The sequence below is a fragment of the Rhinoderma darwinii genome, chromosome 13 (assembly GCF_050947455.1).
Source record: "Rhinoderma darwinii isolate aRhiDar2 chromosome 13, aRhiDar2.hap1, whole genome shotgun sequence".
NCBI lineage: Eukaryota > Metazoa > Chordata > Amphibia > Anura > Rhinodermatidae > Rhinoderma > Rhinoderma darwinii.
In genome coordinates, this window is record NC_134699.1 from 17135129 (window position 1) to 17278544 (window position 143416).

At 47.4% G+C, this 143416-nt stretch overlaps 3 protein-coding genes across 5 annotated transcripts; 2 read left to right on the top strand and 1 right to left on the bottom strand.

The window, feature by feature from the left end:
- Positions 1 to 12586: 12586 nt before the first annotated feature.
- Positions 12587 to 73748, top strand: PLCD3 (phospholipase C delta 3). The gene is made up of 15 exons (XM_075846997.1): positions 12587 to 12937; positions 27352 to 27510; positions 29567 to 29795; positions 30352 to 30481; positions 34707 to 34932; positions 37323 to 37524; positions 39445 to 39589; positions 41036 to 41188; positions 41346 to 41429; positions 41760 to 41889; positions 42930 to 43046; positions 43144 to 43310; positions 44257 to 44389; positions 45497 to 45646; positions 72227 to 73748. Exons 1-15 carry the CDS (start codon positions 12811 to 12813, stop codon positions 72313 to 72315), a joined length of 2241 nt encoding a protein of 746 aa, XP_075703112.1. The 5' UTR covers positions 12587 to 12810; the 3' UTR covers positions 72316 to 73748.
- A 1650-nt stretch (positions 73749 to 75398) lies between these two features.
- Positions 75399 to 86655, bottom strand: NMT1 (N-myristoyltransferase 1). Its single transcript, XM_075845920.1, has 12 exons — positions 86443 to 86655; positions 81004 to 81094; positions 80559 to 80703; positions 80357 to 80475; positions 80159 to 80250; positions 79961 to 80077; positions 77928 to 78098; positions 76991 to 77099; positions 76379 to 76549; positions 76126 to 76293; positions 75882 to 76019; positions 75399 to 75772 (listed from the first exon to the last, which is right to left on the bottom strand). Exons 1-12 carry the CDS (start codon positions 86550 to 86552, stop codon positions 75752 to 75754), a joined length of 1452 nt encoding a protein of 483 aa, XP_075702035.1. The 5' UTR covers positions 86553 to 86655; the 3' UTR covers positions 75399 to 75751.
- DCAKD (dephospho-CoA kinase domain containing) lies at positions 86447 to 98605 on the top strand. Of its 3 annotated transcripts, none has more exons than XM_075845922.1 (5): positions 86447 to 86569; positions 91426 to 91539; positions 92103 to 92306; positions 94277 to 94364; positions 97372 to 98605. In XM_075845922.1, the coding sequence occupies exons 2-5, from the start codon at positions 91428 to 91430 to the stop codon at positions 97655 to 97657; spliced, it is 690 nt and encodes a 229-aa protein (XP_075702037.1). In that variant the 5' UTR covers positions 86447 to 86569; positions 91426 to 91427; the 3' UTR covers positions 97658 to 98605. The 3 variants fall into 3 exon arrangements, with proteins under 3 accessions (XP_075702037.1, XP_075702036.1, XP_075702038.1); XM_075845921.1 differs by lacking the exon at positions 86447 to 86569 and adding an exon at positions 89742 to 89913; XM_075845923.1 differs by lacking the exon at positions 86447 to 86569 and adding an exon at positions 90178 to 90558.
- Positions 98606 to 143416: the final 44811 nt, after the last annotated feature.

A 143416-nucleotide genomic window follows, 5' to 3' on the forward strand; every position in this document is an offset into this window, starting at 1 on the left:
AGAAATTTGAAAATTTCACATCTACTTTGCCTTAATTCCTGTGAAACATCTAAAGGGTTAAGAAACTTTCTAAATGCTGTTTTGAATACTTTGAGGGGTGAAGTTTTTAAAATGGGGTGACTTATCGAGGGTTTCTAATATATAAGGCCCTAAAATCCACTTCACAACTGAACTGGCCCCTGTAAAAATAGCCTTTTGAAATTTTCTTGAAAATGTGAGAAATTGCTGCTAAAGTTCTAAGCCTTGTGATGTCATAGAAAAATAAAAGGATGTTCAAAAAACAATGCCAATCTAAAGTAGACATGTGGGGGATGTTAATTAGCAACAATTTTGTGTGGTATTACCATCTGTCTTACAAGCAGATACATATAAATTTAGAAAAATGATAATTTTTGCAATTTTTCGCTAAATTTTGGTGTTTTTCCCAATTAAATACTTAATGTATCGAGCAAATTTTGCCAGTAACATAAAGTCCAATGTCTCACGAGAAAACAATCTCAGAATCGCTTGGATAGGTAAAAGCATTCCGAAGTTATTACCACATAAAGTGAAACATGTCAGATTTGAAAAAATTGGCTGCGTCCTGAAGGCCAAAACAGGCTGTGTCCTGAAGGGGTTAAGCAGACAACCTATGGACATTGTGTAATACTTAATTTTCCCTGTGGTGGCACTGCAGGAAAATGTAACATTTACTACCAGGTTTCCTCATAGATTACAGCTGATTGCTGGGGGGCCCAGCAGGGGGGACACTTTGATCAGTTTATTGTCAAGAGACCCTTCTAACAAGTAGTGACTTTCCAATGCGAAGAACCCCTTTTAATGTGTTGTGAAAGTACATATATGGCTAGGTGATCAAAATGTTGTAACTATCATAACTTCATAACCTCTTATGACTAAAATTTTTGCATTATAAAGTTTGTATATAGGTAGACGGACACTTCAAAGCTTAAAATGGTCAGAACAAAACACTAAACTGTCCTATGCGGACACGGGCCTCAATATATAGCTGGTCGAAGTTTCATGAGTATTCTCAATCTAGCAGTCCCTTGTCCGAAGCCAATTCTCCAATAGAACTATTACCCTTAGCTATTCCAAACTTACATATAAAGCATTGGAAACTGGGGGGGGTGAGGGATCTGTCTCAGCTCGTGGAAGGATCTCATATGATATCATTTGAGATACTTTCCCAAAGGTTTAACTTACCTACTACAGAATTCTATACATATTTCAGAATTAGCCACCTTCTCCGCTACCAACATAAACATGAGACCTTTTGCAACAACGCTATATTTCCCATACTATCGAGAAGAGGTAAAGGCTTGAAAGCCATTTACAATTTTATATATGATCACGATTCATTTAACAAAGCATACCCATATAGGGAATGGGAAAAAGAGCTGGGACAGGCCTTTACTCCTGAACAGTGGACAAGAGCTTTTAGTTGGATTAATAAATCAGTACAATGTAGCTCTCATTATGAAGCAGCAATGAAAACTATGCTAAGATGGTACTATACACCTGAACGTCTAAGTAGGATATATCCCAATTCCTCCTGTAGATGTTGGAGAGGATGTGGAGAGAGAGGTACTCTGCTTCATATTCTATGGAAATGCCCAAGGTTGACAACATACTGGCAAGATATCTTCGGTTTGATTTCTTCATTGACCAATCAAGTGGTCTCTAATTCTCCACAAATGGCATTGCTATTGTTAGATATCCATGTGATACCGCCCAGATTGAGGATACTCATATGTAAAATTTTGATCATCGCTAAGACGGTAGTGACAAGATATTGGAAATCTTCTTCCATTCCCACATGCGCGGAAGTCATTTCATCTGTTAATGACACATATACATATGAAAAGATCCTTATGTATGGTTCAGACAAATTTACTACTTTTTCAGGGATATGGGACGAGTGGAAAAACAATCCGCACTGTACAAAAACATGAGAATTGATGTGATACGACTCTGTAATTAAAACAAGAAATTCTTGAAGAAAAGACCTATTGAGTATACTTGAAATGTTATGTTTATTTTATTTTGTTGTTAATGCTGATGAGGGGTGAATACACCTGATCGGTATATGTTCTTTTGATCAATTATCAAAGTATTGACACAGAATTTTATATTCCAATAATTCAACATTATACTTTTTCAGTTTATGTATATGGAAATATGTGGTTATTGATCATATTTGTTCCTTTTGTGTTTGTTTGAAAAAAATATCAATAAAAAGATTGAACCATAAACTGTCCTATGCGATCGTACAAAATAGTAAGTGATTTCCAAGATTCCTGAGAAAACAGGAATCCCCGAAACATCTGTGATTACAGAATAGTCTGTTCTCTATGTATTTTCATCTGAATTACATGTATTCACGGACACTGGATCAGTATGCGAGTAGGTGCACGTTTGCAAATCAATTCACCGGTCCTTCTAAAGAAGCATCGTATCAAGAACTCCATTGTGGATGTCCCCAACCAGGACTGATGGGGTTTTGGGTGCTTTAACAAACAACGTGACCCCACAATTCTAGCTGTACAATTACATTTGGCCCCTCACCCACTAACATTTCCCCCATCTCAATGCTATCCAAGACAAATTTATCCTGTTTATTACAATATCATGACCCAGCTCCATATGGTTGGCAGATATGATACCGGTTACACATTGTAGGAAGCAGCAGGGGCCTTGCTACGGTCTTAAAAGATCAGGGGCACAAGTCCTCTATATATCGCAGACCACATATCTATAAGACTACCTCCCCTATAGGTACACCACTGGATAGAATTGGATACGTTGTCTCCGCAGACAGTATCCGACATAATAGGCTAACGGCCTGTTCACATCATCGTTCAGTTTCCGTTGATGGGTTCCGTCAGACCTTTCCGTCGGAGGAACCCATCAATGGAAAGGCAATTGGAAACCATAGCTTCCTTTTGCAGTACCATTAATTTAAATGGTTATGCTTCCGTTGCAAATGTTTTCCGTTAGTCTCCGTTCCGTAAGGTTTTTTTTTTTGTTTTTTTGGCGGAACAATAGCAGTCGGCTGCTCTATTGTTTCTGCCAGAAAAAAACCGCAAACCCTACGGAACGGAGACAAACGGAAACCATTAGCAACGGAAGCATAACAATTAAATTTAATGGTACTGCAAAAAGAAGCTATGGTATGGTTTCCAATTGCCTTTCCATTGATGGCTTCCTCCGACGGAAAGGTCTGACGGAAACCGAACGCCTGGATACGGGGCCCCAGCAGTCCGTATCACTCTTGATAGGCTTGGATACAGGACCCTGGCAGTAAGCATTACTATACTTACCCCCAGGGGCAAATTTGGCAGTAACCCCCTGTATGGCGTCACACACGGTCCCCCTGCAGATAGTGTCACACATTTCCTCTTGCAGATAGTTCCATACCCCCCCTTGCAGAAAGTGCAACACACAGCCCCCTTCTGTACATACTGTTCGGGTGCCCCTAAACACATTAATTTAAAAAACCCTTATACTTACCTGGCCCCATTCCCGCGATGAACGGAGCTCCACATCCCCCTCAGCCTTGCAGCCTATGAGACTCCAAGCCGGGACCTTTGCGTAGGTTGGTGTGATCCAGTGACGTCATCGCGCCGGCCTGTGCAGGGATCCTGTCCCAGCATCTTATAGGCTGCAGGCCTAACATAGCCTACTGAATGGCAAAGCAGGGAGCTGGTAGTTCCCTGCTCTGCCATAGTATTCAATTGTATCTGCGTCCTGAGTATGCAGATTCAATTGAATGTCATCCGGGGCACTCTGCCAAAAATCTTGAGCTTGGGCTCCCGATATCCCGGTGCTAGCGACGCCACTGGGAAGCAGCATCATTACTTGGCACCTATCTGCAGCTCTGTGGGATGAGAGCTCCTCTGCAGGAAAAGCTATACACCAGGGGTACAAAGCTAGTTTTAGTAAAGGTCGTTTACCTGAGTCTATGATCAGGTGAAGGTCCAAGCTGAACACAAACAGTAAAGATGTTGTCTCGATAACCCACACAAACGTTGTAGAATTATTTACTTCAAGATTTATTATTACCATATTTTTCGGACTATAAGACGCAGTTTTTAGCAAGCATAAATCTTGCTAAAAAATCCCTGCGTCTTATAGTCGGCAGTCAGGGGACCCGGCAGTGCCGGGCCCCCTGACCACTCCTTACTTAACCCCTTCCCGACCTGTGATGTGCTGGAACATCATGGGGAGGGGATGATGTATGGAGCGGGCTCACGCGCTGAGCCCGCTCTATATACTGCAGGTGTCGGCTTCTGACACGCTGCACTAACGGCTAGGAACAGTGATGGCGCTGTTCCTGCCCGTTTAGTTAAATGCAGCGGTCAATAGCGACAGCGGCATTTAGTGGTTTTGAAGGACATTTATGACATATCCACAGGATATGTCAGAAATGTCAGATAGATGCGGCTCCCACCTCTGGGACCTGCACCTATCTCCAGAACAGGGCCCCCTAAGCCCCGTTCTATCTTACCCGGCTCCCCTGTCTTCCGGCCACTTCCTGCTTACATGGATGAGTTACGGAAACAGCGTAACTCGCTGAGCTACGCAGTTTCCGTATCTCCCATAGAACTGAATAGTAGTTACGGAAACTGCATAGCTAGGGGAACTAATAAAATTTGTAAAAAAAAAAAACCCCATAAATTTTCAGGAGTGTAAAAAAAATGTAAAATTAAAAAAAAAAAAAAAAAACCCTTTTCCCATTTTTTCCTCAAGCACAATGTACAAATAAATATTTTTTTTAGAAAATTGGTATCGCTGCATCTGAAACTATTACAATATAGCACTATTTGACTCGCACAGTGAACGGCGTAAAAAATTTTTTAACACCCCAGAATCGTTGTCTTTTGGTCACCATAGTGCTAAAAAGAATGAAATAAAAAGTGATAAAAAAAATCGTATGTACCAAAAAAATGGTGCTAATAAAAACTACAGCTCGTCCTGCATAAAATAAGCCCTCACACCGCTCAAACGATGGAAAAATATACGTTATGGCGCTCAGAATGTGCTGAAACTGAACAAATTTATTTTTTTTAACCAATAGTTTTTTCTTTGTAAAAGAAGTAAAATATGATTTTTTTTTTCCCCTATTTTCTGTTGTCTAATACCTGGGTGCGTCTTATAGTCCGAAAAATACGGTACTTATTTGTTGGAAAATCAGACCAGGCGCTGGCCAGCATCGGGACTGTGTGCCATGACCCGGCAGTAGTTCTGCTCCTCGCGCTGCCCTCTAATGCATCCATGTCTGCGGGGTCCATTATGCTGGCGTCCCTGGTATGAATTCGGACCGCTGCTATAGATGATTGTATGACAGTATCCATATATCCTCTGCAGTGTACATGTGTAGGTGCACTGTAGAGTCTCATTGGCAACGGTAAATTGCTCAGGATGAATGAAATCTGCTATTGCCACCCAATGCATGAATGTACAATATACTGTTACATAATCTTCTTATGCAGAAAATCAGAAGAAAAATCATTGGCTTCACTTATGATAACTTTAGATAGAATTCAGCCACACACGTCCCCTGCCACAGCCACTGCAAGTGGCATGTAACATTACAGAACGACTCTCCGCTTGGCACCATCGAGAAAAAACCTCTCTCTGTTGTTCATATATCCTATTCTTGCATAAAGACCGGGTTCTCCGGGTGAGACCACACATGTAAGCAATAGGCTTTATGTCATCATATTTTTAGATCATGGCCTGATTTAACCTAACCACCCCCCCTCCCCCAAACACACCCTACTCTCCGTCCTTACTCACTGTAACATGTTTGTTTTTATTAAGGCATCACGCTGTCGAGCCCTTGGAATTTGGGGTTAAAATATTGTTGGCCTGTGGTGGTATAGCTTGAATCTCCAGGATCCCAGTGCAAAGTCTGCACCACGTGATGCCCCAGCCATTGTGTGCAAAGACTGTGACATGCCGTGATGGGCAAGATTCATTATAAATGTAGAGTTATTATTTATATAGTAAGCTTAGGTTACCGTTACTATCTTATCATAAGATCCCACCTTTACACCTCCCTTTGTAAGGGTATGTTCACACGCCCTATTTACGGACATAATTCAGGCGTTTTACGCCTGGAATTACGGCCAAAGCGTCGGCAAACATCTGCCCATTGAATTCAATGGGTCTTATGGTGTTCTGTGCAGACGGTCTTTTTTTTTTTGCGCCGCTGTCAAAAGACGGCGGGTAAAAAGACGGCCGCCTCAAAGAAGTGCATGCCACTTATTGGGACGTAATTGGAGCCGCTTTCCATTGACTCCATTGAAAAACAGCTCCAATTACGTCCGTTATGGACGCCGCGAAAAACGCTAGTACATGCAAAAACGTCTGAAATTCAGGAGCTGTTTTCTCCTGAAAACCGCTCTGTAATTTCAGACGTATTTTACTTTTGCGTGTGAACATACCCTAATACTGCCGTTGCCTTAAAGGGGTTTTCCATTAATCATTATCACCTAACCCCTATGTAAATGATTGAAGCGGTGGCCGAACATGCGCATGAACATACTCTATTCCTATGGGGCTCCCAGGAACTGCAAGGCAAGCCCGTTCTCGTGATCAGTGGGGGTCCCAGCGGTCGGACCCCCACTGATCAGATATTTATCACCTCTCCTGTGGAGAGGTGATAAATAATGCTTATGGGAGAACCCCTTTAAAGAGAAGTTGGGGGTCTTTGGGACTCATTGGGGCACCAGAGCCTGGTATGACTGTAACCTCTGTATTAGCTGAACCTCTTTTTGACAGGTATGCTTTGGCTGTGTTGCACCCTAGTACTAAAAACCTAAAATCTAAAGATCCTTAGACGAACTTCCAACATCTGCATCTTTATTTATTTTCCAAGTTCACAAAAAGTACGTGCCAAAGAGCGATCTGTACAATAAGGATTATTGTTTGAATGTGTCTGAGGGGCCAGGTGATTGCCTCTCCCGTGTACGGTATTAAAGGTCTCCCTCCAGGTCAGCCGCCCTGCCCTGCTCAGTCATCTCTCTCCCTGTATGAGGCAGGGAGGGTGCGTGTAAACCCCTTCATGTTCTTAGACCTTTTATAAGGAGTGGCAGAGGGGACGATGCGAAGGCCGAGCATCTGAAAAAGAAATTATATGGATTGTGTTTCCTCTTGACATCACGCCGAAAAATCTGGGGGTTTAAAAAGTGTTTTTTGTAGCTTAGGATCCAGTTCTTACAAATGTCTGGGGAGTTTTAGCTAGGTTTTCAGACGCTGCACTGAGATCAACCTCCTATAGTATACGAGTATCCTGAGTATACAGACCATTTATATGGAGCAATGCATACATTAAAGTGTAGCTAAATGTTCGACAAACTTCTGACATGAGTGACATATCGGAAGTTTGTATTGGTCGGGGTCCGAGCACTGAGACCCCCACCAATCGCTAGAACGAAGCAGCTGAAGTGTTCGTGTGAGCGCTCAGCTGCTTCGTGTCTGTTCGGCTTTTTCCGGAAAGCCGATGTATCGGAGTACCGGCTCATAGACTTTCTATTGAGTCCATACACGATACATTTATATCCGGAAAAAGCGGAACAGACACGAAGCGGCTGAGCACTCACACAAACGCTTCAGCTGCTTCGTTCTAGCGACTGGTGGGGGTCTCAGTGCTCGGACCCCGACCGATACAAACTTCTGATATGTCACTATGACATTTCAGAAGTTTGTCGACCGTTTAGCTACACTTTAACGCTTCTGCTGCCGTGAGAATTTAAACACTTTTGACATACACAAGTAATACCTGAATATTAAAAAAAAAAAAAAAATCACAATATACCCCTATACACATTGTCAAAATTCCACTTTACACTCACGGGCGCCTTCGTGCAATTTTGCATCAAAGTGTCAAGGTGTGTGTGTGTGTGTGTGTGTGTGTGTGTGTGTGTGTGTGTGTGTGTGTGTGTGTGTGTGTGTGTGTGTGTGTGTGTATATATCTCAATCAGAAAAACTCCTCATATTTGTGGCTAAAAGTCTGACACAAGCAAAGCCTGAAATGCACAACACCTCCTAATAATAAGTCGACAATTGGTCTGATAAGGTGCAGGGGATTCACCATGGGAACCGCCCCCCCCCCCCCCAAAAAAAAAAAAAAGGCTGTCATGAGGCACATATCCTCTGTGATTGGTTGCAGGAGACTGTCTGTTCTGGCAGCGTCTCCCACCGTCCCATTTAAACTTCTGTTGGTAGATGTGGCCCGACATCATTAAAGGTATCTCTTTTTAAGTTTTAGGAAGAAAAATGGTTCTACAAAGTAATTGATTGCACTATATGAAGAGAATATACGTGAAGAAGTAACATGGGCTTCTGTGTGTGCTGCTTCCTCGCTGGTTGTAGACTTCTACAGATAAGAGAGTTGCTATGCTAATTTCTTAACTTTTATCCATAGGACTCTGCGTCATGACACTTCCCAAATGACCGCTAATTGCAAATTTAATTAGTTAGATTCTTCATGTAATGTTTACATGTATATGAATCCGCGTATAGCTAGAGCTACGCAGATCCTGGATCATCTGTCTGCTGTCATATATTGCGCTTCTTACCAGTGTGAATTACTACTGATTCATTGACTCATTCAAATCAGATCCCCATCATATGAGGCAACATCAAAAGTTACATAATATATCCTATAAACGTACATAGTGTAGAGTTATAAATGTTGCTATTAGTATGGTCACATACTGTGCACATAAACAGTCAGTTATTCTCTACCTGTCCTGCTAAGTGTGCGTTTCTCGGGCTTCAGCCGGCCTACGGTATCGAAAGAGATTTCGGTATAGAAGAAGATGGATCCCAGCTTTTAATTCGCATGCTTGACTTTTATATGTGGCAGGAGAAGAAAATAATACTGTGATGGCAGACATTGGGGGACAGTTAGGCAGCCCCCATACACATTGCATCGTTGGCCCATGCCGCTAAAATTTATTTTTCATTGTTTTAATCCTCGACATACATCAGCCAGGGGTCTGGCGGCCTCATAGACACGAGTTTAGATAATGACTGGTGGGATTTACCTAAAGTGTATGGGAAGCTCACTTTTTAGCATTAGCCACCGATACAGATTAGACTCCTGGCTACAGGTCCCACAGCAGGATCCAACAATTCTCTATTTTGCATGGGCGGCTGCTCGTTCCTCTTGGTAAATAAGATGGGTATACCTAAACCCGATCGTATTTTCTTCCCCCAAGATAAGTTGGCAGAAATGTGTGCCCATTTTTTATCCCACTCTCATCATAGAAATCGGGTGCACATTCCACTGACAGGAGAAAACGATCAGCCAACCATTATCTATTTTCTATGACAAGCTTTAGACTGCTGTTCTTTATTTATTTGTTTTCTCTCGGGTTTTTTTTATGGTTTTCCTCCAGGTATAAGCAGTGTCGGCTAAAGATAATCAAGTTTCCTGAAATTCGATTAGATCCAAATAAATTCGCTGTGAATCACAAGTTCCCCCGATTTCCCTGTCTGACTATCTGATGTCTATTGAGGACTGTATCCTGGAACACATCAAAAAGTCAAATAGGGCAATCGGGGCACTCGCGATTCGACACCTAAAAAAAATACCATACTGATTGCCCCTGGTTTTCCGTAGCGTCGCCTGTGATTGGCTGCTATGATAACATGGGGCAAAACAATGTCATCTCAGGAGTCCAGCAGGGACGTGTTGCTACGAGAGACCAGATAAAGTGGGGAGTATGTTATTTTTCCTTCTCTTCTCCCCCTTTTTTTTTTCTTCCCCTGTAAAATATGACAACCATTTTTCCGATTTATGCGCCGCAAATCCTGTCTCAGATTTCGGCGAATCACCGCATACATAACGTCTACATCGCAGAAAGTCTTGTGATGACCGGCTACCAGAGAAATAAGAGATGAAAATGAGGTGGAGTTAGGTCATGTTTGCAGTCAAAGAACAAGTACCAATCCCCTGCGTGGCCAAAAAGAATGGACTCGCTCACTTTGCAGAGCTGCTATTTTGTATGTCAAGCAAAGAAAATAATCACCGACCACCTAGTTCTCCCCATTTTACTTATACAGCCAGAGCTATTAACATACTGGACCGCTGTATGCAGCAATTAGATGAGTGGTCTCCAACCCGCTGAGAGTTGTAGTTTCACCACAGATTGGAAACCAGTCAATTCGGAGGAGTTTTTAGTGCTGAATCTTTGGGCGGGGTTAGGCTTTTCACCTAAATGTGTTTTGGCATGTCCAAAGCTTTTTTTTTTTTTTTGTTATAAAAAGCATGTCACACATGCGTTGGCACTTACCGTCATAAATGGCTGCTATGGAAGTTGCCAACTACTGGTGCATAGAAAAGTAAATGCAGACAAGCATCGCTTCACATTGCAGCACGCTCCAAGTCCTGGACTGCCTTTTAAAGAGTCTCTGTCACCACATTATAAGTGGCCTATCTTGTACATGATGTGATCGGCGCTGTAATCTACAGGGTGGGCCATTTATATGGATACACCTAAATAAAATGGGAATGGTTGGTGATATTAACTTCCTGTTTGTGGCACATTAGTATATGGGAGGGGGGAAACTTTTCAAGCTGGGTGTTGACCATGGCGGCCATTCTGAAGTCGGCCATTTTGTATCCAACTTTAGTTTTTTCAATGGGAAGAGGGTCATGTGACACATCAAACTTATCTAGAATTTCACAAGAAAAACAATGGTGTGCTTGGTTTTAACGTTACTTTATTCTTTCATGAGTTATTTATGTCATTATGGGTGTCAGGTCCGAGCATTCCTAGATGAACAGTTTCCTGGAAAGTGGATTGGTCGTCGTGGGCCAGTTGAATGGCCCCCTAGGTCTCCCGATCTGACCCCCTTAGACTTTTATCTTTGGGGTCATCTGAAGGCAATTGTCTATGCTGTGAAGATACGAGATGTGCAGCAACTGAAACTACGGATACTGGAAGCCGGTGCTAGCATTTCAAGTGGTCAGAAACTTGTAAATAACTCATGAAAGAATAAAGTAACGTTAAAACCAAGCACATCATTGTTTTTCTTGTGAAATTCTCGATAAGTTTGATGTGTCACATGACACTCTTCCCATTGAAAAAACTAAAGTTGGATACAAAATGGCCAACTTCAAAATGGCCGCCATGGTCAACACCCAGCTTGAAAAGTTTCCCCCCTCCCATATACTAATGTGCCACAAACAGGAAGTTAATATCACCAACCATTCCCATTTTATTTAGGTGTATCCATATAAATGGCCCACCCTGTAGATTACAGCAGTGTTTTTTTATTTAGAAAAACGATAATTTTTGACGGAGTTATGACCTAGTTTAGCTTTATGCTAATGAGTTTCTTAATGGACAACTGGGTGTGTTTTACTATATGACCAAGTGGGCGTTGTGGAGAGAAGTGTATGACGCTGACCAATCGGCGTCATACACTTCTCTCTATTCATTTACACAGCAGGTAGTGTTCTTATTACATCACTATGTGCAGCCACATACACACACAGTAACGTTACTCAAGTGTCCTGACAGTGAATATACATTACCTCCAGCCAGGACGTGATGTCCATTTACAATCCTGACGCTTCTGTAGCGTCTGTGTGAGATTTCCAGCAAGGCAAGCGTAATCTCATTTTAAATGACAGTTTACATCGTAATCTCGCGAGATTATGCTTGCCTTGCTGTAAATCTCACAGAAACGCTACAGAAGTGTCAGGATTGTGAATAGACATCACGTCCTGGCTGGAGGTAATGTATATTCACGGGCAGGACACTTGAGTAACGTTATAGTGTGTGTATGTGGCTGCACATAGCGATATAGCTGTATCGCTATGTGCTGTGTAAATTAATAGGGAGAAGTGTATGATGCTGATTGGTCAGCGTCGTACACTTCTCTCCACAACGCCAATTTGGCCATAAAGTAAAACACGCCCAGTTGTCCATTAAGAAACTCATTAGCATAAAGCTAAAATAGGTCATAACTCCTTCAAAAATGATCGTTTTTCTAAATAAAAAAACACTGCTGTAATCTACATTACAGCGCCGATCATATCATGTACAATATAGGCCACTTATAATGTGGTGACAGAGCCTCTAAGTAATTGTATTTTTTTTTTAAAACACTCCTTTTTGGGCCCTGTTGATATATTAATACCAGCAAGAGAATAGACATTTAATATGGACTTTCTCAAACATCCGTATGGCACCTGAAAACTTCATATGATCAGACTTGTGGGGACCAATGACCATATTATTGGGTACATGGTGCAAGGGACATCTGAGGGTCACCGTATTTCTAGCTAGTCTGCCCCTAATGAATTAATAGTTCTATTTCTTAATATTTCTAGTCTGACATCCCTAGCTCTCAGCATTATTCATCACGTCTTGTCCGTACTTGGTAAGATATGATTATTATATATTTTATTTTTGACATTTCCCCCCAGAGATCTGAGCCTACCCCCACTCCAAAGGACTTCAACTTTAAGATACTGAGTGACTGTGGCAGTGTAATGCGACTCCAGGCTAGGAAGGCCGGCCAGAAACTGGAAATCAGTGCTAAGGAGGAGCGAGGCAAGGAGGCAGGACTCGGGGCTGCTTACACACAAAGGCTCCGGAGACAGAAAGGGAGAGAAGGCGAAGTAGAACAGGAATATGAACAGGCACAAGTAGGTTGCAGAGCTGATGATAGAAATTGGGACAGAGTAGCGACGATCGTGAAGGTGCAGCCACAAGGAGAGAGATCTCGGCAGTAGGGGCAGGAGTTAGAGGGTGGGCAACTAGGCGGGTATAGTCAGTGGATGCCATGCCAGGCTTCTGGAGCACGATATGTGTGGGGAAACAGAAAAAGTACCAGGCAGAACCTGAAGTGGCTGTGGAGCAGGAGGTCCAATGTGCCAGGAGCCATGGGCTGACAGCCTTCAAGAAGATGGGTAAGTCTTGTCTATCCATGCACCTTAATGACGAGATGGTGGAAAAATAGGTTGTACGTACGCAGCGGAGACCTGGGGGTAGTGGGGGGTTGTTACTATACAAGTTATTTATTTACAGTCGTGTGTTATGTAGGAAAGCACAAAATGAATAACACGGACTGATTTGAGGATTTACATAGAATATAATGATAAAAGGACAGTAAATAATTGTATGTAGATCGGCATGAGTCTGATGTAGTCTACACAAACATTGAGATCACCCTCACACCATACCGTCCAATAGTGTGTAGTCACAGAAGGGTCACATTAGATTTGACTTTTATGGTGCCAGCGAAGGACGAAGGTTTATGCATCGAGAGAGTAAATCTGAATTGGAATAAAACCATGGTTGCCATGAAATTCCAGCGGAGACCTTGGCAGTATAAGTGCAGCCACTCACATTGGAAAGTATGTGCACTGCCTCTTACTTACACCTCTCAAGATCACAGAAAAAACAAAACATTCAGACGTAACATCTCACCTTGCCCAGTGGTTATCTGCTGGTATATATACGGAGGCACACCTACTAGGTGAACGTGTTACCGGAACTTCCTTAGAAATGACTAAAAACATCTTTTAGGTCACACTTGCATTTAAGAAAATGGAGAAAAAAAAACTATAATCTGCAAGGTGACATTATCTCCTCTGTTTGTTTTACTTCATTTTCTTTAGGGAATACACAGGAAACCTATAAACCAGTCGTTATAACTTAATTATGAGACTGCACGGTGATGGCTTGCCTGGTTAGCATGGAAGCGTATTTATCAAAGTGTGTGTGTGTGTGTGTGTATATATATATATATATATATATATATATATATATACATACACACACTGATCAGCCATAACTCTCAAACCACCTGCCTATAGACCCCCCCCCCCCCCCTCATGCCACTAAAGCAGCTCTGACCTGTCAAGGCATGAACTCCACAAGATCTCTGAAGGTTCCTGTGGTATCTGGCACCAAGATGTTAGCATCAGATCCTGTAAGTTATTTGGTGCAGCCTCCATGGACCAGGCTTTTGATTTTCCAGCACATCCACAAATGCTCGATCTGCTTAAGATCTGGGGAATTTGGAGTTGGCATCTTGAACTCCATCATGTTCCTCAAACCACTCCTGAGCAATATTTGCAGTGTGGCAGGGGCATTATCAATGCTGTTAAAGAATACTGTTGCCATGAAGGAGTGTACTTGTTTTTCGACCATGTTTAGGTAGGTGGTAAGTGGCTTTCCAGCAGAACATTACCCAGAGCATCACACTGCCTCTGCCAACTCGCCTACCCATCGTGCATCCTGGTGCCATCTCTTCCCCAGGTAAGCGGCGCACATGCACCCCGGTCGTCCACATGATTTAAAGGAAAACATGATTTATCAGACCAGGACGCCTTCCATTGCTCCATAGTCCAGTTCTGATAATCACGTGCCCATTGCAAGCGCTTTCAGCAGTGGACGGGTCAGCGTCCGCACTCTGACTGGTCTATGGCTACACAGCCCCAAATGCAGTGAACTCTGATGGATTGTGTGTTCTGACCTCTTTCTATTATAGGTACCAGTAAGTTTTTCAGCACTTTGTGCTACAGTAGCTCTTCCGTGGGATGGGACCAGATGGGCTAGCCTTTTCTCAGCACGCGATTCATTAAACTTTGTATGTCTATGCCCGGTTTACCGGATGTCCTTGCTTTTGTTGGGTACTAACCACTGCATACTGGGAACGCCACAAGGCCTGCTGTTTTTTTTTAGATGTTTTGGCTTTTGTCAAAGTTGCTCAGATTCTTACGCTTGCCCAATTTTCCTGCCTCCAGCACATCATCACACAACAAAATCAATTACTGACTGTTCACTTGCTGCCTAATATATATATCTCACCACTTAAGGGTCTCTGGAGCGGCATTGAGACGGCACAGATAACTAATTTCTAGTTAATGGCCGTGCTTTGTTGTGGGTAAAACGGCGGTTTACCTGTAAAATCGTGCAGCGATGAAGAGTGGACACACTAATGGCTGCACGATTTTGCAGGTACACAGCCGTTTCACCTGCAGCAACCCGCGACTATTAACCTCCAATTTTACAGCCGCGCCACACGGAGTGGCGGTGCATCTGTCAGGCACTTTGCAGTTATGTCTATACCACTACGTGGGTCCTTACCTTAACGAGTGCCGTTTAAATCAGATAATTAATGTTGTTCACTTCACCCATTATGCTGTCGGGTGTAATTCGTAAATCCTGTTTCCAAGCCCAATGGGGCGACTCCCATTTTTTTGCTCTATATACGTTGCTCTGATGCACGGTCGCATTACTGCTATGTGAATGACTCTGTTAGAACTAAGCTATTAGGTCACATGACTGACAACAGTTAACATCCACTCTGCTGTCTGTTTCCAAGGGCAACCAGCAGAATTTTTAAAGCCAGCTCTATGTATGAATGGAGATAAAGATTGAATATCTGGACACTAAGGGTATGTGCACACACACTAATTACGTCCGTAATTGACGGACGTATTTCGGCCGCAAGTCCCGGACCGAACACAGTGCAGGGAGCCGTTCTCCTAGCATCATACTTATGTACGACGCTAGGAGTCCCTGCCTTGCTGCAGGATAACTGTCCCGTAGTATAATCATGTTTACAGTACGGGACAGTTGTCCTGCAGCGAGGCAGGGACTCCTAGCATCGTACATAACTATGATGCTAGGAGCCCGGCTCCCTGCACTGTGTTCGGTCCGGGACTTGCGGCCGAAATACGTCCGTCAATTACGGACGTAATTAGTGTGTGTGCACATACCCTAACAGTAATGCTAAATATTTTACATTATCCAACTTCTGTAGATTTAAGCCTGGATATGTTGTTGCATGTCATATTCTGACTTGAAGCTTCGTTTTATTGCTACTAGGATTTATTGAATTGCATTTTGCAATGCTGTATGTTACTTTTTACCAACCGACTTCATTCTGCAACTTTTGATATGTTTCTCATTACAATCCATGCTGACAATTTATAATATGATGCTCAGGAGCAACTAACAGGTTGGCACGCAGCGGATCTCTGCCTATCAAAGTGTGTCAGTAAGTGGCAGAGAAGTTAGACTGCAAGCTCCTTGGTGGCAGTGCCCAACATAATGTAATTATATGATACAATGATCTAGATCTTTCCTGGCTTTATTAAAATAACCTCTATGATGTCATCTATTTTACTTATCAGATTACACCTATTGCATGTTCATGGCCGACTTTTGTGACGTTACCTCACACCACTAGCCCATTGTTAAAATACCCCCCGTCTTCCTTCTGTGGGCAGCCTATCCCAACCCGTCTTCCAGCAGTGCTCTGGGTAGGCTGTCATGTCAGTCATCCACACGCTCTGTATTCCACACAATACAAATTTATTATCGTGTCCCATTCCCCACTATCCTTTTTTTTTTCTCTCTCTCAAATGAAGTGCACAATCGCGGTGTGAATATAGTCCAATCGTAAGCCCCACGTTGTTTCAATGTTATCAAAGTCGCTCCCACAGATCTTCTCATAGACCTCACCCGAATTAATGAATCATTTTAAGCGATGTATTTAGAGTGGAGTTCTCATAACTGTAAATAAGGGTGGAGCAGGGTTATCAGCCCTCCTAAAGCAGCATCTACAACCCTACACTACTCCAATCTCAGAGCCCTCTGCTGTACCGTTCTGTATTCGGTGGGAGGGCCGGCTTCACTCTACAGAATGTCAGCAGATTTATTTTATTTCATTATTGATTGCACATTATTATTATACGGATTATTGCTGCTAACGTGATTACAGTGGATGGTGTTTGTCTATCACTACTGCTTCTCTGCATGTGACACGGCGGAGTTTATGTATAGATTACTAATTTCCCCTGACGCCTATCGTAAGACCTCAGCACAGTCTATAAATGGTGGGAGTCGTGTGACGTCAGCCTGCTCCAGTCTATACGTTTTATCATCCTGTATTTTAGGAGCAGGCGTTGGCCAGGACAGCATGATTATTGACCACACGGTTGCTAATTTATGGTGTAGGGCACAAAATACAGCCGTATACACACCTGCTGTTGTTGCACTGGGACATTTGGTATATGAATAATAAAACACGCATTTAGTAAAAGTTGCTGGAGGGTTATTATTGAGTCCACTAAAGTCGATGGCAGGTGGAAAACATTTCCTGGAAACCATGTCCTGCAAAATAAAATCTAAAATCAAAAATCGTTCTTCCTGTTAAGTGGGTGGAACTTGAATCAGGCCGGGATGACATGGAGAGGGAGCGTTTTGTGAGCAGGTAGAACTTTCAGTCACTACTTCTGTAATCACTTAGACAGAATGTAGTTTAGTTACAGGCAACCTAAAGACAAATCATGTCCGGTTTAGTCACGTGTCCTTATATTTTTGTCAATTATAAAAAAAAAAAAATGTGACGTGACATGTCAGAAGTTTTGATGGGTGGCCGAGCAAGCGGTGTAGGGGCTCATAGCCTATCCACTTTTAGAGGAAAGCCTATCAGGAACTATGCGGCCCAGCGCTCACCCGAGTGCTTCTGTTGCTTAGTTTTAAGCTTTCGGTGGAGTCTCCGTGTTTGGACCCCCCACCGATCAAAACTTCTGACGCGTCACTGTGACATGTGAAAAGTTTTTTTTAAAGTTTAGTTAACTTCTAAATAGGAGGCCTTGTTTAGACAGCCATAGTTCAGGATGCAAGTCCCCTAGTCATGTTGATCATAAGGGGGTCATGCTGCTGGGAGACCCATATATTCTGCAGGTGTTTGCTGAAAATTGCATTTACATTGTAATTGCCTCACAAGTTGGGGAGAACCCCATATATAAGCTCAAAATACCCTAAGGGGGACATTTTGGCATGTTCTTTGACGCGGAAACCGCGCCAAATAACGTCTGAAAATTCCTCCCATTGATTTCAATGGTAGGCGGAAGCATTTTTTTTCCCGCAAACAACATGCCCTATCTTCGGGCGTTTACGTCTCTGACCGCGCGACCCAAAACCGCCACGAAAAACGCGGCAAATAGCGTGCAGGCAGATCAGAATCTGTCTCAGATTTTTCCGCCTGCAAAAAAAACAAAACTGAACAGTGCCTAAGAAGGCATATCGCAGGCAAACCATTTACGATATTATTTATTATTTCTCAGCATTCATAACTGCTTTTCTTCTTTTCTTGAAAATTACATAATTGTCCCTGTTTTTGCTTCCAGACACTTGTGACAATTTCTGCATATTAGTACACAAGAGAAGAATGTCATTACATAAGGGATGGAAGCAGTTACACCGGTAAACCTTCCAGTCTCCTTTATGGGATCCGTCATTCCTAAGGCACAAACTACGCAATATAATGTGCCTCAATGAATCACTGCATTGCATAAAATACATTGTGTTGTCCAGTGATATAACTGGTGACGGTTGACTGCAGCCAACTAGTTTCCAGTGATCTGATCTAATCTGAGTATGAGTAGTACAGCCACGTGCTAGTTAGATTTAGAACTAGGCCTAAGAGCTGCAGAATGGAAAGTTTGGTTCTTCTCTACCTAAGACCTTATTCAGACGACTACATTTTAGCATCCGTATTACATTCGCAAGAGCCAGAAACTCACCCTCCGTTCAAGTGAACTAAACTTAGATAGGGTTTTAAGGTGATCTAACTTCTGTTTACATCAATCACGGGGTCTTGAGGCTGTTATATGGACACTAAAAGACTCAAAAAAAAATATGCACATCTGGACAAACCCTTACCTAAAAGATGACACGCTGGCGATCAGTCAATCACCACTTTCCAGCAGCTGAAACGGATGGCGGGGAAGCGCAGACAGCCGCACATTTCTCCTGCAGTGGCCACTTCAGGAGAAATGGGGTATTACAGATAAAATCAAAATGTGGATGGTTTAAGCTGTAACTTTCTACATGAGTCGTCCTGTTCACTCCTCTGCTCTTTCTCCATTTTACAGCATTGTAAAGCATAAAAACACCTCCTTTATGTCAAGCAATTCAGTCATTTAGAAAGTTAATTTTTACAAAAAAAAGTATTAAAATATCCTTCGGATAGGTCATTAATGTGTGTCGGGTGAGGGGTTCACCACCAATGGGCAAAACAAAAGAGCACCGGAGCTTGCTGGAACACTTCAGCACCTATACTGCAGTATTGCATGTGGCTGCACCAAATGAATGGGACTGAGCCACAGTCCCATTATTTTGGTACACAACGGCATGGACACTGTGTCGATACTGGAGTGAAGGGACTATGAACATTCAGTGGGTGCCTCGGCAATAATGAACTATGTAAAATTCAGAAAACCCCTTTTATCTTATCACTAAGAATAGAAAATTAAGCATTGTTTGGTTAATCCAAAGGCTCCTTTCCCCCATTCTGTGCCAAAGACCTGAGTAATCGGAGTCAGACTGGTTGCTAAGTAACACACCATAGCTGTAAGGCAATATGTCCATAGCAACCAGTCTGTCCTATGCAAACCTTATTTTAGGAAGAGAAAAAGGAAAACGTTGTTATAACACTATAGCGCTGAAACGTCACATTCTAACCTGTGCACCTGCCTAGGCACGTATAGAGGTGTATTGTACCCCATTATACTGCAGTCTGTGCATGTGCCACAATTTGCAGACACAGATCAACCCCGCACCCCAACCTAGGCAGGTCTGCAATTGCCATCATGGTGCTCGGAGTCCTACACAAGAGAAGCAACACTTGAGAAGTTGCAAATACATCCAGATATACAGGACAACATTAGTTCTTCCCTCATGACCTGGATTTGGTTGATTTCAATGCCATTCCTAAGGTTATGTTCACACGCAAACTTGAAAACCGCTCCGTATTTTCAGACGTCGTTTTAAGGGAAAACGGCTCCAGATTTTCAGACTTCTTTTAAGCCACTCGTGATTTTCGTGGCGTTTTTCACTGCATTTTTGGAGCGGTTTTCTATAGAGTCTATGAAAACTGCTCCAAAACGTCCCAAGTAGTGACCTGGACTTCTTTTTCGCGCCCATTTTTTTATGCGGCCGTTTTTCAAAACGCCCACGTAAAAAAACGGCCCGTCGGAACAAAACGCAGTTTTACCCAATGAAATCAATGGTCAGATGTTTGAAGGCATTCTGCCTCCGATTTTTCGGCCGTTTATACGGCGAAAATACGCCGTGTGAACATACCCTAATAGTGATTGTTCATAAGCTGTGTGATATTTGCTAAACACATACCATGTGGTTGGGATGATGATGCAAAACTTATTTTAGTTGCAGGCTGAGCATGCAAGATTATATTTAGTTACCGAGTGACCATTTAAAGCTTTATCTTCATACTGATCCTTCTCGTAGAACCTGGTTTACAATCTAGACCGCGCTGGATTTTCGCATTGATTGCCGTGTATAATCTAAACAGATGCGAGTTCTAGCAGAAAGCAATTTGCCACAAGACTCCGTTGTAGAGTTATTACCTTATCGGTTTAGACACGCCCATGTTTCTGCAAGACTCCTCCCCTTTTCCTTTAGCTGCACCCCCTTTTTCTGGGTCAACAAACCACATTAAGTTGCAAAAATGAAGCAATCCGATGGTGTGTAATATACATACACTATACCTTGCATTAGGCGTTCAAGGAACACTTCATTCCAACTGGATTATCCCTAGTGCAGGGCCTGAGGGGGCGGTGCAGGACACAGGGTAGTCTTTGAATCCTCAGGCCCTGCAATAAGCTTAAAGGGATTGTCCATGATCATAAATACATTGCCGCTTTCTTCCAAAAACAATGTCACATCTGTCCACAAGTTGAGTGGTATTGCAGATCATACACCTTCACTTCAATGGAGCTAAACTGCAGTACCACACCGAACCTGCGGACAGGTGTAGCGCTGTTTCTGGAAGAAAGCAACCATATGGTTTTTGATCCTGTGCAACACCTTTAACCGTGCATCAGTTTAAGCTTTTAAATTATTCATAATTTTGTGATTAAGATTTGTCATATTTGTCCTGGTTTTTTGCTTTTGGGGATGACTGGTAACTTTGAAGAGGTTCTTGAATTCATTGAATATTTTTTTTTTTTTAAACTATTCAAATTTATTTTTAGAAAAAACATAAATAATTCAGTTATTCCCCCTTCTCCGCTGTCAGACCCGTGCAAATCCAGCTCTGGGTAAAACTGCTGAATCATTTGAAGTAATAAGTCCACACAGAGCAGCTCTGACACGGTCGCGACGCGGCCAATGTTCGGCGCGGCTGTCAACTACCCGGTTTATGGCCGCGCATTATTGCAGGTAAAACGGCCCTTTACCTGCAAAATTGTGCGGCCATAAAGGGTGTATTAATTAATGGCCATTAACAGGATATTTGACCGCTGCGCCGAACATGATGTTGGCGCGGTTGTTGACTGTGTCAGGGCCGCTACGTGTGGCCTTACCTTAATAGCTAAAGCCTTTTTAATAGGGTTCTCTATTTTGCATTACTCACTCATCTTAACCCCTTAAGGTCCGAGCCATTGTTTGGATTTTTAATTTTTCACTTCTCGCCTTCTAAGAGCCATAAAGTTTTTATTTTTCCGTCAATAGAGCGGTGTGAGGGCTTCTATTTTGCGGGAGGAGTGGTAGTTTCTATTGGTAGCATTTAAAGTACCATATAATTTACTCGAAGCTGCAAAAAAATTATTTTTTGGGTTCCGTTTTTACGTCTTTCACCGTGTGGTAAAAACAACAACTTAACTTTACTCTGTGGCTCCATACAATTACGGTGATATCAAATCTATATAAATCTATCTACTTTAAAAAAACAAAACTTTTTGTTAAAATTTGTTTTGTTTAACCACATTCTGAGAACCATAACTTTTTTATTTTTCCATGCATTGAGCGGTCTGAGGGCTTATTTTTTGCAGGACGAGCTGTAGTTTTTATTGGCACCGTTTATTGGTACATATCACTTTTTGATCACTTTTTCTAAAAAAAAAAAATTTGGTAGCTAAGATGACTGCGATTTTGGCGGCTTACAATTTTTATTTTTTTACGGCGTTCACTATGCGTGTTAAATAACGCTATATTGTAATAGTTGAGACTTTTACAGACGCGGCAATACCAATTTTGTGTACTTTTTTTTGCTTTAGAGGAAAAATAAGAAAAGGGTTTTTTGTTTTTTTTAACTTTTTATTTTTTTTGCTCTACTAAAAACGTTATCACTTCTTTTTACACATTTTATTAGTCCCCTTAGGGGACTTGAACCACCGATCATTAGATCGCTGGTACAATATACTGCAATACTAATGTATTGCAGTATATCGTCATTTTTACAGGCATCTGTTAAGCCCTGTCACAGGCAGGGCTTAACAGAGGCAGAATGAAGGCAGCCCTGGGGGCCTTCATTAGGCCCCTGGGCTGCCATAACAACCATCGTCGCCCCCCGATCTGGCTACGGGGGGGGGGGTGATTAGCTGTCAGAGGGGGCCGCTCCCCTCTTTTCAACCCCTCAGATGCTGCAGTCGCGGTCGCTGCTCCCGACTTAGTCCCGGGTGTCGGCTGTAAAAGACAGCCAACACCCACAGCATATGGAGCGCGCTCAGTGCGTGAGTGCGCTCCAAACATCACCCGGCGCACCATGACGTACGGTGCGTCATGGTGCATCAAGGGGTTAAAGAGGACCCGTCAGCTTTCCTGACGTTTCTGGTTTAGTAAATAATTGTATTCCCAATGAAAAAACTATTCTGGAGCATCTTTGCTTGCAACTCTGCGTTATACAATTCCTCTGTTATTCCTCCTGGTAATGTGTGAATACATTGACGACTGGGTGTTACCATTCCACTTATCAGCAGATAGTCTGTAGGGACAAGCCCCATTCACAAGGGGAATGGTCACATGCAGTTGTCAATTTTATTTATACATTTCCAGGAGGAGGAACAGAGGAATGGCACTACGCAGAGTTCTAAGAATACATGATCTGGAATTATTGTATTGGAAATAATTATTTACTTAAACAGGTGTCAGGAGAGGTGACCGGTCCTCTTTACACATAAATGGGTATTGACATGAGGGCATAAAAGGACAAAATATCTTGGCAGAACTTTATTTCTTACTGGCATATATATAATCAGTTTTTTGTAACGACAGTCCAGCTCTGGCTCTGTTATCCTTTGGCCTCAGTTTAGATGCACAAAGAAGGCATGTTGTACTCAATGGCGTAAATAGAAGAGGAAGGTTCCACCTAATAACAAGGGGGTGCATCCCGGCTTAGGCCCCCGCTCCTAGAGCCCCACATCCACAGCATGGGTTTCCTCTATGCTATGTATTGACTTGATTGAACTTTAATTTGCTTAAGGCCTTTTTACACCGGCCGGTGCAGCGAGCGCCGATCAACAAGACCTCGTTGATCTGCGCTCGTTTGCTCCTGTCACATAGTTGTTACTCCGATCGCTCGTCCCCATACATTATTATCGTGTCGGCAGCGCGTCTCCCGGCTTACACAGGAGATGTGCTGCCGACAACGATAATATTTTACTTTTTTAAAATGATATAACCAGCAGACGATCGCGCTCGTTCATCTGTTGATCGTTCCTCGGTTTACACAGGGCAATAAATTTGCAACTAGCGTTATGAGCGTTAGTCTGCATGATAATCGCCCAGTGTAAAACCCCCTTTAGTTATATCTCTGGTTCCACCATCGTTTAGGTGTCTGCAGAGTAGGATTGCTGCAGTTGGGGGATCAGCTAATGTGTGAGGCCAGGTTGTTCCTTGGATAATACGGAGTAAGCATATTTTTTATTTTATTTTTAGGGTTGCTCATCACTTTGCAATTGTGGATGATCCGTGCCTCCAGACACCGAGGTGATCATTTCAGTTTCAAAGCAGAAAAAACTTTACTTGCATTTTGGTGACTTGAGCCCTGATTTTTATTTTGATCAGACTGAAGAATGTTGGCAGCAAAACCTCCTTCCACTGATTTGAATATAATATAGTTGGGTTTAGGCAGGAAAAAACACGTTCCATATTGAGATTGTACTTTATTCTTCTTATAGACCATATGCTCTTTATTGTTGGTGCACTTTTTAGTGTTTCTCGTTATTCTTGAAGCAGAGCACATCCTATCTTGGACTTTCTTGCCACTGATGCCATCTCTGCCCCCAGGTGTTAAAGAACACTAAACCTAAAGTACGAGACTTTTGGGGCTTTTATGAGATTAGAAAAAAAGTGTCTGCTTTTTTTTTCTTCCAGAAATAGTGTCACTCTTGTCCATTAGCTGTGTCTGACACTACCACGTACTCCTATTGCCTTGAATGGGGCTAAGATGTAATACCAGACACAGCCAAAGGATAAAGTGGCGCTGTTTCTGGAAGAAAAAAATGGAGGCACCTTTTCTTTTTTTTTTTTCTCTAATCTCTTATAAACATTTTATAAAACCAAAGTGAATTGGTGATCATGTAATGCATTGTTGTGTCAAGTCCTTCTCCAATCTGGATCATAAAGGGGATTCTGAGTGGACACCCCCCTCTATGATGTTTATATACCCCAATAGCTCACACTCACTGGAATCCACGACACTGAGATAATGGGAGGTATACAGCAGGGTCCTCAAACTGAAAAGTTGGTAGTGACTGGTAATTTTTCCTTTCTGATAAAGAAATTAAAGAGAGGTAATGACTGTGGATACTGGTGACCACCAGCTCTCCAGTGTGAGAAATGGGTCTTACAAAACGTCGCTTCCTGTACTCTTATAAACTTGACTTGGGCGAGTGGAATAAAGGAGGTTACTGCCCTCACTCTTAACTTTTTCTTTTAGGGAGTTAAAGGGGTTTTCCAGGACTTTTATATCGATGGCTTATCTATCAGCTCAGTGGGGGTCCCCTTTTCGGCACCCCCGCTGATCAGCTGACTGTCCCATTCATTTGGACGGGACCTGGAACTGCAATCCAAGACACCGCTCCTATGGCTGTGCATGGTGCGGTGTCTGGTATACTCAATGCCGCGGCACCTTCAGGTCAGCTGATCGGGATCGGCGGTAGTGTCGGGAGTCTGACCTCCACCGATCTCATATTGATGACCTATCTTTAGGATATGCCAGCAATATAAAAGTCCTGGAAAACCCCTTTAAGGTTCCAGTAAGTTCTTCGGCTGCAATGTTGTGTATATTATTCCATGGTTCACTCCAAAAACATTTCAAAAATGGAAAGTAGACAAATTTGATGAATAAATGCGTCACACAGAAGACTTTCTTATGACCACCCAATAAGAGAAGTTTTAGGTTACTATTTGTTGGGTTTATTGGATGTGTTTTCTCCTCGGATGAACCTGTTTCCTGCCACATTAAGACATGATGTAAACAAAGTCCTTGAACATGTTTAATCAAATGTTCCTCTCCAAGACGTTGCTTTCTTATTAGTCAAACAACGTTTCATTAATTCGACAGTAAAAAGTGTCGTCCTCATAAATTCCTTCCGACGAACATTGGAAATTGAGCAAACAGACTGGACACACCTTTAACGGTTTCCACCTCATGGACAACGCAGGCCACCGAACTAGAGTTTTCTGGGCCAAAGTGGAAGATTAGTTGGAGACCGATGTGGCATTGTCCTCCTCGCCAAGCATTGGTACATGGAATGGGCTCCGCTGACAATGGATGAAGGTTAAAACCTTGAATTGTTGTATATTTTAGGACAACACGCAATGTATCCGGCATTAGCCTCAATACTAAAGCTTCTTAGCAAGATTTCGATTCAGACAGGAGCTTAAGGATTGACAGGCGGAATCCGGACATTCTTGAAATTGTATTTTGCAAAATCCAGTTATCCCTTCCAAAAGCTAAAATTGTTTGTTTTATTACTCAAACGCCGTCTGTTTATCTGTAGCAAGTGAATAAGGACGTGCGGCGGCATTTAGAAAGAATATTTAAAGGGTTTTACCACCCATGGGCTCTACCTTGAGCAATACCCATCTACTGGAGTTTTCTTTTTCCCATTCCTTCCTCCCATTGATATAGACAAGTCCTACACCGATCCCTGACTTGCTATAATTTATCATGTCTACCACCAGAGAACATGGAGTCCGTGACCCGCTAAACCATTCCATGTCTTGTTTTATAGTACGTACATTTGCTGTATGTTCTGCCTTCTTTGTAGAAGTCTAACTCTAGGGTTCACATCCGGCTTGGGTTTATCTCTGATGCTTCAAGATAGGAGTGGATGGACACCTTGGGGGAATCCTAAAATTGGGCAAGGAAAGTCCAACGCACATCGTTCTTGTAAGGATTTCTTTCAGCCTCCTAGATTGTTGACTCCCTCTGCTGACCAGTATCTTCTGTCTGGGCACATTAACTCTAGGAGACATTGTAATCTGTAGGGACACTTTTTTTTTTTTTTTTGCTGTAAATTAGACCTGTAGAGGATTTCATCCTTTACATGCCCTCGTACCTTTCCTTTGTCTGAGATCTCATCTGCCGCTCTATCTTGCTCGTTATTTCGCCATGTTCCACATTCGCTTGCTTCTGTTTACTGGCCGTTACTTTTTCCTGGCCTGCACTGTGATTTCCCAGGTGTCTCCCGCTTTGGTTTGTGTTATCACTCCATAAACTGTTTGTAATGAAGGAGACTCTTTGTGGTCAGCCTGAAAAGACTGGCCAAATATACAAATCTGAGTCACGTAGTTGTTGGGGGAGGGGGGGTGTTTGGGGCTGCTGCAAAGTAAAAGTCTTACTATTCTGCCCACTGACCTGTGCCTGTCTCATCAGATGGGGTTGAATGGTATATTTTGCTGTGACCCGGTCTGTCTGCTTGGGACACATCATGGTTCATGCTACAGGCTTGTTTTTTCCTGCAAAACATGTGTACAAACATGGCTGCACAGAAAGGACCATAAACTTACGGATAACCTGCATCCATCTGTCCAATAAGTCTTGATCTTTGTGTGTTTTAATAAATACATGATCGTTGATAAACTATAGGAAACTAGTGCATTGACCGGAACAGATCAGACACGATGGAAAATGCACCTGAATTGGACTCCCTCCCATCCTACGTCTTGTACCTAATAATTATATACATTTGATGGCCAACTGAAGGTGTTTTATAGGGGATAACATTATTATTGTGAAGCATAAATATCATTCTATCACGTCCGCGTACACCGTGATCCACTGATCTGTGCAGGGAATGAAAGGGGGATAACATGATATTTATGCAGCCTTTCGTATTCATACCATATATATATATATATATATATATATATATATATATTAGAGAGACATATTAAATGAACAGGCCTCACATTGTCTTCTAAGTGTAACTGTACAGGTCCCATGCAGTGACTCGTAGGCATCAAGTGGCTGCTGACTGGAGACCGTGGGTCCTTTGACCTCGTAACCATCAGTGTGATGACATGCTACATTCTGCTTTGTTTTCCGCAGCTCTCTCGGATGATGAAGATGTGAACACCATGCTCGTGGGTACTCAGCTCTGGAAGATTAAGCCAGGGTGGCGACGACAAAGACTGTACAGGCTGGAATCTGATGGAATGACCATCTGGTACGAAAGCAAAGCAAAAAAGGCACGTTCCAAGCAGATCTGTGAGTACCAATAGGCAAAGGCCAAGTGGCAGATTCACTGGCATATTCGACCATGATTATTTAAAACCCTTGCGCTTAAGAGGTGCAAATATTTCTGATGTTGCAGCTAATCCTGAGCAATTAATGCAGTGACATAGACTGACGGATAATAGCAATCATTGTATGCAAGGGTTTACATACCATAGATGCCATCTTTGCATCTGCTTTGTGGTCCTTGCTGAAGCTAGCCATATCCCCATTTTCTTTGGGCTGTTGGAACCTGCACACAACTGAAGGTAAAGAGCCATGCCGCCCTCCTGTCCTACAAAGGATGGAAAGGGAGTGTGGGGGATAATATGCTTTGGGCCCTTCCATCCTGGGATGGAGGATATGATGCTTTAGACGATTACTAGCGGTGGAGATTCCCAATTATGTGTTTATTTCCTGGGGTTTCCTGTGCTGTATGTAAAATCCTGGCTTAATGGGAATTGAATTGTATTGAGATTAATATATATTATATACAGTGAAGGAAATAAGTATTTGATCCCTTGCTGATTTTGTAAGTTTGCCCACTGTCAAAGACATGAACAGTCTAGAATTTTTAGGCTAGGTTAATTTTACCAGTGAGAGAGAGATTATATAAAAAAAAAAACACAGAAAATCACATAGTCAAAATTATATATATTTATTTGCATTGTGCACAGAGAAATAAGTATTTGATCCCTTTGGCAAACAAGACTTAATACTTGGTGGCAAAACCCTTGTTGGCAAGCACAGCAGTCAGACGTTTTTTGTAGTTGATGATGAGGTTTGCACACGTGTCAGATGGAATTTTGGCCCACTCCTCTTTGCAGATCACCTGTAAATCATTAAGATTTCGAGGCTGTCGCTTGGCAACTCGGATCTTCAGCTCCCTCCATACGTTTTTGATGGGATTAAGGTCTGGAAACTGGCTAGGCCACTCCATGACCTTAATGTGCTTCTTTTTGAGGCACTCCTTTGTTGCCTTGGCTGTATGTTTCGGGTCATTGTCGTGCTGGAAGACCCAGCCACGAGCCATTTTTAATGTCCTGGTGGAGGGAAGGAGGTTGTCACTCAGTATTTGACTGTACATGGCTCCATCCATTCTCCCATTGATGCGGTGAAGTAGTCCTGTGCCCTTAGCAGAGAAACACCCCCAAAACATAATGTTTCCACCTCCATGCTTGACAGTGGGGACGGTGTTCTTTGGGTCATAGGCAGCATTTCTCTTCCTCCAAACACGGCGATTTGAGTTAATGCCAAAGAGCTCAATTTTAGTCTCATCTGACCACAGCACCTTCTCCCAATCACTCTCAGAATCATCCAGATGTTCATTTGCAAACTTCAGACGGGCCTGTACATGTGCCTTCTTGAACAGGGGGACCTTGCGGGCACTGCAGGATTTTAATCCATTACGGCGTAATGTGTTACCAATGGTTTTCTTGGTGACTGTGGTCCCAGCTGCCTTGAGATCATTAACAAGTTCCCCCCGTGTAGTTTTCGGCTGAGCTCTCACCTTCCTCAGGATCAAGGATACCCCACGAGGTGAGATTTTGCATGGAGCCCCAGATCGATGTCGATTGACAGTCATTTTGTATGTCTTCCATTTTCTTACTATTGCACCAACAGTTGTCTCCTTCTCACCCAGCGTCTTACTTTATGGTTTTGTAGCCCATTCCAGCCTTGTGCAGGTCTATGATCTTGTCTCTGACATCCTTAGAAAGCTCTTTGGTCTTGCCCATGTTGTAGAGGTTAGAGTCAGACTGATTCATTGAGTCTGTGGACAGGAGTCTTTTATACAGGTGACCATGTAAGACAGCTGTCTATAATGCAGGCACCAAGTTGATTTGGAGCGTGTAACTGGTCTGGAGGAGGCTGAACTCTTAATGGTTGGTAGGGGATCAAATACTTATTTCCTTCACTGTAGCTATAATCTCCGCTTTGTGTCCTTGCACCTGTTCACATTTTGCTGTATTCCACCAGTTTGTACTTTGGTTTAATGTCAATGTGTTTCTTCATCCCCTTCCCCATCCCTCACCGTGTCTTATGCCTCCAGTCTCTGTTCTACACATTGAGTCTGTACGTGAAGGGAGGCAGTCAGAGGGGTTACGGAGAAATGGCCGTCGCTTCCCGGAAAGCTGCTGCTTCAGTATTTCTTTCGTGGGAAGGAGAAGAAACTTGGACCTGGCAGCATCCACTGATCAGGAAGCCCGTAGCTGGGTGCAAGGCCTGCGGAAACTCATGGGGAGAGCCGTGGCGATGAGCCAGAGGGAGAAGTTGGTTCAATATCCTTATGTAATGGTAGCCATGAAGTGGTTTAATAAGAAAGGTTAAACTCCGCATGTGCCAGTGTCACCACCAGAAATTTGAGCCCAAATAAGACAAATTCTGAGGGCCCTCTTATCTCACCAAAGACTGGCTTCCAACTCTCGAGTCTTGATCTACTCCTGTTTCTTGAGTCCAGTCAATGGCAGCTCTCTGATCTTCCCTTCTAGTTTTTACTATGACCCTACTTTTTGTTTTTGGCACCACTCTTGAGTTTGTCTTTCCTATGTATCCCCTTTGTTTTCCCTATATTCTTATGCCATCTTGTCTCTACGGAGTCTTATTTGTGACATCTTCTGCATGATCACCTTTATTATCAGGTGTCTTCTCTTTTTATTGTCTTGCCTGTTCCAATCAGTTCTGTAATATTATTATAATGATAAATTATCATCAGCCAGGAAGTTTTTTGCAGCGGTCTTGATGTCTGGGAGCTTTCCTGGACTAATTCTTGATGTAGTCTCACAATCATGTTTTACCCTGTCACATCCATATTTATCTTCCTTGACTGAGCTGCATTTGGATCCGGGATTATCTGATTCAGGCAGACAGAGATGGGGATGAAAAGATGAGTTTCCAAGAAGTGAAGGACATGCTGAGGATGATAAACATTGATATGAACGACATGTATGCCTACAGTCTGTTCAAGGTGACGCCGTTATTCTTATACATGTATACTTGGCTGGGGCGACCTGGATGAGGGTTGGGAGGGGGAGGGGGACGCTATTGATATTCATTAGAAATGTATGCATTTAAGGAGAGTGGTTCTGCAGACTGTCAGGGCATACTGGGAGTTGTAGTTTTTCTATAGTTGCAGAGTCACAGGTTGGCGATCACGTTGTAATGTTACAAATCAGCGCAATTCGGATGTATGCACCTCACTAGACACTCTTTAAAAGTGGCGATAAAGGGTGTGTGGCATAATTGAAAAGGGTGTGGCTTAAAATGTCCCAAATTGCGCTAAACGAAACCAAAGCCAGCCAAGAGTTGGTATAAGTTAGAGAAAAGTGCACCACTGAGATGAATGTGTTGTATCTTCGACGGCTTTAAATTTACTCTGTCTACATCAGGGTTCAGCAACCTTCGGCACTCCAGCTGTTGTGAAACTACAACTCCCAGCATGCACTGACAGCCAATGGCTTTATTATTAATCCAGGGCATGCTGGGAACTGTAGTTTCACAACAGCTGGAGTGCCAAAGTTTGTTGACCTCTGATCTAAATCTCAGACTGCATTAGTAAATCTACCCCTGTGTTTTGTAGGCCCCCTTACAGTGCTACTAGCTCCTCATGAGTTCTACCCTCCAGGACCAGCATTTGCCATATGTCCCCAGACCTAGCATTTTACAGCTTTGCAGTGAAGCTGCCTGTGGTTGATGGCTAAATTTAGAGTGCCCAAGGGGCGCACACCCAATCGTTCTGTGAGCCCCTTCCAACGGTCCTTTAACTCTCAAGGCTCTGAAAAAGCAATCATTTTATACTGCTTTGTTGATCTGTATAGCTTGATGTAGGGGGATGGTATATTCAATGTATTCTAACAATTTACATCAAATATTAGCCGTATTTGAATCATAAAACAAAGTGCGTTTCCCACCAAAGAAGAAATGAAAACTTTTTTATTAAATCAGAAACTCATGTCTGCCTAGTCATGACTACATAACGTGACCGATTTGCTTTCAGGAGCTTGGAGATATGGGAACTGTAAATGTTTGTGCCAATTGATCCCCAAGCTAAAATCTTGGAGCCTGCGTTGGTGATCTATTTAAGCTGGAAGCATTGAAGTATATATACACAACTCGTCTGTATAGAATTGTGTGTTTATGGACGTGAATTTGTAAACAAAGTTATTCTACAGTTTGGTCCCTGTAATCTTGGCCCCGGGACCAATTTGATATAGAGAACCCTAAACAGCCCCTTTTGAAATGTCTTCCTTGACATGTCTGTTTTGTTAATACTTCCCCACGAAATTAAAATTCTAGAGCAGGGGTCTCAAACTCGGCCGGGTAAGTGGGCTGCATATAGAAAAAATGGGAAGTTGACGGGCCGCATTACTTTCAAATTTGATACAATACAAAATTATTGTTAATCAATTAGTTATTTGACCTACTATAACACTATATTGCTAGAATAATAACACTACATTACTATAATAATAGCGCTAGGTTTAAAATTTGAGATATTTCTCCACGTGCTTATTTCAACAATCCAGCTTTCCAGTTTATGTGTCGCCAAATGCAGTCCGGCGGCTCAGTTAGCACACATGTCAAGATTGGGCAGCCCCTTTTTAGATAGTGCCGCAGTGCCCTCTGTGGATGCTGCCGCAGTGCCCTCTGTGGATGCTGCCGCAGTGCCCTCTGTGGATGCTGCCGCAGTGCCCTCTGTGGATGCTGCCGCAGTTCCCTCTGTGGATGCTGCCGCAGTGCCCTCTGTGGATGCTGCCGCAGTGCCCTCTGTGGATGCTGCCGCAGTGCCCTCTGTGGATGCTGCCGCAGTGCCCTCTGTGGATGCTGCCGCAGTGCCCTCTGTGGATGCTGCCGCAGTGCCCTCTGTGGATGCTGCCGCAGTGCCCTCTGTGGATGCTGCCGCAGTGCCCTCTGTGGATGCTGCCGCAGTGCCCTCTGTGGATGCTGCCGCAGTGCCCTCTGTGGATGATGCCGCAGTGCCCTCTGTGGATGCTGCCGCAGTGCCCTCTGTGGATGCTGCCGCAGTGCCCTCTGTGGATGCTGCCGCAGTGCCCTCTGTGGATGCTGCCGCAGTGCCCTCTGTGGATGCTGCCGCAGTGCCCTCTGTGGATGCTGCCGCAGTGCCCTCTGTGGATGCTGCCGCAGTGCCCTCTGTGGATGCTGCCGCAGTGCCCTCTGTGGATGCTGCCGCAGTGCCCTCTGTGGATGCTGCCGCAGTGCCCTCTGTGGATGCTGCCGCAGTGCCCTCTGTGGATGCTGCCGCAGTGCCCTCTGTGGATGCTGCCGCAGTGCCCTCTGTGGATGCTGCCGCAGTGCCCTCTGTGGATGCTGCCGCAGTGCCCTCTGTGGATGCTGCCGCAGTGCCCTCTGTGGATGCTGCCGCAGTGCCCTCTGTGGATGCTGCCGCAGTGCCCTCTGTGGATGCTGCCGCAGTGCCCTCTGTGGATGCTGCCGCAGTGCCCTCTCGATAATGCAACACACCCCTAGATAAGGCCACAGTGCCCTCTGTAGATAAGGCCACAGTGCCCTCTGTAGATAAGGCCACAGTGCCCTCTGTAGATAAGGCCACAGTGCCCTCTGTAGATAAGGCCACAGTGCCCTCTGTAGATAAGGCCACACACCCCTAGATAATGCCAGTGTCCTCTTCAGATACTGTCACACACCCACTTGTAGATGTTGCCACAGTGCCCTCTGTAGAGGCTGCCCCAGTGCACTCTGTAGAGGCTGCCCCAGTGCACTCTGTAGAGGCTGCCCCAGTGCCCTCTGTAGAGGCTGCCCCAGTGCCCTCTGTAGAGGCTGCCCCAGTGCCCTCTGTAGAGGCTGCCCCAGTGCCCTCTGTAGAGGCTGCCCCAGTGCCCTCTGTAGAGGCTGCCCCAGTGATGTCAGGGGCTTGCCCAGAGCTGGAGTCCCAGGCAGAGCGCTAGTAGGCTCTTCCTGGGACTCCAGCTGTGCTCCTGACATCACTGGGACTCCTGCTCTGGGGAAGCCCCTGACATCATTGTCGATGTATGGACAGAGATGTCAGAGGCTTCCCCAGAGTCCCGGAGCAGAGCCGATAATAGCGCTCTGCCCTGGACTCCGCTCTGGGGAAGACCCTGACACACTGTCCATATATGGGCAGCGATGTCAGGGAATTCCACAGAGTCCCGGAGCAGAGCCGACACCAGCGCTCTGCTCGGGACTCCGGCTCTGGGGAAGCCCCAGACATCGCTGTTCATATGTGGACAGCGATGTCAGGGAATTCCACAGAGTCAAGGAGCAGAGGCGACACCAGCGCTCTGCTCCGCTCTTGGCAAGACCCTGACACACTGTCCATATATGGGCAGCGATGTCAGGGAATTCCACAGAGTCCCGGAGCAGAGCCGACACCAGCGCTCTGCTCGGGACTCCGGCTCTGGGGAAGCCCCAGACATCGCTGTTCATATGTGGACAGCGATGTCAGGGAATTCCAGAGTCTCGGAGCAGAGCCGATACTAGCGGCTCTGTGTCCCGCGGGCCGCAGATGACAGCCCCAGGGGCCGCATGCGGCCCGCGGGCCGCATGCTTGAGACCCTTGTTCTAGAGCATCTATTCTTAAAACTCTGAATTGTGCTCTTCCTCTGTTATTCCTCTTGTGAATTTATTCATACATTTCCAACTGGGTGTTGCCATTCCTTGTCAAAGGGCTGTGTCCCTACATAGTATGATACTGTCCAGCCATGGCCGACAGACTATCTAGGGACACACCACATGAACAAGGGTAACGCCCAGTTGTCATACATTTCCAGGAGGAATCGCAGAGGCCAGGCACAATGCAAAGTTCTAAGGACAAGTTTTATAGGAAAACACATGTCCGTTCCAGTTTGACATATTTCCAGCTTTTCTAATGCTGTCGATGAAATGGCATTCAATTGCATGTTTTTAACACACATGCAAATTTGAGACGTATGTCCGGTAATTTCGGCTAGTAGACCGATCCTTGGGATAGGTCATCAGTGTGATGTTGGGGGTCCATCCTCTGGTGTCCTCCGTCACCAGCATTGTTTGTCAGGGCACAGCACTATACATATGGGTATGTGGGCTGAGCTGCAGTACCGTGCTCTGTGTGTCGGACCCCCAGCGGTCATACATTAATAGCCTTTCCTAAGGATAGGCCACCAATTGAAATTTGCGGACCATCCCTTTAACATTGTCCTGTTTCCTACTGTGTATAGAAGTGTGACCGCTCCAACAGCGACACCCTGGAGGACTGTGAGATAGAGGAGTTCTGCACAAAGCTCATGCAGCGGCCGGAGCTGGAGGAGCTGTTTCACCATTACTCTGGAGAGGACCGTGTACTTTCTGCAGAGGAGCTACAGGAATTCTTGCAGCATCAAGGAGAAGAGGCGACGCTGGAGAGGGCGCAGGACATAATTCACAAATTTGAGCTGAATGAGAAAGGTAACAGTAGACTTCACACCCACAACCTCTACAGTGTAGACACGGGGCGAGCGTTCATTCAGAACACGTCATTCCCCTGATCCAGCCAGTTCTGCAATATTTTCACAAGAGACTTTCCTAATATTTACAGATGTGGCATATCGATAAGATCTTCCATACATGTCTGGTCGGTACGAGTCTAACTACTGCAACCTCCACTGATCCTGAGAATGTGTTCTCTTGGCTCAGAGACTGTGCATTTGCCCATGCTCCCCCCATTTTCACGGGGGTCATATAATATGTCACTCATGACTTAGGGGAAGTCCTACCACTAGGACCTCCATCTATAAGAGATGAATAGTATATTCTGTTGTTATGCCATTAATGCCTCTAGTACAGAGGTCAACAACCTTCGGCATCTTAGCTGTTTTGAAGTTACAACTCCCAGCATGCACTGTGACAGCCAAAGGCCTTATTATTCCAGCCAAAAGCTGTCGGGGCATGCTGGTAATTGTCAGAATTGGATCCAGGAGAGCAGAGCTTCAAGGCCTTCCCTTATTTATTTCTTCTGTTTAGGTTCCGTTCCTGGTTTTGGCTTAAACTCATGCAAAACCTGCTACAAGTCTGCACTGTGGGAACCCAGCCTTAGGGTAGTTTTACAAACGGCAGATTTGTTGCAGACGTGTTTGTGGCTGAAAAATCTACTCCATACATGTGAGTGGGGTTGTTTCTGCAGAATGGGCGCGGATTTCTTCAAATCCCGTTCAGATGACTAGGAAAGTTGCAGAATTGTTTGCAACAAATCAGCCGCATGTGAACTTACTGTAAACCGGCCTTCATGTAATGATTCTTAACGTATTCTGTTTGCCAGGTAACCATTCCTGTAGTAGGTGAATGAACTATTAGGAGAAGCTTGAGGTGTGTCGTCTCCTGTCAGGTGTTCTTACCTGTCATGTTTGAGCCAAAGCTTCTCCTCTTCATTGTAGTAAACTTGTTCTCCTTGATCTGCTGGTTCAGAACGCTAAACCCACAACTACACACCCGGCAACACAACTAGTCCTGTACAACTGACTGATCACACGTTATCATGACATGATGCTTTATAAACACTGTGTATGGAGTAATACTGATTCTATCTCTATCTATCTATCTATCTATCTATCTATCTATTTATCTATCTATCGTCTGTCTATCTATCTGTCATGTCTGTATCTGTCTCATGTCTGTATATCTGTCTCTCTCGTCTATCTGTCTATCTGTCTCTCTCGTCTGTCTGTCTCTCGTCTGTCTGTCTATCTGTCTCTCTCGTCTGTCTCTCGTCTGTCTCCCCTCTCACGTCTGTCTCCCCTCTCACGTCTCTCTCTCGTCTGTCTCCCCTCTCACGTCTCTCTCTCGTCTTTCTCCCCTCTCACGTCTCTCTCTCGTCTTTCTCCCCTCTCACGTCTCTCTCTCTCGTCTGTCTCCCCTCTCACGTCTCTCTCTCGTCTGTCTCCCCTCTCACGTCTCTCTCTCGTCTGTCTCCCCTCTCACGTCTCTCTCTCGTCTGTTTCCCCTCTCTCGTCTGTCTCCCCTCTCACGTCTCTCTCTCGTCTGTCTCCCCTCTCACGTCTCTCTCTCGTCTGTCTCCCCTCTCACGTCTCTCTCTCGTCTGTCTCCCCTCTCACGTCTCTCTCTCGTCTGTCTCCCCTCTCACGTCTCTCTCTCGTCTGTCTCCCCTCTCACGTCTCTCTCTCGTCTGTCTCCCCTCTCACGTCTCTCTCTCGTCTGTCTCCCCTCTCACGTCTCTCTCTCGTCTGTCTCCCCTCTCACGTCTCTCTCTCGTCTGTCTCCCCTCTCACGTCTCTCTCTCGTCTGTCTCCCCTCTCACGTCTCTCTCTCGTCTGTCTCCCCTCTCACGTCTCTCTCTCGTCTGTCTCCCCTCTCACGTCTCTCTCTCGTCTGTCTCCCCTCTCACGTCTCTCTCTCGTCTGTCTCCCCTCTCACGTCTCTCTCTCGTCTGTCTCCCCTCTCACGTCTCTCTCGCGTCTGTCTCCCCTCTCATGTCTCTCGCGTCTGTCTCCCCTCTCACGTCTCTCTCTCGTATCTATGTCACATTAATATGATAGGATAAGATGTATTATAAATCATGTGGCTATCTAGAGACAGAACAACACTGGGATGAATCCATTTAAAGAGGGTGCTCCGAAGTCTGATATGTGCCAGTCACAGGCCGCTCACATCTTGTCTTTGGATGGGTACAAGCCCTTGTTGTCATGTCGTGCTGCATCACGATGGAGTTACCTGAGTCTTAGGGGGTACGAGTAGCAGCTACTACACAGATATACCTGTTACCCCTCACAGGGGATCATTCTCTGTCACTTCCAGCGTTCGGATCCATTTACTGATTCTTCTCTCTTGACTTTTGCCTTTAGCCAAGCAACATGGCCTAATGATGCAAGAAGGATTCATGATGTACCTGCTGTCAGCCGAGGGAGATATCTTTAACCAGAAGCATAGGAAAGTGTATCAGGACATGAGCCAGCCATTGTGCCACTACTTGATCTCCTGCTCCCACAACACCTACCTGACCAATCACCAGCTTGTTGGAGCAAGTAGCACCGAGTCCTATATTAGGTAAGTCAAAACTTGATGGGTGGTCATACAAGTATCTGTGCCAATGAGCTTGTATTCTACAGGCGGTATTGTGATTAATGGACATTGGAGTTACCATTTCCCTTGTTTATGGATTGTGCCCTACACAGTCTAACACTGTCCGCAGACAGGGTATATAGGGATATAAGCCATTGACAGAGGTAATGGTAATTCCAAATTTAGTCTTACATTTCCAGGAGGACTCCGAGGAATGGCACACTGTAGGGTTCAGAGAAAATATAACTATATTTACTCAAACAGACATGTCAGGAGAGCCGACAGATCTTTAAGAATATTTTCAGTATATATTGTGGGAATGTTTATCAATCCCAAACATATTGTTAGTATCTGATTCGCCCCCCACATACATAATCATAACTCTATAGGCTGCAGACCGATATGATGACCACGGGATATTTTCAATTCAATGGACAGCAGTTGGATAATTTCTGCGATTAGAAATAATGAACATATTGTTATGGAACAACTATATAAGCAATTTCCTGATAAATTCTGCACTGTAGCTCAAAGTGTCCCAAACTTTATAATCCCCCGCTAACCAAGTAGACTGTATATAGATTCTTACTGCAAATCTCAAGATCATTATCTTTCTTAAAGATGTTTCTATATTACATTTGGCATTTAGTTTATTCCTCATCTGAATGTTAAACAGCTGGACTCTGTATTTCGGGAAGTCTCTAGGGGAGCAGTCTATCTCTGATGTTTCATGGCACCCTATTGAGACATCCGGCCAGTAGATTTCTACTCAAAAATACCTAGTGTTGTTTTTGGGAATTCTTATGTGGAAAAAAAGGACACATGTTGCCTTCTAGGATATCTGCCAGTAGTGGCGTATATATAGCAGTCGGGGCCCTATTATGGTCCTGGGTCTTGCTCCCTACACTCTTTGCTTGGCCCTTGACCCAATTCTTCATGGTTTGCTAACAGTGCAGCTCCTCTGGAGAAGGGAGTTCTGCACAGTTTCTCGCCACCCAGAAGCAAACGGGATGGAACCAACCAGGACTAAACTCCTTCTCTCGAAGAGCCTCACAGCATGATCTGCCTCTGGTATGTACGCACTTGTCTGCAAGGCCACATACTGAACGTAACGCTGTTCATACACATTAGATGTATGTCAGCCGATCCCGCTGATTTTGGCAGAAACGGTCGACCACACAATGTCTATGGTGACGTCCCGACTCTACTTTTGTTCATTTGGAAATAAGCGGCCGCCAGAGGAGTCTGGCAGCGGTTTTCTCCCTGATAAAAACACATTAACATGTGTATGGAGGAGTCGGGAGGAATAGCTGATCGTTCGGTCAACTACTAAGATGCCCAAAGCGGTTGTAAACCAGTTTTGCTAGAGTCCTGGACAACAAATCTTCCTAGTCATGCAAAGCAACAGGAAAAGTTGGTTGTATTACTGCACAGTTCGGTGACACGCTGGAAGACAACCCCAGTGGGCATCCGTTTGTTTTACATTCAGCCTCCTGAACGGCAAATCTACCTGGCCACGCAGTAATACAACCTACATTACCTGCACTGCCTCATGTCTGTTAGTCTGCTCAGGTCTATGTTGGGCTGTAGGGTAGACATTAGGCAGGAAAGAAGGGATGGGCAGAAGTGGCATAGACCAGAGGAATGATTCCCAGGAACACAGACGAGTGCACACATGTAGAGGTTGACTGATGATGTGAATTATTATACCTGTGCAGCACGGGCTGGTTGTTACTGGAAAAAGATTGAATTCGTTATCTTAAAATCAAAGGTTCATATAATAATGGTGACATGTTCTAGTCTCTGGATCCTTGTGAAATGGTGACGGATAGTGCGGCAGAATATGGATCTCCACATTGTAGGGTGGTTATTAAAGTCTATTGCTGCTGCTTCTTCCATCTGTAGTGTTTTCATGGAGGGCTGCCGTTGTGTGGAGCTGGACTGCTGGGAAGGAACGGCCGGAGAACCTGTGATTTACCATGGCCACACTCTCACCTCCAAGATACTGTTTAAGGATGTAATCTCCACCATAAAGCACTATGCATTTAAAGTAAGTCGTCCGCAAGTTTTGGACTGTTGCAAGGGGAGAGTGTATGGCTAAGTGGGTTTCATGCATGTTAGTCGAGGCTGTAAAGCACTGCTCTTCTTGGGTTACATTTAGGTGACCATGCAGCTAGTCAGCAGGCTTCAGACGTTTCTTTAGTGCAGCCCTTCATGTACCTGGGTGTGTAGTCTTTGTCTCAGTAGGTTGCAGCCTTCGGAGTGAATGGTGACCGACAACTACCAGCAGGTGGTGCTCATGCCTAAAGATGGCAGCCATCCGGCACAATGAGAGAAATGCAAGGAAGCAGCTGATAGACCATGAGAGTTGTTTAGTTACTGACATGATCACCCAGAATGGGCAGGGCTTTGGAAGCAGGTTTGTGATGTAGACTGATGTAATAGAACTATTTGCTGCCTACAAGACTTTGATGTGTAATATTTTAGTTATGCCACCTCACAACATTGTAGTATCATTACTCCTCCTCTTGTTATACCTGTTTGTTCAGGTCCTTTTATACAGACCAACAATTGGGTGAACGAGCATTCTTCAGCTGATCGCATCTTTTATGCAGCTAAAAAAAAAATGGTTGGTAGCGTATGTCACTGTGTAAACCCGAAATGTTGCAAATAACTGGAGACGAGCGATCGTAGTAACGATAATTTTTCCCGATACTACGAACATTGCTCTGTTTTTAAAGGGATCGACTAGCTGTATTGTCGATCAGCGCTTGTTTTGAAAGTGGTAAACACGGGTGATATCTGCCTATCTAAAACCATTTTTTATTTAGTTATTTCCTTGTCTGTAACTACCAGGTAAACGTACCTGTCAGGTAAAACTAGATCCGCCAAGTTCAAACGTAGCTTAAATACTGCAGAATTTCCTTCTGAAATTTCCATGCAGCAATTCTGCAGCGTATTACAGTAGCAGCACAGTGGAAAAGACATGCAGAAATTGACTTGCAGTGTCGATACTTCATCTGCCGCATGTCAATTCTCTTGCGAAAATTCTGCGGAATTTCCACACAGTCTGGTTGGAAATTCCACAGTGTTTTACGCTAAGGCTGGGTTCACACGAGCATGTGACGTCCGTAATGGACGGAACGTATTTCGGCCGCAAGTCCCGAACCGAACACAGTGCAGGGAGCCGGGCTCGTAGCATCATAGTTATGTACGACGCTAGGAGTCCTATGAAACACATTTATATGTCATGTTGACTAGATATGCCATATAAAGTCTGTCCTAAACGAGTGTGGTTCGGTCACGTTTTACCATCTGTACCTGTAAGGATCCCGGTGCTGCAGGCATGATACAGACGCTAAAATGCAGCCGCATTATGTCCTTAGTGTGATAATGCAACTGCTGGAAATCTTACCAATCCCAAGACTGATGCTAGTTTAGTTTTAGTTTGGTGAGTGTATATTAATTCTTGTACATATGATGTTCCATATGACAGTATTCACCCTATCCAGTCATCTTGTCTATTGAGAATCACTGTGGGTTGGAACAACAAGTGACAATGGCTTATCACCTACGGACCATCCTCGGGGACATGTTACTAACAGATCCAATAAGAAATGCTGATCCATCGAAACTGCCATCCCCAGAGGTGAGAGAACACAGTCCGCGTTACTACGTGGCATCATCTAGAGATAAATGACTATTGTTATGTCAGTCGTTTATTTTTATTTTTACAATCCAGTCTGTGTATCTATTAGGGTGGGAGACCTTTAACCAGATTACAGGTTTATTGCTTTCTTTTTTAGCTTCTAAAGGGTAAAATCTTAATAAAGGCAAAGAAGCTCAGTGAGCGCAGATCATCCGATGAAGAGGAGGGAAGAACCAGGATGGTGAGTGTGGAGACAGTGGACATGGGATACATTATTATTTAGCCTGGAAATGGGAGGAAGTAATGGGTACACACATGTACAAACCAGCGGCAAGATCGTATGACCAGCGCTGATACCAGAAGTCATCTGTTCAGCATCAATAATTACATTACACGTGGCTTTCATTCATCACACGACATACCTTTTACATTGCTCATGGTTATGATACTGGATATTGGTAAATGAGAAACTGCAGCAGGTACGGGATCTGGTCAAGTTGGGAAAATGATCAAACGGATCTACAATGTAGAATATTCATTACATTCATACTTTCCTTGTCTTACCATCCAGGACGTTGCACAGGAGCTCTCTGACCTGGTGGTTTACTGTCAGACGGTGGAGTATCGGGACCAGCCCGGGAACGTGTGTGAGATGAGCTCATTCAGTGAGGACAAGGTGCGCAGGCTGATGAAGGAATGTGGTAAGTCTCTAGGATGCTCCAAAAAGCATTTAAAGAGGCTCTGTCACCAGATTATCATATCCCTATCTCCTATTGCGTGTGATCGGCGCAGCAATGTAGATAACAGTAACGTGTTTTTTTTTTTAAAAGCTATCATTATTGGCTAAGTTATGAGCGAATTTATATGTATGCAAATGAGCCTTTCTAATGGACAACTGGGCGTGTTTACTTCTTTCACTGCACAATCACACTGTGCTGTGGATCATGCTGGACTGGAACAATGAGAAGTGTATGACGCTGATTGGTCACTGATTGGTCAGCCTCATACACTCCTCTGTACAACGCCCAGTTGGTAAAAAGTAAAAACACGCCCAGTTGTCCATTGAGAAACTCATTAGCATAAATCTAAACTAGCTCATAACTTGCTCAAAAATGATGGTTTTTCAAAATAAAAACCACTATCTACATTACAGCGCCAATCAGACTATGTAAGAGATAGGCCACTTTAAGCCCTTAAATAAAATACTCAATAAATAGAAGTCGAGTTGCTTTCTATCAAGTTAAAACTAAGAAAGTTTTTTTTTAATATCACTTGGTTATACCTAGTATGTTTGCCATTTGCGTTTCTACAGGGGGTGACACCCAGCTTTCCTAGACTACAGGAGCATTTTAAAGGGTTAATCCTATCTCCGACAATGGCATATCCACGGGGGTCCCCTGATCCACCTGGTGAGGCAGCCGCCTGCCACCACATCCAGGCAGAGAATAAATAGGCGGCTGCTTGCTCGTCTGTTTCCAGTAGTTCCATAGAACAGAATGGAGAGGCGTGTGGCCCACTTGTTCTCTGCCTGGATTCCTGGCACCTGTGTTCTCTAAATAGATGCAGGAGAGAGACCTTTGTGACGTGCGGAAGGCTATCACGATAGTCCCCCTGCTATTTTCATTGACAGAATATTGGTGTTGCGGAGCTTGCCTGCGTTGTTTCCAGCAGAGAAAATGCAAGCAGGTGCTCTCTAATCTGCTATTCATCACTGCTGACTGTCCGGTTTATCTCCATGCAGGAAATACTTTAGTTCGTTACAATACCCGGCAACTCAGCCGCATTTACCCTGATGGAATGAGAGCCAACTCATCCAACTTCAGTCCACAGGAGATGTGGAACGCGGGCTGCCAGCTTGGTAAGATTACACTTCGGTACTATTAATGTTTATCTTTTTGGCCTTACTGTGATTTTTTTTTTTGTATAGTTTTTTCTGACTGTACACCTTTTTCTAGTGGCTCTGAACTTCCAGACCCCTGGGTACAAGATGGACTTGAATCGGGGACGTTTCCAGGACAATGGTGTCTGTGGCTACATTCTAAAACCAGAATTCTTGCGGAAAGAGAATACCCAGTTCAACCCAGAGGATGTCAGCAGTAGTATGAAGATTCTGCTCGTCAGGGTGAGGTGCTGGTCGTACTCACGAGCATTTATATAAGGGAATAACATACCATCAAACGGGAGAAACTTATTAAATGGGAGTGGTTCTTGAAGAAAGTAAAGTCTTTATATGAATTTAACTGGCTTGATTTCCATATGGGATTGTTGGGAGGTTGGAAAACCAGGTGAGGCTTGGCTTCAAATAAAGTGGCTGTGGGTGCTTTTATAGGCCAGATTTACTGGCTGGTAAGGAGTGTTGATCAACGATAAAGCAAGTCCTTTGGCACTACATGGAGCAATGATGAACGAACAATCTTTATTAGAGTCGTTCGTCCCCATATACTTGCATTTTGTCGGCAGCACATCCGCTGTTTTACATGGTCACTTGTTGACCGCACATCTGCCCGTTTTTTTGTTGACTAATTAATTAAAGATGTGATCAGCTGATAAATGGGCATCTACTCCTTGGTCGGCTCCCTGTTTACACTGATCCGAAACAAGGGTTTGTATGGTCATTGGCCACTGTTTAAAGGACCTTTAGTCTTTCTTTCTACCTTAGAATCCAGGCTAGCTGCAGGCGTTTAGGTGCTTGCTGCATCCAGATTATTATTGCGTTTTAATAGAAGCTGGATAAACCAGTATAGCGTATGCTTCCCGTAGTGGTGGCTGAAAGTTTTTGCTGTTCACAGATACTTGTGTTTTGCATAGGGTACATTCACATACGGCAGATTTGTTTTCTACGTTTCTGCGACTGTCCCATTCATCTGCATGGGGTTGTTTCTGCAGCACGTGCATTGACATTGATTTCTGCAAGTCTAATTGTGATTAATGGGACAGTCGCACAAGTTACTGCAAAACATATGCTGCATGTGACCTCACCCTAAATGGTTCAGTTGTCTTAGATATAATTTTTTTTTAGCCTGTTTTATGATTCAATATTGAATTCCGTTTTTGTTTTACCCCAATAGATACTTTCTGCTCAGCAGCTTCCTAAACTAAACCAGGAAAATCCAAACTCCATCGTGGACCCATTTGTACGGGTGGAGATTCACAGTTTGGGGAAGAAGAGAGAAAGTGAGACTAATTACATCCTCAATAACGGTGAGAACCCCTATACTGTATGTAATCTGGTTACGTGAGGATCAGTTGGAGTCATATATATTTCTGTAGGTGTAGAGATTTCAAAGGGTACCTAAACGTTGAACAAACTTCTGACATGTCGCTGTGACAAGGACTGAGTAGTCTGATCCTGCAGTCATATTGCTAGCCTCCTGAATGTATGTTAACCCCTTAGTGACCAGCCTATTTTAAACCTTAATGACCAAGCCATTTTTTATGTTTCTCCATCATCGCATTCCAAGAGCTATAAGTTTTTTATTTTTGCGTCTACATAGTTGTATAAGGTCTTGTTTTTTGCGGGACAAAACGGACAGGCATCTGCTAGGTCATGCCTCCGGCATGATCTAGCAGGCATTCGCTACAGGCAGACTTGGGGGCCTTTATTAGGCCCCCGGCTGCCATTGGAGACACAGACACTCGGCAATCTTATCGCCGGGTGTCGGTGGGAGAGAGAGGGAGCTCCCTCCCTCTCTCCAAAACCACTCAGATGCGGTGCACGCTATTGTGCACCGCATCTGAGGGGTTAAACGGGACAATCGATACTAATAGCAGGGACGCCCCCAGCCCTCAGTTACCTCTGGCAGCTGAGAGCAGGGAGATTTGACAGCTCCCTGCTCTGTTTACTTATCCTGACGCAGTGCCGTAAAAAGGCATATGCATCAGAATAAAGCCTGTTAGTGGCTGCTGTTAAAAGGCGTATTGGCAGTCACTAACGGGTTAAATAGAAGTAGGAGATGGATTCTTTATTCCTGCTCCTTTCCTACTGACTACACATAAATCTGTATAGGAACTGCAGCCACCAAACAATAGATTTTAATAAAGAGAATTTGCAATGGTCTATTTCCATTTAGTGCATATTTACATTACTTGGTATTTGTAATTCTAAACTTCCTTGATTAGTTTATACCATGAATAACATTTAACACAGATTTTAGGGGTTTCATGTACTCCATTAGGGAATTTCATTGAGGACCCAGAGCAGCTATTAAGAGTCTCATTCTGAAAGACCTAACACTTCCGTGCATTACAGTTTTTAAAAGGGGTTGTCTGCAGGATATATAAATATCATTAGAATACCACTCTTGACAGGTTTTAACCCCATGTGGGATGAGGAACTACAACTGGAGGTGCTGTGCCCGGAATTGGCGCTTGTCAGATTTGTAGTTGAAGATTACGACAAAACGTCCAGCAATGACTTTGTGGGACAATTTACTCTGCCATTTCCCAGCTTGAAAAAAGGTAAGTGGGAGAGAAGTGGCTGGATATGTCTTATGAATGCTGCCCTTACTACCCAGGACTGCCATACATGCTGTAGTAAGAGGAGCAATAGTAAGATGAGGGAGGGAGGGGGGGGAGGAGGGAGGGGGAGGGAGGGGGAGGGAGGGAGGGCGAGGGCGGAGTGGTGAGTGAGGAGGCGGAGTGGTGAGTGAGGAGGCGGAGTGGTGAGTGAGGAGGAGGCGTGGTGAGGAGTGGTGAGTGAGGAGGAGGCGTGAGTGTGGAGGAGGCGTGAGTGTGGAGGAGGCGTGAGTGTGGAGGAGGCGTGAGTGAGGGAGGAGGGGTGGTGAGTGAGAAGGCGGCGTGGAGGAGGAGGAGTGGTGAGTGAGTGAGGGAGGCGTGAGTGAGGAGGGGTGGTGAGTGAGAAGGAGGCGTGAGGAGGAGTGGTGAGTGTGGAGGAGGCGTGAGTGGGGAGGAGGCGTGAGTGTGGAGGAGGCGTGAGTGTGGAGGAGGCGTGAGTGTGGAGGAGGCGTGAGTGTGGAGGAGGCGTGAGTGTGGAGGAGGCGTGAGTGTGGAGGAGGCGTGAGTGTGGAGGAGGCGTGAGTGTGGAGGAGGCGTGAGTGTGGAGGAGTGGGTGAGTGTGGAGGAGGCGTGAGGAGGAGTGGTGAGTGAGTGAGGAGGGGTGAGTGAGGAGGCGTGGTGAGGAGGAGGCGGCGTAGTGAGTGAGGAGGGGGCGTGAGTGAGGAGGGGTGGTGAGTGAGGAGGAGGCGTGAGTGTGGAGGAGGAGGAGTGGTGAGTGAGGAGAAGGCGGCGTGGTGAGGAGGAAGAGGCGTGTTTGAGGAGGAGGCGTGAGTGAGGAGGGGTGCTGAGTGAGGAGGAGGCGTGGTGAGTGAGGAGGCGTGAGTGAGTGAGGAGGCGTGAGTGAGGAGGCGTGGTGAGTGAGGGAGGGGTGGTGAGTGAGTGAGGAGGGCGTAGGTGAGTGAGGAGGGGGGGTGGGTGAGGAGGGGGCGTGGGTGAGTGAGGAGGAGTGGTGAGTGAGTGAGTGAGGGAGGCGTGAGTGAGGAGGAGGCGTGGTGAGGAGTGGTGAGTGAGGAGGAGGCGTGAGTGTGGAGGAGGCGTGAGTGTGGAGGAGGCGTGAGTGAGGGAGGAGGGGTGGTGAGTGAGAAGGCGGCGTGGAGGAGGAGGAGTGGTGAGTGAGTGAGGGAGGCGTGAGTGAGGAGGGGTGGTGAGTGAGAAGGAGGCGTGAGGAGGAGTGGTGAGTGTGGAGGAGGCGTGGTGAGTGGGGAGGAGGCGTGAGTGGGGAGGAGGCGTGAGTGTGGAGGAGGCGTGAGTGTGGAGGAGGCGTGAGTGTGGAGGAGGCGTGAGTGTGGAGGAGGCGTGAGTGTGGAGGAGGCGTGAGTGTGGAGGAGGCGTGGTGAGTGAGGAGGCGTGAGTGAGTGAGGAGGCGTGAGTGAGTGAGGAGGCGTGAGTGAGGAGGCGTGGTGAGTGAGGGAGGGGTGGTGAGTGAGTGAGGAGGGCGTAGGTGAGTGAGGAGGGGGGGTGGGTGAGGAGGGGGCGTGGGTGAGTGAGGAGGAGTGGTGAGTGAGTGAGTGAGGGAGGCGTGAGTGAGGAGGAGGCGTGGTGAGGAGTGGTGAGTGAGGAGGAGGCGTGAGTGAGTGAGGAGGCGGAGTGGTGAGTGAGGAGGGGGCGTGGGTGAGTGAGGAGGGGGCGTGGGTGAGTGAGGAGGGGGCGTGGTGAGGAGTGGTGAGTGAGGAGGAGGCGTGAGTGAGGAGGAGGCGTGAGTGAGTGAGGAGGAGTGGTGAGTGAGGAGGCGGAGTGGTGAGTGAGGAGGAGGCGTGAGTGAGTGAGGAGGAGGGGTGGTGAGTGAGGAGGGGTGGTGAGTGAGGAGGGGTGGTGAGTGAGGAGGGGTGGTGAGTGAGGAGGGGTGGTGAGTGAGGAGGGGTGGTGAGTGGTGAGTGAGGAGGCGGAGTGGTGAGTGAGGAGGAGGCGTGAGTGAGTGAGGAGGAGGCGTGAGTGAGTGAGGAGGAGGCGTGAGGAGGAGTGGTGAGTGAGGAGGAGGCGTGAGTGAGTGAGGAGGAGGCGTGAGTGAGTGAGGAGGAGTGGTGAGTGAGGAGGAGGCGTGGTGAGGAGTGGTGAGTGAGGAGGAGGCGTGAGTGAGTGAGGAGGAGGGGTGGTGAGTGAGGAGGCGGAGTGAGGAGGGGTGGTGAGTGAGGAGGGGTGGTGAGTGAGGAGGGGTGGTGAGTGAGGAGGGGTGGTGAGTGAGGAGGGGTGGTGAGTGAGGAGGGGTGGTGAGTGAGGAGGGGTGGTGAGTGAGGAGGAGTGGTGAGTGAGGAGGCGGTGGTGAGGAGGAGGGGTGGTGAGGAGGAGGCGTGAGTGAGTGTGGAGGAGGCGTGAGTGAGTGAGGAGGAGGCGTGAGTGAGTGAGGAGGAGGCGTGAGTGAGTGAGGAGGCGTGGTGAGTGGGGCGGAGGCGTGGTGAGTGGGGCGGAGGCGTGGTGAGTGGGGCGGAGGCGTGGTGAGTGGGGCGGAGGCGTGGTGAGTGAGGAGGAGGCGTGAGTGAGGAGGAGGCGTGAGTGAGTGAGGAGGCGTGAGTGAGGAGGCGTGAGTGAGGAGTGAGGAGGCGTGGTGAGGAGGAGGCTTGGTGAGTGAGTGAGGAGGCGGCGTGAGGAGGAGTGGGGAGGAGGCGTGGTGAGTGAGGGAGGCGTGAGTGAGGAGGGGTGGTGAGAGGAGGCGTAGTGAGTGAGGAGGAGGCGTAGTGAGGAGGAGGCTGAGTGAGGAGGGGTGGTGAGTGAGGAGGGGTGGTGAGTGAGGAGGGGTGGTGAGTGAGGGAGGGGTGGTGAGTGAGTGAGGAGGGGGTGGGTGAGTGAGGAGGGGGCGTGGGTGAGTGAGGAGGAGGCGTGGGTGAGTGAGAGGAGGAGTGGTGAGGAGGAGGCGGCGTGAGTGAATGAGGAGGCGTGAGTGAGGAGGCGTGAGTGAGGAGGAGGGGTGAGTGGTGGTGAGGAGGAGGCGTGGTGAGTGAGAGGAGGAGTGGCGTGGTGGTGAGTGAGAGGAGGAGTGGTGAGGAGGAGGCGGCGTGGTGCGTGAGTGAGGAGGAGGCGTGAGTGAGGAGGAGGCGTGAGTGAGGAGGAGGCGTGACTGAGGAGGAGGCGTGAGTGAGGAGGAGGCGTGGTGGTGAGTGAGGAGGCGTGGTGGTGAGTGAGGAGGCGTGGTGGTGAGTGAGGAGGCGTGAGTGAGTGAGGAGGCGTGAGTGAGTGAGGAGGCGTGAGTGAGGAGGAGGAGGCGTGAGTGAGGAGGAGGAGGCGTGAGTGAGGAGGAGGAGGCGTGAGTGAGGAGGAGGAGGCGTGAGTGAGGAGGAGGAGGCGTGAGTGAGGAGGAGTGAGTGAGGAGGAGGGGTGGTGAGTGAGGAGGCGGCGTGGAGGAGGAGTGGTGAGTGAGGAGGGGTGGTGAGTGAGGAGGGGTGGTGAGTGAGGAGGGGTGGTGAGTGAGGAGGGGTGGTGCGTGAGGAGGAGTGGTGAGTGAGGAGGAGGCGTGAGTGAGTGAGGAGGAGGCGTGAGTGAGTGAGGAGGAGGCGTGAGTGAGTGAGGAGGAGGCGTGAGTGAGTGAGGAGGAGGCGTGAGGAGGAGTGGTGAGTGAGGAGGAGTGGTGAGTGAGGAGGAGGCGTGGTGAGGAGTGGTGAGTGAGGAGGAGGCGTGAGTGAGGAGGAGGGGTGGTGAGTGAGGAGGCGGAGTGAGGAGGGGTGGTGAGTGAGGAGGGGTGGTGAGTGAGGAGGGGTGGTGAGTGAGGAGGGGTGGTGAGTGAGGAGGGGTGGTGAGTGAGGAGGCGGCGTGAGGAGGAGGCGGTGGTGAGGAGGAGGGGTGGTGAGGAGGAGGGGTGGTGAGGAGGAGGGGTGGTGAGGAGGAGGAGGCGTGAGTGAGGAGGCGGCGTGGAGGAGTGGTGAGTGAGGAGGAGGCGTGAGTGAGGAGGAGGCGTGAGTGAGGAGGAGGCGTGAGTGAGTGAGGAGGAGGAGTGGTGAGTGAGGAGGGGTGGTGAGTGAGGAGGGGTGGTGAGTGAGGAGGGGTGGTGAGTGAGGAGGCGGGAGGAGGCGGCGTGAGGAGGAGGCGGTGGTGAGGAGGAGGGGTGGTGAGGAGGAGGGGTGGTGAGGAGGAGGCGTGAGTGAGGAGGCGGCGTGGAGGAGTGGTGAGTGAGGAGGAGGCGTGAGTGAGTGAGGAGGAGGCGTGAGTGTGGAGGAGGCGTGAGTGAGTGAGGAGGAGGCGTGAGTGAGTGAGGAGGAGGCGTGGTGTGTGGTGAGGAGGCGGCGTGGTGAGTGGTGAGGAGGCGGCGTGGTGAGTGGTGAGGAGGCGGCGTGGTGAGTGGTGAGGAGGCGGCGTGGTGAGTGGTGAGGAGGCGGCGTGGTGAGTGGTGAGGAGGCGGCGTGGTGAGTGGTGAGGAGGCGGCGTGGTGAGGAGGCGGCGTGGTGAGTGGTGAGGAGGCGGCGTGGTGAGTGGTGAGGAGGCGGCGTGGTGAGTGGTGAGGAGGCGGCGTGGTGAGTGAGGAGGAGGAGTGAGTGAGGAGGAGGCGTGGTGGTGAGTGAGGAGGAGGCGTGGTGAGTGAGGAGGAGGCGTGGTGAGTGAGGAGGCGGAGTGGTGAGTGAGGAGGCGGAGTGGTGAGTGAGGAGGCGGAGTGGTGAGTGAGGAGGCGGAGTGGTGAGTGAGGAGGCGGAGTGGTGAGTGAGGAGGCAGCGTGAGTGAATGAGGAGGCGTGAGTGAGGAGGCGTGAGTGAGGAGGAGGGGTGAGTGGTGGTGAGGAGGAGGCGTGGTGAGTGAGAGGAGGAGTGGCGTGGTGGTGAGTGAGAGGAGGAGTGGTGAGGAGGAGGCGGCGTGGTGCGTGAGTGAGGAGGAGGCGTGAGTGAGGAGGAGGCGTGAGTGAGGAGGAGGCGTGAGTGAGGAGGAGGCGTGAGTGAGGAGGCGGCGTGGTGAGTGAGGAGGCGTGAGTGAGTGAGGAGGCGTGAGTGAGGAGGAGGCGTGAGTGAGGAGGAGGCGTGAGTGAGGAGGAGGCGTGAGTGAGTGAGGAGGCGTGAGTGAGTGAGGAGGCGTGAGTGAGTGAGGAGGCGTGAGTGAGTGAGGAGGCGTGAGTGAGGAGGAGGCGTGAGTGTGGAGGAGGCGTGGTGGTGAGTGTGGAGGAGGAGTGGTGAGTGAGGAGGCGGAGTGGTGAGTGAGTGAGGGAGGCGTGAGTGAGGAGGAGGCGGAGTGGTGAGTGAGGAGGAGGCGGAGTGGTGAGTGAGGAGGAGGCGTGAGTGTGGAGGAGGAGTGGTGAGTGAGGGAGGAGTGGTGAGTGAGGAGGAGGCGTGAGTGAATGAGGAGGAGGCGTGAGGAGGAGTGGTGAGTGAGTGAGGAGGTGTGAGTGAGGAGGAGGCGTGGTGAGGAGTGGTGAGTGAGGAGGAGGTGTGAGTGAGGAGGTGTGAGTGAGGAGGCGTGGTGAGTGAGGGAGGCGGCGTGGTGAGGAGTGGTGAGTGAGGAGGAGGCGTGAGTGAGGAGGAGTGGTGAGTGAGGGAGGCGTGAGGAGGAGGCGTGAGTGAGGAGGCGGCGTGGAGGAGTGGTGAGTGAGGGAGGAGTGGTGAGTGAGGAGGAGGCGTGAGTGAGGAGGGGTGGTGAGTGAGGAGGGGTGGGTGAGTGAGGAGGGGTGGGTGGGTGAGTGAGGAGGGGTGGGTGGGTGAGTGAGGAGGGGTGGGTGGGTGGGTGAGTGAGGAGGGGTGGGTGGGTGAGTGAGGAGGGGTGGGTGGGTGAGTGAGGAGGGGTGGGTGGGTGAGTGAGGAGGGGTGGGTGGGTGAGTGAGGAGGGGGCGTGGGTGAGTGAGGAGGGGGCGTGGGTGAGTGAGGAGGGGGCGTGGGTGAGTGAGGAGGGGGCGTGGTGAGGAGTGGTGAGTGAGGAGGAGGCGTGAGTGAGTGAGTGAGGAGGCGTGAGGAGGAGTGGTGAGTGAGGAGGCGGAGTGGTGAGTGAGGAGGAGGCGGAGTGGTGAGTGAGGAGGAGGCGTGAGTGTGGAGGAGGAGTGGTGAGTGAGGAGGCGGCGTGAGTAAGGAGGGGTGGTGAGTGAGTGAGGAGGGGGCGTGGGTGAGTGAGGAGGGGGCGTGGGTGAGTGAGGAGGGGGCGTGGGTGAGAGGAGGAGGCGTGAGGAGGAGTGGTGAGTGAGGAGGAGTGGTGAGTGAGGAGGAGGCGTGGTGAGTGAGTGAGGGAGGCGTGAGTGAGGAGGAGTGGTGAGTGAGGAGGAGTGGTGAGTGAGGAGGAGGCGTGGTGAGGAGTGTGGAGGAGGAGTGGTGAGTGAGGAGGCGGAGTGGTGAGTGAGGAGGCGGAGTGGTGAGTGAGTGAGGGAGGCGTGAGTGAGGAGGAGGCGTGAGTGAGGAGGCGGAGTGGTGAGTGAGGAGGAGGGGTGGTGAGTGAGGAGGCGGCGTGGAGGAGGAGTGGTGAGTGAGGAGGAGTGGTGAGTGAGGAGGAGGCGTGGTGGTGAGTGAGGAGGAGGCGTGGTGAGTGAGGAGGAGGCGTGGTGAGTGAGGAGGCGGAGTGGTGAGTGAGGAGGCGGAGTGGTGAGTGAGGAGGCGGAGTGGTGAGTGAGGAGGCAGCGTGAGTGAATGAGGAGGCGTGAGTGAGTGAGGAGGCGTGAGTGAGTGAGGAGGCGTGAGTGAGGAGGAGGAGGCGTGAGTGAGGAGGAGGAGGCGTGAGTGAGGAGGAGTGAGTGTGGAGGAGGAGTGGTGAGTGAGGAGGCGGAGTGGTGAGTGAGTGAGGGAGGCGTGAGTGAGGAGGAGGCGGAGTCGTGAGTGAGGAGGAGGCGGAGTGGTGAGTGAGGAGGAGGCGTGAGTGAGGAGGCGGAGTGGTGAGTGAGGAGGAGGGGTGGTGAGTGAGGAGGCGGCGTGGAGGAGGAGTGGTGAGTGAGGAGGGGTGGTGAGTGAGGAGGGGTGGTGAGTGAGGAGGGGTGGTGCGTGAGGAGGGGTGGTGCGTGAGGAGGAGTGGTGAGTGAGGAGGAGGCGTGAGTGAGTGAGGAGGAGGCGTGAGTGAGTGAGGAGGAGGCGTGAGTGAGTGAGGAGGAGTGGTGAGTGAGGAGGAGGCGTGGTGAGGAGTGGTGAGTGAGGAGGAGGCGTGAGTGAGTGAGGAGGAGGGGTGGTGAGTGAGGAGGCGGAGTGAGGAGGGGTGGTGAGTGAGGAGGGGTGGTGAGTGAGGAGGGGTGGTGAGTGAGGAGGGGTGGTGAGTGAGGAGGGGTGGTGAGTGAGGAGGGGTGGTGAGTGAGGAGGGGTGGTGAGTGAGGAGGGGTGGTGAGTGAGGAGGCGGGAGGAGGCGGCGTGAGGAGGAGGCGGTGGTGAGGAGGAGGGGTGGTGAGGAGGAGGGGTGGTGAGGAGGAGGGGTGGTGAGGAGGAGGGGTGGTGAGGAGGAGGAGGCGTGAGTGAGGAGGCGGCGTGGAGGAGTGGTGAGTGAGGAGGAGGCGTGAGTGAGGAGGAGGCGTGAGTGAGGAGGAGGCGTGAGTGAGTGAGGAGGAGGAGTGAGGAGGGGTGGTGAGTGAGGAGGCGTGGTGAGGAGGAGGCTTGGTGAGTGAGTGAGGAGGCGTGGTGAGTGAGGAGGCGTGCGTGAGTGAGGAGGCGGCGTGAGGAGGAGTGGGGAGGAGGCGTGGTGAGTGAGGAGGAGGCGTAGTGAGGAGGAGGCTGAGTGAGGAGGAGGCGTGGTGAGTGAGGAGGAGGCGTGGTGAGTGAGGAGGAGGCGTGGTGAGTGAGGAGGAGGCGTGGTGAGTGAGGAGGAGGCGTGGTGAGTGAGGAGGAGGCGTGGTGAGTGAGGAGGGGTGGTGAGTGAGGAGGGGTGGTGAGTGAGGAGGAGGCGTGGTGAGTGAGGGAGGGGTGGTGAGTGAGTGAGGAGGGGGCGGGTGAGTGAGGAGGGGGCGTGGGTGAGTGAGGAGGGGGCGTGGGTGAGTGAGGAGGAGGCGTGGGTGAGTGAGGAGTGGTGAGTGAGGAGGAGGCGTGAGTGAGTGAGGAGGAGGGGTGGTGAGTGAGGAGGCGGCGTGGAGGAGGAGTGGTGAGTGAGGAGGGGTGGTGAGTGAGGAGGAGTGGTGAGTGAGGAGGCGGGAGGAGGCGGCGTGAGGAGGAGGCGGTGGTGAGGAGGAGGAGGGGTGGTGAGGAGGAGGAGGCGTGAGTGAGGAGGAGTGGTGAGTGAGGAGGAGGCGTGGTGGAGGAGGAGTGGTGAGTGAGTGAGTGAGGGAGGCGTGAGTGAGGAGGAGTGGTGAGTGAGGATGAGGCGTGAGTGAGGCGGCGTGGTGAGGAGTAGGAGGAGGCGGCGTGGTGAGTGGTGAGGAGGCGGCGTGGTCAGTGGTGAGGAGGCGGCGTGGTGAGTGGTGAGGAGGCGGCGTGGTGAGTGGTGAGGAGGCGGCGTGGTGAGTGGTGAGGAGGCGGCGTGGTGAGTGGTGAGGAGGCGGCGTGGTGAGTGAGGAGGAGGCGTGGTGGTGAGTGAGGAGGAGGCGTGGTGAGTGAGGAGGAGGCGTGGTGAGTGAGGAGGCGGAGTGGTGAGTGAGGAGGCGGAGTGGTGAGTGAGGAGGCGGAGTGGTGAGTGAGGAGGCGGAGTGGTGAGTGAGGAGGCAGCGTGAGTGAATGAGGAGGCGTGAGTGAGTGAGGAGGCGTGAGTGAGTGAGGAGGCGTGAGTGAGTGAGGAGGCGTGAGTGAGGAGGAGGAGGCGTGAGTGAGGAGGAGGAGGCGTGAGTGAGGAGGAGTGAGTGAGGAGGAGGCGTGGTGGTGAGTGTGGAGGAGGAGTGGTGAGTGAGGAGGCGGAGTGGTGAGTGAGTGAGGGAGGCGTGAGTGAGGAGGAGGCGGAGTCGTGAGTGAGGAGGAGGCGGAGTGGTGAGTGAGGAGGAGGCGTGAGTGAGGAGGCGGAGTGGTGAGTGAGGAGGCGGCGTGGAGGAGGAGTGGTGAGTGAGGAGGGGTGGTGAGTGAGGAGGGGTGGTGAGTGAGGAGGGGTGGTGAGTGAGGAGGGGTGGTGCGTGAGGAGGAGTGGTGAGTGAGGAGGAGGCGTGAGTGAGTGAGGAGGAGGCGTGAGTGAGTGAGGAGGAGGCGTGAGTGAGTGAGGAGGAGGCGTGAGTGAGTGAGGAGGAGGCGTGAGTGAGTGAGGAGGAGGCGTGAGTGAGTGAGGAGGAGGCGTGAGGAGGAGTGGTGAGTGAGGAGGAGTGGTGAGTGAGGAGGAGGCGTGGTGAGGAGTGGTGAGTGAGGAGGAGGCGTGAGTGAGTGAGGAGGAGGGGTGGTGAGTGAGGAGGCGGAGTGAGGAGGGGTGGTGAGTGAGGAGGGGTGGTGAGTGAGGAGGGGTGGTGAGTGAGGAGGGGTGGTGAGTGAGGAGGGGTGGTGAGTGAGGAGGGGTGGTGAGTGAGGAGGCGGGAGGAGGCGGCGTGAGGAGGAGGCGGTGGTGAGGAGGGGTGGTGAGGAGGAGGCGTGAGTGAGTGAGGAGGAGGAGTGAGGAGGGGTGGTGAGTGAGGAGGGGTGGTGAGTGAGGAGGGGTGGTGAGTGAGGAGGGGTGGTGAGTGAGGAGGCGGGAGGAGGCGGCGTGAGGAGGAGGCGGTGGTGAGGAGGAGGGGTGGTGAGGAGGAGGGGTGGTGAGGAGGAGGCGTGAGTGAGGAGGCGGCGTGGAGGAGTGGTGAGTGAGGAGGAGGCGTGAGTGAGTGAGGAGGAGGCGTGAGTGTGGAGGAGGCGTGAGTGAGTGAGGAGGAGGCGTGAGTGAGTGAGGAGGAGGCGTGGTGTGTGGTGAGGAGGCGGCGTGGTGAGTGGTGAGGAGGCGGCGTGGTGAGTGGTGAGGAGGCGGCGTGGTGAGTGGTGAGGAGGCGGCGTGGTGAGTGGTGAGGAGGCGGCGTGGTGAGTGAGGAGGAGGCGTGAGTGAGTGAGGAGGAGGGGTGGTGAGTGAGGAGGGGTGGTGAGTGAGGAGGGGTGGTGAGTGAGGAGGGGTGGTGAGTGAGGAGGGGTGGTGAGTGAGGAGGCGGGAGGAGGCGGCGTGAGGAGGAGGCGGTGGTGAGGAGGAGGGGTGGTGAGGAGGAGGAGGCGTGAGTGAGGAGGCGGCGTGGAGGAGTGGTGAGTGAGGGAGGCGTGGTGAGTGAGGAGGAGGCGTGGTGAGTGAGGAGGCGTGGTGGTGAGTGAGGAGGCGTGGTGGTGAGTGAGGAGGCGTGAGTGAGTGAGGAGGCGTGAGTGAGTGAGGAGGCGTGAGTGAGGAGGAGGAGGCGTGAGTGAGGAGGAGGAGGCGTGAGTGAGGAGGAGGAGGCGTGAGTGAGGAGGAGTGAGTGAGGAGGAGGCGTGGTGGTGAGTGTGGAGGAGGAGTGGTGAGTGAGGAGGCGGAGTGGTGAGTGAGTGAGGGAGGCGTGAGTGAGGAGGAGGCGGAGTCGTGAGTGAGGAGGAGGCGGAGTGGTGAGTGTGGAGGAGGAGTGGTGAGTGAGGAGGCGGAGTGGTGAGTGAGGAGGCGGAGTGGTGAGTGAGTGAGGGAGGCGTGAGTGAGGAGGAGGCGGAGTGGTGAGTGAGGAGGCGGCGTGGAGGAGGAGTGGTGAGTGAGGAGGGGTGGTGAGTGAGGAGGGGTGGTGAGTGAGGAGGGGTGGTGAGTGAGGAGGGGTGGTGAGTGAGGAGGCGGAGTGGTGAGTGAGGAGGCGTGAGTGAGTGAGGAGGAGGCGTGAGTGAGTGAGGAGGAGGCGTGAGTGAGTGAGGAGGGGGCGTGAGTGAGTGAGGAGGGGGCGTGAGTGATGAGGAGGCGTGAGGAGGAGTGGTGAGTGAGGAGGCGTGGTGAGTGGGGCGGAGGCGTGGTGAGTGGGGCGGAGGCGTGGTGAGTGGGGCGGAGGCGTGGTGAGTGGGGCGGAGGCGTGGTGAGTGGGGCGGAGGCGTGGTGAGTGGGGCGGAGGCGTGAGTGAGGAGGAGGCGTGAGTGAGGAGGAGGCGTGAGTGAGGAGGCGTGAGTGAGGAGGCGTGAGTGAGGAGTGAGGAGGCGTGGTGAGGAGGAGGCTTGGTGAGTGAGGAGGCGTGGTGAGTGAGGAGGCGTGCGTGAGTGAGGAGGCGGCGTGAGGAGGAGTGGGGAGGAGGCGTGGTGAGTGAGGAGGAGGCGTAGTGAGGAGGAGGCTGAGTGAGGAGGAGGCGTGGTGAGTGAGGAGGAGGCGTGGTGAGTGAGGAGGAGGCGTGGTGAGTGAGGAGGAGGCGTGGTGAGTGAGGAGGAGGCGTGGTGAGTGAGGAGGAGGCGTGGTGAGTGAGGAGGGGTGGTGAGTGAGGAGGAGGCGTGGTGAGTGAGGGAGGGGTGGTGAGTGAGTGAGGAGGGGGCGGGTGAGTGAGGAGGGGGCGTGGGTGAGTGAGGAGGGGGCGTGGGTGAGTGAGGAGGAGGCGTGGGTGAGTGAGGAGTGGTGAGTGAGGAGGAGGCGTGAGTGAGTGAGGAGGAGGGGTGGTGAGTGAGGAGGCGGCGTGGAGGAGGAGTGGTGAGTGAGGAGGGGTGGTGAGTGAGGAGGAGTGGTGAGTGAGGAGGCGGGAGGAGGCGGCGTGAGGAGGAGGCGGTGGTGAGGAGGAGGAGGGGTGGTGAGGAGGAGGCGTGAGTGAGGAGGAGTGGTGAGTGAGGAGGAGGCGTGGTGGAGGAGGAGTGGTGAGTGAGTGAGTGAGGGAGGCGTGAGTGAGGAGGAGTGGTGAGTGAGGATGAGGCGTGAGTGAGGCGGCGTGGTGAGGAGTAGGAGGAGGCGGCGTGGTGAGTGGTGAGGAGGCGGCGTGGTCAGTGGTGAGGAGGCGGCGTGGTGAGTGGTGAGGAGGCGGCGTGGTGAGTGGTGAGGAGGCGGCGTGGTGAGTGGTGAGGAGGCGGCGTGGTGAGTGGTGAGGAGGCGGCGTGGTGAGTGGTGAGGAGGCGGCGTGGTGAGTGAGGAGGAGGCGTGGTGGTGAGTGAGGAGGAGGCGTGGTGGTGAGTGAGGAGGAGGCGTGGTGAGTGAGGAGGAGGCGTGGTGAGTGAGGAGGCGGAGTGGTGAGTGAGGAGGCGGAGTGGTGAGTGAGGAGGCAGCGTGAGTGAATGAGGAGGCGTGAGTGAGGAGGCGTGAGTGAGGAGGAGGGGTGAGTGGTGGTGAGGAGGAGGCGTGGTGAGTGAGAGGAGGAGTGGCGTGGTGGTGAGTGAGAGGAGGAGTGGTGAGGAGGAGGCGGCGTGGTGCGTGAGTGAGGAGGAGGCGTGAGTGAGGAGGAGGCGTGAGTGAGGAGGCGGCGTGAGTGAGGAGGCGGCGTGGTGAGTGAGGAGGCGTGAGTGAGTGAGGAGGCGGCGTGAGTGAGGAGGAGGCGTGAGTGAGGAGGAGGCGTGAGTGAGGAGGAGGCGTGAGTGAGGAGGAGGCGTGAGTGAGGAGGAGGCGTGAGTGAGGAGGAGGCGTGAGTGAGGAGGAGGCGTGAGTGAGGAGGCGTGAGTGAGTGAGGAGGCGTGAGTGAGTGAGGAGGCGTGAGTGAGTGAGGAGGCGTGAGTGAGGAGGAGGCGTGAGTGAGGAGGAGGCGTGAGTGAGGAGGAGGCGTGGTGGTGAGTGTGGAGGAGGAGTGGTGAGTGAGTGAGGGAGGCGTGAGTGAGGAGGAGGCGGAGTGGTGAGTGAGGAGGAGGCGGAGTGGTGAGTGAGGAGGAGGCGTGAGTGAGGAGGCGGAGTGGTGAGTGAGGAGGAGGGGTGGTGAGTGAGGAGGCGGCGTGGAGGAGGAGTGGTGAGTGAGGAGGGGTGGTGAGTGAGGAGGGGTGGTGAGTGAGGAGGGGTGGTGAGTGAGGAGGGGTGGTGCGTGAGGAGGAGTGGTGAGTGAGGAGGAGGCGTGAGTGAGTGAGGAGGAGGCGTGAGTGAGTGAGGAGGAGGCGTGAGGAGGAGTGGTGAGTGAGGAGGAGGCGTGAGTGAGTGAGGAGGAGGCGTGAGTGAGTGAGGAGGAGGCGTGAGTGAGTGAGGAGGAGGCGTGAGGAGGAGTGGTGAGTGAGGCGGAGTGGTGAGTGAGGAGGAGGCGGCGTGAGTGTGGAGGAGGAGTGGTGAGTGAGGGAGGAGTGGTGAGTGAGGAGGAGGCGTGAGTGAGGAGGAGGCGTGAGTGAGTGAGGAGGAGGAGTGAGGAGGGGTGGTGAGTGAGGAGGGGTGGTGAGTGAGGAGGGGTGGTGAGTGAGGAGGGGTGGTGAGTGAGGAGGCGGGAGGAGGCGGCGTGAGGAGGAGGCGGTGGTGAGGAGGAGGGGTGGTGAGGAGGAGGGGTGGTGAGGAGGAGGCGTGAGTGAGGAGGCGGCGTGGAGGAGTGGTGAGTGAGGAGGAGGCGTGAGTGAGTGAGGAGGAGGCGTGAGTGTGGAGGAGGCGTGAGTGAGTGAGGAGGAGGCGTGAGTGAGTGAGGAGGAGGCGTGGTGTGTGGTGAGGAGGCGGCGTGGTGAGTGGTGAGGAGGCGGCGTGGTGAGTGGTGAGGAGGCGGCGTGGTGAGTGGTGAGGAGGCGGCGTGGTGAGTGGTGAGGAGGCGGCGTGGTGAGTGGTGAGGAGGCGGCGTGGTGAGTGGTGAGGAGGCGGCGTGGTGAGTGGTGAGGAGGCGTGAGTGAGGAGGAGGCGTGAGTGTGGAGGAGGCGTGGTGGTGAGTGTGGAGGAGGAGTGGTGAGTGAGGAGGCGGAGTGGTGAGTGAGTGAGGGAGGCGTGAGTGAGGAGGAGGCGGAGTGGTGAGTGAGGAGGCGGCGTGGAGGAGGAGTGGTGAGTGAGGAGGGGTGGTGAGTGAGGAGGGGTGGTGAGTGAGGAGGCGGAGTGGTGAGTGAGTGAGGGAGGCGTGAGTGAGGAGGAGGCGGAGTCGTGAGTGAGGAGGAGGCGGAGTGGTGAGTGTGGAGGAGGAGTGGTGAGTGAGGAGGCGGAGTGGTGAGTGAGGAGGCGGAGTGGTGAGTGAGTGAGGGAGGCGTGAGTGAGGAGGAGGCGGAGTGGTGAGTGAGGAGGCGGCGTGGAGGAGGAGTGGTGAGTGAGGAGGGGTGGTGAGTGAGGAGGGGTGGTGAGTGAGGAGGGGTGGTGAGTGAGGAGGGGTGGTGAGTGAGGAGGCGGAGTGGTGAGTGAGGAGGCGTGAGTGAGTGAGGAGGAGGCGTGAGTGAGTGAGGAGGAGGCGTGAGTGAGTGAGGAGGGGGCGTGAGTGAGTGAGGAGGGGGCGTGAGTGATGAGGAGGCGTGAGGAGGAGTGGTGAGTGAGGAGGCGTGGTGAGTGGGGCGGAGGCGTGGTGAGTGGGGCGGAGGCGTGGTGAGTGGGGCGGAGGCGTGGTGAGTGGGGCGGAGGCGTGGTGAGTGGGGCGGAGGCGTGGTGAGTGGGGCGGAGGCGTGGTGAGTGGGGCGGAGGCGTGAGTGAGGAGGAGGCGTGAGTGAGGAGGAGGCGTGAGTGAGGAGGAGGCGTGAGTGAGGAGGCGTGAGTGAGGAGGCGTGAGTGAGGAGTGAGGAGGCGTGGTGAGGAGGAGGCTTGGTGAGTGAGTGAGGAGGCGTGCGTGAGTGAGGAGGCGGCGTGAGGAGGAGTGGGGAGGAGGCGTGGTGAGTGAGGAGGAGGCGTGAGTGAGGAGGAGGCGTGAGTGAGGAGGAGGCGTGAGTGAGGAGGCGTGAGTGAGGAGGAGGCGTGAGTGAGGAGGCGTGAGTGAGGAGGCGTGAGTGAGGAGTGAGGAGGCGTGGTGAGGAGGAGGCTTGGTGAGTGAGTGAGGAGGCGTGGTGAGTGAGGAGGCGTGCGTGAGTGAGGAGGCGGCGTGAGGAGGAGTGGGGAGGAGGCGTGGTGAGTGAGGAGGAGGCGTAGTGAGGAGGAGGCTGAGTGAGGAGGAGGCGTGGTGAGTGAGGAGGAGGCGTGGTGAGTGAGGAGGAGGCGTGGTGAGTGAGGAGGAGGCGTGGTGAGTGAGGAGGAGGCGTGGTGAGTGAGGAGGAGGCGTGGTGAGTGAGGAGGAGGCGTGGTGAGTGAGGAGGGGTGGTGAGTGAGGAGGAGGCGTGGTGAGTGAGGGAGGGGTGGTGAGTGAGTGAGGAGGGGGCGGGTGAGTGAGGAGGGGGCGTGGGTGAGTGAGGAGGGGGCGTGGGTGAGTGAGGAGTGGTGAGTGAGGAGGAGGCGTGAGTGAGTGAGGAGGAGGGGTGGTGAGTGAGGAGGCGGCGTGGAGGAGGAGTGGTGAGTGAGGAGGAGTGGTGAGTGAGGAGGCGGGAGGAGGCGGCGTGAGGAGGAGGCGGTGGTGAGGAGGAGGAGGGGTGGTGAGGAGGAGGAGGCGTGAGTGAGGAGGAGTGGTGAGTGAGGAGGAGGCGTGGTGGAGGAGGAGTGGTGAGTGAGTGAGTGAGGGAGGCGTGAGTGAGGAGGAGTGGTGAGTGAGGATGAGGCGTGAGTGAGGCGGCGTGGTGAGGAGTAGGAGGAGGCGGCGTGGTGAGTGGTGAGGAGGCGGCGTGGTCAGTGGTGAGGAGGCGGCGTGGTGAGTGGTGAGGAGGCGGCGTGGTGAGTGGTGAGGAGGCGGCGTGGTGAGTGGTGAGGAGGCGGCGTGGTGAGTGGTGAGGAGGCGGCGTGGTGAGTGGTGAGGAGGCGGCGTGGTGAGTGGTGAGTGAGGAGGAGGCGTGGTGGTGAGTGAGGAGGAGGCGTGGTGAGTGAGGAGGAGGCGTGGTGAGTGAGGAGGCGGAGTGGTGAGTGAGGAGGCGGAGTGGTGAGTGAGGAGGCGGAGTGGTGAGTGAGGAGGCAGCGTGAGTGAATGAGGAGGCGTGAGTGAGGAGGCGTGAGTGAGGAGGAGGGGTGAGTGGTGGTGAGGAGGAGGCGTGGTGAGTGAGAGGAGGAGTGGCGTGGTGGTGAGTGAGAGGAGGAGTGGTGAGGAGGAGGCGGCGTGGTGCGTGAGTGAGGAGGAGGCGTGAGTGAGGAGGAGGCGTGAGTGAGGAGGAGGCGTGAGTGAGGAGGAGGCGTGAGTGAGGAGGCGGCGTGAGTGAGGAGGCGGCGTGGTGAGTGAGGAGGCGTGAGTGAGTGAGGAGGCGGCGTGAGTGAGGAGGAGGCGTGAGTGAGGAGGAGGCGTGAGTGAGGAGGAGGCGTGAGTGAGGAGGAGGCGTGAGTGAGGAGGAGGCGTGAGTGAGGAGGAGGCGTGAGTGAGGAGGAGGCGTGAGTGAGGAGGCGTGAGTGAGTGAGGAGGCGTGAGTGAGTGAGGAGGCGTGAGTGAGTGAGGAGGCGTGAGTGAGGAGGAGGCGTGGTGGTGAGTGTGGAGGAGGAGTGGTGAGTGAGTGAGGGAGGCGTGAGTGAGGAGGAGGCGGAGTGGTGAGTGAGGAGGAGGCGGAGTGGTGAGTGAGGAGGAGGCGTGAGTGAGGAGGCGGAGTGGTGAGTGAGGAGGAGGGGTGGTGAGTGAGGAGGCGGCGTGGAGGAGGAGTGGTGAGTGAGGAGGGGTGGTGAGTGAGGAGGGGTGGTGAGTGAGGAGGGGTGGTGAGTGAGGAGGGGTGGTGAGTGAGGAGGGGTGGTGCGTGAGGAGGAGTGGTGAGTGAGGAGGAGGCGTGAGTGAGTGAGGAGGAGGCGTGAGTGAGTGAGGAGGAGGCGTGAGGAGGAGTGGTGAGTGAGGAGGAGGCGTGAGTGAGTGAGGAGGAGGCGTGAGTGAGGAGGAGGCGTGAGTGAGGAGGAGGCGTGAGTGAGGAGGAGGCGTGAGTGAGTGAGGAGGCGTGAGTGAGTGAGGAGGCGTGAGTGAGTGAGGAGGCGTGAGTGAGGAGGAGGCGTGGTGGTGAGTGTGGAGGAGGAGTGGTGAGTGAGTGAGGGAGGCGTGAGTGAGGAGGAGGCGGAGTGGTGAGTGAGGAGGAGGCGGAGTGGTGAGTGAGGAGGAGGCGTGAGTGAGGAGGCGGAGTGGTGAGTGAGGAGGAGGGGTGGTGAGTGAGGAGGCGGCGTGGAGGAGGAGTGGTGAGTGAGGAGGGGTGGTGAGTGAGGAGGGGTGGTGAGTGAGGAGGGGTGGTGAGTGAGGAGGGGTGGTGAGTGAGGAGGGGTGGTGCGTGAGGAGGAGTGGTGAGTGAGTGAGGAGGAGGCGTGAGTGAGTGAGGAGGAGGCGTGAGGAGGAGTGGTGAGTGAGGAGGAGGCGTGAGTGAGTGAGGAGGAGGCGTGAGTGAGTGAGGAGGAGGCGTGAGTGAGTGAGGAGGAGGCGTGAGGAGGAGTGGTGAGTGAGGCGGAGTGGTGAGTGAGGAGGAGGCGGCGTGAGTGTGGAGGAGGAGTGGTGAGTGAGGGAGGAGTGGTGAGTGAGGAGGAGGCGTGAGTGAATGAGGAGGAGGCGTGAGGAGGAGTGGTGAGTGAGGAGGAGGCGTGAGTGAGTGAGGAGGCGTGGTGAGTGAGGAGGAGGCGTGAGTGAGGAGGAGGCGTGAGTGAGGAGGAGGCGTGAGTGAGGAGGAGGCGTGAGTGAGGAGGAGTGGTGAGTGAGGGAGGCGTGAGGAGGCGGCGTGGAGGAGTGGTGAGTGAGGAGTGGTGAGTGAGGAGGAGGCGTGAGTGTGGAGGAGGCGTGAGTGAGTGAGGAGGAGGGGTGGTGAGTGAGGAGGGGTGGTGAGTGAGGAGGGGTGGTGAGTGAGGAGGGGTGGTGAGTGAGGAGGGGTGGTGAGTGAGGAGGCGGGAGGAGGCGGCGTGAGGAGGAGGCGGTGGTGAGGAGGAGGGGTGGTGAGGAGGAGGAGGCGTGAGTGAGGAGGCGGCGTGGAGGAGTGGTGAGTGAGGGAGGAGTGGTGAGTGAGGGAGGAGTGGTGAGTGAGGAGGAGGCGTGAGTGAGGAGGAGGCGTGAGTGTGGAGGAGGCGTGAGTGTGGAGGAGGCGTGAGTGAGTGAGGAGGAGGCGTGAGTGAGTGAGGAGGAGGCGTGAGTGAGTGAGGAGGAGGCGTGAGTGAGTGAGGAGGAGGCGTGAGTGAGTGAGGAGGGGGCGTGAGTGATGAGGAGGCGTGAGGAGGAGTGGTGAGTGAGGAGGCGTGGTGAGTGGGGCGGAGGCGTGGTGAGTGGGGCGGAGGCGTGGTGAGTGGGGCGGAGGCGTGGTGAGTGGGGCGGAGGCGTGGTGAGTGGGGCGGAGGCGTGAGTGAGGAGGAGGCGTGAGTGAGGAGGAGGCGTGAGTGAGGAGGAGGCGTGAGTGAGGAGGAGGCGTGAGTGAGTGAGGAGGCGTGAGTGAGGAGGCGTGAGTGAGGAGGCGTGAGTGAGGAGTGAGGAGGCGTGGTGAGGAGGAGTGGTGAGTGAGGAGGAGTGGTGAGTGAGGAGGAGGCGTGGTGAGGAGTGGTGAGTGAGGAGGAGGCGTGAGTGAGTGAGGAGGAGGGGTGGTGAGTGGTGAGGAGGCGTGAGTGAGGAGGAGGCGTGGTGGTGAGTGAGGAGGAGGCGTGGTGAGTGAGGAGGAGGCGTGGTGAGTGAGGAGGCGGCGTGGTGAGTGAGGAGGCGGAGTGGTGAGTGAGGAGGCGGAGTGGTGAGTGAGGAGGCGGAGTGGTGAGTGGTGAGGCGGAGTGGTGAGTGAGGAGGCGGAGTGGTGAGTGAGGAGGCGGAGTGGTGAGTGAGGAGGCGGAGTGGTGAGTGAGGAGGCGGAGTGGTGAGTGAGGAGGCAGCGTGAGTGAATGAGGAGGCGTGAGTGAGGAGGCGTGAGTGAGGAGGAGGGGTGAGTGGTGGTGAGTGAGAGGAGGAGTGGCGTGGTGGTGAGTGAGAGGAGGAGTGGTGAGGAGGAGGCGGCGTGGTGCGTGAGTGAGGAGGCGTGAGTGAGGAGGAGGCGTGAGTGAGGAGGAGGCGTGGTGGTGAGTGAGGAGGCGGCGTGGTGAGTGAGGAGGCGTGAGTGAGTGAGGAGGCGTGAGTGAGGAGGAGGCGTGAGTGAGGAGGAGGCGTGGTGGTGAGTGAGGAGGCGTGGTGGTGAGTGAGGAGGAGGCGTGAGTGAGGAGGAGGAGGCGTGAGTGAGGAGGAGTGAGTGAGGAGGAGGCGTGAGTGAGGAGGAGGCGTGGTGGTGAGTGTGGAGGAGTGGTGGTGAGTGTGGAGGAGGAGTGGTGAGTGAGGAGGCGGAGTGGTGAGTGAGGAGGCGGAGTGGTGAGTGAGTGAGGGAGGCGTGAGTGAGGAGGAGGCGGAGTGGTGAGTGAGGAGGAGGCGGAGTGGTGAGTGAGGAGGAGGCGTGAGTGAGGGAGGAGTGGTGAGTGAGGAGGAGGCGTGAGTGAATGAGGAGGAGGCGTGAGGAGGAGTGGTGAGTGAGTGAGGAGGTGTGAGTGAGGAGGAGTGAGTGAGGAGGCGTGGTGAGTGAGGGAGGCGGCGTGGTGAGTGAGTGAGGAGGCGTGAGTGAGGAGGAGGCGTGAGTGAGGAGGAGGCGTGAGTGAGGAGGAGGCGTGAGTGAGGAGGAGTGGTGAGTGAGGAGGAGTGGTGAGTGAGGGAGGCGGCGTGGAGGAGTGGTGAGTGAGGAGGAGTGTGTGAGTGAGGGAGGCGTGAGTGAGGAGGGGTGGTGAGTGAGGAGGGGGCGTGGGTGAGTGAGGAGGGGGCGTGGGTGAGTGAGGAGGGGGCGTGGGTGAGTGAGGAGGGGGCGTGGGTGAGTGAGGAGGGGGCGTGGGTGAGTGAGGAGGGGGCGTGGGTGAGTGAGGAGGGGGCGTGGGTGAGTGAGGAGGGGGCGTGGGTGAGTGAGGAGGGGGCGTGGGTGAGTGAGGAGGGGGCGTGGGTGAGTGAGGAGGGGGCGTGGGTGAGTGAGGAGGGGGCGTGGGTGAGTGAGGAGGGGGCGTGGGTGAGTGAGGAGGGGGCGTGGGTGAGGAGGGGGCGTGGGTGAGGAGGGGGCGTGGGTGAGGAGGGGCGTGGGTGAGGAGGGGGCGTGGGTGAGGAGGGGGCGTGGGTGAGGAGGGGGCGTGGGTGAGGAGGGGGCGTGGGTGAGGAGGGGGCGTGGGTGAGGAGGGGGCGTGGGTGAGTGAGGAGGAGGCGTGGTGAGTGAGGAGGAGGCGTGGTGAGGGAGGAGGCGGAGTGGTGAGTGAGGAGGAGGCGGAGTGGTGAGTGAGGAGGAGTGGTGAGTGAGGAGGCGGAGTGGTGAGTGAGGGAGGCGTGAGTGAGGAGGGGTGAGTGAGGAGGAGTGGTGAGTGAGGAGGAGTGGTGAGTGAGGAGGAGGCGTGGTGAGTGAGGAGGAGGGGTGGTGAGTGGTGAGGAGGCGGCGTGGTGAGTGAGGAGGCGTGAGTGAGGAGGCGTGGTGAGTGAGGAGGAGGCGTGGTGAGGAGTGGTGAGTGAGGAGGAGGCGTGAGTGAGTGAGGAGGAGGCGTGGTGAGTGAGGAGGAGGCGTGGTGAGGAGTGGTGAGTGAGGAGGAGGCGTGAGTGAGTGAGGAGGAGGCGTGAGGAGGAGTGGTGAGTGAGGGAGGCGTGAGTGAGGGAGGCGTGAGTGAGGAGGAGGCGGAGTGGTGAGTGTGGAGGAGGAGTGGTGAGTGAGTGAGGAGGAGGCGTGAGTGAGTGAGGAGGAGTGGTGAGTGAGGGAGGCGTGAGTGAGGAGGAGTGGTGAGTGAGGAGTGGTGAGTGAGGAGGCGGCGTGGAGGAGGAGTGGTGAGTGAGGAGGAGTGGTGAGTGAGGAGGGGTGGTGAGTGAGGAGGGGTGGTGAGTGAGGAGGGGTGGTGAGTGAGGAGGAGGAGTGGTGAGTGAGGAGGAGGCGTGAGTGAGTGAGGAGGAGTGGTGAGTGAGGAGGAGGCGTGGTGAGGAGTGGTGAGTGAGGAGGAGGCAGGGGTGGTGAGTGAGGAGGCGGCGTGGAGGAGGAGTGGTGAGTGAGGAGGGGTGGTGAGTGAGGAGGGGTGGTGAGTGAGGAGGGGTGGTGAGTGAGGAGGGGTGGTGAGTGAGGAGGGGTGGTGAGTGAGGAGGGGTGGTGAGTGAGGAGGGGTGGTGAGTGAGGAGGGGTGGTGAGTGAGGAGGGGTGGTGAGTGAGGAGGAGTGGTGAGTGAGGAGGCGGGAGGAGGCGGCGTGAGGAGGAGGCGGCGTGAGGAGGAGGCGGTGGTGAGGAGGAGGGGTGGTGAGGAGGAGGGGTGGTGAGGAGGAGGGGTGGTGAGGAGGAGGGGTGGTGAGGAGGAGGCGTGAGTGAGGAGGAGGCGTGAGTGGGTGGGTGAGTGAGGAGGAGGCGTGGTGAGGAGTGGTGAGTGAGGAGGAGTGGTGAGTGAGTGAGGAGGCGGCGTGGTGAGTGGTGAGGAGGCGGCGTGGTGAGGAGGCGGCGTGGTGAGTGGTGAGGAGGCGGCGTGGTGAGTGGTGAGGAGGCGGCGTGGTGAGGAGGCGGCGTGGTGAGTGGTGAGGAGGCGGCGTGGTGAGTGGTGAGGAGGCGGCGTGGTGAGTGGTGAGGAGGCGGCGTGGTGAGGAGGCGGCGTGAGTGAGTGAGGAGGAGGAGGCGTGAGGAGGAGGCGTGAGTGAGGAGGAGGCGTGGTGGTGAGTGAGGAGGAGGCGTGAGTGAGGAGGAGGCGTGGTGGTGAGTGAGGAGGAGGCGTGGTGGTGAGTGAGGAGGAGGCGGAGTGGTGAGTGAGGAGGCGGAGTGGTGAGTGAGGAGGCGGAGTGGTGAGTGAGGAGGAGTGGTGAGTGAGGAGGCGGAGTGGTGAGTGAGGAGGCGGAGTGGTGAGTGAGGAGGCGGAGTGGTGAGTGAGGAGGCGGAGTGGTGAGTGTGGAGGAGGAGTGGTGAGTGAGGGAGGAGTGGTGAGTGAGGAGGAGGCGTGAGTGAATAAGGAGGCGGAGTGGTGAGTGAGTAGGAGTGGTGAGTGAGGAGGGGTGGTGAGTGAGGAGGCGGCGTGGAGGAGTGGTGAGTGAGTGAGGAGGCGTGAGTGAGTGAGGAGGCGTGAGTGAGTGAGGAGGCGTGAGTGAGTGAGGAGGCGTGAGTGAGTGAGGAGGCGTGAGTGAGTGAGGAGGCGTGAGTGAGTGAGGAGGCGTGAGTGAGTGAGGAGGCGTGAGTGAGTGAGGAGGCGTGAGTGAGTGAGGAGGAGGCGTGGTGAGTGAGGAGGCGTGTGTGAGTGAGGAGGGGTGGTGAGTGAGTGAGGAGGCGTGTGTGAGTGAGAAGGCGGCGTGGAGGAGGAGTGGTGAGGAGGAGGCGTGGTGAGTGAGGAGGAGGCGTGAGTGGAGGAGGAGTGGTGAGTGAGTGAGGGAGGCGTGAGTGAGGGAGGCGTGAGTGAGGAGTGAGGAGGAGGCGTGGTGAGTGAGGAGGAGTGGTGAGTGAGGAGGAGGCGTGGTGGAGGAGGAGTGGTGAGTGAGGGAGGCGTGAGTGAGGGAGGCGTGAGTGAGGAGTGAGGAGGAGGCGTGGTGAGTGAGGAGGAGGCGTGGTGGAGGAGGAGTGGTGAGTGAGTGAGGGAGGCGTGAGTGAGGAGGCGTGGTGAGGAGTGAGGAGGAGGCGTGGTGAGTGAGGAGGAGGCGTGGTGAGTGAGGAGGAGGCGTGGTGAGTGAGGAGGAGGCGTGGTGAGTGAGGAGAAGGCGTGAGTGAGTGAGGAGGAGGCGGTGGTGAGTGAGAAGGAGGCGTGAGTGAGGAGGAGGCGTGAGTGTGGAGGGGTGGTGAGTGAGGAGGAGGCATGAGTGAGGAGGAGGAGGCGTGGTGAGTGAGTGAGGAGGAGGCGGCGTGGAGGAGGAGTGGTGAGTGAGGAGGCGGCGTGGTGAGTGAGGAGGCGGCGTGGTGAGTGAGGAGGCGGCGTGGTGAGTGAGGAGGCGGCGTGGTGAGTAAGGAGGGGTGGTGAGTGAGGAGGGGTGGTGAGTGAGGAGGAGGCGTGGTGAGTGAGGAGGAGGCGTGGTGAGTGAGGAGGAGGCGTGGTGAGGAGTGGTGAGTGAGGAGGAGGCGTGAGTGAGTGAGGAGGCGTGAGGAGGAGTGGTGAGTGAGGGAGGCGTGAGTGAGTGAGGAGGAGTGGTGAGTGAGGGAGGCGTGAGTGAGGAGTGGTGAGTGAGGAGGAGGCAGGGGTGGTGAGTGAGGAGGAGGCAGGGGTGGTGAGTGAGGAGGCGGCGTGGAGGAGGAGTGGTGAGTGAGGAGGAGTGGTGAGTGAGGAGGAGTGGTGAGTGAGGAGGGGTGGTGAGTGAGGAGGGGTGGTGAGTGAGGAGGGGTGGTGAGTGAGGAGGGGTGGTGAGTGAGGAGGGGTGGTGAGTGAGGAGGAGTGGTGAGTGAGGAGGAGGCGTGAGTGAGTGAGGAGGAGTGGTGAGTGAGGAGGAGGCGTGGTGAGGAGTGGTGAGTGAGGAGGAGGCAGGGGTGGTGAGTGAGGAGGCGGCGTGGAGGAGGAGTGGTGAGTGAGGAGGGGTGGTGAGTGAGGAGGGGTGGTGAGTGAGGAGGGGTGGTGAGTGAGGAGGGGTGGTGAGTGAGGAGGGGTGGTGAGTGAGGAGGCGGGAGGAGGCGGTGGTGAGGAGGAGGGGTGGTGAGGAGGAGGGGTGGTGAGGAGGAGGGGTGGTGAGGAGGAGGGGTGGTGAGGAGGAGGGGTGGTGAGGAGGAGGGGTGGTGAGGAGGAGGGGTGGTGAGGAGGAGGAGGCGTGAGTGAGGAGGAGGCGTGAGTGGGTGGGTGAGTGAGGAGGAGGCGTGGTGAGGAGTGGTGAGTGAGGAGGAGTGGTGAGTGAGTGAGGAGGCGGCGTGGTGAGTGGTGAGGAGGCGGCGTGGTGAGGAGGCGGCGTGGTGAGTGGTGAGGAGGCGGCGTGGTGAGTGGTGAGGAGGCGGCGTGGTGAGTGGTGAGGAGGCGGCGTGGTGAGGAGGCGGCGTGAGTGAGTGAGGAGGAGGAGGCGTGAGTGAGGAGGCGGAGTGGTGAGTGAGGAGGCGGAGTGGTGAGTGAGGAGGCGGCGGAGTGGTGAGTGAGGAGGAGGCGGAGTGGTGAGTGAGGAGGAGTGGTGAGTGAGGAGGAGTGGTGAGTGAGGAGGCGGAGTGGTGAGTGAGGAGGCGGAGTGGTGAGTGAGGAGGCGGAGTGGTGAGTGAGGAGGCGGAGTGGTGAGTGAGGGAGGAGTGGTGAGTGAGGAGGAGGCGTGAGTGAATAAGGAGGCGGCGTGGAGGAGGAGTGGTGAGTGAGTAGGAGTGGTGAGTGAGGAGGGGTGGTGAGTGAGGAGGGGTGGTGAGTGAGGAGGGGTGGTGAGTGAGGAGGCGGCGTGGAGGAGTGGTGAGTGAGGAGGAGGCGTGAGTGAGTGAGGAGGCGTGAGTGAGTGAGGAGGCGTGAGTGAGTGAGGAGGCGTGAGTGAGTGAGGAGGCGGCGTGGTGAGTGAGGAGGCGTGTGTGAGTGAGAAGGCGGCGTGGAGGAGGAGTGGTGAGGAGGAGGCGTGGTGAGTGAGGAGGAGGCGTGAGTGGGTGAGTGAGGAGGAGGCGTGGTGAGGAGTGGTGAGTGAGGAGGAGTGGTGAGTGAGGAGGAGGCGTGGTGGAGGAGGAGTGGTGAGTGAGTGAGGGAGGCGTGAGTGAGGGAGGCGTGAGTGAGGAGTGAGGAGGAGGCGTGGTGAGTGAGGAGGAGGCGTGGTGGAGGAGGAGTGGTGAGTGAGTGAGGGAGGCGTGAGTGAGGAGGCGTGGTGAGGAGTGAGGAGGAGGCGTGAGGAGTGAGGAGGAGGCGTGGTGAGTGAGGAGGAGGCGTGGTGAGTGAGGAGGAGGTGTGGTGAGTGAGGAGAAGGCGTGAGTGAGTGAGGAGGAGGCGGTGGTGAGTGAGAAGGAGGCGTGAGTGAGGAGGAGGCGTGAGTGTGGAGGGGTGATGAGTGAGGAGGAGGCGGCGTGGAGGAGGAGTGGTGAGTGAGGAGGCGGCGTGGTGAGTGAGGAGGCGGCGTGGTGAGTGAGGAGGCGGCGTGGTGAGTGAGGAGGCGGCGTGGTGAGTGAGGAGGCGGCGTGGTGAGTGAGGAGGCGGCGTGGTGAGTGAGGAGGCGGCGTGGTGAGTAAGGAGGGGTGGTGAGTGAGGAGGGGTGGTGAGTGATGAGGAGGCGTGAGGAGGAGTGGTGAGTGAGTGAGGGAGGCGTGAGTGAGGAGGCGTGGTGAGTGGGGCGGAGGCGTGGTGAGTGGGGCGGAGGCGTGGTGAGTGGGGCGGAGGCGTGAGTGAGGAGGAGGCGTGAGTGAGGAGGAGGGTGAGTGAGGAGGCGTGAGTGAGTGAGGAGGCGTGGTGAGTGAGGAGGCGTGGTGAGGAGGAGGCGTTTGTGAGTGAGGAGGTGTGAGTGAGTGAGGAGGCATGAGTGAGGAGGCGTGAGTGAGGAGGAGGCGTGAGTGAGGAGGAGGCGTGAGTGAGGAGGAGTGGTGAGTGAGGGAGGAGTGGTGAGTGAGGAGGAGGCGTGAGTGAGGAGGAGGCGTGTGTGAGTGAGGAGGGGTGAGTGAGGAGGGGTGGGTGAGTGAGTGAGGAGGGGTGGGTGAGTGAGTGAGGAGGGGTGGGTGGGTGAGTGAGGAGGGGGCGTGGGTGAGTGAGGAGGGGGCGTGGGTGAGTGAGGAGGGGGCGTGGGTGAGTGAGGAGGGGGCGTGGGTGAGTGAGGAGGGGGCGTGGGTGAGTGAGGAGGGGGCGTGGGTGAGTGAGGAGGGGGCGTGGGTGAGTGAGGAGGGGGCGTGGGTGAGTGAGGAGGGGGCGTGGGTGAGTGAGGAGGAGGCGTGGTGGTGAGTGAGGAGGAGGAGTGGTGAGTGAGGAGGAGTGGTGAGTGAGGAGGAGGCGTGGTGGAGGAGGAGGCGTGGTGGAGGAGGAGTGGTGAGTGAGTGAGTGAGGGAGGCGTGAGTGAGGAGGAGTGGTGAGTGAGGATGAGGCGTGAGTGAGGAGGCGTGGTGAGGAGTAGGAGGAGGCGGCGTGGTGAGTGAGGAGGCGGCGTGGTGAGTGGTGAGGAGGCGGCGTGGTGAGTGGTGAGGAGGCGGCGTGGTGAGTGGTGAGGAGGCGGCGTGAGTGAGGAGGAGGCGTGGTGGTGAGTGAGGAGGAGGCGTGGTGAGTGAGGAGGAGGAGTGGTGAGTGAGGAGGCGGAGTGGTGAGTGAGGAGGCGGAGTGGTGAGTGAGGAGGCGGAGTGGTGAGTGAGGAGGCAGCGTGAGTGAATGAGGAGGCGTGAGTGAGGAGGAGGGGTGAGTGGTGGTGAGGAGGAGGCGTGGTGAGTGAGAGGAGGAGTGGCGTGGTGGTGAGTGAGAGGAGGAGTGGTGAGGAGGAGGCGGCGTGGTGCGTGAGTGAGGAGGCGTGAGTGAGGAGGAGGCGTAGTGAGTGAGGAGGCGTAGTGAGGAGGAGGCGTGAGTGAGTGAGGAGGAGGCGTGAGTGAGTGAGGAGGAGGCGTGAGGAGGAGTGGTGAGTGAGGAGGCGGAGTGGTGGTGAGTGAGGGAGGCGTGAGTGAGGAGGAGGCGGAGTGGTGAGTGAGGAGGAGGCGTGAGTGATGAGGAGGCGTGAGGAGGAGTGGTGAGTGAGTGAGGGAGGGAGGCGTGAGGGAGGAGGTGTGAGGGAGGAGGCGTGAGTGTGGGGAGGAGTGGTGAGTGAGGAGGAGTGAGTAAGAGTAGGAGGGAGTAAGAGGAGGAGGGGTGAGTAGAAAGAGGAGGAGTAAGAGTAGGAGTAGTAGGAAGAGGAGGAGGAGTAAGAGTAAGAGGAGTAGTTAGAGTAGGAGTAGTAGGAAGAGGAGGAGTAAGAGGAGGAGTTAGAGTAGGAGTAGTAGTAAGGACTTTTTACCTTTTTAATTTTGTACTTTTTTGACGCACCAATGATAAGAGTATAGAGGGAGGAAATCTAGAGAGCTGAACGCTATAGAGATATTAAAACAATGTTCAGAACAGATCAGGTGTTCAATGGCCAACATTCACTTTAGGAGATATGTATATTTAAACAATGGAAGTTCTAGATACCGTAATTACTTTTTTTTTTTCTTATTTGCTCAGGGTATCGTCATGTTCATCTATTTTCCAAGGATGGCACCTCCCTGTCCCCAGCTACACTCTTTGTACATGTGCACATCAAGGACCCATGAAAAACCAAGCAGCAGATACATTCTGATGTATACCATCATCATCTCCTGTCTGGACTGACTGGGGGGAGACAGAGTTTGAACCCTCCTAATTACCAGTCTTATCGCGTTTTGCTTTTCCAGGTTTCAGCTCTCCAAGAAGCCAGGTGCCATATTTACTATATACAATCAATGTTTAGTACAGAACATTTACCTGGGTCTTATACCCGGAGGTGTCACGAGACATTCCTACAGCAGGGACACCTCTAGAAAGTAATGGATACCGGGCACAACACTAAATAATACAACGGAAATGGCTGTAACCAGAAGACATAAGAAGTAACCTATGACCTCAGGGTTTACACAAAATACATCACCATGATTTTCATTAAGTGACATGACCTATAGGGACCGTGACAGACATTTCAAGCACTGCAGCATGCTGCCCTGTCACGGGAAGTGACAATTTGCACACATTGTGCCCACTCTTACATTAAGAAATATTTGTCACAATAAACATTTCTCATTAATATGATGTCACCCAGCTCAATTGGCACAGCAGAGGGCACGGTACATTTTCTTAGCAATGCTGCCTTTAGATCTTGGTGATAGGTTCCTCTTATGCATTATTGACAATTAGTAGAACCCAAACCACATATTTTTTTTCTTCTCATTTGCCTTTTGTGATCAAGCTTGTTATATTGAGCATATGTGCCTTCCACGAGGGCACGCGGCACTTACAGCCTGAGCGGATCGCAAACAAAAGCTCTACTGCATTTGGAAAATGTTCTTGGGGTGAACAGACAGGCACGAGGTCTGAGAGTGGGGGAGAGAGTAATGCAACGCACATGTACAGCGCTCTTTTCGTGAAGGAAATAAACATACCCTCCAATGACATTTTATAAATGTATTTTCCACTTCGCAGTATTTTACCTATTATCAGTGCAACTTCACAATAAATAGAAATGTGGAGTGGATTGTAGTTGTCCGGTTCCTACATGATGGGTTTTATAGCCTGCATTGTGTGTGGGGGGTGTTTATGGTCTAAATTAGTCTGCAACTTGTGGCTTTTGTCAAACTACAACTACCAGCATGCTTAGCCACATGTGAAGTCCGATTCACACGGGACGGAAGTGCCGCAGAATTTTTGTGCAGAAAATACGCAGCGGATGTGGGTGAGAATTAAACAAAGCTCATTTACATGCATGATGAACATCCAGCAGACGGAAATCAGAACGTGCGCATTCTATTCTGGATGTTCACACATGTAGAAGGGGTCAAATGTTTTGCGGCGGAAAGGAACAAAATCAGCATTTCCAGCCTGGAAGTTGTAGTTCAGCAACCGCCAAGGCTTTTAGACCTGGTTTAAAAAAGTGCAAAATCTGCACAAACCCTGGGGCACTTTAGTTTTTTTCCTATCTTTCTCAGTAATTTAGATATCGGTGCGGTTATATTTGGCGCCCAATATTTAAATAACCCCCTGAACGGTCAATGGGGCGTGTAACACCACTGTGACACTGTCCAATCAGATAAGGACAGTGTCACAGCAAGAAGGTGCGTGCACTCTCACTCACTCTACAGCCCTCGGCAGAAAAGAACCACAAGACTGATCTCTGCCGAGAACGTGCACACGCTCTTGATGTGACTGTCCGTATCTGATTGGACAGTGTCACAGCGATGTAACACGCCCCATTGACAGTTCAGGGGGTTATTTAAATATCGGGCACCAAATATAACGGCACTGATATCTAAATAATAGAGAAAGATAGGAAAACACTGTAAAGTGCCCCAGGGTTTGCACAGTCCTGCCCGTTACATGCTGCACCTGTATGGGCAGGGGAAAGGTTCTCTAAGCCTAAACCAGAAATGAATCCAGAAGAGGAAATACTTCAAAAGGGGTTGTCCAGTCCCTCAAAATTGATGGCCATCAATTTTTAGGGACTACACAATCTCTTTAAGGACTTCCTATATATTTCTATGCTACATTCCTGGTTTAGGATTAGTCATGCAAAATCTGCACAGTGTGAACAAGGCTTAAGACATTCTTATCTCTACCATTATCTGATAAATATTTTCTGTAAAGCCCATATATAAAAATAAAAAAAAAGTAACATGACTAATAATGATGATTGCTGCAGCATTTTACTCGAGACCTAAATAATTTATATAAATGTTATCACAGATTTCAGTATGTCCATAAATAAACATTGTAATTGAAGCTTAGTACTCACATTACATCATATGAGGTCATTTCTAGTAGGCACTATTCCTGCTCTCCTTTATAGAATCCACTCGTGACTTTGGTGCAGTTTATTTATGGCTTTTTTTTAGCCAAACTGCCCGGTGTGACTGTAGTCTAATAGACCAACCATAGATAAGAGAAATACAGTGATAACATCTCATATACAGCAAGTCAAGGCCCTTTTACACTAGACAGTTATCGCGCACACAAGCATTCATATAACGCTCGTTGCCGATAACTTCCCTGTGTAAACAGGGGAACGATCAGACGACGAACGAGCAAACGCTGGATCATCTGCTGGTCGTATTATTTAAAAAAAAGTGAGATGATATTGTCGGCAACGAATCTTCCTGTGTAAATAAAACAGGGGACGCACTGCCGACACGATGATGTATGGGGACGAGGGATCGGAGTAACAACCGCTCACCCCTATTCATAGATCCTTGTGACAGGAGCAAACGAGCGCCGATCAACGTCTCGTTGATCTGCACCGGCCGGTGTAATATGGGCTTTAGATTAACCATTGTTGGCCAACAGCTATAACCCCTGATAAGTGACACAAGAGAGATCTGGCAGCTGCTTATCTCATGTATAACAGGATGAAATTCAACCTGTCGTATGCACGGGATATGCGAGACGATTATGCAGGGTCTCCAGACATTACATTGGTGGTAGAGTGTCAAAAGCAGCAGAATACAACCAGCCGGGCACTACAGTATCTATACAGCCATGGGCAGACGGCATGAACTAATCCACACAAGAAACTGGTGGACTCCAGATATTGCACTCATTACCTCTCTGTAGTTAATGTTTCTCTTTTAACCACCTGAATACCATGAAATAAAATGAAGCACCAGGTTACAGATATATATAATATATACTTTAATATTCAGCCACAACTCCGTTTCAATCCGGATGGCAGCAGGAAGGGAAGAGTGGTCGCAATTTTATATTCACAGCAGTGGGAAGGGAGAAGAGAAAACCCTGAAATATCCATAAGTCAAGCCAGGCTAGAGGAAGCTCCCTGCTCTTCACTTCCATGAACCTGAAGCTTCCCTCCCACATTACATCAGCAATGATGTGTTCAAGAGCGGTGCCCACAAATCCTGCGCTCCTTCTTGGGGCTGCTCTCTTGGGTGTCCAACCTCTGGCATGATGAGCAGCTGGCGGCCCATTTTACACCCTGTCGCCCCTATTAGATATAGGGGATGAGGGCAATTACTGTAAAACCAGACCAACCTGGGAAGGGAGAGAAAATGAGTTTAATCAGGTCTCGGAAGACATCAAGTCTCCACACTTCTTGTAATAGGCCAAGACACGTCAACCAATTCTTGTAAGACGACTGTACCTTCTCAGGCCCCATGCTGGGACACTTCCAATTATACAGGTAATACTGAAGATTCCCATCTCCTATCCCAAATTTCAGCTTCTCAAGGAAGGTTTTGTTCTCCATGAGATCCAGAGCATTGAAAACATCAAATGCTTTCTGCAAAATAAAAAAAGAATGAGAATTGGATAAGGTTTTGCACAGGGAGGACACTACAGACCACCCCACCTGCGATGCTTATTTTAACACTAAGCCGAACACTTACAGACTTGGCTAATACGAGAGCATCATTCATGAGGTCCACCAGCGGCGTCTTGGTGTGAACATTGTAGAAGGAGTACGCAGCTTTCAGGCTCTTGTGTGTGGGATGATTCATGATAGTTGAGGGCAGCGTGTAGAAGCTCAGGAAGTCTGTTATTTCTCCTTCTGGTGTCTGCAGATAGAAATCACCTCAATCATTTTGTGGTCGACCCCCTCGCCCAACAGGACAGGAGACCGGTGCAGTTTCTCCATTTTACCTCCACAACATAGGTGTCTATGATGTTCTCCTGTGGAAGCAGCCAGTGCTCTACCTCCTCTTCATTCATAAATGGAGCCAGATTAAACTGGGAAAGGTAACCGCATAGAAGCTTGTGCACAGCCGGGATGTGATGGATTTCCATGGGCTTCAGACCGCTGCTTTTGGGGGCCTGTGAACAAATGAATGATTTAAAACACAAAACTCACTATGGACAAACCAAATGTCCAACAGCCCCTGCATGTGAAGTGCCTCAACAAGGATGCCAACATAGGTCAACCAGCTAAACGTTATCACGTGCCAGCTCCGTTTCAAAATAAGACAAAGATCGGCACACATCAATAAGGGGCAATGCTGTCCAATGAATATACCATACAGACAAGAACTTCAGGTACCATTAAGAACCCATGTGTGTCACACTGGAGGACAGTCAACATTCAGAGGGCTTGGTTAAACCTTGGTGCTCAGGGCACACGGCATTTTGGGGCTCTAGCCCATTTTGGGGTGATAAACATTTTATTTGGATATATGGGTATTTTACAGGTATGAGGATAGGGGAGGGATGGTATGTACGCACAGTAACTACACAACACGGTGCATAGACTTCGCTCACCTCAGGCAGTCGGTATAACTTCATAGTCCTCTGCATGGTCATGTTACGGCTCAGGTGAGAGAATTTTACCTCTATCAATTTGCGAGGGTTTAATGATCTGTGCCAATACCTGAAGATGAGAGGAAAGAAGTTCATTACAATAAGATTTTTTTTTTTTTTACTATCAGGGCACATAGTAATATTTAAATACGTGGGTCTGCATCCATTGCTTAAAAGGGGCATAATACCCAAGGGTACTATGGACGAGCAGCCATATGCAAACATGAGATCCGCCCAAGCAATTGTCTGGCCTGCCCATAAACATGACTTCAACACCAAAGAACATCGGACAATGCGGAGACAAGTCTCATCGCCCAACTGTAGTGCCCATCTTCATTAAAGGATGGAGTTATGTCTAGCCAAGCCCTGAAATTGGTGCATAACACAGGGATTCGAAGGATGCCAAAGAGAATGCCTGTCATAGACTGCCCCCTCATGCCACACACGAAGCTTAACAGGATATATGTTTCACCTTGATCATTCCTTCATATTTCTTGCGACTGAACGGATGTAAACTTGAAAAGGAGTTAACTCTCTTAAAGGGGTTCCCCAGGCATATTATATCGATGGCCTATCCGGATTGCAGCTCAGTCCCTTTCACTTGAATGAGACCGGAACTACAATCCCAGGCACAGCCACAACTGATGTGTATGGCGATGTGCCCCGTAAACATCGAAGAGGCTGCGGCGAGTCCCTTCAGTCAGCTGTTTGGCGGGGTACCACCATTCGGATATTGATGACCTATCCTAAGTATAGGCCATCAATATGAAATACCAGGGGAACCCCCGTAAACCAGCCCCGAAAAAGGGATTAGCTCTTTATTAGAGATGTTCAGCAAGCGCGCGTACACAGTATAGGCTACTAAATAACATGGCTGTAATATATTAATAGGACATACCTGCATGTGCCTACTGGTTTGGGTAGAACAACACCCGCTGTGTAGACGGCTTGGAAGATCCCCTCTATGTGGACTCGGCGTGTAATCTCACGGATCAGAACTGGTGCCACCCTCTTTGAGCGCAACTTCTTGTGAACACAGAGGAAGTTGATCTCAACCATTTTCTTGGTGCTGGTTTGGATGTGGGGAGAAAAAAAAAAAAAAAACACATGTGATTCCCAAAGAACTTTCTTAACCCCTTAATGACCGAGCCAATTTTTATGTTTTTTCCATCGTCTCATTCAAAGCTATAACTTTTATTTTTGCGTCGACGTAGCTGACAAGTTGTAATTCTTAACAGCACCATTTTGGGGTAAATAGACTTTATTGATTAACTTTTATTAATTTTTTATTGGGGGGGGGGGGGGGGAATATAAAAAAAACCTGCAATTACACCACACTTTTTTGCGTCCTAAATTGATGCAGTTTCCCGTGTGGTAGAAATAACACTAACTTTATTCAGCAGGTTGTTGCGATTGCAACGATACCAAATTGACAGATTTTGTATGTTTTACTACTTTTACACAGTGAAAACACTTTTTCCAAAATTTGTTTGTGTCTCCATATTTAAAGAGCCGTAACTTTTTTAATTTTTTGCCGATGCAGCTGTATGAGGGTTTTTCTTTTGCGGGACCATTTTGGAGTAGATGCGACTTATCACTTTTTTTTAAGGCTGGATTCAAAGAAAACAGCAATTTTTGCATTGTTTTTTATTTTCGTTTTTACGACGTTTACCGTGCGGGTTAAATGATGTAATAAGTTTACAGTTAGGGTAGTTTCGGACGCGGAGATTCCAAATAATAGGTAACTTTTTTACTTTATTTTTTAATAAAAGCAGTTTGTAAGGGGAAAGAGTGATTTTGTGTTTCACTTTTTATTAAACTTTTTTACTAGTCCCACTAGGGGACCTCACTATGTTGTTATCCAATCACATTTATAATACACTGCAATACTTCTGTATTGCAGTGTATTATGGCTGTCCGTGTAAAACGGACAGGCATCTGCTAGGTGATGCCAGAGGCATGACCTAGCAGTCATACACTACAGGCAGACCTGGGGGCCTTTATTAGGCCCCCGGCTGCCATAGAAGACACAGACACTCGGCGAACTTATCGCCGGGGGTCTGTGGGATGAGAGGGAGCTCCCTCCCACTCTCCAAAACCACTCAGATGCGGTGCATGCTATTGAGCGCCGCATCTGAAGGGTTAAATGGGTGAGATCGATACGGATATCGATCTCACCCATTCGAGCAGGGACGCCCTCTGGCAGCTGAGGGCAGCGAGATTTGACAGGTCCCTGCTCTGTTTATTTATTCTGATGCAGTGCCGTTAAAAGGCATGTGCATCAGAATAAAGCCTGTTAAAGAGTGGGAGGAGATATTAGCGTCCACAGGTCACTTATCACTCAGTCTGGCGCAGAGGAGACCCCAACTCTTCTTGATACACAGAGTGTACCGCACCCCGTGGGTATTAAAGCAGATGGGTATTAGATCGGATGCTAAATGTCCTAGGTGCACGGAAGAGAAGGCGGATATACTGCATATGTTTTGGTCATGTGAGGCCCTGAGGACCCTATGGGGGGGAAATATTGGATCTGATAAAGCAGGTGTATGGTCTGGAATTGGCGGCAGACCCTAAAGTTATGTTGTTGGGAGCGGTGGGAGAATTGGAGAGTGACAGAATGGCAAGGCTGGCAATCGCAAATATATTATATCAGACGAGGAAATGCATTGCTAAACACTGTCTGGACGCGGAGCCACCAGGGATGAGGGAAATTGTAGGAATGTTGAATCATAATATCCTGATGGAGCATAAGATATTTTCGAAAAGGGGCACGGAAAAAATTGGATAAACAATGGAGCAGATGGTTGGCTTGTCCTGAGGTGCGGTCACCTGAACTGAGCAGACTAAGGGCGAGAGTCATCTGAGGAATAGGAGGTGACCGAGTTTGGAACAAAGGCCCAGTCATTCCAGGGTTAATCTGCAGGTACTTACAGTTCGTAGATTTTCATGTTCGCTGGGATGGCGCTGATAAATCCTACTAGTTTTTTACTGGAGAGAACTCTCACTCCGCAATGCCACTGTGGCAGCCAGCCGGGCGGTCTCAGTGCCCTGCCAGACAGAAATCACACCAGTCATCTTCAATGCAGGGAGAGTAGATGGAAGACGACATAAAGAGACGCTAAATCTCACCACAAGAGGAACTCCGGGGAGTAGTCAAAACGGAACATGTTATCATCATCCTCAACGTAGTTCTCATTGAGCAGCGTGTAAAGTTCTTTCAACTATTGGTGACAATGGAAGCACATTTCACGTCATACACTCTATATACCGCTGTGACGGGGGAGGGGCATACCAGCAATAACCATAAGGGACATGTAGGAGACTTACCACATCCCGATCACCTAAATCCAGGGCATCCCAAGTGAAACCCATGGGAAGACTGTAGGGCTCCTGGCGGATATGGTCCTTGTCTGGCTCGATGGGGCCATGTGTGTTCACCACTTCTCCTGCAGAGAAACACGACTATTAGAGGGGGTAGAAGGAGAGCCGACCTCACGGGTGGATCATTCACTATCTGTTGTATTCTCACCTAGCTTGGGTACAGGTTGTGTGTCCCAAAATTGATAGCTTCTTTTGGTAGCCTCTTCCATGGTCTTGGCTGGCCCCTGTCCCACCGAAAACAACTCAATGGCCTTCTGGATCTCCTGGATCTTTTCAGCAGGCAGAGCATTCACCTTAATGAGAAATCAAGAGAAGAGGTTCACGTTTATCCAAGGATGCCCGCATCACCCTGGCACAAGTGACATAATCTGCCATGAAGATGCCTATATAGGAGTCCATTGTCTCTTGTGTGTCCACTTATGCAAGACTAGAACATTCAGTCAGTCCTGTCAGGGTTGGCACTTTATGGCACTGCTGTAAAGGATCTATCATTTGCATACTCTACGTCAATAAATTGTATTTCCAGATTAATATTAGCAATAGAAGCTTCAGTATCATGCGGGACTAGAGGTCCCTATACAGTACAGCCTCACCGGAGCGTCAGTAGGATCCAATTTCTCTCCTCCTTTATCTTTCTTGCGTTTCTGTTTCTTCTTTTTCTTGACTCCAGTGTCATCGCCCACACTAGGGGACAAAAATCCAAGAAGATTCATGAATGTCTGTATCTAGGTGGAATTCCCTGACTTCAGAAACAAACTGCCTGAGATTATAGGGGGTTTTCTTACCAACAAGAACGCCCATCAATGTCTGCCTGGTGCCCGTATACATAGCTCCTATGATAGTAGCCATATACCGCTTTTCACATTGGAGGACAGGTATTCAGTGTTCTGTATCAAACAGACGACTGACCACTAATAGAGAACATTACAGGGGTATTACCATCTTATGTTACAGAATGCCCTAGCGAAACGCCAGGATATTTCATAATATAATCGGTAAGGGTCCAACCTCTGAGACCGTTGGAAAGAATAAAGGGGCCAAAGTCCCACCAACTTTTTCCCTGTTCACCCAGGTGAATGCAGCACAGCGGGTGGAGGGGAGCGCAGCTGGGCAAGAAACAACGAGTGCAGCAGCCCCTTCATTCTGAGGATCGGTGGGAGTCCCGGCAGCCAGACCCCCACTGATGAGCAAGTGATGGCATAACCTCTCACTTACTCAATTGCAGGAAACCCCTTTAAGAGAAGGATTAAAATCTGAACGGAAGCTAAAATACGGCTACAGGTCCTCATAAAATTAGCCTCATACTCGCTGGGTTGATGCCCACAAGAGTAATGAAGACACAGCAGACCCAGACCACGGCCGAAACAGAGGGCAAACATACCTGCTAATCCTATTAGAGTCCCTGAGCCGGCGATGTGGAATGGAGCCCTATTTAAAGTCCCATTTCATGTGACAGTTGCACAGCGAGACGGTGCCAGAGACACGGGGAGCATCAGATGTTTGTGTCACAAGCTTCAAGGCGGGGGAAGGGTGACAATGGTGGTCTATTACAGGTGACTGCAAACACTTTTATAATGGTGTATCTGGTATATAACGCGTGCACCCTGGCGGCCATCCTATTTTTCTTATACATAAGGGTGAAGCCAGACGAGGCGGATTTGGCGTGTGAATTACGGAGCAATTTGTAGTACAAAACCTTATCCGTGTGTAGCAAAAAAAAAAAAACTGCATTAAAAGCAGAACACGCTGTGGATTTTCAAACCCGTAGCATGTTCATTCTTGTGTGGCGCATAAATCGGGTGGAGACCGCAGGAAACCGGCAGCAAAATCCAAAACTCGGACGGAGCGCACGCAGATTCTGCCACAGACTTACAGTGGAGATTGCCCGCCACGTCTGGCTTCACCCTTTATACCATGGCTGTAATAATCAGAGACTACCGGCATATCACCTCTATTTTTGAGAACTCTCATCATCCTATATTCTGCGTCAGCCACGTCTTTCTTCCTGTCCCTGAAAAGCTGGACGACACCCAATATGGTCGCCATAACAGTTTTCCTACACTCCTGAATGGCAAATCTCCCAACTTATGATGCAATACGCCCCCTCTCATTCGCTCTTCATAACTGATTTGCCATTCAGGAGTCAGGGAAAGTTGGGTGACAACCTTCATGGCCGCCATTTGAGCTCCCACATTGGTTATCACCCATCATCCATCTTTCTAAAACTAAGCGACAGACCATAATAAATAGTAAAGGCCTCTGAGAAATAGTTGCAAACCAGATCGTGGCGGTCATGTGATGAATAAAAGAAACTGTGACGAGAGGAAGCGGTAAAGCGCTGGAAATCGCTGGCTTTGTAGGAAGCGGGATTATCTCCTCAGCGTGTGGCACGTCACGGGGGGCACAGCAGTGAAAACAAAATACTACAACCCAGAGGCTTCCACATGGGAGAGGAATCGAACAGCACCAATCACTACATAAGAGGGAGGGGAGCAAGATTTGGGGGCAATGATGAGGGCAGTGTGCCAGCAGGGGGCGTCTATCAATACAGACTATGCATGATCAGTGTGGGATTAGGAAGGATTACCTGAGACATCCATAATATCTACAAAAACCAATGTAACCAATCAGATCACAGCTCTTTTCCTAACCTCTCTACTAGATGGAATCTGATTGGTTGCTATGGGTAACTGCTCCATGTCTGCCCTGGTTACCAATTACTTCTCATCCTAAGAGCTCCACGGAGCCGGCACCCAGCTTTCCCAGCCACCTTAACGGCAAACATGCTGGTTATGTTACCGAATACCTAGACAGATTTGTTATAGGGGAGTCTGGGCAGGCCGAGTGACAAGCCATGTCGGAGCTGTAAAGGCTGCCACCCAGCTTTCCCAGAAACAGACATGGCTAATAAACTACTAGAGATGATTTCTAAGAACGTAACACAAGATGACGACTGAAGGGCTTAGAATTTATCATGCTGTTATATAATAGGTGTATTCACAATGGTCAAAATGCCCTAAAGGGAACCTGTCAGTAGGTTTGGAGCCACTAAACCACCAGCATGTAGCGGCACAGCTGGTGGTTCCAATCCTGTACACGGCGCACGGGCCCGATCTCTTTTAGTTGCAATTTACCTTTCTAACTAAGCCCTAAATGTCCAAAGACTGAATCGAGAGGTGACCTCTGTTCTCCAGGTGGGGACCCAGAAATGTCCTCCTCATAGCGGGAAGTGCGCAGCAAAGAGGAACAGGGGGGTTCGGGACCCCGGTTCTCACGTTCGCTGTGGAGAGATTCTGGTAATAGCCCTTTAATAGGGAACCGGTCAGTAGGATTGGAGCCATTTAAGACTATAGGCACCTTTGAGGGGATTTTTTTTTTTATAAATACATTAGTCAGTGTGACTTTGTATTTAGGCTTATTTTTAAACCAATCCTTTTTCCTTTTTATGATACAGATATTCCGTATACAGAGCAGTTGTATCGTTCTCTTTACACTGAATCCGTCAGTGCCGCGGACCGGACAGGTTTAGTGTCTCTGACACGCAGGATCCACTTTGGTCACATCTAAGTTATGATCTTAGATGTGATCGTTTACAGGTGGATCCTGCGTGGACCCGCCGACACTAAACCTGTCCGGTCTGCGGGACTGACGGATTCAGTGTAAAGCGAGCCATACAGCGATTATGTATACAGAATATCTATCTTAAAAAGCAACATTTTTTTTTTTAATAAACACTAATTACAAAGTTACACTAATCGCACGGACTAATGTATTTATTTAAAAAAAATGCCCTCAAAAGGTGCCCATAGCCTCCAGCGTTTTGTTACGGAGCTGAGCTTTATTGTACCAAATCTGCCTAAAACAAAACCTGACATTTAGGGAATAGTTAGGAAATTACAACGTACCGAGACGAGGTCGGGAGCGGCATCGCTGGACTCCTAACCAAACTCCTTTTGGTAAATTAGACAATTTTGACATGGGCAAGTTTAACTGGTGGCTCTGTTTGTCCAAAACTACTGACATTCCCAGACTAGAACCCCACCGTTCAAAAGAACAGGTAGCATGAACCCCCGATTCCCCCAGATGCTTCTTAGGCTGGGTTCACACGACCTCTTTTCAGACGTATGGAGGCGTTTTAGGCCTCGAATTACGTCTGAAAAGACGGCTCCAATACGTCGGCAAACATCTGCCCATGGCTTGCATTGGATCTTACGATGTTCTGTGCAGACGAGCTGTCATTTTATGCGTCGCTGTCAAAAGACGGCGCGTAAAATTACAGCCTCGTCAAAAGAAGTGCAGGACATTCTTGGGATGTAATTGGAGCCGTTTTTCATTGACTCCAATGAAGAACAGCTCCAAATTACGTCCGTAAAAGACGCGAGTACGAGCAATTACGTCTGAAATTCAGGAGCTGTTTTCTCCTGAAAACAGCTCCGTAATTTCACACATAATTGTCGTTATCGTATGCACATACCCTGACTGCACCGGCCGCAGTGAGGACATTGAGTGGAGCGGTGGTGACATGTGGACAGGCCATAGTGTCGGAGAAGGTAACAAACCCTATAATTGCAGGGTAATAATCATGTGATCAGTGACGGAAACGTTATATGGGATAACAGACCGGACATAAATCACAATAATAAGACAGATCATGTACATAATCTCGCACCGGCACAACACTGAAGCGCATTACACATACAGATGCAGCAGAGCCGAGTCAGTCGCTTGGCACGATGGGTTGTGTGGTTTTCCATAGGACTGCATGTAAACCAAATATTATATCTCAGGGTTATGAAACTGCACTATGACAAACCCCCAGCTCTGCTACATCTGTATACATGCACTTTGGTTGAAGCTGGGAAATATACTGTGAACATCTAAAAGAACTTTATTAAAGGGACACTAATGCTAAAGAGTTTATGATCTCTGCTTGAATGCACTCTATTGTTCTCCGTTATCAGCCATTTTACTGGGATGAGTGACAGGGAGTGCAGACAAATCCCTGCCCCCATGATCAATATTTGATCTCGCCCAGCTCCAGTTAAGAACTGTAAATTATGGAAATCCACGAGTCGGAAAAACAATGGGAAACCCTAGTCGGAGAACGTGCACTCACTCTCCATAATAGTCTATCATTTCCAGATCTCCTATAGACCATAATGGAGAGTGACCAATCACACGTGAGGACAATTCTCCACCAGGAACAGGACACCCCCCGTCTTTAGACACCCCCGTGTCCATGGCTAAAAAAGATATTTACGATGAGAATAAAAGTTTTAAAGCACAGGACCTATTAATACCGTTTACTATTGAGGTTTCGGCGGTGGGATTTCCCTCGGCTACTTCCTATTCCGGTGCGGTGGAGCCTCAATATTCCCTATACAGATGCATTTGGGGGATCACTGACCATTTCTACGCATTGAGAAGCAGGAAGCTGCGATAGTGGAGTTCCCCTTTAAGATTGAATGTGTAATAGTGCAGTGACTACTGGTTACGTAATGGCGACAATCTATACAGCGCTGCGGAATATGTTGCCGCTAGTTAAGCAACAGAAATAATAACGGCAGATCAGAAATAAAATAATTGGAAATATCGGTTTTGCACTCACAATCGTTGATTACATGAAGATCTGGAACCTTCTGATGAAATCCCCCCGGCTTTAGATCACAATGGATGGGCATAATCACCCAGCAGCCCTGATCAGACAGGTGTCCCGCACATAACCCCCCCCCCCCCCAGGGCACTCATCCCACTGACCAGCACTGGACCCCACTCTCTATATCATGACTTGTAACCTGCACTAAGAATAACCAGATTTACTAGTCTAATATTCATCAAGAAACCCATTTTCAGCTTGAGTTTTAAGGCTGATCCTTGACTGACAGCAGCAGCAGCCAATCACGCTACTCGATCCCATTAGCTCAGCCAATCAAGAAGAGGCAGAGGCGGGACACATAACGACCCAGGGCATAGTGTATTAAAGCCACGCTAGAACGGGACACCGGGAAGCCCGGGATAGATTCTGACGTTACCCCCGGTTGAGGCTGTGCTTCTCCTCATTCTCGCAGTCGCTGCAATGTCCGTGTCCGTTCTCGTCATCCCCCAACTGTTCGACTGCTGCTGTCTCACCCTGATCCGCCATCTTTAATCTGAAGCCGGGTAAGGGGGGAGGATAGAGAGCTGCTATTGGCTGCACACCGCAAAGTATGACGGTAGTTGTAGTGAAGGACGCCTTTCGCTGCCTGACTGAACATTGGGAAAAACAACACTTCCCATGAAGCCTTGCGAACACAGAATCCATTAATTCAAATGATACAAGAGGGGCGAGGGCCTTCTGGAGGTTGTAGTTTTTTTTTAAGTATACGCCCAACGCTCTTTAACCCCTAACGTCCATTGTCCCATTTGCAGTGTCAGTCTGGTGTGGTTACAACCTGCTCAGTATCTGTAATCCTCAATAAACACGTGTAACATTTCTACAATAAATATTGGTCGAAGGTCATATCAAGCGACATGTCTAGCCACATAGTGCAGACAATCAGATTAAAGCCCCCATAGCTGCAATACATACAGTAGAATGCCCCATTAGCTTCCCCCATGCAGTATAATGCCCCCTTTGCTGCACCCATACAGTATAATGCCCCATAGCTGCCCCTAATGCCCGTACCCACATCTAAAGTGCCAGTGCCCACATAGAGGGCTACAGTGTCCATGTAGATAGTGCCACACACAGTGCCCATGTAGATAGCATCAGTGTCCCCTCTAGATAGTGGCCCTATATAGTACCACAGTGCCCATGTAGATAGCGCTACACTCCCCCCCCCCCCTCCTCCTGTAGATAGCGCCGATGGGGCTCCTTCTAGGAATTCCCAGCCAGAGCATCAGCAACACTGGTCAGGGGATTCCCCTCCAGGAGTAGTCCCTGATGTCACTGTCCGTATATGGATAGTAACGCCAGGGAGTCCTCGGCCAGAGCATCAGTAACGCTTTGGCCGAGGATTCTGCTCCCGGAGGAGACACGGACGTCAGTGTCCATATATGGACAATGACGTCAAAGGCTTCCCCGAGCTCGGCGCTTAAAGTAGTGCTGTGCCCGGAGAGTCCTCGAAGAGTGGAGGAGCTCCCACTGCTCCTCCGCTCTGTACTAATGCTGAAGCAGGGAGCAGACGGTTCCCTGCTCCAGCACTGGGTTTAACTGTATCTGCGTCCTGAAGACGCAAATACAGCTGATACCGTGACATAACACTGGCCACCCGTGACAGCGGGACACTGCTCGGAATCCGGGACAGTTGGGAGGTATGTCATAATGTATGCTTTAGCGGAGCAATTGTAGGTTGGCCTTTTATGTTGCATCTCATGCTATAAAAACTCAAGACATGCTGTGGCCATGGTTGCCAACCGTCCGTAAATTCCTGGACAGTCCGTAAAAGTAAATGTCTTTTTTTCCAGTGTCCGTTAAAAAAAAAAAAAATTTGATGCGTCCGTGATTTTTCTGAAGTTGAATGAGTTTGTGCCAATTATTGGGATTGTAATAATTATTGGCTTAGAGGTCACAGACATATATTACTTATAATCTTTATGATTTGATGTGGTTTTCCAAATTGTCCGGAAAAAACACAACATATCAGGTTGGCAACTATGGCTGCGGCTTAAGGCTGGGTTTACATGTAGCGGAAATACGGCCGATTTTTTTCGTACAGATTTGCGCATATAAAATCCGGAGTGGATTACAGTTTGAATGCTGTAGAATCTTCCAACATGGAACTTGACCTGCGGTGCCGAGTCTAACATGTAGCGGATTTTCATCGCCGATTTCACCCCTACCAATGTAAAACTATTTAAATCTGTGGAAAATTCGCATCAAAATCCACATGTTGCAGATTTTTCCCGGAATCCGTGGAATTTGCAGATTTTAGTGCAGATTTATTTTCTCTTTTTTTTAAAGTTACTCCGATCAGGCTTCGTTCACATATCCATTCGGACTCTATTCTGGCGTTCCGTCGGATCTTCCCGTCAGAACGGAGCCCTGACTGAAACAAACGGAAACCATAGGTTTCAATTTCCATCACCATTGATTACAGTGGCGACGGATCCGGTGCAAATGGTTTCCGTTTGTCTCAGTTGTGCAAGGGTTCCGTCGTTTTGACTGAATGAACAGCGCAGTCGACTGCGGTATTGATTCCACCGGAACCCTTGCACAACAAAGACAAACGGAAACCATTTGCACCGGATCCGTCGCCACTGAAATCAATGGTGATGGAAATGGAAACCTAGGGTTTCCGTTTGTGTCAGTCAGGGCTTAGTTCCGACGAGCCGTGACGCAGATGTGAACGCAGCCTTAGGGCTTATTCGCGCGACTGTATAATACGTCCGTGCTACGCGCGTGGAATTCACGCGCGTCGCACTGACCTATGTTACTGAATGGGGCCGTTCAGACTGTCAGTGAATTTCACGCAGCGTGTGTCAGCTGCGTAAAACTCACGACATGTCCTATATTTGGCCGTGTTTCGCGCTGCACGCACCCATTGAATTCAATGGGTTGCGTGAAAACCGTGCACGGCACACGGACGCACTTCCTGGTGCCGCATGTGATTCGCGCTACAATAGCAAAATAAATGATTGAAAACAGAAAAGCACCACGTGCTTTTCTGTTTACAAAGATAAAAAGAGTGTCATAATGATGCCGGCTGCGCGAAAATCACGCAGCCGCGCACCATATGCTGATCACACACGGACCTTTTGCGCGCGCAAAACGTCACGTTTTTTGCATGCGCAAGACGCACACGCTCGTGTGAATCTGGCCTGTGACATAATAATGCGTAGAAACCCAAATTCTGCTACAGTTTTTTGAAGGTTTGGCTATTGGAACCCAACTTTAAAACAAAATCATATTTACTTTAAAGCCTTGTTCACACGGTGCAGATTTACTGCAGAATTTGCATGTATTTTTTTATGCCAAAACTAGGAGCGACACCTAAACAGAATAAATATATAAATGAAGGTGTTATAGGTCTGCTCTCCTGGGTTTAATTCTAGGTTTAACTTAAAAAATAAATGCAAAATCTGCAGTAAATCTGCACATTTAGTGCAGCAGCATTAACAACAATGGTCTTAGTAAAGCAGCATAGAATAAAGTTTAAAAAAAACAAAAACAAAACAATACTGCATTCATATATGTGGCCCCTTCTCAGCCCTACGTGATCCATTACTCGATCTTCCCTAATCGCACATGATCCGCGCCCCGCCCCTTTCACGTCGTTTTCCTCTGGTTAGTTGTTTGCGCAGACATGATAGCGGCCGCGCAGACGCCTTCTGTAACCCAGCAACCGTATGAAAAGTTCAGCCTCTATGGGCGGAAGTAGGGGATTAGACCCGGAAGTCTGGTTTATCTTGCCAGTAGTGATATGTAGTAAGATAGACTTCTATTCGTTGCCTGTAAAATTCGAGCCAATAGGAGAGCACGATGGAAGGAGGTGACTGAAGTGAGGGCTGGCATAGGGCAGGTGGTAAGTGGCCCGTGATTCGGGGTAGGATTAATTAGGAGACCACTGCCTGATTTCCCTTTTATCGACTTGCGTGAGGTTTATCTGTGTGTGATGCCAGGCAGTGTTGCCATGGCAGCTGCAGTAGTGTAAAGTGGTCACTGCAGTAACGTCTCTATTATTCCAGTGTGTTTTCTCTTATTTAACCCTGTAAAGTAAATGTCAGTGGTTGTTTTTTTTATAAAATTATTTTAATTACATTCCTTTCTACATCTGCAGCTTCTATAAATGTTCTTACAGATATAAAGAGCATCTCCCCTTAAAATAAAAAGTAATCGACAGAAAATGCCATTTCTTGAGTCGTCTCCAGTTATGCCTGATGTAAACCGAATCACCCTAAGGGCCTCCGTCACAGATCCCGCCAAAAATACCGGCAACAATAGCGCAGAATACTGCACTATTGTTTCTGGTAAAGTGACGGACACCATCACAGAACCCATTAAAGTCAGTCAATAGGTTTCGTCGCGCGCCGATGGTGTCCGTCAAGCAATGGAACCGGCGATTCCGATATTTTCATTCTGCTCCTCTGGCTGAGCAGAGCAATGGAGAGGCAGGTGTGAACAGGCCCTTACGTCGATGGTCACAACTTTCCCAGAAAATACATAACAGGTAAAAATACGCCAAATGTGTACGGAAAATGCAGTGTGAACTTCGCCTTACAGGGTGCTAGGTCAGTCATGCTTCAGAAAGCCTATTGTTTGGTAGCTTTTACCTGCTAAGTGTTTGCCTCCATGCAGGACTATATTATGGAGCAATATTTCTATAGGAGAATATATCTGTACATTCGGCGTCCTAAGGGGGAATGGCACCATTTTTGGACAATTCGAGAGAGAAAAAAAACGATGTCTTTGTATGAAGTCAGGAGGACAGTAAGGCCCTCTAGATCTCTATTACGGCTTTGTACAACTCGGAGCGGAGATGCACCCGTGTGCAGGAGCCCTTTTTTCTGTGGGGCAATAGACTATTTGGATCTCAGAACATCAAATACTAGAACGATCATCTGACAGAGAAAAATTGAGGCGATGACGCATTTTTCCCAGGGTGTTTTTAGATAAATGAATAGAAAATTCCCTTTAAATCGCAATTGCTAATATTCAGTAATTGCAGGTATACGCCGTGAAATTCTGAATCCATTATTACAATCTTTGAAAACCTGCTCCTGAACACTTGCAGTCCTACTCTTATCTGTGCTCCAGGCTTCTATCCTCAGTTTCTAGGTCAGGAGGTAGCTCCAGCTGCCCGACAACTTCCACTGCCAGCCATATTAGCTGTAATGGGCTTGCTTTTTTTCGGTCACCTGGTCACCCAGATGTTCCTCCTCTTCCCTCTCATAACTCTTCCTGACAATCACAGTGGAAGAAGCCTCCCATTAGACTGCCCCCATACCAGCCGGCTATAATCTAATGTGTATGACCTGCTTATGATGCGCTATATTACACCTAACTCGTCTCTTTTGTGGTTGTCTTCTCATTGCAGCCATGTTCCTGGTGGGTTTGTCTGGGGGGATTGCATCTGGTAAAAGCACCGTTGTGTCCATCCTCCGAGAACTAGGCTGTGCTGTGATTGATGCAGATGTCATTGCCAGACAAGGTATGTATCTTTAGGCATCATGTCATGACATAAACCTGTAGCATTATTTTCAACAAATATAGACAATTGAAAACAATAACTACAGGTAACTCAAGGCGGGCATAAAATTGGTATTGTATGTAGGACCACCAACCTGGGCTAAAGGCCCTTTTACACGGGCCAATTATTGGACAAACGAGCGTTCATCGCTTACGCGGCATTATATATTCTTGTCGGCAGCACATCTTCCTGTGTAAACGGGATGTCCTGCCAACCTGATGGAAATCTAAGGGGACAAGCGATCCCTCGTCCCCATACATAACCCATCATTGCTCCTTGCGAAAGAAGGAAACGAGCGCCGAAAAACGAGCTGTCTCCTTGATCAGTGCTTGTTTTCATGGCCCATATGGGGCCCTGTAAAAAAAAAACCTTAGTCTCTGTTCACATGAGCTGCCTCAATGGTACATTTGACCGTGCTATAGGTCTGTGTGTACGTATGGATTATATTAAATCATTTATTAAGACAGTTGACAAAAGGATTGGGACTCTATCGTGTTGACTATTGTCCCGTGTTTGTCTTGCAGTGGTGCAGCGAGGAACCCCAGCTTACAGTCAGATTTTATTTTATTTTGGTGAAGAAATACTGCTAAAGAATGGGGAACTTGACCGAGAGAAGTTGGGAGCCATTATCTTTTCCAATCCTGAAAAAAGGGCTCTACTTAATTCCATCACTCATCCTCCAATACGTAGGGTGATGCTGAGACAGACGCTCTACTACTTCTTTCTGGGTGAGTGAAATGTGACCCTTCCCTTTTATACGGACATTATCAACTTTATACATCAGTATAAACCTCTGTATACAACATCAACTTTGTGCACAAAAAAATCAGATTTGTCAGAAGAGGGTGAGTGGTGGTCCAGATGCTCAGACCCCACAATCTCTATGACAAGGGACATCCCCCTTCAGCGCCCATCTTCCCCCAGGTGAGACATCTGCCATCACATCTATGGTCTCGTGTCTAAAGCTGCGAAAGTCTAATGGGAACTGATGGGGCAGCCCCTTTATTATAGAAAGGAGTGGGTGTCTCACACCTGGACACTTCGTTGCGATCGTCTGACACATCTCTATGTTGTCCGAACATGCCAATTTAGACTGGCTGGCGATTGGCTGACCATTTAATGTGTATGGGGACCTCCCAATTTTCCCCCGACGGCAGATATCGGGGGAGGGAAGGATCGGGCATTTGGATTTCAACATGCCGATCCTTTTGTTCTCAGGGGTGATAAGGTTCCGCCATTGGTGTCTGACAGCGGCTTACTACCCTCTCCGCATTCAGAATACATACACGCTCGACCGAGCCGACCATGCTTGTGTATGGGGGGGGGGGGGGAGAGCTGTCGGCCAAAAGAGCGTTTGGCCGTCCTTACCTGTTATCTCCAGTTTCCTATGTGCTAATGCATGAGGAATTTTAAACCCATCAAACCAGACGAAGAGGGTGACAAATGTCATAGAGCCTGTAGGGACAAGAGAGAAATCGTGTCTCCTATTCTATTCCAGGCTCGATAAAATCAAAGTCTGAAGAAGCCAGGCAGGATATTTGTCCTTATCCCTGGAGATTGTGAGGCTTATTATATAAACAATATGTCAGCCCGGGCAGATAAGTACATCTATTATAACATGGAAAAGGTATTTGTAGGGTTAGAATAATAGGCGAGTTATAGAGCGAGTTCCGGCTACTGTAACACTGGGAAAGGGGAGACCTTTTCAAATGCAGATATTGCTGAAAGACTCCAGCCCTTTGTACCTTGTATAAAAGGATGAAGTGGTCTTCAGGGGACGACACTATCTGTATAGCTACAATGTCTTTATATAGCTCGTAAAATATGTATGCTCATGGAAAAGCAATAGACTTGGCATCAATCTGCGGGCGTATATAAATGGTTAATTGCATATATAGTAATTCCTAATTTTATTATTTTATAATATATTGAGTATCCTGATCATAACAGGCTGGGCTGCCCTGCAGATCCCTAAGGTGACACTTTTAGATCAATCTATAGCCTGCAGTCCTTTGCTATACTAAAGACGTTTGTCTATAGAGGCCTGTAGTCTGCTGACAGATCTTCAGGATAAAGGCGCTTTTACATGAGCGTGAATGTGAACGCTCCTTCCTGATCATTGCCCTGTGTAAACAAATGCTCATTCATCGACTGATTGTATCGTTTATGCGGCAAAAAATATTATCATTGTCCTCAGCACCCGTGTAAAGAGGGAGACGCGCTGCCGACATGATAGAAGTGGAGCGATCGGAGTAATGAGCGCTCGTCCACATACTAGCTCTATGTGAAAGGAGCAAACGAGCACCGATCAACGAGCTGTCTCGTTGATCGGCGCTCGTTTACACGGCCCAGGTCAGGGCATGTATGGGGACCCTAACTAAGAACTGGAGGTTATTATCAGGACAAAGGGCATCTGAAGATAACCAATACATTTAAGTAACTGTTATTTGGGTAAGTCCCTAATATATTCTTGAAGTAGCTCCAGGGTAAAGCATCACTTTGAGTAAGTTTAGTAGACAACATTTTCATCCTCCAGCTGTTGCGAAACTACAACTCCCAGCATGCCAAACAGCTGGAGATTGGGGACCAGTGTGTCTAGGGATTGCTTTGGAAAAATAGTAGTAGACCTCTTAAGAATGGACAGTTTATCACTGTGGGTGATGGTGAAAGGGATTATATGTATTTTTCATTTCTGCAGGGTATAAATACGTGATCCTTGACATCCCAATGCTGTTTGAATCCAGGACCCTGACGCGCTACATGAAACACACAGTTCTTGTTTACTGGTAAGAGTTACCGGTCCGTGATTACATGGAGGTGCTGAGCATCATGCCCAATTTCCCAAAGGATTTGAGAGGTTAAAATCAAATCTTTCTGAGTCTTGTTACCCATGATGGCAAGCGTCAGACGACTCACTACCAGTCTGCATATATTGTTGGTGAATCCCGCAGAAATTGGCATATTTCAGTGACATAAATCTAGTTTCGATGGCCGGCTTTTTAATAAATTTTTCTATTTCATATATTAATCAATATATATCCATAATTATTCAGTTAGCGCCCTCTAGTGGTGGCATGGCGGAGAAAGAGACCCACAGGTACTTATCACCCACGAGTCGACATAAACCTGGTCCTAACTGATACGCTACTATACCATTTGGCCATTTTATGTGAACAGATTATATATTTCCAATATAGTAACTCACACAATAGAAGAACTGCAGATGTTTCTTAAATCTTAGAAGGGTCAATAGTAAATCTTGTTTGGAGTTCTCACTTTAGCTTCAATAAACTCCATGCAAATCAGCAATTATTCCACAGTACAGCTTCCAAAGAGATGAATGTAAAGACAAAGCACAGGTCATGTATATATGTAGCAGCTACGGGCACTTTACTGTATATGGAGCTTTTACATAAGCCGCTTGCCATTCTTTGCATACATATATGCAGAAAGCAAGGTCCAGCGCAGTTCACTTGGTAGAATTAGATACGTTAATTACCTTAATTGATTCCTCCGCTTAGGGAAAAGCAAACTTTTCATTACAGAGACATTTATCTATTGGTTTCACCGCTAGGATCCAATATTCTGAAAGCATTAAATGGAGAAATCATTACATATGTAGTTTTATGTGAAATAACTTCACGACCAAACAGTTCATGAGCTGAATATAGTTCTGGAAATTACAGCTGGCCATAGACTGGAAGATATATGTTGCAGCAGCATGGAGGAGATTATACAGGAGTACTGAGTATTGTAGCTGAGAATCCAGCACTGGGGTGAGATAAAAATACTTACTAGGAAGCTGCAGCAGCATCTCTGTCTTTCTCAAACTGCTCCTGCTCCCCCTCCATAGACTTGTATAGGCAGTGTGTCAATGTCTCTTTCTCGCTCTGCTCTCTCCTACCTCCCCTCTCCTTATACTTGTATTGGCAGGCAGTGAAGAGACACACTCCCATCTTCTGCAGTCTGTCTATAACTAGGGATGGATTTTGCTTGGCAACAGGGGGTGGACAGCAGATTACAGGAAGGGAGACACCTAGTGGCAGTAACTCCACACAGAATTTGCATGGATAAAACAACTACATTTTAACAGTAAGTAAATTACAAAGTTGATTTATATCAGGTATACTATTAGATCAGCATAAGTTGTTTGAAAAGCTGGTGTCCATGTAACAATGCATCAGATTATAAACACAGTTTCAGAAATGGATGTTTCAGGTAGTCCTAAATTTTGCTTTCAACTCACATGGCACCATTATGTTTGGTCCCAAATAATGCTAAAGATTTGGGCTGTGATACGATGCTATATGCAAACATCGCACCCCACATTGTATGGGACAAGTCTACATGAAGTGAGATTGAAAAGGGAAGACTGATGACGTCAGTCAACATGTTTGCCAAGGCTTTGTCATACTAGGAATGGCAGTTCCTGGCCAATAACAACCAATACATCATCTATTGACAGTGACCCTAGAATGATCTAGACTACAAGTGCTGTTTAACACAAGGGATCAAGCATCTCACCGTGAGATGGTGGTACCCTAGCAAGCGGGAAATCACAGCAATCTCAGCTTGTTAACATGTGTAGGCATGAAACAGACGTATATGAACTCCTGCAGAGCTTATAATGACCATTGCGTTATTTCCCTAGTCACAAATGAATCGCTGCAAGCTTCTCACAAATAAGAATGGTTAAAAAGAAATACATATCAAAGCAAAAGGAGAGAATTGATTTGTGAGGATCCGCAGCTCATTAGGAGTCTGTGCCTGGAAATGTCTAAAGCAAACAGATACAAAGTTTTGTATCTGGTGATCTTACACATATATACACACACATACATATATATATACACACACACACACACACACACACACACACACACACACACACACACACACATACACATACATATATACACACAAACACACATACATATATACACACACACACACACACACATATATACACACACACACACACACACACATACATATATATATATATATATACACACACACACACATATATATATACACACACACACACACACACACATACATACATATATATACACACACACATATATATATACACATACACATACACACACACACACACACACACACACACACACACACACACACACACACACAGTATCTTGATACATAAAAAGGCCGATTTAGGAGTCTGGAAGAGCCAAGTCATGACCACTGTGGTAATTGGTATGTTGATGTCTTACTTCTGTGTTAAGATATGGTACCTTGGAAGTTACAGGCACAAAGGAGGAGGCTGCACTACTGAGAGGTTCTGATAATATGCCCACTTCTGATTCCTATCTATAATGACTTATGTATATGTTGATTTGAAACCATACAAAGTCTTCATGATAACGCTGCTCTTTAAAGAAAATAGACATGTCATCAGAATCCACCAGTAGTGCAGCCCCAAGCTATGGGCCTGTAAATTATATCTATCCTTTTTCCACATAAATATTAAAGGCTGAGGCTGCACTACTTAGAGATTTGAATGGCACGTCCTGTAGATAATGTTGTAGGTCCATGACAAAACCGATCCTCACAGAAGTCCAGAGAAGACGTGTCATCAGAATTTTTCAGTAGTGCAGCTCAGGCTTTAGTTCTTTAACTTCAAGCAATCCTATCTCATATCGGTCTATGAATACCCTTGAAGAAGGGCATTAATAGACAGATTTCACATTCTTGAAACTTTCTTTTGCTAACATTTCTTAATTTTTTTTTTAAGCCAAAATCTTTTACTTGACTCCTATTCTGCAGTGACCCCCAGACTCAGGTTGAGAGGTTGATCCGGAGAAGTGGTCTCTCCCGGGAAGAAGTCCAGAAACGTTTGGTTGCCCAGCTCCCGATTGATAGTAAATTGCCACTTGCTGATCACGTCATCGATAACTCTGGCGACAGAGAAAGTACGCGGCGGCATGTCCTGCAACTCCACCATCGCTTGGAGTCTTCACTCGGATACCTTCCAACTCGCATTGCTGCCGTAACAGTAGCTGCTGGGATGTTGGCGCTGGTATGGAGCCTGTTAAGACGTGTATGGCAATGAATATCAGCCGAGTGCAGAATGATATACTGACTGTGATACATATATTTTAGCTTATTTTTTTAATGTAAATTTCTTTACATGATTTTAATTGGTTTTACAATGTATTTCCAGATGAACTATAATTTGGGGAAAGGCATTAAGATTACTACATCCATTGGTATAACCCATGCAGTTTTAAAGGGGTTTTCTACGTTCTGACAACTGATCCACCGGATAGGTCATCAGTATATGATTGGTGAGGGTCTGACACCCGGACCCTGCAATGATCCACCATTCTGGCTGCCTCTGGACACCGGACGATATTGCCGGAAGCAGATGGCCTCGGTCAAAGAATAGCGGCCAAGCTGCAGTACTGCAGCCCGGCTTCTATTCAAGTGAATAGGAGCAGAGCTGCAACTATGCAGTGGTCGGTGCCATCTGCTTCCGGCTCCAACTACTGCATACCGTTCCAAACATCCAGTGCACAGAGGCAGCCGGAGTGGCAGATCGGTGCGAAGTCCTGGTGTCGGACACACACACACACACACCGATCTTATCCGTGGAATAGGGTCATCAGTTGTCAGAAAGTGGAAAACCCCTTTAAATTCTGCATCAGAAACTCTATTGCCCCCTTCTGGTTGTATTGAGGAAATGTAGGAAAGGAGGATTTTCTATGCAAGTCACTATATGGAGTCTTTTTATTTTTCTCATATATTTAAGAAGCATCAACAAGACTTGCAGGAAGAATGAGACAGTGGGAGCCATCTGTTCTTCAGCTGTGGCTTTCTGTCTTCCTTTTAAAGCGAGAGTAGCTTATTTTTTCACTAACACACATCAAGCATTTAATTTTTATGGAATTTTTTAAATAGAGTGGAATTTATTAAAGCCTTTTATTTTGCTGGGATTGGGGAGAATGATATGCCATATTTGATCTATGGTTCATGGATTAAAATAAGAAATGATAGACGACATGTGTGTGTTCTGAAGTATATGTTATTTTTACACATAGACAGTTAATGCATTGTATTGCCAACCTTGCAATTTAAAGGGAAACTATCACCCAGACAGACCCCCTATGTAACACCTATTGCATCTTTTCTCCCTGCAGAGGTGGTTGGGGAGGGGGGGGGGGCTCATAATATATTCTCTGCCACAGGGCTCATGGGGAAAGCTGTCACACTTGCTAAAATGATGATGGTGAGGGTGGTAGTTTGTTACCTGATCCCTTGTGGAGTGGCTATCACAAATAGTATCATTGATTAGAGGTACTAGTTGGCACCTATGTTTATTAGCACACGTGCTACTCAATTTTGGATCTCCAGTTGGCACTTTTAGTGGGTACCATAAAGATAGAGATGTCCTAATTGAATAATTCTGACCGTGGTGAAATAATATTTATAAGCGTAAAAACTTCTCTACGATTTGTAGTACACAACAGGATGAGGCTTGGGTATACTTTTATGTCATACCCTGACTTTTCAGAATGAATTTTATGAGGTCAGACTGTTGCCGCTGCTGAGTTAAAGGTGTTGTCGGCTTTTGACAAACTAATTTTTCTTAAAAAAACCCCCACAGATCACAGGGTGTTCCTCTACTTAGACCCCCAGAGCGGAGGGGGGGGGGGGAAACACTTAGCAACAAGTGTTCAATTTCCCTGCAGCACCACCTCAGGGGAAATGAAATGAATGGGTTTGGTGGGGTCCTCCAGAGTAAAAGACACTCTTTGTAGACGCATTTCACTGTGGCTAATAAAGGGAACCAGGACTCTCATCTATTACTCCAAAATTCCCTAAAAGGTTATCTGAAAATAGGGTTTAGAAATCCAGACAAATCTCATCATTTGCACAACCGTATAGCAGCAGTCGTCTAGTTCTGGTCTTCGCACCATGCACTTTAGATGTGATATGTTGGTGTGAGTGTAGTTTCCCACTGTGTCAGCGGGGGGCAGTGTGGCATAGTTGAGATTTCAATGCTTGTTAGTGAAGACGAGAGGTGTTTATCGACCTGGGAGAAGGGGCAGGGGGGCGGATTTTATCAGATTGTTCTTTTCCTGATCAAACACGGATCAGCGGAAAGGAGGGAGACCACCCAATCTTATGGCCGTCACAGAACATCTCACTGTCGTTACGTGACCAGAGTGCTGAGCGTGTAACCCAAGAACTGCTGGACGCTCAACCAAACTCCGTCACCTCCCAGAGACACTGGTGAACAATTATAAGTAGCAGGGACCACATCAAGCCAGCGGCCACATACACAGGGCAGATTAGGACAGGACGTATAGTCACACCGTCTCCTAGTGTTATGTGTATTGTTCATGTGTCTCTCCCGGGTCTGTAGAGCTACGAATTTCAGCGGATAAGCAGGGACAAGGTTTGGATATTTGGAAAGGTGAAATAACAAGTCCCAGGATTTTCAGCCACAGATTTTCTAACTTCGTGCATTTTAAGAGGAATATTCTAAGCGTCTCAAGATTTACAATAAAACGGCTGCACTTGATTAAAAATCTGTTGTTTTACTTTTTCCATGCAGTTCTGTCACAGGCTGCCAGTCACATTGATTTCTATTGAAACCCAAGTTTGGAGAAGGAAGTTACTACTTCCCTCATTATTGCACTACACTTCCCAACGTTCCTTGTTTTTTAACAGATAAGCTGTAAATGAGAATTAAAGGGGTTTAATTCTGTGGATAGGTGATAAATATTGATTATGTGAACAGTGTCACCCAAAAATTTTTTTTTATATCAGTTTGATGTTAGTGTTTTATTAAAAACGTTTATATTTATTTGTGTGTTTGTGTGCTACTTTTTTTATTTTTTCACTTTTTCTTCCCTATGGGGGCTGCCATTTTTTTTTCCATTTCTGTATGTGTCGATTAACGACACATACAGACATGGAATACGGCAGCTACAGTCCCATAGGGACTGCGAACGGGGCCCGTTCCATCCACTATGGTGTACGCCGTCTGTGTGGGAACGGCGCATGCGCCGCTCCCACACAGTCCAAGTTGAACTGTGCGCCGTCCGGCGCCATTTTCCTGTGGACCGGAAGTCGCGGCCGGACAGTAAGATTACTACTTCCGGTCGCGGCTTCCGGACTTGTGCACTTGGAGCAGCGGCAGCGGACGGACTGGAGGGACCGGCGGCGGCAGGAGCAGGTAAGTTATTTCTATGTATGTTCGTGTTTCAGTGTGTCTTTACTACTGTATGTAAACCTTCTACACTGTGTGTTAGCTCAAAAAATGGCGACACACAGTGTAGGAAGTTTGACCGTTCAATCCCCTCGTTTCTCCCGGCACTAGCCAGGATAAAGGAGGGGGGGATTCGGAGAGCTCACTAGAGCGAGGGATTTTTTTCCAATTTTGCAGCATAAAGCAATGTGGTTGCTTTACCACATGCAATACTGCAATTTTGGGAATTGCTCCATCTAGTGACCAGCACTGGGAAATATTATAACTTAGAATCTAATTTATAATATTTCCTGACTCGTGAAAAAAATAAAAAAAATTAGAACAATGTTTAATCACCTACACACTAATTGTTTAACTAAAAAAAAAATACATTTTTTGCTAGCAACACATTCCCTTTAAGGTTTTTCCCTTTCCCATCTCTTAGAGTGACGGCATATGGCTACCGTGTGACATCACGTTCTTATCCGTCGGGGTCCAACTTCTAGGACACCCACCGATCCTGAGAATTTCACAGTTTTACCCTATACTGGAACTGCAGCACAACTCCATTCATTTTTGGTCACTGATACCAGATCATATTTTACACACATTGACTCAACCATATGTTTGCACAGTGAGAGCGATTGGAGGGTTCTTTCACTGTGATTTACTGCTAGGGAGAGCTATGAGAGGGAGGGAGGAGGACCCGCTGGGTAACCAGGTGACAGAAAAAGCAGTTCCATAAGAGCTAATATGGCGGACGTCGGTGGCTCTCAGATAGATACTTCCTGTCCGAAAATAACTCAAGGGAGGAGAGATCGGAAGCACAAGTTCACCAGATGACAGCAGCCACAAGAGAGCAAATATGGCCATGTCATGCAGGGTGTGGCAATGAGCTGCTGGCGAGTTCAGATCTTAATGAATCCCATGAAGTGAATGTCACATGAAAAACATTCGTTTACGGACGGTATCTGAGGGCAACTGCATGGAATTTGAAACTCATAACAATATGATCGCAACTGCTATAATACAATAACCTAACATTTAAAGGGATCGTCTCCGTTCAGACATAAATAGTAGGATATTTCTCGCAGATTGTTAGAACAAAGGGACAACGGCACTAATAATGCACCGTGCCATCTCATCTCCGCTCAACTTTATCCTCAGGCCGCATGGTTGGCCACTGACTATAATGGGTCAACCACACGGCCTCTGGAAAAAGCAGAGCAGATCCAACAGGACTTGAAGCTGTTGGTAGGCAGGCTGAGCGGATTGGTGTCTGTACGCAGAGACGTATATACCTCAGATCTGCATATATCTCTGCATGTAGGACATATGTACGGTATTATTTCTGCAGCCACTGTCTGTGGTACAATTGCACGCAGTATACAGTAGCTGCGTTACATGGCCATTATATCACTGACTTCCTCCACATTGCGTATGAAGCCAACCATGCCTCAAAAAGCCTCCACTATCCCTCTAAGCACTGCCATCAGGCTTGTCATCCACAATGCCAGACTTGTCATTTACAATGCCAGGCTCCCCACGAATGCAGGACAAGAATCCCACATACAAAACCATGCCAGCCTTATACACAAGAAAACTGGCAATCGCCCCTCTAGTAGCCAACATTATGCATAATTTTATCTACCATGTGGCAGGATGCCTTACATCTCACAAGACTGCCAGGCTTCCTCTACATTTTATACTTTGTTATGTGTGTGTGTGTGTGTGTGTATATATATATATATATATATATGTATATGTATATACCCTTTCTTTTCAGCATAGCATTGCTTCTATATCCATATCCACCTATCCATAGCTTATAGCATATGTGTGAGGGTATGTGCACACACACTAATTACGTCCGTAATTGACGGACGTATTTCGGCTGCAAGTCCCGGACCGAACACAGTGCAGGGAGCCGGGCTCCTAGCATCATACTTATGTACGATGCTAGGAGTCCCTGCCTCGCTGCAGGACAACTGTCCCGTACTGTAATCACATACCCGTGCACATACCCTTAGTATACGTGTAGGATACTGACCAGGGCAAATGCAGAATCTTTGAAGGGTGGAGGGGAGTCCAAGTGAATCGGTGCCCATGACCGAAAAACTGCAAAATTCTCCACATTTCAGATCCACCTCCGATGATACTTTCTGCATTATTTTACATGTGATATATATTGCACATTTTTACAAATGGTAGTTTAGGGGTTAGTGATAGAATAATAAAGTAATATCCCTGGGGTAGAGTGGCTTAATACCTGTAGCTGCCACTAGAAGGCGCTCCCATCAAACCATGTATCAGACCCCGCTCTGCCTCCCTTTTCGTCCAATAGCATCCCAGTATTCCCTCTGCTGCAACATAGCCATGTTGTAGATAGTGTCAGTGTAAAGTAGATAGTGTCAGTGTAAAGCCCCTTCTTAAAGGAAATGTCCACCTGTTCACAGTATGTAGTTCCTAGGTCAAATGAATGGCAACCTTTCCCATGTAGCCGCTACTTCAGGGCAAATGTCTGGGCAGTGACTGCTTTCTCTGGCGATAGCGCTAGTTGGTGGGGACTAGATAAGCACAACGCGGCTTGGTTCCAACTAAGGGACACGCAATGAAAATGGAAACACCCAGTTGTCAATTTATTATTACATTTCCAGGAAGAATAACAGAGGAGCGGCACAGCTGAGAATAAAAAAAAAATGTCAGGGTTGTTATTTCCGATTTAGTATTTATTAAAACAGACGTGTCATCAGAGAAATTGTCTTCTCTTTGACTGGGAAAGCTGGATGATAAGACAAGATTTACCTTAGAAATGACTGAATAGAATATAAAAAGACTTTTTAGGGACTTATATTAACCGGTCACTTTATTTCTAGGAGGAGAAACCCTACACCCCTACTATTCTCTAAGTTATTCTTATTTTATGGAATCTCTTTCCACCTAATATTAACAGATACTGATAAAATGTATGGTAATAATAATGTGCATAATCCATGTCCTGGCCTGTGTGTTATTCTCACACGTCGCAGTGGGTGGCGCTGTGTAAATGTTATTTTGTGCTGGTCAGTGGATATGTCTGTATGATCGCCCGCATGTGTGTGTATTGATTGACGAGTGTCAGTGTGATGTCACTTTATGTCAGTGTTACGGTGCTGCTTTACCTTTAAGTGCTTGGTGTGTGGAGCAGTGTGTCATTGTCGCCCGTGGCTGTGTGTGTCGTTGTGACTCATTGTGTATATCCGTCCTTGGCTGCCCATGGATGCGCTTTATGTGTGAGTGTTGTGTTCCTGCAGGACAGACAGAATACATGTTGGTCTATTCGCCGGTTCGGAGTCCGCTCTATATCTGTCACAGGAATTAGTGTGTTTGTCACTTCGTACGTGTCCATGTGATATTTTTTCGGCAGCACTGCCTTTTCTCTTTCTAATATTGAGGATTCATGCTCAGTCGCCCTAGCTGGGTAATTACTGTAGGACCTCTGAAGGGGGGAAGGGAGCGTAGGGGGAGGGGGCACTCAAGTGCCCCTGTTCTTATAATCTAAAACTTTCCGACCATCGATCGGGAAACTTGGAGCGGTTTTTCTCCAAGACAACACAGAATCGGATGTGTGAGATGGCAAGTTCTGTTATTAGACATGAGAAATGAACGCGTGGATGTCTGTGTATTAGATCTGTTCTAATCTGGTGATACAAAGGGACATATTTTTGTTTAGGAATTTCACGATAATGAGATAATAATGACCAATAATTGTAAGATAATATTACAAGGCGAAGGAAAGAATATCAACAAATGATCATTTCAGGCAGATGGGATCAATGGGAATGATGAATTTGTTTTCTTATACATGAGGTCCTCTGTTCCTAACCGAAAATGCAGCATGAATCAATATGGCCCAAATACGTAAAAAATAAGAAAGAAAATATATTCAAATTACATGGGCTGATCCTAGGGAGTATACCCAAAACACATCAAAACTAAATATATAGAACCTAGAAGGAATGGATGCTAAAAAAACAGAGAAATGATGAAAATAGAAAAATACTTTATTGAAATACATAATAAAGGACAATGAACAATAGATAAAATGAGGAATTCATAGACCAACAGTTAAAAAGGGACAATGAGCTGTGTGTCTACCAAATAAACATAGATTACAAAGTTGTATCCATAGCAGACCTTCAGAAGAATACAAGTACGAACCATAGAATGGTATAGAAATAATATGGTGACCATATATAAGTGTAGCAGTATGCTACATAAACACAATAAATGTATATAGCAATTCTAGTAAGCCATGTCTATAGTCAATACATATACTATACCGCTACACTTGTGTATGGTCACCACATTACTTCTATCTGGCACTTGTAAATATGTATTGATTATAGACATGGCTTACTAGCATTTCTATATACATTTATTGTGTTTATGTACATTTATTGTGTTTATGCCGCTCTAGTGTCCTCACACAATCCCCCCTCCTTTATCCTGGCTAGTGCCAGGATAAAGGAGGGGGTTGAATGTTCAAATCTCCTACACTGTGTGCTGCCATTTTCTGAGCGAATGCACAGTGTAGGAGGATTAGATACAGTGGTAATCAGACAGTATAACACTAACATACACACACATCACATACACAAACATAGCTTACCTGCTCCTGCTGCTGCCTCCACTCCTATTCCTTGCGTCTTCGCTGCCTTGAACATATGACCGGAAGCCGCGACCGGAAGTCGTCATCTTACTGTCCGGCCACGGCTTCCGGTCCACATGAAAATGGCGCCGGATCTCGCTCTACCAAAGACCTTCCTTTTGGTCTGTGTGGGAGCGGCGCATGCGCCGTTCCCACACAGACGGCGTACGCTATAGTGAATGGAACGGCTCCCGTTCATATTCTCTATGGGGATGTATGTGCCATATTCCATCTCTGTATGTGTCGTTAATCGACACATACAGAGATGAAAAATAAAATGGCAGCCCCCATAGAGAAGTAAAAGAAAGAAAAAAGTAAAAAGTACAACACAAAAACACAAATAAATAAAATTTATTTTAATGACATACTAAAAGCAATATTATATATAAAAAAATATATATTTCGTGAAACCTTCACCTTTAACTGTTGGTCTATGGATTCCTCATTTTATCTATTGTTCATTGTCCTTTATTATGTATTTCAATAAAGTATTTTTCTATTTTCATAATTTCTCTGTTTTTTTAGCATCTATTTCTTCTAGGTTATATATGAGGTCCTCTGTTGTCTGCCCTGTGTATTAGGAAGAGGTGCCAAGAAGGGATGCTGAGACCTGTGTATTAGGAGGAGGTGAGAAGTAGATGTCCTGAGACCTGTGTATTAGGAGGAGATGAAAAGAAAAGGTCCGGATATCTGTGTACTAGGAAGAGGTGAGAGGTAGGGTCCTGATATCCGTTTATTAGGAGGAGGTAAGAAAAGGTCCTGAGACCTGTGTATTAGAAGGAGGTGAGAAGAAGAGGGCCTGAGACCTGTGTATTAGGAGGAGGTGAGAAGTAGATGTCCTGAGACCTGTGTATTAGAAGGAGGTGAGAAGTAGATGTCCTGAGACCTGTGTATTAGGAGGCGGTGAGTAGTAGATGTCCTGAGACCTGTGTATTAGGAGGAGATGAGAAGTAGATGTCCTGAGACCTGTGTATTAGGAGGAGATGAGAAGTAGATGTCCTGAGACCTGTGTATTAGATGGAGGTGAGTTCTGTAGGTGTGTGTGTTATACGTGGAGTACACTACATTAGGAGACAGTTCCTCTATGTTAGTAAGCACTGAGTCCTGGTGTCTGTGTGCGGCCGGCCGGCAGCAGGAACGCCCTTGGGGACACATTCTGTGTCATTTATTCAATTTGATTAATTGGCTCCAATAGAAATCTCTTACTCATTAGATGGGACACTGTGTGGCCCTCAGCGTGCCCGCATCTTGTCATGTGTGTTGTGCACAAGGATACCCAGCATGTGTGAGTGGCTCCCTGTATTTACTCTCTGGTTAACCTCTTCTGCTCTGTAACTGTTGCCTGATATTAGCTTTACATCCCGGCTGGTCAGACCCTTGAGTATTATACATCTTATTGTATGTACCTTCACATAATTAAGCCTCCAGCAGGGGTGCAACTAGGAAAGACTGGGCCTCATAGCAAACTTTTTACTGGGCCCTCCTCCCCTCGGTGCCACACACAGCCCCCCTTGTAGATAGTGCCTACTGTAGATTGTGCCATACAGCCCCCTGTAGATTGTGCCATACAGCCCCCCTGTAGACAGTGTCACACCCCACTTGTAGGTAGCGCCCCCCCACCACCCCCTTGTAGATAGTGCCATAGATCCCCCTGTAAATAGCGCCATACAGCCCCCTGTAAATAGTGCCACACAGCACCTCCCTTGTATATAGTGCCACACGGTCCCCTGTAGATAGCACCACACACAGATCCCTGTAGATAGCGCCACAGCCCTCCTCCCCTTGTAAATAGTGCCATACAGTCCCCTTAGTATAGTGCTGCACAACACTCCCTTGTATATAGTGCTGCACAGCCCCCCTTAGTATAGAGCCACACAGCCCCCTATTGTATTCATTTGTATCTGCGCCCTGAGGACGCAGATACAAGTGAATGTGGCTGTCGCTAGCAACAGGGCCCCCTCCGGTGCTAGCGATGCCACCGGTCATGAGGGGGCCCCTGCTGCCTGGCCCATAAATGTTATGAGCCGGGCAACGCGGACCGCCTCAGGCCCCATAGCAGCCACGGGCAGGGCGCCCTAAGAGGGTGGGGGCCCTGGGCAATTGCCTAGTTTGTCGTCATCCTAACGCCGGCCCAGCCTGTAGCCTAGTAAATGGCAGAGTAGGGAGATCCCTTTGGATGTGCTAGCGGCGCCACCAGGCATGGGAGGGGAGGGTGTTATGCCACTAGCCTCTAGTATCCTTTTTCCATGCATTGCCATAAAGGGGTTTTCGGATTTAGGAAAACGATTGTTGAATACCCTATTAGGGCATTCTGGGTTAATAGAAGTCCCTTATTTGGGCACTGCATCAATAAGATAGAGCAGAAAGCAGCAACAAAGTGTTTCTCTCTCTGTGGAGGACTCGGCCTGTCTGTGCATTACCCAGACAACCTATTGATTTCCTTGGCCAGCATGTAGTACTTCTTTTCCCCTGTGCTGGTGCTGCAGGGAAACTGATTAACCACATTCCTCTGCCTATTACAGCTGATCGCTGCAGTTTCCAGCAGGATACCCTGTGATCTGTCTTTCTAATAAACAAATTGCCCGAAGCATCAATTGCAACCTCATCATACAATTATAAAATATCTCAGGGATGTATGGCAGTGAGACTTGCTCCATTTTCCTATATCTTTAGAAGTTATTCCATTAATAATACTATACTGGATAAATTGTCATATAAATATTTTCTTATATATTCTGTATTTTGTCTTAAAATGTGGAGATACCAAGTAAAGTGCTAGGAAGTACACTATATACACAAAAGTATTGGGACACTCACACATTAAATCTACAGGAGCTTTTATGACATCACAATTTTTAATCCATAGGCATTAATATGGAGTTGGTCTCGGAAAGGAAAGGAAGGAAAGGAAGTTGAAAGTAATGATAAAATATAGGATAAAAAGGCAGGAAGGAGGGAGGGTAGGAAGGAAGGATAGTTAAAAGGAGGAGAGCAAAAGAGGAAAGAGGGTAGGAGTCAAAGAAGAAAGGAAGGAATGACAGAAAGAAAGAAAAAAAGAATGAAGGTAAGAAAGTTGGAAGGAAGAAGGAATAAAGTAAAGTTGAAAGGAGTGGAGGAAATAGGAAAATAAAGAAGTAGGGGCAGAAGAAAGGAAATGAAGGAAAAAAATAGGAGGAAAAGGGAGAAAGGAAGGAGGGGAGAAAGGAAGTAGGGGAGGAAGGAAGGAAGGAAGGAAGGATAGTTGAAAGTAGCAGACCAAAAGAGGAAAGGGGGTAGAAGGCAAAGTAGAAAGGAAGGCATTTTAGAAAAAACAAAAGAATGAAGGAAAGTTGAAAGGAATGAGGAAAGGAAGGAAGGAAGGGCTAGAGGATGAATAAATGATTCAATGAATGCATGAATGAATGAATGAATGAATGAATGAATGAAAAGAAGAAAAGCAAGAATAGGGTAAAAATAAAGAATTAAGGAAGAAAGACAGATTATAGAGAAGAAGTAGAGAACCCTCATTACTAGTGAGGCAGAGAAGGAACATTAGGAATATGAACATGTACTAATACCTTTCTATAAGTCCCTGAATCTGTCACATAGGACATTTCTGGCCGCCCCAAAGGAAGTCTGCGACATTTACCCAAACCAGACACCCCCTCCCTTCCTCCTGCTCAGACACAGCCGTGTGTTCAGGGGAGCTGGGACGCTTTGGGTAAAGTTTAAACATTAAATTAGGAATTGATCTGAAGCGAAACGTATCAAGTTCAAGAAGTGCACAGTGAATCCTGCATTATAAATTAAAGCCCTGACACTGGATACTCAACTCATACAGCTCCAGGAATAAGCTTGTACAAATAGCGGCAGCATGTAGGTTTATAGTACCAGTATATACGGGATCTGTCTTCTAAATCAGCGTACTGTATATCTCATTGCCATAAAACACACTTTTTCATTTTCATATTTTCATTCATCTGATCTTACCATTTATCTATATTACATTATTATATAATACAGAAGCCCTAATCTAAACTAAGTGTATCCAGGGAACATGTTGTTATTAAAGTGAAACTCTACATTTGGAGCCACTTTATTAAATTAGGAAACTATATTGTGTCTAATACCCATTTAGTGTATATTAGAGAATTGCTCACAATATGATCGCCTAACATACTAGTACAAGTGGCCCTAAAGATGGAGCGTCCCTTTAATTGCCATACATACATTGCTGACTTGTTGATAGACATCCATTCATTCAATGACCGGTTTAGGGGCATAGCTGTAAGGGGTGCAGAGGTTGTAGATGCACCGGGGCACTGGTGCCTAAGGGGGCCAAAAGGGCCCTCTGCCACATTTGAAGACACCAGTAGGTGGTAGGTCTTGGTACAGATTTTGCATTGAGGCCAGGGATCTTCAAGCTACGCCTATCGCCTGGTTCCATATATTCAAGAATTTGCGCCAATTAAGAAAAAAGTGACCCTCATGACTTCTGCGATCTTATGCGGTTACAGGGTCACCTGGTGTATAGATTTCATGGTTTCTATACAGAGAGAGGTTGAACTGTACTCAGTTCTTTTTATTACTCTATCCTTTTATCATCCGATGTTTCCGTGTTTGGCGCACGTGAGGACGTCTTGATTGCTGACACCCTAAAATGATATAATCGTTTGTGCGGGAGGCAGGCTCCACCGTGGGTTAAATTCCCATAGAAAGCCTCTCTTTAATCATTATTGTGTATTATCTGACACTTTTCCCTTAATGCTCCTGCTGACGCCGCACTTTTCTTTCAGACGCTTTAATTATCTGCTTGAGGATTACAAGGTTATGAAAGGTCTGTACAGTCAAATAAATAGGGAACGTTTGCACATAAAATGCACTTTTAACCACTTCACCCCCAGAAGGGCAGAATCAACTATCAATCACCACCTCCAATATCTGAGCAGGGGTTGACTATATGTACGTGTTATTGCTGGTAAAGTCACTTTTTTAAGTTACCCATCTATTAAAATTGTCCTAATAATATCTTACAGCATGAGCACCTACTGCAGGTTCACTTTTAACTCCTCACAGCCAGAGGTTAAAAAGACACGTAGCAAATCCAATGCACGACTCCTCAAGCAGCAATACTGTGTCAGGCCCCATGCACACAGGATGTCTATTCACAATCTCTGCACTTCGTTAATGTTTCTGTGGTAGTTACAGCAGAGCAAGCGTAATCTCGCGAGATTACGCTGTAAATGACAGGTTACAATGAGATTACGCTTGCTCTGCTGTAACTACCACAGAAACATTAACGAAGTGCAGAGATTGTGAATAGACATCCCGTGGAATGTCTATTCACTGTCTAAACACTTCAGTATTGTTAATGTGTTAGTATAAGACAGTACATACTGATCTAAAAGGATCCCTATGTGCTGACTAAATGAATGGAGAGAAGTGTATGACACTGATTGGTCACTGATTGGTCAGCGTCATACACTCCTCTGTACAACGCCCACTTGGTCAATAGTAAAACACGCCCAGTTGTCCATTGAGAAACTCATTAGCATAAAGCTAAAATTGCTAATAACGTTGTAAAAATAGATAGTTTTTCTAAATAAAAAACACTGCTGTCACCTACATTATAGCGCCAATCTCCTTATGTAGGAGATAGGGCACTTATAATGTGGGACAGAGACTCTTTAAAGGAGAACTTCATCAAATAGCAAATGACAACCTATTCTGTAGGGTCAAGTAATGTCTGCAGGATCGGACACTAAGGCTGGGTTCACACGTGGCGGAATTTCACTTGAATTCCGCTGCGGACACTCCGCAGCGTTAATCCGCAGCGGAGCCGTTTCTCCATTGACTTCCACTTCTATTTAGAAGTGTTCGTTTAGACGATGCGTAAACTTCCGCTGCGGAGCATAGGCTGCGGAGCGGAATTTGGTGTCCGCAGCATGCTCTATCTGTTGCGGACCAGTGGCGGACTGGTTGCGGACTCATGGCGGAATTTCTCCATTGACTTCAATGGAGATTCTAAGTTCCGCAATGAAGTCCGCAGCTGTCATGCACATGTTATGTGTGCTGCGGATGCGTCTTGCTTTTTTGACATGACATTTCTTCATTCTGGCTGGACCTATGTATTTCTAGGTCTACAGCCAGACTGAGGAAGTCAATGGGGCTCCCGGAATTACGGGAGCGTTGCTAGGAGACGTCAGTAAATAGTCACTGTCCAGGGTGCTGAAAGAGTTAAGCGATCGGCAGTAACTGTTTCTGCACCCTGGACAGTGACTACCGATCCCAATATACAGCAACCTGTAAAAAAATAGAAGTTCATACTTACCGAGAACTCCCTGCTTCTGTCTCCAGTCCGGCTTCCCAGGATGACGTTTCTGTCTAAGTGACGGCTGCAGCCAATCACAGGCCAATAACAGGCTGCAGCGGTCACATGGACTGCCGCGTCATCCAGGGAGGTCGGGCTGGATGCCGAAAGAGGGACGCGTCACCAAGACAACGGCCGGTAAGTATGAAATTCGTTTATTTTCACTAGGGAAAGTGCTGTCCCTTCTCTCTATCATGCACTGAATAGAGAGAAGGGAAGCACTTTTCCCGCAGTCCGCAGCAGCTAGTCCGCATCAATTTACTGCACATTTTAGGCAGATCCGCCGCAGAATCTGCAACGCAGATTCTGTGCGGCATTGATGCGGACAGCTGCGGAGGAAAACCGCCACATGGGGCCATGCCCTAAGGGAGGTCGAGGATGAGTTCTAACAGATCTGCTGCTTGCAGTCAAAAGATTTCAGTGTTGGATAGGGTTGTATCCTGTCTAAACTTTTGATAAGGATGTATTCACACTGTATTTTAGGTTTTCCTGTTTTACTTGGATGGGATCTGCCGCTGTTTTTGAAAGAAAAAAAAAGTATATACTGAAAATATAATCAAGTGAATAGTCTAAGTAACCATAAGTTCACTATGTAAATACACTACAGATACTAATGTACTTTCAGCATCCCCCAGAACACCAGCCCTTGACACAGAGGAATAAGCCTGACAGTCATTGACCATGCACATCCGCAGATGAAGTGTAGAATGCCAAACTGATGTCCTCTGTATTTTCTTATATAAAAACATGCACTTTACTAGTTTTATATACATTTAAGGTGGTGTTGTGATGCCACGAGATCTTTCAATGTATGTCTGAATCCTTGTGTTCGTTTCCAGGGGCTCAAACTGTTCAGAGTCCATACACAAATAAATACACATAAAATATTAAAAGATACAAAAGGACAAAAGGACTCTGTAGTTCCCAAACAGCACAACAGGAGAAACTCCCAGAAGTAACCCAGGGCAAAGTAAACAGAGAAACTGGGTCCAAGTATGAACCACAGTGTCTAATGATACAAATGAATAGTTATATCCTAATACAAGTGTAACCTTCACATACAAAGGGCAGGATAAAAAGTGGAGATGATATGACCTGAAAAAGCAGGTCCACAGACTGAAGAGTCAGTCATCACTCCTCTATTCAAAAAAAGTCATCTTACCCATAGTAAATGGACCGGGAGAGTCAATCAAGTGTGCTGTTGAACCCCAACGCGCGTTTCGCGGTCTGCTTCCTAAAGGGGTATCCTGCCCTTAGTATGTGAAGGTTACACTTGTATTAGGATATAACTATTCATTTGTATCATTATTTTATTTTTTTTAATTCTTTATTTTCAAGGCTAGCAGCCAAATTTTTACAGAAAAAAAAAAAAAAAAAGAAAGCAGATAAACGTACATACATACGGGAGGGTGATATACATGTACAATGTTATGAATGCATATAATTGAGTATTACTACTAAAATTTAGCCTTGTATAACAACCTCATTATTTCTAGATTGTAGTGTTATACACTCCCCCCCCCCCCATGTACATATGAGGTAGTATAGGACACAATGAAGGAGGAAAGGGTGAAGGATGGACAAGTGGGTGGAGGGATAGCTGCTCCCTCCGGAGACATCCCTGCCGCCCCAGGCCGCATCCAACTAGGACTACTCACCAACGCTCGTCTGTCCCAGAATATCTTTGTAGGAGTCAGAATCCTGGAATATAATCCACGGAGCCCAAGTGCGGCAGAATCTGGCATGATTATCATGAATGCTCGAGGTCAGATCCTCCATGTGCATTATATCGTTAACCTTGGAGACCCAGAGGGACAGAGTGGGAGGAGAAGAATTCTTCCAACGCAGGGGAATGCAATGTCGAGCCGCCATCACTAGATAGTGCAGCAGGGAGCGTTTGTAGGTGTTTACTGGGATATCGCAGTGATGGAGAAGGAAGGAGGCCGCGTCCATAGTTAAGCTGGTATCTGTTACCTCGTAAATCATCCTTTTAACCCCATTCCAGAATTCTGCAAGTAGCGGGCAAGACCAAAAAGTGTGAAGGAGGGTACCATTGTCCAGTCCACATCTCCAGCAGAGAGGAGATACATTCGGAAAGATCTGATGCAGGCGAACCGGGGTCCTATACCAGCGCGAGATTATTTTAAAGCTAGCCTCTTGGTAACGCGAGCTAATTGAGGTTTTATGAACAAGAGAGAGAATGCGAGCGCATTGGTCTGTAGTTAGGATAATACCCAGATCCGACTCCCACTCAGAAATATATCTAGGCGCCGGGAGGTCAGGCGGGTTCAGGAGGAGGTGATAGATCGTGGACAGTGAATGACGAACCGGCTCAGCGCCCACGCACAATTCTTCCAGTGGGGACCTCGGAGCTAGAAATAGCTCAGAGGGTGGTAAAGAAGAGTAGAAATGGCGGAGTTGAAATATGCGCCAGTAACCCAAAGGAGGGAGTTCAGGCATCTGCGTCAACTCCTCAAGGGAGAGCCACTCCGAGTTCTTCAAAAAATGCTCTGCCCTAAATACCCCCTTCGCTGCCCAAGACTTGAACACCAAATCACTCAACCCCGATGGAAAAGATGGGTTCCCCAGGATCGGAGACATGGGGGAGCAAAGAGGCAGGAGGTGTGAACGGACCGCTACAAGGGCACAACATCTGAGCGTGGGACCGATCGTGGGGTGATGGTGTAGGGATGTGAGAAGTCCGCGTTTCAGCCATGGAGATACCTCGAGAGGGACCGTCGAGAAGCTTTGTTCAATACCTACCCATGCCTTAAAAGGGGCGTGTCTACACCAATCCACTATGCGCACCAAATGAGTTGCGTTGTAATATGAACGAATGTCAGGAAGAGCCAAACCTCCCGACTTCCGGGAACGACACAGAAGCGAACGACTAAGGCGTGGATGTTTGCCATTCCAGACAAAAGATATTTGTATGTAGTTGATCGCTTTAAAGAATGAAGATGGCACTGCTATAGGAAGGGCCTGGAATAAGTAAAGTAGTCGTGGTAGGACATTCATTTTAAAAATAGTACATCGGCCCATCCACGTAAATGAACCTCCCGACCACCTCGCACAATCCGCTTTAATCTTAGTAAGAAACCTCGGAAAATTCAGATTAAATATACCCTTTAAATCTGCCGGGATATATACTCCCAGGTATTTAAGCGCCACCGAGTTCCATTTAAAACTAAAGGATTGTTCTAGCGTAGATAGCATGGGGGCGGGGAGGGAGACATTCATGGCCTCTGATTTGGCAAAGTTTATTTTAAAATTGGAAAGGCTGGAGAAGCGACGAAACTCCTGCATCAGATTCGGGAGAGAGGTGACAGGGTTGGTCAGAAAAAACAAATGTCGTCTACGTATGCTGCCACCTTATTGACATGGGAGCCCTCCCCTAGGCCTTGAATGTCTTGATTGGCACGAACATGCCTTAGAAATGGTTCCAATGTCAGGATAAAAATCAGGGGTGAGAGTGGGCAGCCCTGGCGTGTCCCATTATGGATGGCAAATTCTTCAGAGAGAATGCCATTCACCCGGACCCTCGCCGAGGGGCAAGAATACAAAGACATGATCCAACTCATCATCTGAGGGCCCAGGCCAAGTCGGAGTAGTGCTTCCTCCATGTATGTCCAATTGACTCTGTCAAAAGCCTTTTCAGCGTCAGTTGACAAGAGCATCAGTGGGACCCGGGACAGCTTAGCCTTATGTATAAGGTTGATCGCTTTCGTGGTGTTGTCTCGAGCCTCTCTGCCCACCATGAACCCCGCCTGGTCAAGATGAATGACCCCACTGAGCAACTGTGCCAACCGCATTGCCAAAATCTTCGCAAAGAGTTTAATGTCAGTGTTGAGAAGCGAAATCGGCCTGTAGCTAGCACACTGAGAGGGGTCTTTCCCTGGTTTGGGAATCACTGCAATGTGGGCCCTGAGTGTATCTGGTGGAACGCGAGCTGAGGAAGAGAAGGAGTTCAAGGACGCTAAAAAATGTGGGCTAAGGGTAGCGGAGTATTTTTTATAGTAGGGGAGTGTGAATCCATCAGGCCCCGGGGCCTTACCATTAGCGGAGCTCTTAAGTGCATCAGCTAGTTCTGGTGGAGAGATTGGAGCCTCCAATGCGACTAATACTTCCTCTGACAAAGAAGGCATGCCTGAGTCTGCAATATAGTTTTTGATACGTGAACGGAAGTTGTTCGCCATCGTGACCGGGTTGGTGGAGTCTGTGTTGTATAGGGAGGCATAAAAGTCGCAAAATTGTGAGGCTATGTCTAATGGCCAGTTAGCCCGAGTATTGGAGGATGTTGCAATAAAGGGTACGTAGGTACGCGCTTGCTGGAGTCTCAGTGCCCTGGCCAGAGACCTGCTGCATTTATTCCCATATTCGTAGAAGTGGCGCTTACATTTCGAAAGGGTAGCTTTGGCCTTAGACATTAATAGAGAGCGGAGCTCTTCCCGTTTCTGGAGTAGCGCGACTTTACATGCTAATTCATGGGAACGCTTGTGAGTAGATTCTAACACCCTAATTTCCGAGAGAAGCCGGGCAGTGGTCACCGCACGTTCCCTTTTTAACCGAGCTCCATGTTTAATAAAGGTGCCACGTACAACACACTTGTGCGCTTCCCACAGTACACGTGGGTTTGTGTCTGCAGGGGTATTGGCCGTGAAGTATTCCTCAAGTGTACGCTGCACATCTGAAGATACCAAGGAGTCATCAAGAAGCAACGGATTGAGCTTCCACTGAGATTGGTGTAATATCGGGGCTTGCATTGTTACGGATAGCGTGACAAGTGCATGATCTGAGAAAGAAATTGAGTCAATATCGGCAGCCTGTAAAATTGGGAGTGAGCTTTGTTTGACAAATATTAGATCGAGTCTGGAGTAGGTGTCATGGACAGATGAGTAAAAAGTAAAATCTTTATCACCCGGATGTAATAGGCGCCATGTGTCCACAAAATTATGCTCGTGAAGCGCACGCTTAATACGGCGCAGTTGGGAATGCGGAATTGATGATGTCCCCCTTGAGACATCCATGTTAGGCTCCAGTGCAACATTGAAGTCACCTCCCAGGACAATGGTACCCTCCCCAAACTCCTCTAGCTCATCCAAAAAACCGAGCAGAGCTGAACCTTGACCCACATTGGGTAGGTAGAAGGAAGCAAAGGTGTAGATCTGTGAATTAATGCTGCCCTTGAGTAGTAGCATTCGCCCCCTCCCATCACTGCGAGAGTCCAGAAATTCCCACGGAAGAGAACGAGACAGGAGAATACTTGTCCCCCTGGATTTCGGGTCAGGAGAGAAACTATGATAGGCATGTGGAAACCATAGATTAGACATCTTAAAAGGTTTTTGTTCACTAAGGTGCGTTTCCTGCAGGAAAGCTACATGTAAGTGTCTACCTTTCAGCATGTTGAACAAAATGGATCGCTTCCCAGGACTATGTAACCCCTTGACATTCAACGAGCCTATCCGAAGGTCAGTCTGGGAGTGGCGGGCCATGTCTCCGGTAGGTGATGGAAACAAAGGAGGGGAGGGAAAGAAGACACAGAGGAGTAGGGGGAGAGACCAGAGAGAAAAAAAAAAGGAAAAAAAAAGGAAATTGACAGGGAGAGGAAAAAAAAAAAAAAGACCCAAAGGCCGATACCCACACGGCACGGAGACCTGTGGAGAAAAGGTTAATAACAAAACGGGAACAAAGAAAACCAATGAGGAGTGGGGGGGAGCCCCATGCAGCGAGAAGCACAAAACTTTGAACAAAAACTCGTCCGATGTCCACCAAATGGCGGGCAAGGGAGGACATAACATTTTGTTACCTGGCCCTACAACAAAAACACGGCCATATAAGCCAACTTAACCCTTCATCTGAAAAGCTGCGAGAGAAGAACACTGTAAACCCAGAGCGACACTATCTGTGACCTGAGATATATAACATTAAACTCCACTTATTGGAGGACCCGGATAACTAGCACGACCTATTAAAAAAAAAGGGTGGGGGGGGGGAGATTGATCAGAAGGGGGGAAAAGAGGAGGGGGGGAAGGTAAGAGGAGAGAGCGGGGGGAGGGGAGAGGGTATGAGGAGGAGGGAAAGGGGAAAGAGGGTGGGGAGAGGAAAGGGATAAGTAAGGGACTGCTCAGAAAGAGCCCTAATACGACATTCAACAAGATACAGATAAAGCAAATCGGATCACAAGTTAGGTCACAGGTAGTAAATGAAACCCTATGAATAGTAATACCACTGCCTTTGATAACATCATGTGGCCTTGTGCAGCAATACTAACAATATGTCGTAACACGAGCAATTTCCTAACAATTCACGAGGGGGAGAGAGGAGGGGGGGGAGAGGGGAGGGGGGGAGAGAGAGGGGGGGGGGACAAGGAAGGAAGAAGGTTAAACTGTATGTCGGGTCATATCTACAGTTCTGCAGGCATCTGTGGGATCTTTGGTGCCAGTTCACTGTCCACGGAAGTCTCAGAAAGAACCAGGACTGCACACAAAGTTCAGTTGAGAAAAGGCACTTCTCGGAGGAACTGTCAGAACAACTTCCGAGGGTAATCCACGTCAGGCCTCGGGCGGTAGCAGTAGCGAAAGGTCCGGCTGAGACCTTAATGACTCTCGGAGCGAAGGTCTGTCGAGATGTTGGCTAGGGCGCCGAGCGCGCCGGCGTTGCGATGGTTCCGGCCTGTCCAATGCCAGCCAATCCGGGACTGGAAACGACTCGATCTGCAGGAATTTGAATAAGGCCTCCAAATCTGAGAAATGGCGCAAAAGAAAAGTGGCTGATTCTTTCCTTACGACCACGTGGAACGGGTGAACCCATCTATAAGTGGCTCCCGCAGCTTTGATCTTCTCTAGTAGTGGATGCAGGAGGCGCCTCATATAGAGCGTACGTGGGGAGACATCTGGATATATCGTGACCCTGCATTCATCCACCGTGACCGGACCATGTGACCACGCGCCTTGAATGATTAAATCCTTGTCCGAGTAGTAATGTAGTCTACACAGAACATCACGAGGGTTGGCTGGGTCGTTCGGACCAGGCCGAGAAACCCTATGGACACGATCTAGCAAAAATGTCGCTTCCAACGGCCTGTTAGTGACCGTGTTAAAGATGGCAGTTATCCTGGCTGGAAGGTCATCTCTGGGACCCAGGTCTGGGAGGCCTTTCAGACGGATATTATTCCTGCGACCCCTGTTCTCCTGATCGTCTAACTGTAACGCCAGAGACTGTATATGTGTTCTGCTGGAAATGGCTGCCTGCTCCAGAGCTAGCACTCTGCTGTCAATATTGGAGACCGCTTGGTCTGTGTCGGTAATCCTAGTGTCCACCCTATCCACTTCTTGCTGTAAGGCAGCGATATCTTGTTGGTGGGACTGTTCAATTCTGGTCACCAGGGAATCTAAGTCCTGCCTGGTAGGTAAAGCTTGGATCAGTTCCCTGAGCAGATGTAAATCTGCATGCAATGCAGGCTGTAAAGGGACAGAATCAGTATCTGGGCTTCTGGGCAGGGACACGGTGGCTGCTTGAAGTACAGGGCTAGATAGGACAGGGGACACGTGCGGTACCTCATTGCTGCTGGCCCCAGGCTGTGGTGCGATCCTCTGTCCCTGTGCTTGAACTCCTGCTGCTGCGTGCTGAAGGCCCATAGATCTGCACGTGGCAGGATGCAGTGCCGGGTCCGCCATGACACCTGGGAGTTGAGAAGCAGACGCCGCTGATAGGAAGCGCTCCATGCTAGCACTCCGCGTCTGCAAGCTAGGTAGGGAGCGGGAGGGTGTAGTGCCTTGTCCCCTGCGTTTTGCTGGCATCTCCTGCCGGTCTTAGACGGGCTCAGGCTGCTATTAAGCACTTCGCTGCACGGAGCTCCCCCGATGTGCGTGCTTACTCCGCCATAGCTAAGCCCTGCCCCCCTCATTTGTATCATTAGATACTGTGGTTCATACTTGGACCCAGTTTCTCTGTTTACTTTGCCCTGGGTTACTTCTGGGAGTTTCTCCTATTGTGCTTTTTGGGAACTACAGAGTCCTTTTGTCCCTTTTAATATTTTATGTGTATTTATTTGTTAATAAAGATATTTAATTTTATTACTATTGGCTTTAGCTCCTTTATCTCCTTTTGTTTATGGATATTCTGGGGTATACTGGGATCCTAATGTGGACACCATCATTGTCCCTGACGACTAAACAATGCCAAGGCACACATGCCAACCTTCCTGGATGGAAATTCTGGAAGAAAATGATAAGATGTTCCATTTCTACACTTCCTTATTCCAGAAAGATCTTAACTTCCCTATGACATAAATACAAGCTGTCAGGTAGGAAGCTTAAAGTGGACCATACCCAATGGGCATAGGACAATGGAAACCCCTAAATGGTGCACCCAATGGGCATTTGCCCCTTTTACCTATACTATAATCTGACCCTGCCTTTTTACTATGAGTAAATCAACATCCTACCTACATTTTTGACCAATATACAACTCTTTTATGTTTCAAAGAATATAACAATATAGTGTGATACAGTGCTATGGTACCTTAATAATACTACTATACCGTACCCATATAGTGCCCAAATAATGGAGCATAATTAATACTACTAATACAGTGCCTAAGTCAAGTCATGAGAACCATATGTGCCGGACACATGGTCAAGGGGCCATTGCCCATTATACCTCTGCTGTAATATAACAAATATATTCATGCTCCGTATTGCCTCTGTATTTTTTGATGTCCTTGCTTGTCTGTTTGACAATGGGACACCAACAATCAGCATAGAAAGTAGTAAAAGAAGAATAGAAAATTTTTGACATGATATCGCTAGTTGTAACAGATTTCCGTCGTTTATCCAGGGATAAACCAAAAGAGGTATTGTTTTTACTTTTTCTGGATCAACACACCTTGAAAATATAGGTTGAACTTAATGTCTAGATCAGGATACGTGAGGAGGACACAAGTAAACATCTCCCAACCTTTGAAGGATATTCTTTGAGGCTAACTTAGTGTTTTCATTGCTGTTCTTCCACATATCCTTAAATCTTTTCATTGAAGAGCTAAATCTTGCCACCATTCACTAAGGTGATGACATAGAAAAACACTAAACCTGCAGTTGGCATCTTAGAAAAAGACCTTCCTGTTTCTGCAGGGTCTCATAATTGAAGACACGGGGGGAAAGGATTTTTCCAGATTTCATGGCTGTAATCCCATTAATGACGAATCTTCTGTACTATACAAGTTTTTCAGCCCTTAACGTCAATGAGCTGGAAACAAAATGGTTAACTCTGACCCCCATGGTCTGATTTCCCCTGATGATAAATTTTCTCACTACGTCTAGCAAAGATTTTCATTACACAGAGTACACAGACGGATAGTACAGGTGACAATCAGGCCACACACCTTATTTTCCTTCCTACTGACTAATAACATGGCCAAGGGGCACCAGGGAATTTTTTTTTAGAGTGACTTTTCCCCCAGCAATAATAAGGACAGTCTTGTGTTCCTATAGCAGCAAATTGTTGAAATGGGAGAGTTCAGTTCTGTATTTATTACATGTGGAATATTGGAATCAATAATTTCTATAATACTGCAGAAACAGGGAATCCGTTGCTGATATCTATGATGTTTGCATGGCACCTTAGAAAAAAATAGAAAACAAACAATGACACGTTTTGGATAGTAAACGGTTCATCTCCATTCATATTTTGATGCCTAATCAAGTCAATGTCCCTGCTATGGCCTTAAAGGGGCAGCTGACCGAAAGTCTATGTTATCTCCATTTGCTATGCAGTTGAGTACAATCAATATAACAATATCAACAATCTTGACAGTTTAAGACGTGAGTGGTCAGGACAAGATCAGACGCCTCTGACGTCACTACTAGAACGCACTAGAGCTGATCTTTGCAATGATCGGAGTCAACAAGGAAGAAGATGATGGGGATATTAGTAGAGGTTAAGCTCCAAAGTGCCATCTTGATAGTTTTTCTCTGCAAGATCTGCACATAAACTGGTATCTTGTTCCTTGCTGGCATTGACTGAGTTGTATTTTCAAGTCCAGGACCTACAACTTGTTTTTAATTTAATAGGCCCAACACTCCTTTTTTAAAAAAAAAATATATTTATAAAACGGTCATAGCACTGTTTTTCTGATGCAAAACTTTAAACCCCTTTAAGGGAGATAAAACAATAAAATTCCAGCTACCTGATGTCACCAATAGAGGGAGCTCAAGAGCCAAATGCATACTGGTATTAATTAAACTCAATAATAAGACAGTATACAGTAAGCTCCCTCTAGTGGTGGCTGCAAGCAGCCAGAATGTTGGTATCTAAAGCTCTGTACCACAAAATGTTCATAGGGGGTCGTCATAGTGTGAGGCTTATAATTTTGAATTGATCTAGAATATATATATTACATTACTATTATAACTACACCCCTACACTGATAAGAAAACAATGTTTAGGGTGAATTTGAGGAGTAGTGACATAACCGTAGAAGCAGCGGTAGATAAATAAGAAGTGACGGGGATATGTTTTGTAGCTAATTAATATAACATGTTAGAACGAGGAGAGAAAAAGCCACGGCGCCACTTGGTATGGATCAAAGAAGATGATGTAAGGAAGTGAAGAAATAAAAATGCTCACCGTGTGGGTTAGAAGAGTTGAGCACTGGGGTCCACGGGGTAGCTGCTGCCAGATCCGGGCCGGTCGCCAGAGGAGACCGCTTGGGTACGAGAATTGCAAATAAAAACAAGACACTGTGTTGATCCAGGACCACTTTCCAGGGACGAATACCGCATCATTGGTCCCTGAAATCGTGTGTCTTAATTCAGTCACAATACCCACCCTAAATCAGGTCCCACAACCTAACATACCTTCTCGGTTTAGCCAATACAGCCCCAGAATACCCATGAATGCTTTTAAATCCTCTGATCTAGCAATCCATCTATCCCGGTTACCCTTTGTATCCGAACCAATGGAGGTACCCCCAACTATTGACCTTTCACACGCATCACTGATCAACGAGTCTATAGACGAGGAGGATGGTAACCCTTTTCCATCCCTTCTTGAGCTTTCGATCCATGACACCCCCTATTTTTCTAATCCAACTTCCCCTGTTGACCATTCCTTTAGTCATAACACCTCCCAGGGGCTCATCAATCCTAATACTGATTTAGCCACATCAGTTTTGGATACCACATATGCAGCGACTTCTTTTTTAGGCCTCCCTTCCCAGCTAGTCAGACCTCCATTAACTCCCACTGTTGTGAGCAAGGACATATTAATTCCTTATATCATGAGCCCCAAAGCTCAAACCATCACCAGTTTCTTTCCCAAAATACAAAAAATTTCCACCACAAGGAAACTAGGCACAGACCCAGAGGACGAAGAGGAGGTAAAAAACGCCACAAAACATCATCCATCTCTCAACAAGAAGAGGAACATGGTTCAGCAACAATAAAAATATTCAATTTGTCACTAGATTCTCTAAGCACACATGAACACAGCCTCTTGAACAAGGGTCTTTCATTTTGTCCTACATCCTCAACTAATAATTTTGAGCTTTTTATGGACCTCAACAGGTTCACGAGGAAGCTCACCCTCACCAGACATTTTGCCATGACCAAATTCACTACTATACCCAGCACCAACACTGAACCATCTGATAACCCTGCTACACCGAGGGCCATCCCAGTAGAAGTCCGTCCAAAATCCAATTTTTATCCAACCCACCACCAAGGCCCCATGATCGAAACCTTTTCGTCCCTGGTAGGCAATGAGTTCAGAACTCTTGATTTACCATCCATTTACTCGGACAACTTAACTATACATGAAAGGAAGGCCATGAAGAGTCTCCAAAAAAACAATGATATCATAATCCGCCCGGCTGATAAGGGAGGGGGAATAGTCATCCTAGACAGAGATAAGTACCTAAGAGAAACTATTAGGATTCTGAGTGACACCACGTTTTACAATAAATTGACCACAAACCCGCTACCTATGTACACACTTAAATATCAAAACCTAATTGAAACAGCAGCCTCATCATGTTTGATTAATAAAAAAGAAAAAAGGTTCCTCTCTGTCACTTTTCCGAACATGCCTTTCATTTACCATCTACCCAAAATTCACAAGTCACTAACAGATCCCCCTGGACGTCCCATCATTTCGGGAATAGACTCACTCACTAGTAATCTCTCACATTTCATAGATCTTCATCTCCAACCACTCGTTCTCACCCTACCCTCCCACCTTAAGGACTCCACACAATTAATCAGAGACTTAAACGATTTAAAACTTGACCCTTTAATAGCCCCAGTCTGTTTTCTGACAGCGGACGTAACCACACTTTACAGTAACATCCCTCATGATAAAGGCATAAAAGTAGCCCATGCATTTCTATCCCAAATTAACAACATTTCCAAACCCCAGGTTGATTTTCTAGCTAACTGCATCGACTTCATTCTTAAACATAACATCTTTAGTTTTGACAGCAACTTCTACCACCAAATAAAAGGATGTGCAATGGGCAGCCGTTTTGCACCTTCCTACGCAAATCTGTATATGGGGTCGTTCGAAAAAACATATATTTATGGCGAACACCCCTATAAAAACAATATACTACTTTACAAAAGGTACATCGATGATCTGTTTCTAGTATGGAAGGGCACTGAGGAGGAAGCTGTGCGCTTCATCGATACTCTCAATAATAACGATTATGACCTAGCATTCACATATACCTTTTCTCCAACTTCCATAGACTACCTAGACCTGACCATTAATTACGACATTGTCAGCAAAGAATTCATAACAAAGACACACTTTAAACTAGTTGATGTCAATAGTTATATTGACTTTAGAAGCGCCCATCATCGCCCCTGGTTAAAAAACGTACCCTTTGGCCAATTCCGTAGGATTAGAAAAAACTGCAGTACTGACAATGACTTTGACAAAGAATGCGCGGTCCTTGAAAAAAGGTTCAAAGATAAAGGCTTCCCAAGAAATCTTATAAAAGGTGCACGATTAAAAGCTTCTAAGCTTACTCAAATATCTTGCCTTAACCCCTCAATTAAGATTCCAAAATTGGGTACAATTAGTCCCAATCTCAATTTCATCACCACCTACAACAGGGGCAATAAAACAATCAGGAACATACTTTCGAAACATTGGCACATTCTCAGAACTGATCCGTATTTAAAGGACACATTACTATGTAAACCTAATATCACTTTCAGACGGTCCCTATCCCTTAAAAACATTTTGGCCCCCAGCAGAATAAATAAACATCCTATAACTAACACAGACTTTCTTTCCAGTATCAAAGGGTCATATAAATGCGGGCACTCGCGTTGCCTTTGCTGCAAGTCCATCAGCCACAGAAAATTGGATTACACATCCACAGTCACCAATGAAACTTTCAGCATACAATCTCTTCTAAATTGTGGCAGTTCTTATGTCATCTACTTATTAGAGTGTCCGTGTCATTTGCAATACATTGGTAGAACCACTCAGTGTCTGAGAACCAGAATTAATAACCATCGGTTCAATATAAACAACGGATACCTTAAGCATAGCGTCTCTAGACATTTCTTCCATATGCATAACTGCAAATTCAATAAAATCAATATCACTCCAATAGAACACATCAGTAGTGACGTCCCAAATAGATTCAGCAAATTAAAACAGAGAGAAAACTACTGGATTTTTAAAATGAACACACTTCACCCTTTGGGTCTAAATGATATTACAGAATCATCTTTAGATTAATCGAACCAACTATCCTTCAGACCTCCCCAATATTACAGTATCCAGACATTTCCAAATTTCAAATGGTCAAACTACTATACTTAACCGAGGGCACTTCACGTTTGCTACACTAAACAAATGATCCAGTTCTCCTGCTAAACATAACACATGATGTCAAACATACCTTTCAGCTGCGGACGTACGACCGCTGCTATCCTCACCTGCTAGTTTTGATGTACGGCCCTTTTTAAATACCCACAAGTGATAGACCCGTCTATTAATTTAAGTTTCTGTAACGCATCTACATCTGATAATCATTTATTACTCACCCACCGTCCGATGCTCATATTCCGTCTCGGCTCGGCAGCCTCCGCCGGTCCTGCCTGGGCATCTCATCCTTCTTTCGCGTATTGCGTTCCATCTTGCGTTCCACTTCTTTTTGGAGCGCTTCGGCTTCCGTAACTCTTCTGGTTCCCGTGGCAACATGTAAACAAAACATATCATACAGTATTACTTCCTGAAAACAACACACACAAACCCTTAGTCAAACAACGTTTACCCACCCCAGTTTCCCGATGTCACCTTCACAATCTTTCTGTCAAAATTAATAAAACGATGATAATAATTTTCACATTTTACGTTTCAACTTGCTACGCTCCAAGAACATTCTTTGACAGAGCACACACCCTTTTATTATCTATATCTTTTACCTGTTCCCCATGTATTTATATTATGATATGTTTTATTAGATTGTACATTTTTGAACTTTGACCTGCTGCTGTGTTTTCGCGGTTTTTTGTGCAATTATCCAGTCTGAACTGGCGCTATATAAACTTGTCTCTTTCTTTCTGTAAACCTATGCCTGATGAAAGCGCCGGTTCGGTGCTGAAACGCGTTGCAATTAAACAGTTTTTTACAAAACTATATACCCGATCTCAGGAATCTTACCTTGTCCACAACCACCAGCAGCGCCGTATAGATCCTTGTTTTTATTTGCAATTCTCATATAACATGTTAGAAAGTGATAATTTCTATATAGGAGCAGTGTTACCTGTCAGCTCACTGCCACCATCTGTACATTATCCGTCCTCAGTCACTGTCAATAGTCAGAACGCCTTCACGTCATTTCTGTCATATCTACATCTCGATAAAAAGAAGCTGCATTATATTTAATAACTTGGGTTATCATTGTTAGTTTTAAGATTTCTCCAAGTTGGGCATTTATTGGACAAACAAGGAGATGTGTCACATACTGCATGCTATACTAATGTATGGGCCACATGTGTATGGCGGGGGATGGGATGGAAAATCATTTTTGTCCTTGAACCAAGAATGTTTTGCGAACATCAGGAATATAGAGCCAACGTTGCATATTTGCCAGTTGAAGGTATAATCGTATTCATTAGGGTTGTATTAAAGCGCAAGGCCATAGAGTATGTCAGTGTATCTTGCAGGATGTTCCCTATGTACGGCTTTGCGGAGTCTACTATCTCGGGAGCACAATATATTCTACATATGTGGTTGTCTGTGTTCTGCAACTGAAAAAACTTTGTAGTCCCTCCAGGTACTGTTACAGCCAAGGCCAAAGGGGCATTTACCCCAGGGCCTTCCCAACTCCCGAAATCTGTCCAGGTCCCATTCCCCACATCCTAGGCTCCCCTGATTCAGATTTACTCCAGCATATCATTTTGTTTATTAATATTCTTATCTAAAGGATATCAATAGGTAAAACCTTAATTATGGGGCTACCAGTAGTGAGACCTAAGGCCCTTTTACACGGGCCAATAATCGGACAACCGAGTGTTCATATGAGCGCTCGTTCCCGATCATTGCCCAGCGATCATCTGATGAACGAGTAAAGGTGCGCTGCTGACATGATGGAAATGCATTGGGATGAGCAATCGTAATAATGATCGCTCGTCCCCATACATTACTGATCATTGATCCTTGGGAAAGGAGCAAATGAGCGCCGATCAACGAGCGGTCTCATTGATCGGCGCTAGTTTTCACAGTCAATATTGGGCTGTGTAAAAGAACCTTTAGTTCCTGCAGTTTACCTTCAGGGGGACCCAGTTTAGTTTCTAAACTATAGGCTGATTCTTCTAAGCATTTCCCCAGCCATATTAAAAAAAAATAATAAAAAAAATAGGCTTCCATTGAACTTGATCCATCCTGGTTACAGTATGGTAATTGTATACAGTCATGTGACAACTAAGCGCCACCCATGATTGGACAGATTTAATAGAATGGCAGTGGGAAATAAATAAAACAGATACAAATATCAATCATTTTTTTTATCATACAATTTTCAATAGTATCCTACAGGGGGGATCGCCAATGACTAGAGTTCCCCTTTAATTTTTATTATTTATTTTTTTGCAAAATGAATGTTTATTGTCAAGACCAGTTAATAGCACCATAATGTAGGGGTTGTGCTTTTATTTTTTAACATGCCCCTATTCAACTACCCTGTTATGGTATGTCTAGCCAATAGAGGTGGGTATGTATTTGCTAAATCCGTATGCCCAGTTAAACAGCACTGGACGCATTGAAGAACCACAACTTCTAATGTAGACCTGTCACTGCAGGAAAATAAAGTAATAGTATTGTATTTCCTCTCCATATATAGTTTATTGGGGGCCATGATCACAGAGACCCATGTGATCAGCTTATTATAGGGGGACCCACAATCTGGGTTGTCAAAACCACTTAGAAATGATGCAGATGTAGCGTAATATTGCAGTAGATGAAGAAGTGCAGGACATGATCGTCTCCTCCATGGTTTTATCTGTGAGAACGGCAGCAGTGTCATTTCATCTGTCAGTACAGACAAGAGGATAAACACCAGAAAAATGGAACAGAGAGAGAGCAAAATCCTATAAGCATTAATATTCCAAATACGGCAAAAATCACATATAATATTATATCTGTGGGGGGAAAGATAGATGGGGGAGGAGGGGCAGGGAGACAGATCAATCTAGAAGTTTAATATATGTGCGGGAGAGCGCAGTGTGTGCAGTAGGATTATAAGTAACCTTGCTATATGGTGCTGTCCGTGAGTAAGAGGAGGGCAGGCGGATCACCCAGATTGTCCCCAGGGGGATGAGGTGAGAAATTAGTAGGGCCAATTTCCTGTCTGATTGACACGAAGGTACACACAGCCCAGAACAGATCGATTAGTAGGATTTGTTAGTGGGAAAACTGGATTTTTTTTTAGAGGGGCCATGCTAACGATTCAAGGGAGGGCTGCAAATCTAAAAATCAGATTCTACATATGAAGCGACGAGGGAGGATTAGCACAGGCAATGTGGGAAAATACCAAGAAGTCGTAAAAAACGAAAAGTTAATATGGCATCTCTCTGTTAACTCTTTGCCTGTGTTGACGACTTATTTTGTATATCCATAGCTAAGGTTCCCACGTAGCGCAAACACTGCGGAATTTCCGCTACGCAATTGTTTGAAAGTCCGCAGCATTTACAGTAGCAGCAAAGCAGATGAGATTTGAACACATCTCTATGAAAAAACTCAGCTGAGAAAACATTCATAAAATGACCTGCGGTGCATTTTTTTTTTTAACCCGCAGCATGTCAATTTATGATGCGGAATTGTTGCGATATTTGCGGCAGAAGTGCAGCAATTCCGCTGCAGAAATGTTAAATCTGGAAAAAAAAAAACACAACTTTTTTTTTTGTTTCAATTTAATAAATAAGTCCATACTTACCCCCTGGCATTGTCATAGCAACAGGTCATTTTCTTTCCAGCTGTTCTCTGGCCTCCTGGGATGACGTTTCGTCCCATGTGACTGCTGCAGCCTCATCACAGGAGGGATGCGTCGCTATTACAACGCCAGTGAGGTAAGTATTGGGGGTTTTTTTTCACCTCAGTTTTCCACAGCATCGATTTTGGCCAAAAATCTGTACCACAATTTGGTCCGGTTTTTCGGCCGGAATTTCCTGCCGGTTCTAGGTGGGATACGCTGCAAACTTTTATGCAGTGTATCCGACCTGTGGGAACATACCCTTAAAGTATTCATACTGTGCTATAACAATGTGTGGAAAATCATAAGTCATATGTGGGGGCGGGGGCCCTGCCTGTGCCCTGCTTGTTTTACTAAATGTTTGCTACATTAGGCGATTTCTATAACTCACATTCATATCCATGGACTAGGACCACACATGCGTAGCCACCTCTATATCAAGAAAGGGGAGCAATATTCCCAGGATCCTGAGATCGGTAGAGAACACATCTTTCTCTTTGATTGTCTGATAGTGAGACCTGAGAGTGGGAGGGAGAAAGAAAAACCCTCTGAGTGACCAAGCGACAGAAAAAGCAGTCCTATGGGTGTTAATATGGCTGTCATTAAGCTATTACCTGTCCCAGAAACGCAAGTTTGGAGCACAAACAGGGAAAGACTGCACAAAGTTACTATATTTTAAGGGAACCTGTCGCCAACTTTGATGATATATAGGGGCTAGAGAGACATTTCAGGGCACATCCATGTATAGCAGTAGTAATAAAGCATAAGTTTTAACAACTCTTCCGCCTATGCAAATGACTCTTGAAGTGTCCGCTGAGGGTTTCTTCAGCAGGAATAGTCATGCGATTTCGGTGGCAGCCGCACCTATATCGGCTTGATTGACATCTCTATAAAGGGAACAGTGGATGATGCAGGAGGTATTGGAAGGGATCCTCTGCCACATAAGAAGTCACCAGTATTAGAAATGCCACATGGCAGGTAAGGGGATCTGCTACAGATTTTGCACTGGGCCGGGATATGCCAGTTATTACATGAATGCCTCTGAATCAAATACATTCTAAGACATATAAAACAATTACTTGAATGGATACAATGTACATAATAAAAACTATACCCATACATTAAAGCTATTTAGATTCCTGTTGTACTAATGCAATGTAAACAATCATAGGCGCCACTTCCAGGAATTATTCTCGTTTCCGAAAGTCACATTTTGCCGTGTCAATGGACCGCATTATCGAATGTTTATTTAGACAAATACAATCCAACATTACGATTTACAGGGCCGAGCCTTCATAAATATGCAGATGTAATATATAACAGTATCCAATATAAATCAGCGTTGTGTGCTGCAGATCCCATATTAGAGGCTCCGCTATGGATGATATATTTATCTATCCTGTCTCCACTATAATCCCCTTTAATTTCTGGATTATGACATCTCTATCTCTTCCCGAGTGCAGATTTGATCTGAATCTCTTCTATCTCTTCTCTATTCTCGTCACATCACTGTGTATTTATCTTCATCCCCTTGTGCGATCTGTCTTGGTTCCTCTCTGTGTCCTGGGCCCTCCTGTCTTCTTGCAGGTCCCGTCTGTATACGACGCACTATTCACACCCACAATAGCTCTCCCTTCCCATATTTTTCTATCTCCCCTCATTAATTCCAGGCAAAGGTTCCACTGTCAGATCTCTGCAGACCAGATACACAATTAGAATTTCCAATTCCTCCCGAACCCATCAATTCTCTAACAAGAGCGGATCCGTCTATATAGCTACTATGTCTACACGTGTATGTATTGCTCACACCACCAGGCAGTCTGCTGGTTAGAAGAGTCATTGACTAATGTCTGAATCACTTAATGTTAATAAGGCTTAAAGGAAACCTCTCATCCTCAGTGCAAAGTATATTGTTGAGTAATTCCATCATACTGCGCTAGGGTCACATAATAATAGTGGTATTTTGTGGTATCTATAGGTCCCAGCCGAACAGAAGACACATCCAGGAGTGGAGATGTTCACATTTGGAGATTTGTCCCTATTTGGCGCTTCATATATTCGAACCACAGGGACCCATCAGTTGCCATTCACTCACCCCTAAAATCCTGTGGCTCAAAAAGGATGCCAATCTCTCTATTTTAGTAAATACACGTATTCCCCTTAAAAAAAAACAATTCTGGAGCATCTTTTCTAGAACTCTGCATTGTGCCATTTCTGTGGTATTCCTCCTGGAAATGAATGAATAAATTGACAAATGGGTGTTACCCTTATCAATGGGGTGTGTCTCTGCAGAATCTGTTAGAACCGATCGAACAGTGCAGAAATGGTAACACGGGAAACTGTAACACCTAGTTGTCAATTTATACATACATTTCCGGGAGGAATAACGGAGGAACTCATAATGCAGAGTTCTAAGAAAAGATGCCCTGGAACGGTTAGATTTATTGGGCATATTAGTTTTTTCTAAAATAGACATGTCCGGAGAATTGGCAGATCAAGGAGATCCTTCTGTGGTCCATGGAGACACGCATGTTTTCAAATTGGTCCTATCCTCACATCCTACAATAATATTCGTAAAATAAAAAAAAAAGGACTGGAGTAATAAAGATCATAACACTCCTTATCCCTCTCCAAGGGGTTGGATAATAAAGGAGAACAAGCAGTGGGGTCCTCCTGTCATGTGATGGGTTGTAATAGCAAGAACTAGTATCGGGAGGGAGGCTGGACGTTGTAAGAAAAACATAGGAAACAAATTATGTACTATAATAGACATGTCAGGAGAGTTGACAGGTCCTTTTTAATGGGATTGACCAGCCAAATTACAAGACCCAGTAATGGAGAAGTAAATAATCTCAACTCTATAGGGCTGTCTGCAGAGGCCAGTAGGTGAAGTTTCCATATCCACTGGGCTTTGCCCAAAATGCTGAACCACTTGGAAGTCCCCTCGGCTGGTTCACTGGAACTGTATTTGCTTCCCAAGTTGGGGGGCTGTTTAGTGGGGGCAATTGGAGACTACTGCTTGGTACCTACAAAATGTACAGTGCGGAGCTGATAGCATAACTCTCCAGTGACGGGTGTACTTGAAACAGTTAAAATGCCCAAGCAAACAATTCACGTGGTCATATCCTTTCATTAGAGTATAATATATTACTAGACAGACTTGCTCCAAGCATCGATCCCCTACTGCAAAGGCTGATCACGTGATGACATTCTAGAGGGTTTTAACTCTTTAAGGGACATATAGAAGCATCTTATTAAAACGAATGGTCACTCTCTTGCTAGATAGCCATGTCTTCCCTCTGGAAAGGGGGGGGGGAGGGGTGCTGTCGCTCTATACGATCATCTCCCAATGTCCTCTCTTCTCCACAGCCCTAGGGACTGTCTCACAAAGTCATCGGAGGCAAACTCTGTTTGAAAAGCTGTCAGGACTCTGGAAAGGGAGAGGAAAAAGAGAGCGAGCTGGCGATAGATATATAGATATATAGAAGAGGAGGAAGATGATAGAAGAACCGAATGATGATTGAATGAGAATTGGCTGAAAGGACCTTGGCTGGTGATTAGGTCTCAAATTCAGTATTTAGACCTGGGGTAGACAGCAGCTTTAATTGTAAAATGCTTGATGTAGGATATTTGTGTGACTCAAGATGCACAATGTGACTTTCCTGTTCTTAAACGGGTTGTCCACTTTGGACACAACTTTGTGATAGAGTGGTCTCCCAACAATAGTGGGTAGTTGGAACCTTCCCCCCCCTCTGAGCCATTCACAGAAGAAAACAATGAGTTAAATGAAAAAAATATGTTACCACTAGGGGGAGCTCACTGTATACTGATTTCTTGAGTTCAACAGGAACTGTAAGGCTGGGGGAGCTCGCTGCATATGTATTCATAGGCTCACACGTTGCAGATTTGTTGCGGATTTGACCCTTTGCAATTCAAAGGGTGAGATCCGCACCGTGTGAACTCAGCCTGTAAATCCCTATGGAGTGAGCTCCCCCTAGTGGTGCCTGCAGGCAGACCGAATTTTGTCATTTAACTTAATGTTTTCTCCTTAACGGCCTGAAAGGAAGCAGGGGATTTAGAGCTGTGTACCAGAAAAAGAAAACTCTGACCCCTATACAAAATTTTGGTCCTATTTAAATAAAAAACAAAATGAAATTATAGGTACATCTTCCTACCCCCACCATTAACTCCTTCACTATCCTAAACCACCAGGCATATTAAGAGTTAACCACTAAACCACCCACCATAGATATCAGATTTGAACTTATAACCACCTTGGATAATGTATATTAGATGTGGTTCAACACTGGTCCTGTCTTGGTGATTACTTGTTTGGATTGTGTCCATTCAATGTTTGGTCACTCTGTTTGTATCGTGTGCTAAGATTTGTCACAAATCCAATTGTAAGACTATTCATCCAGAAATGAAGAAATCAATGTGTGTGGTCAGCTGCCCGGTGGCTGCTGCTGAGTGGGCACTATTGTATTATACATAGAGTGTGTGTTACAATTCTACAGCTATACAAGTATATTCTATAATAAAAGCTGGATATAATATACATATTCAAAGTCATCAATGAGTTTATAGGGAAGCTTATACACACACATTGATATATGTACAAATCTAATCAATCTAATCTATCTATCTCTCTATCTGTTGTGGGACTGGTCCACCAGTGTACCAGAGGATCCCTTGCGGGGCCTATTGTAATGATGTCCCAATAGTGTCTCTTCAGTCACAAGGTGGGTTTTATTGTGATGATGTCACAATAAAATGTGCCTTTATTCCTAGGCTATTCTCTATTGTGATGATGTCACAATAGTGTCTGTCTTTATTCATAGCGTGGGTTCTATTGTAATGACGTCACAACAGTATTTCTCTTTATTCCGAGTCTATGTTATATTGTCATAATGTCACAATAGTGTTTGTCTTTATTCCTAGGCTGTGCTCTATTATGATGATATCACAACAGTTTTTCTCTTTATTACTAGTCTGTGTTCTACTGTCATGCTGTCACAACAGTGTTGGTCTTTATTCCTAGACTGTTTTTAGACTGTGCTCTATTGTGATGACATCACAATAATGTGTATCTTCCTTTAAAAGCTGGGTTCTATTGTGATGTCATAATAGTCACTGTTTTTATTCATAGGCTGTGTCCTATTATGATGATGTCACAATAGTTTTTGCTTATATTCCAAGGCTGTATGCTATTGTGATGGTGTCACCATAGGGGTTGTCTTTATTCCTAGGCTGTGTTCTATTGTTATGGAATTACAAATTGTGTGTGTCTTCACAGTGGAATACAACCTATCTTTACCCAGACACTGGCAATCAATAGCAAAATCCCATTTAAGAAGTACCATGCAACTTTTTTATTTTTGCTGGGACAATTTTTTGTAATTTTTGGGAACTTGCAAATATGCCCTTCATGTGATACTATTGATAAGTGTGCCTGAGTTTGTCTATGAGGTTAGTATCAGAAACGTGTTGCTTGCGTTACACACAGTAGCTTCATGCGTAAATGATATGAAACTCAAAAGGCAGACCACGGAGACCAGTAGTGCCTGTGCTCCAGGAATAGGGTGAAGCATATATCATCATTTTGTTTCTAAACATACTAGAGTCCTAGATAATATCTAATCATTCTTATTTACCAGATAATAAATTGCACATAATAATGTATACTGATTTTCTCCTCTATGCAGTTACACCCTCATTCCCCCATAGCCAACTGTATCGCTTTGGGTGACAATTGCCTCCACACATAGGTTGAAAGGTCATTTACTGCTATAGGGTTCTTAGTAGGGCCAGATGATGCAGAAAGCTGGAGGGCCTTAATCTGTATGATCTGAGCATGCAATGTCAATAAGTTCCTTTATTCAGAGTTGGGTAATTCTCCATATATAGTGCATGCAGAAATAATAGTAAGAGGAACACAAGGGATTTTTTTTATGTAATCTTAGGTAAATTGTGTTTTAAAATATTGAAAACACAATAGATTTTTCAAAAATAGATACTAATGACGTCATCAGATTTAGAGAGGGGCGGGAAATAATATGTTAAATATTTAAGAATTCTCCGCCATGACTAGGGAGCTCCTGCTGGGTGAGTAATGGCCATAGACTGGAAATTCGGACCTCAGGACTGTGTGAAATATGAATATGAAAATACTGCCTTTGCACCTACTCCGAGGCATGAGCACAATCACAATGAGGCCAATGACCAACATCTTAAAAGCATTACATGAGGGGGTCATTCAGTTGCAAATGAGGATATGTTCACACGTGCTATGATATACTGTCAGATTACCACAGCATGCAGTCAAAATGACAGAAACCTCAACGAAACCCCAACGGACCCCATTAAAAATCAATGGTGTCCGTTGGTCACCATGAGGATATGTCACACAACAGAGCGTAAAAGGAGAAAAGGGTCAGTACACTAAAGACAGGAGAATCCACAGAAATCATAGGGCCTTGTGACAAAATTAAAAATTGGCCTCTATGCCCACTGAAAGCTCCCCCAAATGTACTATGCCTTTATTAACGTTGCTGTCCACCGTTCTGTTTTAAGTCCAATATATCTGTACAGGGAAGCTCCGCTTTTCTGACTTGTTAACCTATCAAATGTATACTAGCAGGAAGGAACAGAAGGAAGGCAGTATGACTCCAGGATCAGACTACACAGGGCTTGTTTGTAGTCTGTAACCATAGAGACACATAGGTCTGCAAAGGGGCTGTATGCACAAAACGTTAAGAAATTTTTAATAAGGAATATTGGCAAAGTTGCTTAAATTTTCCATTTAGATGCATTGGAGCAAAAGTGAAATTACCGCAGATGTATACATAGCCTTTAAGAGCTATTTATATGTAGTTAACCCCTATAACTATGTTTAGTGATGATAATCATAGCGATATGAATTGAAAGGAAGGGCTGATTTATATACAAATTATGTTGGGGCAATATCTAATTAACTCAGTCAATCTGCCATCAATATGCTTAATAATATTGTAAAAATATAAGCATTCATTTTTTAACACTTTCAACACAAATCAAGCAATTGTTCTGTTTGTTTCCATGTTAGAATTATGGGATAAGCTTCCTATTCATCAATTTTTCCTTTCATTGGATCCATTTTAGAATATGTTGGGCACACTGTTGCCCTGGTATGTATAAATCTACATTAACATCAGACAATTTTAACAATAAAAGAAAAACTCAGGAAGGGAAGGGCAAAAACTGCACTGCCACGGCCTTAACCCGTTGCCTGCCAGGACAAGGAAATTTGGTTACTGTTATTTTTTTGTTCCCCTCCAGCGGAGCGAGGAAGAGTACTGACAGCAGGGAAGGGGAGGAAGGAGCAGGGAGCGAGAGGAGGGGGCAGGCGACTGTTTGAATAGGGAGATTTTCTCCTCTGTTTAACTATAGTTTAGCATCAGAAGAAGGTAAAGAGAAATAAAGGAGAGTGATGGAAAGAATGTGATACAGGAAATAAGATTAGACTCTCACTATTACCATTGTCATAATCATTTATCCCCGAGACCCTTTACTGTTCTGACTCATTTCATTATGGGAGTCTCATTAGCAAATTACTAAACTTATAGGGAGTAATAAAGAAAAAGGCGCCATGAAACAAGTGGAAGATTTACTAAAGAAACCACTTTCTTCTCCTATTACTCCATATAACCTCTCCCTATATCTCCTCCTATTACTCCATATAACCTCTCCCTATATCTCCTCCTATTACTCCATATAACCTCTCCCTATATCTCCTCCTATTACTCCATATAACCTCTCCTATATCTCCTCCTATTACTCCATATAACCTCTCCTATATCTCCTCCTATTACTCCATATAACATCCCCTATATCTCCTCCTATTACTCCATATAACCTCTCCCTATATCTCCTCCTATTACTCCATATAACCTCTCCCTATATCTTCTCCTATCACTCCATATAACCTCTCCCTATATCTCCTCCTATTACTCCATATATCCTCTCCCTATATCTCCTCCTATTACTCCATATAACCTCCCCTATATCTCCTCCTATTACTCCATATAACCTCCCCTATTATCTCCTCCTATTACTCCATATAACCTCCCCTATATCTCCACATTACTCCATATAAACTCCCCTATACCTCCTCCTATTACTACATATAAACTCTCCCTATATCTCCTCCTATTACTCCATATAACCTCTCCTATATCTCCTCCTATTACTCCATATAACCTCTCCCTATATCTCCTCCTATTACTTCATATAACCTCTCCTATATCTCCTCCTATTACTCCATATATCCTCCCCCTATATATCCTATTACTCCATATAACCTCTCCTATATCTCCTCCTATTACTCCATATAACCTCTCCCTATATCTCCTCCTATTACTCCATATAATCTCTCCCTATATCTCCTCCTATTACTCCATATATCCTCCCCCTATATATCCTATTACTCCATATAACCTCTCCTATATCTCCTCCTATTACTCCATATAACCTCTCCCTATATCTCCTCCTATTACTCCATATAATCTCTCCCTATATCTCCTCCTATTACTCCATATAACATCTCCCTATATCTCCTCCTATTACTACATTTAAAGAGGCTCTGTCACCAGATTTTGCAGCCCCTATCTGCTATTGCAGCAGATAGGCGCTGCAATGTAGATTACAGTAACGTTTTTATTATTAAAAAACGAGCATTTTTGGCCAAGTTATGACCATTTTTGTAGTTATGCAAATGAGGCTTGCAAAAGTCCAAGTGGGTGTGTTTAAAAGTAAAAGTCCAAGTGGGCGTGTATTATGTGCGTACATCGGGGCGTTTTTAATACTTTTACTAGCTGGGCGTTCTGATGAGAAGTATCATCCACTTCTCTTCAGAACGCCCAGCTTCTGGCAGTGCAGACACAGCCGTGTTCTCCAGAGATCACGCTGTGACGTCACTCACAGGTCCTGCATCGTGTCAGACGAGCGAGGACACATCGGCACCAGAGGCTTCAGTTGATTCTGCAGCAGCATCAGCGTTTGCAGGTAAGTAGCTACATCGACTTACCTGCTAACGCCGATGCTGCTGCAGAATCAACTGAAGCCTCTGCTGCCGATGTGTCCGACACGATGCAGGACCTGTGAGTGACGTCACAGATCTGCACTGCCAGAAGCTGGGCGTTCTGAAGAGAAGTGGATGATACTTCTCGTCAGAGCGCCCAGCTAGTAAAAGTATTAAAAACGCCCCGATGTACGCACATAATACACGCCCAGTTGGACTTTTACTTTTAAACACACCCACTTGGACTTTTGCAAGCCTAATTTGCATAACTACAAAAATGGTCATAACTTGGCCAAAAATGCTCGTTTTTTAATAATAAAAACGTTACTGTTATCTACATTGCAGCGCCTATCTGCTGCAATAGCAGATAGGGGTTGCAAAATCTGGTGACAGAGCCTCTTTAAACTCTCCCTATATCTCCTCCTATTACTCCTTATAACCTCTCCTATATCTCCTCCTATTACTCCATATAACCTCCTCCCTATATCTCCTCCTATTACTCCATATAACCTCTCCCTATATCTCCTCCTATTACTCCATATAACCTCTCCTATATCTCCTCCTATTACTCCATATATCCTCTCCCTATATCTCCTCCTATTACTCCATATAACCTCTCCCTTTATCCCCTCCTATTACTCCATATAACCTCTCCCTATATCTCCTCCTATTACTCCATATAACCTCTCCCTATATCTCCTCCTATTACTCCATATAACTTCTCCCTATATCTCCTCCTATTACTCCATATAATCTCTTCTATATCTCCTATTACTCTATATAACCTCTCCCTATATCTCCTAATACTACTCCATATAATCTCTCCTATATCTCCTATTACTCCATATAACCTCTCCCTATTTCTCCTCCTATTACTCCATATAACCTCTCCTATCTCTCCTCCTATTACTCCAAATAAGCTCTCCCTATATCTTCTCCTATTACTCCATATAACCTCTCCCTATATCTCCTATTACTCCATAAAACCTCTCCCTATATCTCCTCCTATTACTCCATATAACCTCTCCCTATATCTCCTCCGATTACTCCATATAACCTCTCCTATATCTCCTCCTATTACTCCATATAACATCTCCCTATATCTCCTCCTATTACTCCATATACAACACCCTATATCTTCTCCTATTACTCCATATAACCTCTACTATATCTCCTCCTATTACTCCATATAACCTCTCCTATATCTCCTCCTATTAATCCATATACCACACCCTATATCTCCTCCTATTATTCCATATAACATCTCCCTATATCTCCTCCTATTACTCCATATACCACACCCTATATCTTCTCCTATTACTCCATATAACCTCCCCTATATCTCCTCCTATTACTCCATATAACCTCTCCCTATATCTCCTCCTATTACTCCATATAACCTCCCCCTATATCTCCTATTACTCCATATAACCTCTCCCTATATCTCCACCTATTACTCCATATAACCTCTCCCTATATCTCCTCTCCCTATATCTCCTCCTATTACTCCATATAACCTCTCCCTATATCTCCCCCTATTACTCCATATAACCTCCGTATATCTCCTCATATTACTCCATATAACCTCTCCCTATATCTCCCCCTATTACTCCATATATCCTCTCCTATATCTCCTCCTATTACTCCATATAACCTCTCCCTATAACTCCTCCTATTTCTCCATATAACCTCTCCCTATATCTCCTCTCCCTATATCTCCTCCTATTACTCCATATAACCTCTCCCTATATCTCCCCCTATTACTCCATATAACCTCCGTATATCTCCTCATATTACTCCATATAACCTCTCCCTATATCTCCCCCTATTACTCCATATAACCTCCGTATATCTCCTCATATTACTCCATATAACCTCTCCCTATATCTCCTCCTATTACTCCATATAACTTCTCCCTATATCTCCTCCTATTACTCCATATAATCTCTTCTATATCTCCTATTACTCTATATAACCTCTCCCTATATCTCCTAATACTACTCCATATAATCTCTCCTATATCTCCTATTACTCCATATAACCTCTCCCTATTTCTCCTCCTATTACTCCATATAACCTCTCCTATATCTCCTCCTATTACTCCAAATAAGCTCTCCCTATATCTTCTCCTATTACTCCATATAACCTCTCCCTATATCTCCTATTACTCCATAAAACCTCTCCCTATATCTCCTCCTATTACTCCATATAACCTCTCCCTATATCTCCTCCGATTACTCCATATAACCTCTCCTATATCTCCTCCTATTACTCCATATAACATCTCCCTATATCTCCTCCTATTACTCCATATACAACACCCTATATCTTCTCCTATTACTCCATATAACCTCTACTATATCTCCTCCTATTACTCCATATAACCTCTCCTATATCTCCTCCTATTAATCCATATACCACACCCTATATCTCCTCCTATTATTCCATATAACATCTCCCTATATCTCCTCCTATTACTCCATATACCACACCCTATATCTTCTCCTATTACTCCATATAACCTCCCCTATATCTCCTCCTATTACTCCATATAACCTCTCCCTATATCTCCTCCTATTACTCCATATAACCTCCCCCTATATCTCCTATTACTCCATATAACCTCTCCCTATATCTCCACCTATTACTCCATATAACCTCTCCCTATATCTCCTCTCCCTATATCTCCTCCTATTACTCCATATAACCTCTCCCTATATCTCCCCCTATTACTCCATATAACCTCCGTATATCTCCTCATATTACTCCATATAACCTCTCCCTATATCTCCCCCTATTACTCCATATATCCTCTCCTATATCTCCTCCTATTACTCCATATAACCTCTCCCTATAACTCCTCCTATTTCTCCATATAACCTCTCCCTATATCTCCTCTCCCTATATCTCCTCCTATTACTCCATATAACCTCTCCCTATATCTCCCCCTATTACTCCATATAACCTCCGTATATCTCCTCATATTACTCCATATAACCTCTCCCTATATCTCCCCCTATTACTCCATATAACCTCCGTATATCTCCTCATATTACTCCATATAAACTCCCCTATATCTCCTCCTATTACTCCATATAACCTCTCCCTACATCTCCTCCTATTACTCTATATAACCTCCCCTATATCTCCTCCTATTACTCCGTATAACCTCTCCCTATATCTCCTCCTATTACTCCATGTAACCTCCCCTATATCTCCTCCTATTACTCCATATAACCACTCCTTACATCTCCTCTTATTACTCCACATAACCTCCCCTATATCTCCTCCTATTACTCCATATAACCTCTCCCTATATCTCCTCCTATTACTCCATATAACCTCTCCCTATATCTCCTCCTATTACTCCATATAACCTCTCCCTATATCTCCTCCTATTACTCCATATAATCTCTCCTATATCTCCTATTACTCCATATAACTTCTCCTATATCTCCTCCTATTAATCCATATAACACATTCCTATATCTCCACCTATTACTCCATATAACCTCTCCTATATCTCCTCGTATTACTCCATATAACCTCTCCCTATATCTCCCTATTTCTCCTCCTATTACTCCATATAACCTCTCCTATATCTTCTCCTATTACTCCATATAACCTCTCCTATATCTCCTCCTATTACTCCATATAACCTCTCCTATATCTCCTCCTATTACTCCATATAATCTCTCCTATATCTCCTATTACTCCATATAACCTCTCCTATATCTCCTCCTATTAATCCATATAACCTCTTCCTATATCTCCTCCTATTACTCCATATAAACTCTCCTATATCTACTATTACTCCATATAACCTCTCCCTATATCTTCTCCTATTACTCCAATAACCTCTCCCTATATCTCCTATTACTCCATATAACCTTTCCCTTTATCCCCTCCTATTACTCCATATAACCTTTCCCTTTATCCCCTCCTATTACTCCATATAACCTCTCCCTTTATCCCCTCCTATTACTCCATATAACCTCTCCCTATATCTCCTCCTATTACTCCATATAACCTCTCCCTATATCTCCTCCTATTACTCCATATAACTTCTCCCTATATCTCCTCCTATTACTCCATATAATCTCTCCTATATCTCCTATTACTCTATATAACCTCTCCCTATATCTCCTCATATTACTCCATATAATGCTGTCCTATATCTCCTATTACTCCATATAACCTCTCCTATATCTCTTCCTATTACTCCATATAACCTCTCCCTATATCTCCTCCTATTACTCCATATAACATCTCCCTATATCTCTTCCTATTACTCCATATAACATCTCCCAATATCTCCTCCTATTACGCATATAACATCTCCCTATATCTCCTCCTATTACTCCATATACCACACCCTATATCTTCTCCTATTACTCCATATAACATCTCCTATATCTCCTCCTATTACTCCATATAACCTACCTATATCTCCCTCTATTATCCCATATAATATCTCCCTATATCTCCTCCTATTACTCCATACAACCTCTCCCTATATCTCTTATTACTCCATATAACCTCTCCCTATATCTTCTCCTATTACTCCATATAACCTCTCCCTATATCTCCTATTACTCCATATAACCTCTCCTATATCTCTTCCCATTACTCCAAATAACCTCTCCCTATATCTCCTCCTATTACTCCATATAACCTCTCCCTATATCTCCTCCGATTACTCCATATAACCTCTCCTATATCTCCTCCTATTACTCCATATAACATCTCCCTATATCTCCTCCTATTACTCCATATACCACACCCTATATCTTCTCCTATTACTCCATATAACCACTACTATATCTCCTCCTATTACTCCATATAACCTCTCCTAGATCTCCTATTAATCCATATACCACACCCTATATCTCCTCCTATTATTGCATATAACATCTCCCTATATCTCCTATTACTCTATATACCACACCCTATATCTTCTCCTATTACTCCATATAATCTCCCCTATATCTCCTCCTATTACTCCATATAACCTCTCCCTATATCTCCTCCTA

Excerpts from the sequence above, each read along its gene's own strand:
- DCAKD (XM_075845922.1), top strand. The coding sequence starts at position 91,428 with ATGTTCCTGGTGGGTTTGTCTGGGGGGATTGCATCTGGTAAAAGCACC. Across the intron at positions 92,307-94,276 it reads GCTCTACTACTTCTTTCTGG|GGTATAAATACGTGATCCTT; the intron begins GTGAGTGAAATG and ends TCATTTCTGCAG. Across the intron at positions 94,365-97,371 it reads CACACAGTTCTTGTTTACTG|TGACCCCCAGACTCAGGTTG; the intron begins GTAAGAGTTACC and ends CCTATTCTGCAG.
- PLCD3 (XM_075846997.1), top strand. The coding sequence starts at position 12,811 with ATGCCAGGCTTCTGGAGCACGATATGTGTGGGGAAACAGAAAAAGTAC. Across the intron at positions 39,590-41,035 it reads TAAAGCACTATGCATTTAAA|TATTCACCCTATCCAGTCAT; the intron begins GTAAGTCGTCCG and ends TCCATATGACAG. Across the intron at positions 43,047-43,143 it reads GAACGCGGGCTGCCAGCTTG|TGGCTCTGAACTTCCAGACC; the intron begins GTAAGATTACAC and ends ACCTTTTTCTAG.
- NMT1 (XM_075845920.1), bottom strand. The coding sequence starts at position 86,552 with ATGGCGGATCAGGGTGAGACAGCAGCAGTCGAACAGTTGGGGGATGAC. Across the intron at positions 78,099-79,960 it reads AACATGAAAATCTACGAACT|CACCAAGAAAATGGTTGAGA; the intron begins GTAAGTACCTGC and ends CATCCAAACCAG. Across the intron at positions 76,020-76,125 it reads CTCTCGTATTAGCCAAGTCT|AAAGCATTTGATGTTTTCAA; the intron begins GTAAGTGTTCGG and ends TTTATTTTGCAG.